General features: G+C 41.3%; 5 protein-coding genes across 16 annotated transcripts; 3 read left to right on the forward strand and 2 right to left on the reverse strand.

The window, feature by feature from the left end:
* Window positions 1-8,701: 8,701 nt before the first annotated feature.
* LOC131420146 (olfactory receptor 2G3-like) lies at window positions 8,702-9,643 on the forward strand. Its single transcript, XM_058566302.1, has one exon. The coding sequence runs from the start codon at window positions 8,717-8,719 to the stop codon at window positions 9,641-9,643; it is 927 nt and encodes a 308-aa protein (XP_058422285.1). The 5' UTR covers window positions 8,702-8,716.
* Window positions 9,644-43,471: 33,828 nt separating this feature from the next.
* On the reverse strand, window positions 43,472-57,895 carry AK6 (adenylate kinase 6). The gene is made up of 5 exons (XM_058556230.1): window positions 57,794-57,895; window positions 56,333-56,425; window positions 47,763-47,821; window positions 47,311-47,456; window positions 43,472-43,791 (listed from the first exon to the last, which is right to left on the reverse strand). The coding sequence occupies exons 1-5, from the start codon at window positions 57,819-57,821 to the stop codon at window positions 43,599-43,601; spliced, it is 519 nt and encodes a 172-aa protein (XP_058412213.1). The 5' UTR covers window positions 57,822-57,895; the 3' UTR covers window positions 43,472-43,598.
* TAF9 (TATA-box binding protein associated factor 9) lies at window positions 54,505-56,421 on the reverse strand. The gene is made up of 2 exons (XM_058556103.1): window positions 56,333-56,421; window positions 54,505-55,526 (listed from the first exon to the last, which is right to left on the reverse strand). The coding sequence occupies exon 2, from the start codon at window positions 55,507-55,509 to the stop codon at window positions 54,718-54,720; it is 792 nt and encodes a 263-aa protein (XP_058412086.1). The 5' UTR covers window positions 55,510-55,526; window positions 56,333-56,421; the 3' UTR covers window positions 54,505-54,717.
* Window positions 57,896-58,178: 283 nt separating the features above from the next.
* Window positions 58,179-88,914, forward strand: RAD17 (RAD17 checkpoint clamp loader component). Of its 3 annotated transcripts, none has more exons than XM_058555800.1 (17): window positions 58,179-58,277; window positions 59,506-59,609; window positions 62,023-62,280; window positions 62,765-62,848; window positions 66,080-66,236; window positions 67,643-67,779; window positions 68,288-68,340; window positions 68,425-68,550; window positions 68,646-68,715; window positions 73,031-73,139; window positions 74,839-75,024; window positions 76,880-76,965; window positions 77,081-77,227; window positions 78,689-78,838; window positions 80,707-80,827; window positions 86,610-86,667; window positions 88,130-88,914. In XM_058555800.1, the coding sequence occupies exons 1-17, from the start codon at window positions 58,262-58,264 to the stop codon at window positions 88,392-88,394; spliced, it is 2,127 nt and encodes a 708-aa protein (XP_058411783.1). In that variant the 5' UTR covers window positions 58,179-58,261; the 3' UTR covers window positions 88,395-88,914. The 3 variants fall into 3 exon arrangements, with proteins under 3 accessions (XP_058411783.1, XP_058411956.1, XP_058411869.1); XM_058555886.1 differs by lacking the exon at window positions 58,179-58,277 and adding an exon at window positions 58,581-58,716; XM_058555973.1 differs by lacking the exons at window positions 80,707-80,827; window positions 88,130-88,914.
* Window positions 88,915-89,434: 520 nt separating this feature from the next.
* Window positions 89,435-109,011, forward strand: MARVELD2 (MARVEL domain containing 2). 10 transcript variants are annotated; one of them, XM_058556352.1, is made up of 10 exons: window positions 89,436-89,967; window positions 90,399-90,482; window positions 90,569-91,173; window positions 91,475-91,612; window positions 92,205-93,368; window positions 95,311-95,346; window positions 102,533-102,681; window positions 102,911-103,082; window positions 106,483-106,533; window positions 107,138-109,011. In XM_058556352.1, the coding sequence occupies exons 5-10, from the start codon at window positions 92,220-92,222 to the stop codon at window positions 107,258-107,260; spliced, it is 1,680 nt and encodes a 559-aa protein (XP_058412335.1). In that variant the 5' UTR covers window positions 89,436-89,967; window positions 90,399-90,482; window positions 90,569-91,173; window positions 91,475-91,612; window positions 92,205-92,219; the 3' UTR covers window positions 107,261-109,011. The 10 variants fall into 10 exon arrangements, with proteins under 10 accessions (XP_058412982.1, XP_058412335.1, XP_058412418.1 ...); XM_058556435.1 differs by having other exon boundaries at window positions 90,569-91,010; XM_058556504.1 differs by having other exon boundaries at window positions 89,436-89,939.
* Window positions 109,012-143,014: the final 34,003 nt, after the last annotated feature.

Genomic DNA, 143,014 nt, shown 5'->3' on the forward strand with positions numbered 1-143,014 from the left:
ACCAAACCCAGACCACCAAAACCGAGGGCACCAAACTTAACCACTAGGCCACGGGGCCAGCCCCTGGGTCTTGTTTTTTAACCCATCAAACTATTCTGTGTCTTTTTATTGGTGAATTCAACCCATTTACATTTAGAGTGATTATTGACATATGAGGGCCTAATACTGCCATTTTATATTTTGTTTTCTGGTTATTCTATATTTCCATTGTTTCTTTTTCCTTGTATTTCAACTGCCACTTCAGTTTGGTGGTTTCATGTGACAGTTTTCTCAGTTTTCTCTTTATTTATGATTTGTGACTCTGCTCTGATTTTTTGTGTTGTGGTTACCATGAGGTTTGAATAAAAGATCTCATAGATGAGATAGTCTTTTTTCTGATAGTCTGTTATCTCCATTGGCCTATGCAGGTTCTGTCCTTTTCCTCTTCTCTTCTACATTTTTGTTGCCACACTTTCTTTTTTGTGTTGTGAGTTTGTGACCAAATTGATGTAGTTGTTGTTATTTTCAATGCCTTCTTTCCTTTTATCCTTTATGTTTTAATTGTTTGCTAAGCTACTCTGATATAGAGCTGCAATGTTCTGATTCTGTCTGTCTATTTATCTCCTTGCTCGAAGCTTTGTAAACCTTTGCCTTTTTGTTTCAGGTAGGAGGGCTCCCTTCATCATTTCCTGTAAGGCAGGTCTGGTGGCGATGAATCCCTCAGATTTTGTTTGTCTGGGAAAGCTTTTATTTCCCATCATATCTGAAGGATAATTTTGCTTGATAGAGTATTCTTGGCTGATAGTTTTAGTCTTTCAATATTTTGAATAAATCATTCCACTCTCTCCTAGCCTGTAGGCTTTCTGCTGAGAAATCCGCTGACAGCCTGATGGAGGTTCCTTTGTAGGTTATTTTCTTCCTCTGGCACCCTTAATATTCTTTCTTTGTCTTTGACTTTAACAGTTTTCATATTATATGCCACTGGAGTCTGGGTCACAGATTTTGCTGGAGTTCCTGAAGCCTCAGGTCACAGGTGCCACGTGCCATTGCTGGGGGAGGGGCTGGGGCTAAGCCGCAAGTGTTTTGCTCGTCCTGCAGCCTCTGGTCACTGGAGCATGCTGGTGTGCTTTTTGAGACCTCATGTCAGGGCACCTTGCTCCTGCTGGGGAAATCTGTGTTTTGGTTGCTGTCCCTACTGCTGGAGAGACCTGTGCCACTGCCAGGGGGAAGAGGCTGAGTTGCCAGTACCACTCTGTGTCCTGAAGCCTCAGGATGTGTGCACCATCCGTCACTGCTAGGGGAGCGGGGGCTAAGACATGAGTGGCTGTCGTTGCTGCTTGTACAGCTTCCAGTCACTAGTATGCACAGATGTGCTCCAAAACCTCAGGTCAGGACACCCCACCCCACCAGGGAAATTCATGCCTTGGATACTGTCCCCACTGCTAGAAAGACTGGGGTCACTGCCAGGGGAAGGGGGTGAGGCCAAGTCGCTGTCTCTGCTCTGTGTCCTGAAGCCTCAGGTCATGTGTGCCACCTACCACCACTGGAGGAGGCCGGAGCCACAGCCTCTGGTCACCAGCGCTGGCACACACTGAGTGTGCTCTGAAACCTCAGGTCAGGGCACTCCAGCCCCACTGGGGAAATTCACATTTTGGATGCTGTCCCCACTGCTGGACAGACTTGTGCCACTGCTGGGGGTGGGGGCCAGGGCCAGGCAGCCAGCTCTACTCTATGTCCTGAAGCTTCAGGATATGTGTGCCACCTACCACCACTGGTGGGGCAGGGGCCAAGCTGCAGGTGTCATGTTTTCCCTTGCAGTCTGTGGTCGCTGGCATGCGTGCCAGTGTGAGGATCTGCATTTTGGATCGCCATCGCTGGGGATGGTGGGGGCTGCTCCCCTATTTCCACTGCCTCCCAGAGGTCCAATCCACCCACCTTCAGATGCATAGATGCATGGATCGCTCAGGCATTCTGGTGTGCTGTGCAGGGAGTCATTTGTTGGTCAATGGATGCTGGACTGGTTGTAACTTAGAGGGGAGAGACAAAGGGAATAACTCACTCTGCCATAATGCTGACGTCTTTTCTTAATCACACTTTTGGTTACATGAACATCTTCACACAGTAAAACTTCATAGAGCTTCATACTTCGCTTTGGTGTACTCTTCTTTTTTAACTTACATTTCCATACAAAACTTTAACAATACTCAAGAAACAAATTATGCAGCAGATTAGACACAACTAAAAAAAGAATCAGGGCCAGCCCCGTGGCTTACCGGTTAAGTGCACATGCTATGCTACTGGCGGCCAGGGTTTGGATCCCGGGCGCACAGCGAAGCACCGCTTGTCTGGCCATGCTGAGGCCACGTCCCACATACAGCAACTAGAAGGATGTGCAACTTTGACATACAACTGTCTACTGGGGCTTTGGGGAGAAAAAGGGGGGGGGGGAAGGAGGAGGATTGGCAATAGATGTTAGCCCAGGGCCGGTCTTTCTCAGCAAAAAGAGGAGGATTGGCATGGATGTTAGCTCAGGGCTGATCTTCCTCACACACACAAAAAAAAGAATCAATAAATTGAGATAGATAGGTATATAGATGGATAGATAGAAGATAGGTAGATAGATAATAGATGGATAGACAGATGTGTATATATATCTCCAAACACTTCCACTTCTGAAATCTACTAGACTCTTCACTCCAGCCTCATGAGCTCTCATTCTGCCATCATCTAAATCTCTTGTATTGTCAACCTCTTCTGTGGATATTATTTTCGTTTTTTGCACTAATTGGTACTTTCATGTTCCCTCAGGAACTACTCTTCTTCAAGTTCCCTCAAATAACCCTGAATGGGGCCCTGGGAAGTCTTAGACATTGGCACCTGGAAAGAAAACTCTGCAGTGACAGGTAGCAACAGTAGTCCCAGGGCAGGCTCTCCAGGGAGCTGAAGCACCCTGCCTCATTCCCCTAGATGGTCTTCCAGGTTCCGCAACGCACATTATTTAATTGAATGCAAGGGGAACAAGCTAGTCATCCACGCCTCCAGCCCCGTACTCACTAGGACGTACTAACCGTTGTGACTGAGGAGGTTCTGCTCTCCATCTGACCATTCGGATGGACTTGGATGCTCAGTGAGCCTTGGTCCCTCAGGTGAGACCCAATTAATAGAGATAATACTCACCTAGACCAATTGTAAGTTATGTATTTATTGTGTCTTGATCTCCATTTCTTTTAGAAAAGTTGCAGCGCTAGACATTAGACAGAGACTTTGACAAAATGGATTGAGTATTTCTACATCACAACGGCTGTGAGCTTAATTTCCTCACGGCCTCTCTGCGTACAGTCAGTTATGCAGAAAAACGAAATATCTACCTCTTCACAGTCTTATTGGTGTACAGGAATAGGAAGCACTGCTAATTCTTAGTTCTACAGCTGTTCAAACATCTCCAAATTCTCAGAATATTGACAGAATAAATTGTTTTATTCAACTGATGTTCATCTTATTTTCCCTAGTAAAGATACAAATGAAGAATCAGCAGTGTATCAGTGTCATATTCTTCCTGATAATATCTACAAATGATATTGTGTTAGCTTTCTGAGTTCTAAGGGATTGTGAGTTGACATGTATTTCCTTTGATGAATATCTGTCGGAAGTAGAGGGTCTGAGGTACTTGCCATGCAACACAGTCTACTGTTTCTGTGGCAGCGAGAAGTGGACCTGTCTTCAGAAAATTCAAAATGGCCAGAGAAGAGAGAAAGCAATTGGGCAAATGTATTGTGGATGCATAGTGCATTAGCTGCCTTGGAATAAGTGCCCATTAAACCCTCACAGAATCCCCTTGAAGTAGGAACTTAATTATATCCATGTTTAATGTTAGAGAGCTAAAGGCTGGGATCCTTAATTAACCAGCTTTGAATCACACAGTGAAAAGAGGCAGAGATTGCCCTCCTATGGAGCCTGTGGTCGGGGTGTAGTCTTTGTGGGGACATTTGAGAAGAAAGAGTGAGACAGAAAAAACTGAGTGTGTCTGTCATTGGAATGTAAGCCTGATGTAGGAACAGAGGCCATAACAAAGCCTGGGTAGTCTGAACAAGAAGAAATAGGTTATCAAAGGTCCAGATCATCTGTCAAGAAGAATTCAGGCAAGACTGTGGTAGCTCAGACACCAGGGACAACTTCCTCCTTGAGAAGAGTCCGTCTCTGCTCAGGGCCATCCACTTGGTCCTCCCCAATCCCTAACAATACCCCAAAGGAAGGTACACAGAGACTCTGGGGGCCACAAGACTGTGAGTTCTACACTGTGAGTTCATAAGACTGTAAGTTTTATGTATATACATATATACATATACACATATATATGTACACACACACACACACACACGTTGTGATTTTGTTTTTCTGATTATGGAAGCAACACATTCTCTTTTTGAAATTATACGCATCCAAATTCAAACGCCAGTGAATCTATTATTCACCTTTGGGATGTGTTTGCACTTGAAAGCCACATCATGCTCTACCAGGATGTTTCCATCACTAGTTAGCGTCCTATTTAAAACTGTGGTATATGAGAAACTGGGTTGAGGCCCATAAAGATTTAGACTCAGAAAGAAATGTTTTCCTTCTCCTTTGATTTTAAACCTGAGCCCTGGCCTCTCTTTCTTGAGAAAGCCTTCTTGATCCCAAATTAACGCATGGTCTGCTCTTCGTGTCCTACAGGCATCTTTTGCTGCTTTTCTCTGATCATTGACCATATTAAGTAATATTCTTAGCTTAAATGATGGTTTGTCATACTACACAGTGACCTCTAGAAGGCAGAGCCATTGAGTATTTTGAAACAGAAATCCTTAACACGAGGCCAGATACACTAGTGTATTCTCTATATGCGCTTGCTAAGAAATTATTGAAATCATGAATGCAACCCAGATAATCTAAAATATCATGTAAAATCCTGACTGAAGGCAAAAGTACAGCAAAATGTTGTGTACTGAGCTCTTCCCTGTAGTGAGCCTCCCAGGTCGGGCCTTCGAAGCACACACAGCCTTTAGATAGCCGTGGCTCTGTGGAGTGTCTCCTGCTGAAGACGTCTGAAGTGCACCATCTCTCTCAGCAAGTCAGTGTCAGCATGTCCAGGATTCCAACAGTGACTGATAACAGAAAATCACCACAATAGAGGAAGCGAGGTAAATAGTTGTGGAATCCACAAGATGCAATGAAAGTCACCTTGGAAGGAGACAGGTTGTTCAAATTTTAGAGAAGATGCCTATTAGGAGTTAAACTGAAAGAGTCTAATTCAGAAGATGAGCATAATGAGTCTAACGTCTTTGAGTAACAAGGAGTGACTCTCTGAAGTGAAAAGCACATTTCACTCTGCTTTGTATTTTCTTTCTGAACATAAGGTCCTCCTCACACAGCCTCCAAGTGCTGAAATCCATACTCATAGACAATGAATATAAATCATCAAAATCTGCCTTTTTAAAACACATCCTCTGGGAATTCAGATAATAAGTCAGTTGGGGGGAAACTTGCTCCCTAATCCACCAGAGATGAGGGTAAGTGAAGGGGGTAAAATCTGGAAATTCATGCACAGTCGAGCCACTGCCCCAGGCCACAGCAGAATGTGCCTGAAGGATTTTTTCCTCCATTTGGACTTTCACCATCCTCCCAGGAAGCGCATCCCCAACCCGCCCGGAGAAGTCTTCAGGGACCAGGGCTGCATGTTAAAACCCCTGACTGAGAAAAAGGAGAGTCCACGTTCTCATTTTTTTTTCAAATTTTTGATCTGGAGTGAGGTTGGACTGTTCTTTTCACATATGCAATGGCCATTTCCACTTATTCAGTGAGCTGCCCGGTAGCCTGTCTTGCTCATTTTATTAAGTAGTTTTATAAAATTTTATTGAATGTATGTTTATTAGATATATTAAATATAATTATATTGAATGTACTAGATGTAGTACATTGAATATATGCTTATTAAACATATGTCTTCATGAGTTTTTTCTTTGAGGAAATTAATTTTTCCATTAGAGACTGATTTTAATCATTTTTGATAGTTGCTGTTATTTTAAATCTTTAAATCCTACATAATCCAAGTTTTCTCCTATGATATCTTCCCTTATATGTAGATTGCATTTACCTGTTCTGAGATGAATGAAATATCCTCTATATCTTTTAATGCATTTTTATTTAATTTAATTATTTAATCCACTTATACGTGTTTGTATAGGAAGCAATCAAAGAACTAACTTGAGATCTAACTTCCTACACAAATTCAAACTAGGACAATAGTATTTTAATAATAGTTTACCCACTGGTTTTGGGTTTTTTTAAACTCACATGTGGTTTCTTGACAGTGTAAGAAGTAATTTGGAATCACTCAATCTGCTCAGTCGAGTGTTGGACCCGTTGTATCAATGTTGGGACAATCTGGTTCATGTCTACATTCTTTCGAGAAGTTTCGGAATTCTCTCTTCGATACAACAAATTCCTTAGAGATCTTCATTGTGATGGTCTTAAACTATAAGGTAACTGGAGAAGAGATGACACTGTGAAAACAGTTATCCTCTTGCAGGGACACAGGACATGAGCCTCCTTCGGTCGACGTCGTCTCCAGGAGACACTCCACAGAGCCAAGGCCATCTAAGGGCTGTGTGTGTTTCGAAGGCCCGACCTGGGAGGCTCACGACGGGGAAGAGCTCAGTACACAACAGGAGGATCCTGGAAATCGCTCAGTGCTGTTGTGTAGGGTCCATGCACTTTTCTCATAAGAAGGTTTCAAATATATTTTTGGTGTTTTTACTACAGTGATTCATAGATTTGACATCAAAGATTTGAACCTCTTTAACCTGTTGGACAGGTATTAATTTTTATGATTAAATACACAACTCGTGTTAAGAATACACTTTATAGATTTTTAAGATTTAGAAATGAGGGCATAGTCTGTTTATATTAAAAAGTCGATTTATTTTTCTTCTGTTTTTCTGTATTCGTATCTTTTATTTAATTTCCAGTGCATTGACCAGGGCAGATTTGAAGGATAATAATGAACATCTTTATTTATTCCTGATTTTAATGGGGATCCTACTAGTGGATGTTTAATTGTGTTAACAAAAATGTTTTTATAGGAATAATAATTCATTGTTTAGAAGTTCAAGTTTTCATGAGCCACAAATGCAAAAGCTTATATTTATACCTTTAGCTTTCCACAAACAATCTTAGTAAATATCTTGAAATTCAATTTCTCCTGATGAGACAAACCATATTCTAGTCACCTCCAGGTACGCTTGGTGATGACAGATTCTGTCAGTTGTTTAAATATAGATTGAAGCCAATCAGGACTTGACACCTGCCTTTTCCCAAACATGGTCCCGAGTTTATTGGGTCTTCCTGGCCAAGGGGCAGACTGGGGAAGGTAAGGGAGAGGGAGGAGACGTCAGCCCACAGCCACCCTGGGTTAACTTCAGTCAGGGACGCAATCACCTTCTCCTGGTCCTTGAACCTGGGAACCAGTAGCCACAGACTGGCCTGTGTCTTGCTGGCTCTAGCCATCGCGCACATCCTGTTGACCACTGTTGCATCCGTGACCACCTGGGAGCCTCTTCTCTTCTGAGTGGGGAGGCTCTTTCTTAGTTCAATCCCCTTTCTTTCCCCAGGGGAACAAGATTGTGTTGGTTGCGCTTCTGTGATATTTTCAGAGCTGCAGGGAACTTGGAGTTTTCACCAGGCCCTCTATGCCCATTCACCCACACCATCCCTCCTGCTACCCGCTTCCATTTGACAGGAGCCATATCTGACAGGCCAGATCAGGACTGCCAGGTGGGAAAAGACCCCAAGTCACTTCTGCACCACTGCAAGAATGCCATGTAGTAAGCTTTCTACAAACCCTGCAATTTCCCTGGACAAGACTCAGATTTCTCTGCTCCTAGGAAATCCTAACACTGCCCCCGACAGCGGCCCAGGGACGTACCTGGTGCAGCACCCAGCCTGCCTCCAAGGCTCTTGATCATCCCCCAAGCCTAGGGTTCTACTTCCCCATTGGGTTGGCACAGAGTTAGTGAGAGGAGAGTCTCAGCCAAATGACACTCTTTCCAATTTTCTTCCCCATTAATATAGACAGAGGCTCTGAGAATCAAGGATGAGCATGTGCTGCCCTGGCTTCCAGTCCTGTATTCCCTCTTCCCCAGCACATCATAGATTCTCTGATTGTAGGTGAGACAGACAGGAAGCGATTGGGAATATAAGCCTAGAAATCAAGTATTTTAGATTATATGTATTCATTCAAAAGAAGACTTTTTTCCATGAGTCTTAGTAGCATTATTTTTAAGTTGATCAGAGAAAGATCCCTCAAAAAATTGGTATTTTAGGAAAGTCAGAGGAACGGACACCAGTAGAAGAGAGGCTGAGAGAGAAGGTGATACGGAGCAGAAATGAGAAAGAAGCTTTGCCAGCCATCCTCCCTCTTTCAATCTCTCTCTCTTTCTTTTCTATAAAACATCGTTATCAAGCAGTGCCATCAGAATCGACCACTGGGAGCAAATGCAAATTGGTTCATCAACATAATCACGTGACTCATTGAAATATTATCCTTTAAAGAAGCTGCTCATAGGTCTGATGTTGCCACCGTTGGAAGAGCTGTGCAGACAAGGCGGACCTGCACAGACGGGGTTCGAGCTGGCTTCCTATGTGTTTCCTCACTCAGCTCGATGCAGCCACCACATCTGAATAAAGCGTCAGAACAGTAGGGATGTCCAATCAGACAAGAGTGACTCAATTCATCCTCAGAGGCTTTTCAGATGTCCCTGAACTGAGATCTGTAGTCATCTTATTTTTCTCATTTGTCTACCTGTTTGGCCTCCTGGGGAACTTCTCCGTCATCACTGCTGTGATTAGGGAAAGCCGGCTCCACTGTCCCATGTACTTCTTCCTGAAGAACTTGTCTTTTCTGGACATGTGCTACACCTCCGTCACCATCCCCAAGGCGCTGCTTACCTCCCTCATGGGCTCAGGGGTCATTTCCTACCTCGAGTGTGTAGCTCAGCTTTACACGTTTATTACACTCGGTACCACCGAGTGCTTCCTGCTCACAGCCATGGCCTATGACCGGTGCTTGGCCATCAACAGGTCCCTGCTCTATGGGGCCATGATGAGCCAGAAGCTTTGTTCTGAGCTGGTTGTCATGGCCTGGGTGAGCGGGGCCATCTACTCAGCCTTCCACACCCTCAACACCTTTTCCCTCCACTTCTGTGGGCCCAATGTCATCGAACATTTCTTCTGTGACATTCCTCCTGTCATGAGACTTTCCTGCACCGATTACCACCTCAATGAGAAAGTGGGCTTTGCTGTGAGCAGCTGCATTGTCATGAGTTCCTTTGCCCTTACAGCCCTCTCCTATGTCTGGATCATCTCCATGATTGCTCGGATCCCCTCTGTGGGTGGTAGGAGGAAAGCCTTCTCCACCTGCTCCTCTCATTTGACCACAGTTGTTTTGTTTTACGGAACAGGAAGCTTCATGTACCTGAGGCCTGCCTCCCAATACTCCCCAACCCAAGGTCGCCTGGCATCTGTTTTTTACTCCTTTCTCACACCCACTTTGAATCCTGTTATCTACTGTCTGAGGAACAAAGATATGAAGGTTGCCCTGCAGAAACTGTATTGTCAAAGAAAGCACTAAGTCCTAGAAGCTACAATTTGCGGGATCTTTTGAATTTCAGTGACTGGTTGTTAAAGTCAAATATCACTCCATCCCTCATCTTCCTTCTCTTTTCGCTGACAGTTTCTTCTGTCAACCTGGCCAATGGCAGCTGTTGTTACCGCACAAAATTGAGATTCTCTGCCTGATGCCCACAAACAAGCCAATTAATTATGGCACCAGCCTCTAAGGGGAGAAATCAGCTTTATTCTGCAAGATTGATCTCCAGGGAGGCAGGAGGCATATTCCTTCAGATGTGTCTCTCCAATTCAGGATTTGGGACAAAATTTGAGAGGTGAGGGAGAACAGGTTGGCACATGGAAACACGGGTGGGACAAGTTTTGACTGGTGGGCTTCAGGTATTTACAGTAAGGTTTTAAACATTTATGATGAGGTTCTAAACATTTATGGTGAAGTTGGGAAGGAATTTTAACACCAGATTTTCCTGAATATGGGAACCCTCGCTTCTGATAAGAGTCCAGCTTTCAAGTTCCGGTCACATCCAGGTCCTTGGGTTCCGTAGAAGGAGGCTCTTTGGTTCCGCGGTCATTTCGTGTCACGATTTCTCCTTCTGCGCACGCCCTGGCTGCGTGACTTGGCAGTTTTTCTGAAAGACAGTCCTTAATCACTTTGTTGATAAGAGATGGGGTCTGTTCCAACTGGCTCTAAATGGGCCCGTGGTTACAGTGTCTTTACAAATTTTTATGTTTCTCCAGATTTTATCACGAGAATCTTCTTTTAAATGAATTGTTTCCTATTTGTAGGATATAGGAAGAATCCAGGTATTTCCTGAGCTTTAATTATTGCTCTCATGTTTGTCATCATCCGCATGTAATGACCTCTACTCTTGAATTTCCAACGTTCTCTTGGAATCACCACACTGAGCTGAATACGCCCCAGCCCTTCCTTTCTAAGATCTACTTCTTCCTACTCCTCAGCCATCACACTGCTCTACTGTTCCTGCTTCAGATATTTGTACCGTCTTCTGCTCAACTCCCCAGGCTAAAGTTTTTGAAGTCATTCTCATTTCATCTTTGGTCTTTGTCTTTCTAAACACGATTAATCTCCAGTTTCTCTTTCTTCTCCCTAAATGTGTCATTGACCCCTTACATGCTCTCTCTTCTTAGTCCAGGATTTCATGAGCTCTTTTCTGGAATCAAATATAACTATTCAATTCAGTGGTTTTCCAAGTTAACTTTTTTTTTTGAAGGAAGAACTCTTATTCAAACCTTTTACGTGGTAGCCCTCTGGATACAATTCAAGTGGTGATTAATGAGGCAAAGAAGGTGGTCTCAGTGCTGAAGGATAATCCCTCCTCCTTCCTCCCCACCAACATTTTCCACGGTAGCCCGTGGTTAAAGTCCTCAGAATCCCTTACACACTATTAAGTACTATTTGGTTCCATTTCCTACTACTACCTCTCCTCTTAAAATTCTTGTCAACAAAGTAGCACTTTATCTTTCCAATATATAGATCTTTATATGCTCTTACAATAAAGAAAATCCTACAGTGACTCACGCCATCTCTATAATAAAGACCAAAGTTTGTAGCATCACTTGCATTACCTTTTATCATAGGAAACGCATTTATATGCATCCTCACCTTTAGCTACCCCCTCAAACCATTCAACATTTAAGACATCCAAGACCTTTTCTCCATTTTTGTGTTGATAATGAACACTCTCCACCATTGTCTACAGGCTCAAATGCCACTTCCTCTGTGACATTCAAAGACTTATCTGCACTGATCAGCAGATCATTCCTCTGATTTCCAGATATCATTTTATCTCCATGTTCTGAAACTTTCTCTGTCATATATTTCATGTTGAATACATTTTTGTACATTAAACAATCACAAAATGTTGACAGGTCAGTATCCTCATCCAAGCGTCCTGCTGCACCATTGCCACATTTATGTGCCTCTGCATTTTCTTCTGTGTAAATACGTAACAACTTTTCATATATTTCTAGGTTCTCTGTAACATGGTCAGACTTGGTAGTTTGGTAGAAGCTGCCTCTCGAGCTGCCTTCATGTTTGCACTCCCATCTCAGATACCCTTCTCCTGTCTCCTTTGTTCACTCCATATCCACTGGGGTTCTACTCAATTGTAAGGCCTGGCACAGATTCCCTAGGCCATCATGTAGTGTAATTCCACTCCTGACAGCTCCCACTCACTTTCAGGGTCATGCATTGTCTTATCTCATGTCTGATTAGACTGAGGACCAAATTCCCCAAGGTATTTAAACCCTGGATACCACTGCTGTGATCAGGGCAGGACTTTCCCAATGCTTGTCCTGTCTTCTTTCTGATTAAGGTAACTTCCTATTCAGTGATCACTTTCTAACTCTCCATGAGGGCTGCAGTAAGTTTTCTTTCCTATAACTGAATATTAGTTTCATAACTTCTAAAAGGGTGAAGCTCCATATGGATACTTGTCACCCTGAAACAGTTTTTGGATATTGAGAGTAAATCTCCAATTATATGTCTTCCTACCTGCTTGCTTAAACTTCAGAGTACCAGAAAAAAAAAAAAGAAAGAAAGAAATACCAATATGGAATTTCTCCTGAGGCAAAAAAGTAAATGAAAACCAAAAACAGCAATGTTTCTGCCATCCTAAGTTAGTATACATTTACCATCAATCACTAGGTGTACAATCATACATAGTTACATCATACATAGTTACATAAACACTCTATTTCCTCATCTGGAAAGTGAAGTTAGCAGTTACTACCTCACAAAATTTCATAAAAATCATTGTGATTGTGTATATGAAAGACCTAGGCAGTACATGCCATGTAGTATGGCTTTTCATCACGTATTTTTCATATGGTTGTTAATATTGGGATGTGAATCCAGTCTGAGTTTATTAGGAAATCATTTCCTTGGAGGTGATAATGGATGTGTTCCATCAGCATCAATGGTGGAAAGATAAAATGACTTAATGACTACTTCCTAAATGAGAGAATGAAGGAGTAATGGAGAAAACAAATAAATGGTCAGATAAACCAAAGAACAGATGAGCCCCAGCTTCATGGAAGAGAAAGGAGGGGGTTTGAAGACGGTGCAAACGAAAATAATCTCAGTCATCAGCCGTAGTCCCTCATTTACAGCTCATCGAGGGTCTCACGGCAGATGCAATAATCAGTTACAAAATCAGAAAATCCAAACAACAAAACAAAAAGAAAACCCAGTACCTTCTAATCAAGAATCTAAAAGTATTTCCTGTTTATTTGGAGTCCATATTTATATTAGTGGGTTTTTTTCTCATGATCTTTTGCTCTGTGATGATATGTCATGGATCTTAGAGTCTTCTATCTATATCTAAGCAACAACAAAACTGAACCACTTCAGTCACGTGAAACACATTAAAGCAAGAGATTTATGCCTACTTATATTCTGGGGACACAAAGACAAATATAGAAATGCTTCAGCCCCAAGATGCTTAGAAACCTAACATGTAGCCAACTAATAAACATTACGTTTGTTCATTAATGTGAAATTGTAAGTTGACCTCTAGCATTTTTACCCAATTTGAATTTTGCTTTCCTGATATTGACTGAATTATTCACTCTTACTCGCACCTGTATTTACAGAACCTGAATTTCATGCAAAAGGAAACGGCCAACTAGACAGGGCTGCCTGAATCCCTTTTCTCAGGCTCTAGAGCTGTGATAGGTTTAGAACTCTTACAAACACTGTCGTTTTACTGGTTCATTTGGCAGCCCCAAAATAGAATAGACCTGCTCTTCTTGAAAGGATCCTTGATAACTCAATCCATTTCATTATGAAGAATATATGATTCGTAGATTTCTGCTTGATGATGCCCACTGATCACAAAAATAATTTTAATACATCAATCCAAAAGATCTCCACCTCCATGCTGAGATGTCACTTTGAGGTTTACATAATTTCAGAGCAGCTATTCTTACTGCCAATGGCGCTGTCACCCACCAACCCTGCAATCAGAATTCAGCATGGACCATTGTCTCTCAGCTCAGAGCTTCCCCTGTTTTATTTATTTTCTTCTTCTGGCCCAACTTTGTTCATCTCTTTTCAGTAAAGTATTTCAATCCCTTTCCGATTATGAATTTATTCAGATCAACTTAGCAGAGACATGTCTTCATCCTTCATATTCCCGGGTTTACTCCTCAACAAAAAGTTCGTATTCCATTTCTTACTTAGTAACACAATCATGGCACCCTGGCTGAACAACTGGGAGTAATTATTAACTTTTCTTTTTCAAAAATTATATATAATGTAATCAGAACTTTTCACTCACTTTATGCAGTGTTTTGCATGCACACCTTTGCATTTCAATTCCAGTCTCATTATTTTTTACAACTTGTGTCCTCTTTACATCACAAGTGGATTATTTCCTGTTGCATCTCAGTTTGATTTCCCAACACTCTTGTTGCTCCCTTCTTATCTGACCTACTTTACTTCAACTAGCATGATTTTATTGAATACAACTCAAAAAAGCTGTACTTCTAAGTAAAAAACTTTCTATTATTCATTTTTACATGTAGAATAAATCAAAACTAACTTTTATTTATCAATGAAAGAGGTGTCCACAATTTTTTATTTCAAACATTTTTTAGGTACGCAATTTTGGGTATAAAATAATTAACAACTTTTTAAAAGTCAAAGAAATAGAGAGAGTTATTATTTTCTGTACCAGTAATGACTTGCCTGTCAATGGGAAAATGAGATGAGAGTGAGTACTCTACTATAAATAACTACACACACAAAAGTGGTTACTATTCTTTTAAGGTGACTGAGATCAGCTAAAAGTATGTGTCAGAAACTAAGGGTAACCACTAAAAAATTATAAAAATAAGTGTAATTGATATATTGAGAGAAGAAAAAGTGAAATCCTATAAAATTCTCAACAAAATAAAACAGAGAAGGCAGAGAAAGGGGGAAATTTAGAACAGAAAAATTACAACAGACAACAGTAACAAACATGGTACATATTAATCTATGTCAATAATCACATTAAATGTGAACAGTCAGGCCAACTGAATTACAGAAATCATCAGAATGGATTTAAAAACATCAACATCTACATGTTGTCTACATATAGTTACAAGAAACCAACTTTAAATATAAAACATTAAATTAAAAATTTAGATTAAAATTTTTAGATTAAAAATAAAGAAATGGGAGAAATATACCATGCCAAAACTAAGCAAAAGAAAGCTAGACTAGCTCTATTAATTTCAAAGAAGACTTTAGAACAAGGAAATTAATCAGGAGTAAAGAAGGGAATTTTATAATATTAAAGAGGTCAATTCTCCAAAAAGAAACAAAATCACTTAATGTCTGTGCACTGGATCACAGAGCATCAAAATATTGGAGGCAAAAATTGACAGAACTGCAAGGAGAAACAGATAAACCCACAATTATAGTTGGAGACTTCAACACCTTGCTACCAGTTATTGATAGAGACTGCAGGCAAAAAAATCCCTCAGACCTGAAAATCACTACCAATCACTTTGACCTAATTGACACATATGAAAAGCGTTGGCCAGTAAGAGGAGAACACACGTTCTACAGAAGTTGAAATGGAATATTCTTTGAGATGAACCATGGTCTGGACCATTAAAAAATGATAAAAATTTAAAAATTAGAAATTATACAAAGTATGTTCTCACGCAACAATGGCATCGAACTGGAAATCAATGATAGAATGATAGCTTGAAAATGCTCAATATTTGGAAATTAAACAATGCTCTTCTTTTGGGGTAAACATGATGTAGTCTATACAGAAGTCAAAATATAATGATGTACACCTGAAATTTTTATAATGTTATAAACCAATGTTACCTCAATTAAAAAAAATAGAAAGGGGCTGGCCCCGTGGCATAGCAGTTAAGTGCGCGCACTCCTCTGCTGGCGGCCCGGGTTCGGATCCCAGGCGCACACCGACGCACCACTTGTCAGGCCACGCTGTGGCAGTGTCCCACATAAAGTGGAGGAAGATAGGCATGGATGTTAGCTCAGGGCCAGTCTTCCTCAGCAAAAAGAGGAGGATTGGCATGAATGTTAGCTCAGGGCTGATCTTCCTCACAAAAAAAAAGAAAAGAAAAATCCGGAAAAAAATAAGAATTTTAAAAAAAGTTTATATAGAGGCCTTAACTGGGTTCAGTCACCCACACACAGGGCCCTAACTGGGTTCAGTCATACACACACGGGGCCTTAAATGGGTTTAGTCAGTGCCCAGTCCACATGGCCTCGTCACCACATTACTATCTCAAGCCTGTATTCTTGGGGCAGCTTCTGGGAGTGGGGAAGGAAGCAGAACCCACATTCCAAAGACGGGGGGGGGCCACCTCTAATTGTGTGGGGTCAAACCTGTGGTCATGTCTTCCTGATGACCTTTCCCAACAGACCCCAAATACCCAAAGCAATCTTGAGCAAGAAGAACGAAGATGAAAGCCAACAGGCAGCACTCGTGCCCATGCAGGACCTGGGGCTTATGACCACCTAGTAGTGCAGGGGTGGCAGGTGACAGCAAGGCAGTCATCGGACATGACAGTGAGGAGGAAGAGCTCCGTGGCTGCGACAAACTCATGGAAAACATCTGTGAGGCACAGCCTGGGAACGAGATGGAGCTGCCTCGAGGCAGGGCATTGTGGATGGACTTGGGGACAGTAGCAGAGATGAGGGAGAGACTCCAAAGACACAGGTTCTTCAGGAGGAAATGCCTGGGAGTGTAGACGTGCTGGTCCAGGCCAGTCAAGGTGAGGAGAAGGAGGTTTCCCAGCACAGCGGCCAGATAAATGGGTAAAAAGAGACCCGCCTGCAAGATGAACAGGTGGGAAGATCAGAGAAGCCAAGGAGAACAAATTCCATCCCCACTGTGGGACTGACATCCTTGGAAACAGGACTGGCAAAAAGTAGAGGGTGCCCGGATCCACACAGACGCATCACTCCAGTCTACATGGTCACCTGTGAATTCAGGGGCATGAAAACACAACGAAGCGGTAATTCTAAATTTAGTTTATTGCTCATTACATAACTTTAAAAATTAATTGTCACTGGGTTTCTTCAAACTTTATATAGCCAATCCATCCATGGGAGCACTGAGGTTTCCTAAGGAGTTAAGTCAAAAGAGATGCGTTCGCATCAGCCAGAAAATAGGTTCTCTGTTTTCTGTGCTCAATTAACTGTTTTCTAAATACTATTTTTTCTCCACATTTATTTGTCGTGTCTCCCTCTGTCCCCTTCTCTTGCCCTCCTCCGTCTTTCATTCATTCTTCCTTTCTTCATACGTTCATGAAAGAGGCGTTTAAAGAGACTGTTTATTCACTTATGGAGACACTGTTAAAATGTTCATGATCCTTTAGAAGCAATTTATTGGGTAGGTAAAATTTACACCCCTGTATATTATTAATATTTGGGTTACATTTACCTGATATGTAGATAAAAACGCTAAGCTATTAATACAGCTTCCAAATGCCAAAGACTTATATATTACAACAGACAGAGCATGAGGATTTAAATTGAAAATAGCACATGTTAGGCCCCATCTGTATTTTATAGCCAATAAATAGAAAATTATATTTAATATCATAAAGAGTTATTAACTCTGATCAACAGTATCTCAGTGTGGATAGAGATTCTTACTTTTTTTTTTTTAATCGAGGAACTCACCCAAAGGAACCTCATGTTTGGGGCCGGCCTGGTGGTGCAAGTGGTTAAGTGTGCAGGCTCAGCTGCGGTGGCCCGGGGTTCACTGGTTCGGATCCCGGGCGCGCACTGACGCACCACTTCTTAAGACATGCTGTGGTGGCGTCCCATATAAAGTGAAGGAAGATGGGCATGGATGTTAGCTCAGGGCCAGTCTTCCTCAGCAAAAAGAGGAGGATTGGCAGATGTTAGCTCAGGGCTGATCTTCCTCACAAAAAAAAAAAGAAAAAAGAAACCTCATGTTTAAGGACTACCTGTCAGCGTCATGCACGTGTCTCCTGTATGAACTGCACTTCCCAGTGCAATGCCTGCAGAAGGGGCTGACAGTGGCCACCCCTCCAGCAGGGGTAGGAATGTGCACGTCACGCAAGTGTCCTGTACCCTCTGGTATTTTGAAGGTCAGAGGGCAACAGGAACAAGGAGCTGATTATTCGCAGAATCTATCACTAGGAAGGACCTCTGGAGAGATGCCCTCTGAGGTGTGGGCACCTCCAAAGGAACAAAGTCACTTGCCATTACCATGCAGAGGAACATGAGGGCCCAGGATGCGGTTTTACAATTACTGCACGCTGAACGTGTCTGCTGAATACAGTGAGGGAAGCTGGGAGAAGAGTAACTGCTCCAGCAAATGTTTATTGAGCGTCCTCTCCTCGCCAGATTTTGCTCTGGGCGGGAGCTGTGGGTTGAGACATGAACAAATTAGCCCTGTTCTCTGGACTCAGAGACGTTAAAACAGTTACTCAAAACCTGTAATTAAAATAACAAAAAATCTAGAAAGAAAAAAAAAAGTGCAGTCCTTGACATTTTGTAACAGGAAAAACAAATCTATTCTGATTTCAAGGGAGGCTTCCAGGAGGAAGTGATATTTAATCTAAGCCCTGCAGCTAAAGCCTGGTAATAGGATCAGGAAGGACGGCAGCCCTGAGGGAGATGTCGATCTAAGGAACAGCACATGCAAAGGCCCCGGGGCTGTGATGAGCTAGTTCAGGAGAATTTGGGAAAAGAAGGAAAGCACACAGCACATGGGTGGGAAAGGGGGCCAGATTATGCATGGTATTAAACCATGTCACTGTATTTTCTCTCTCCTTCCTCACCCTTTGCATACACCCTTAGGTTCACACTCAAAATATGTTACCAAGTTCTCTAAGATCTAGGGGACAATATAGTATCTTAAAGTGTTAGGCTTTCCAATTTAATGTTCTGACAATTCCTAGATTTTAAAATCAATTTCCCTATTGTCAAATAGTGTATCTGAATTGATTAGTGTGTGGATAAAATTAGTGTCTTAAATAAACAACATTTTAAGAATAATAGTGTTTGTGTCTGATCATATGAAACAGTTCCACTATCCAGACACACAGTAAAAACAATAACTAGTAAATAAGTGATTCTGAAGATATATAGAACACTCTGTGCATGCATGTATAAAAATTTTAAATAAGTAATTTTTTTTATTAAAAAGTAAGACTCTAGACATGTGGCATCCTCCCCATCATCGTCATCATCATGCAAACTGAGCAAGAACAGGAAGTTTCTGTTGTTATCCCCACTTAGGGCTTGGCCTCATATCCCTCTACGATCTCCCTCAGGATCAACCATTCCAGGTATGGAGCTTGACAGGATGAGTCACGGCCAAGTGTGACGAGCACCTCATCAGGGCTCCTACCTTCTCGCCTGGTGTCCTGCTGGTGATGGGGACTGCAGCGAGGCGTGCCGAGGGCAGAGTGAAACAGTGGAGTGAGTTCATCAATGGAGCTGAGAAGGAAAGCGGGTGCCCCAAATGCCAGCTGCACTCATGTCTACCTTATACAACTTCTAATATCAAAAACTATGGCATTTGTTCCATTAAAAAGTCATGGATCTGATTTGATGGGATCACTGCCACATACTGTTCTAGAATTTAGGAAGTGTGCTACTTCTCTTATGTAGAGAAGTGGCAGTTCATCACGGCACCCCTTTTCCAGTGTCACGTGATGTTGGAGCACCAGCAGGGGTTCCCATACGGACTTCCCCAGTCATCACCACTCTCTTCTTCAGGGACACGTTCTGGAACACTTACAGTGAGTGAAAGCTTTCTCATTCTGCCTTTCAATTGATTTCTTTAATTTCTTTCAGCAATGTTTTGTAGTTTTCATTTTACAAGTCTGTCATGCCCTTGGCTAAATTTATAGTTATTTTATTCTTTTTGATGCTATTTTAAGTGGAATTGTTTGCTTAATTTCCATTTCAGATTGTTCGTTGCCAGTATATGGAAAGATAACTGATTTTTGCATGTTACTTTGTATCCTGCAATGTTGCTGAATTCATTTATCAGCTCTAACGGTTTGGGGTAGTTTTTTTCTTTTTTTTTTAGATGTGTGTGTATTCTTTAGGATTATCTATGTCTGCATAGAATCATGTCACCTATGAACATAGACAATTTTATTTATTTGTTTTCACTTTGAAAGCTATTGGATTTGATTTGCTGTCTTTTTTTTTTTTTTGAGACTTTTTGCTTGTGTATTCATGTATTTTTCTTTTCTGATAGTGTCTTTTTCTGACCTTGGCATGGGGTAATGCTGGCCTCATATAATGAGCTGAGAATTATTCCCTCCTTTTCAATTTTTTTGGAAGAATTTGAGAATGATTGGCATTCATTATTCTTTAATTGTTGTGTGGAATTCACTAGTAAAGCCATCTGGGCCTGGGCTTTTCTTTGTTGTGAGATTTTGATGACTAATTCAATCTCCTTCTTGTCATATGTCCATTCAGATTTTCTACTTCTTTTTGACTCAGCATTGGTACTTTGTGTGTTTCTAGAAATTTGTCCATTTCATCTGGGATATCCAATTTGTTGGCAAACAATGGTTCATATTATTCTCTTATAATCCTTTTTTTCTGTAAAATCAGTAATAATTCCCCCATCTTTCATTCCTGATTTTGCAATTGTGACTTCTCTTCTTTTTAAATCAAGCTAAAGATTTGTCCATTTTTTAATCTTTTCAAATAATTAATTGCAGTTTCATAAATTCTATTTTTTTCTATATTCTACTTTATCTTCACTCTAATCATTATCGTTTCCTTCTTTCTGCTGTCCTGTGTTTATTCTGCTCTTCAATCTTCAAATTCCTTAAGGTGTACAGTTAGGAGACAAGACCTTTCTCAAGACCTTTCTTCTTTTTTAATGTAGGCATCGACAGCTATACAGTTCCCTCTGCACCCTGCCTGTGCTGCATCCTTTAAATTTTTTGTGTGTATTTTCATTTTCATTCATCACAGGTTATTTTCTAATTTCCCTGTGATTTCTTCTTTGTCCCTTTTTAACAGTGTGCTGTGTAATTTCCACATATTTGTGAGTTTTCCGTCTGTTATTGATCTTAGTTTAATCGCGTCGTGATCAGAAAATGTACTTTGCATGATTTCAAATTTTTCAAATTCTTTAAGGCTTCTTTTGTTTCCTGAATGTGGTCTATTCTGGAGAATGACACGTGTGCTCTTGAAAAGAGTGTGTACTTGGCTGTCGTTGGGTGGAGTGTTCTGTATGTGTCTGCTAGTTGACTTGGTTTATAATGTTGCTCAAGTCCTTTAATTACATATTGATCCTCTATCTCAACCCAAATGTTGACACCACCCAATTTAAACTGTCTAAACATAAATCACGTCCAATTCTTCTTGTGCAACAGTTCTGAAACAATCCCACCTGTTTGCACGCCTTTCCCTTTCTCCCAATCTAGTCAGATACAAAATTTATCATTTCCTAACTCGAAGTGTGTATAGAATTCTTTTAGCTGGGATAAATTCGTACATCTGCTGGTGTTTGTGAGTTTGCAAGACTGAGATAGCTGACCAGCAATCTACAGATTAGATCACCTCTTTTAAATCTCTCTAATACATAAGATCATGTTTTCTTGATCAAGATGAAGAGGTTGCAGATGTTTAAATTATTTAGATGGGCCTATTCAATCTGAATTATGCATTTCTTTGGTAGCTACTGTGGAATTATACAGAGTGAAATGAGTAGTAGATATTGCAGTTCTGAATTATCTTTTTAAATGCAAAGATTTTAATTCATACATCTTTACTTTTCCATTGTAAACTCTTCAGAATATCCATTTCCTGTATAAGCTCCCACACTAAAATCTATTTTTGCTGAGGCGTATTTGTGTGTTTCATTTGTTCACAATAAAACCATTTGATTCCAAAATCAAGCTCACCTAAGAATTTTACAAGTACATCAGGAACAAAGGTGAAAAGAATCACACCTATTTTTAAATGGGATTTTATATATATATATTTGCAAAAGAAATTAAGACATTTATATTTCAGAAAAAAAATTCTTGATCGACTGTAAAAGCTATAAATTATAATAACTAAGTGTTTACAGAAAAAGGAGAAAACATATTAAAAGAATAGAATGTTGGATTACTCTATCTAACCCCATATTCTGCATTATGTCATCAAAACCAGGCACACTAGATAAGATCCTCACAGCAATGACATTGTATTATATACTCTCGATAAATTTTGTAAACATTTTGGGACATTTTCCTAAGATCTTAATTCACATATTTGCCTTTATTTCTGTAACGCTTTCTACTCATAACCATCTCTCCATCAATCCGAATACATCAAGTATTCTTATCTTTTTCTATGTATAAACCATTATACTATGATAGAATGTATTTAAATTGCCAGAGCTCTCCGAATTTTATCACTCTCATACTCATTCCCAATTGTTAACAAAATATCAAGCTAAGAACACAAGTTCTTTTTTCTGGACTGATCTAAAAGAAAATATGAACAAAAATACATGTCGTAATTCATAGTAGTTAACCTTTACAGAAATGTAGGTATCAACATTGACTTCCCTAAATACCACCAGTAAAATATGGTGGTCATGCAAAGAAAAGTTTATCATAGTTACTGTGGTAAGAAAAACCACCAACTTGACAGTAATATCTCAAAATGGAAAATTGGGGCAGAGCGTTTTTAGGGACGAAGCTGAGTGATTTTAAGGGAGGTCTTGCAGAAAGAGGATCCATTTTGGAATGGGCAGAGTTTATAACATAAGAGTGAGATGAGTCTCTTCAGGCAAGTCTTGAAGAGCAAGCTATAAGTGTTAACAAATAAACATTCTAATTTAACATTTTTATTTAAAAAGATAACTTTTAGCTATCAGGATCAGATATTTCCTGAAGCAAAAAACTAAGTTATTTTCCTTGGCCCTTGAATTGTTTAACAAAAACACCGGACCATGTGAATGTTTCAAATATTGTAGTAGAGTGGAAGAAGGAATTGCTTTGCATTTCAATGCTCATCACCCTCTTTTGTTTATGCATCAGCCTAAGCTGGAGGATACACCATTATCTTCTGAGGACAGATCAATCCAGATGTATCACTGCTGGCTGTGAAGTGGTCATTTGTATAACTTTTTATGGTAGTCCTTCCAATCACAAATGTCACATTATCTTGTTCTTTTTTTGTGGTAAAATATACATAACATAAAACTCACCATTTTAAGGGACAGTTCAGTGGCATTATGTAGATTTACATTGTTGCACGACCATCACCACCCTCCATCTCCAGAACTCTCTCTTCTTCCCAAATTGAAACTCTGTACCATTAACAGTAATTCCACATTCTCTTTCTCATGGGACCCTGGCAACCACCATTCTACTTTCTGTCTCTATGAATTTAATTTGTCTAGCTACCTCAAGGAAGTTAGAATATACAGTATCTGTATTTTTATGTATGCCTGTTTCACTGAGCATAATGTCTTCAAGGTTTATCCATTTTGTAACGTGTCCAAATTTCATTTCTTCTTAAGGATGAATAATCTTCCATTGTACAGGTATACCAAATTCTGTGTATACATTGCTCCGCTGATGAACATTGGGGTTGTTTCCACCTTTTGGCTGTTGTGAGTAATGCTACTGTTAGGATTGGTATGCAAATATTTGATCAAGCTCCTGCTTTAAATTCTTTTGGGTATATTCTCAGAAGTGGAATTGCTTGATCATATGGTAATTCTATGTTTAATTTTTTGAGGAATGACAATACTGTCTTTCACAGTGGCTGCATCATTAAACATTCCCACCAATAGCATACAAGGGATCCAATTTTTCCACGTCCTTGTCAATATTTGTTAATTTCTGGGGGTATTTTTAATAATAGCCACCATAACAGAAATGAAGTAGATCTCATTGTGATTTTGATTTCCCTAATGTGATTTTGATTTCCCTAATGATTAATGATGTCGAGCATATTTTCATGTGCTTATTGGTCATTGCATAACTTCTTGGACCAAACATCTACTTGAGTCCTTTGCCCATTTTTAATTAAGTCATTTACTATTTTGTGTTGAGTAGTAGGAGATCTTTATATATATTGGATATTAATCCTTATCAGGTATATGATTCACAAATATTTGCTGCACAAATTTTTTTTGGGGGGGGTGAGGAAGATTAGCCCTGAGCTAACATCTGTTGCCAATCCTCCTCTTTTTGCTGAGGAAGATTGGCCTTGGGCTAACGTCCGTGCCCATCTTTCTCTACTTTATATGTGGGACGCCTGCCACAGCATGGCTTGATAAGCCATGTATAGTCCACGCCCGAGATCCGAACCTGCGAACCCCGGGCCACCAAAGCGGAGCATGAAAACTTAACCACTACACCACCAGGCCAGCGCCTCAAATTTTTTTTAATTTTGATGGAGTCAAATTTATCTATTTTTTTATTCGAGTGCAATTGACGTGTAACATTATATTAGTTTCAAGTGTACAACATGATTCAATATTTGTATACATTGCAAAACGATAATTTTATTTATTTATTTTTGTTACCTGTGCTTTTAGCATCATATCCAAGTAATTATTGCTAAATCCAATGCCATAATACTTTTCCCCTATATTTTATTCTGAGAGTTTTATAGGTTTAGTGCTTATGTTTAGCTCTTTGTCCATTTTGAGTTATTTTCTGCATATGGTGTAAGGTAAGAATCCAGCTTATTCTTTTGCATGTGGATACCCAATTTTCCCAGCACTTTTTCTAGAAAAGACTATCCCTTCCCTGGTGGTCTTGGCACCCTTGTTGAAAATCACTTGACTGTATATGCAAAAATTTATTTTCTGGATTCCCTATTTTATTCCATTGGTTTTTAGGTCAGTATCACAGTGTTTGGGTTGTTGTGGTTTTGGAGTATGTTTTGAGTTCGGGAAATGTGCGACTCCCGACTTTGTTCATTTTCAAGATTGTTTTGGCTATTCAGGTTGTCTTGAGACTCCACATGAATTTTAGGTTGGAATTTTTGACTGCAAAAAAGTCAATGGGATTTTGATATGGATTACATTTATATCTAAAGATTGTTTTGGTAGTAGTTATATCTTAACAAATATTAAGTCTCCCAATCCATGAATACACATGTCTTTTCATTTATTTGTGTCTTTAATTCTTTCAGCCATGTTTTGTAATATTCAGTGTCCAGGTCTTTCATCTCCTTGGTTAAGTTTATTACTAAGTATTTTGCTCTTTAAAAGCTACTGTACATGGAATTGTTTTCAAAATATCCTTTCAGATTTTTCACTGATGATGTATAGAAACGCAATTGAATTTTGGTGTTGATTTTTGTATCCAGTATCTTTGCTGAATTCATTTATTAGTCATGAAAGTTTTATTTTTGTGTGTGTGAAATCATTGGAGCTTTCTATGTGTAAGGTCATGCCATCAGTAAACAGGTAATTTTACTTCTTCATTTCCAATTTGAATGCCTTTTGCTTCTTTTACTTGTCCAATTGTTTAGGTTAGGACTTCCAGGACTACATTGAATAGAAGTGGTGAAAACAACATCTTTGTCTTGTTCATGTATCAGAGGAAAATCTGTTGGTCTTTCACCATTCGGTATGGTGTTATCTGTGGGTTTTTCATACATGGCTTTTATTGTGTCAATGTACTCTTTCTATTCCTAGTGTGTTGAATATTTTTATCATGAAATGATGCTGATTTTTGTCAAATGCTTTTTCTGCATCAATTAAGATAATCATGTGTGGGTTTTTTCCTGTATTCTGTTAGGGTGATGTATTACATTGATTGATTTTTGTAAGTAAAACCATGTTGCAGTCCAGCAGCAAATCCCACTTGGTCATGGTGTATGATCCTCTTTTTTTTTTTATTGAGGTCATACTAGTTTATAACATTGTGAAATTTCAATTGTACATTATTGTTTGTCACTCACCATATATATGTGCCCCTTTACCCCTTATGCCCACCCCCCAACCTCCTTCCTCTCTGGTAACCGCTAATCTGTTCTCTTTGTCCATGTTTTTTCTTCCACATATGAGTGAAATCATGTGGTGTTTGTCTTTCTCTGGCTTATCTAGCTTAACATAACACCCTCAAGTTCCATCCATGTTATTGCAAATGGAACGATTTTGTCTTTTTATGGCTCAATAGTATTCCACTGTGTATCCATATATACCACATCCTCTTTATGGTATATGATCCTCTTAATGTGTTGTTGAATTCTGTTTGCAAGTATTTGGCTGAGGATTTTTGCATCTATGTTTATCAAGGGTATTGGTCTGTAATTTTCTTTTCTTGTAGTGTCATTGTCTGGTTTGGTATCAGGGTAATGCTGGTCTCATAAAATGAGTTTGGAAGCATTCTCTCCTCTTCAATTTTTGGAAGACTTTGAGAAATATTGGTATTAAATCTTCTTTAAGTGTTGGTAGAACTTGCCGTTGAAGCCACATGCTCCAGGGCTTTTCTTTGTTAGAAGGTTTTTAGTTACCAACTCAATCTCCTTACTAGTAAAAGGTCTATTCAGATTTTCAGTTTCAGTCCTAATAGGTTGTGTGTTTCTAATAACTTGTTCTTTTCATCTAGGTTGTCAAATTTTTGGTGTAAAATTGTTCAGCAGTACTCCTTTATAATCCTTTTATTTCTGTAAAATTGGTAGTAGTTTCTCCGCTTGCGTTTCGTATTTTGGTTGCTTCAGCTCTTTTCTCTTAGTCAATGTAGCTAACAGGTTGTCGCTTGTGTTGATCTTTTCAAGAACTATCTCTTGACTTTGTTGATTTTCTCTATTGTTTTTTATTCTCTGTTTTATTTATCTCTGTTCTAATCTTCATGATTTCCTTCCTTCTGCTCATTTCGGGTTAGTTTATCCTTTTTCTAGTTCCTTAAAGTGTCAATTTAGATTGTGGATTTGAGATCTTTGTTCTTTTCTTCATGTAAACACTCGCAGCCATAACTCTTCCTCTCAGCACTTATTTTCCTGAATCCCATGATTTTTGGTACTTCGTGTTTTCATTTTCATTTGTCTTAAGATAACTTCTACCTTCCCTGGTGATTTCCTCTATGACCTACTGGCTGTTTAGCTTCTGCACAGCAAAGGAAATCATTAATAAAATGAAAAGGCAACCTATGGAATGGGAGAAAACATTTGCAAACCACATATCCAATAAGGGGGTCTCCAAATATGCAAATAATACAAGGAACTCATACAACTTAGTGACAAAAAACAAGTAACCCAATTTAAAAATGAGCAAAGTACCTGAATAGACATTTTTCCAAAGAAGACATACAAATGGCCAACAGGCACATGAAAAGGTTCTCAACATCACAAACCATCAGGGAAATGCAAACCAAAAGCACAATGAGATATCACCTCACACCTGTTAGAATAGTTATTATCAAGAAGACAGATAACAAGTGTTAGTGAGAATGTGGAGAAAAGGGAGCCCTTATACACTGTTGGTGGGAATGTAAACTGGTGCAGCCATTATCAAAAAGAATATGGAGGCTCCTCAAAAAATTAAAAATAGAACTACCATGTGATCCAGCAATCCCATTTCTGGGTATATATCTGAAGGAAATGAAATCACTATCTCAAGGAGACATCTGTACCCCTATGTTCATAGCAGCATTATTCACAGTAGCCAGGGTATTGAAACAACCTAAGCGTCATCAATGGATGAATGTATAAAGAAAATATAAAAAATATTCAGCCTTGAAAAATAACAAAATCCTGCCATTTGTGACAACATGGACAAACATAGAGAGCATTATGCTAAATGAAATAAGTCAGACATAGAAAGATAAACATTGTGTGGTATCACTTATATATAGAATCTGAAAACAAAGTCAGGTAGTAGAATGGTGGCTACCAGAGGCTGGAGGGTGGGGAAGTAGAGAGAGGTTGGTAAAAGGGTATAAACTTTCAGTTATAAGATGAATTATATCTGAGGATCTAATGTATAATATGGTGACTGTAACTGATAACACTGTATTGTATAATTGAAATCACCAAAAAAAAAAAAAAACAGGTAAGTATGTGAGGTGATGGATGTGTTAACTCGATGAGGGGAATCCTTTCACAGTGTATATGTATATCAAATCTTCACGTTGAACACTTTAAATATATTACAATTTTATTTGCCAATTATATCTCAATGAAACTGAAAAGAAAAACTTCCTCCAAACTTTACTAATAATTGTAAAAATTGTAAATTTGGAAAATTGGCTTCTAAAAACTGGTTTAACAGAATTGAACTGGAGCCAAAATAACCACAATGGGGTCACCTTACTTCAAGGATTCTCTTACCAGAAATAATACATTTTTCTTATTGAATAAGACACATAGAGTTAGGTCTTGTTAGTTGTAGTTAAATGAAACCTAACAGACACACATTTTCTTGCAATTAGCTGTGAGAGCTAGACTGACCATTCACAGCCGTTCTTCTTTGAGATTATGCTGGCATCAAAAAAGGAGATAAAGGGATCTTCTCAAATTCCATGTCTACTCAGACAAGGGAAACAGAAGTAAAAATAACCAAGTGGGACTTCATCAGATTAAAGAGCTTCTGCAAGGCAAATGAAACCAGGATCAAAATGAATAGACAATGCACCAGCTGGGAAAAAATATTTGCAAACCGTATATCCAACAAGGGATTAATCTCTATAATATATAAAGAACACACACAACTGAACAACAAAAAAACATACAACCCGATCAAAAAATGGGCAGAGGAAATGAACAGACACTTCTCCAAAGAAGATATACAGATGGCCAATAGGCACATGAAAAGATGTTCAACATCACTAATCCTCAGGGAAATGCAAATCAAAACCACACTAAGATATCACCTTACACCTGTTAGAATGGCTATAATCACCAAGACAATAAACAACAAATGCTGGAGAGGCTGTGGAGAAATGGGAATCCTCATTCACTGCTGGTGGGAATGCAAACTGGTGCAGCCTCTATGGAAAACAGAACAAAGATTCAACAAATTAAAAATAGAAATACCTTATGATGCAGCTATCCCACCACTGGGTATCTACCCAATGAACCTGAAATCAACTGTCCAAAGAGACTTATGCACCCATATGTTCATTGCAGCATTATTCACTATAGCCAAGATGTGGAAGCAACGCAATTGTCCCTCAGTTGATGAATGGATAAAGAAGATGCGGTATATATATATGCAATGGAATACTACTCAGCCATTAAAAAAAAGACAAAATCGTCCCATTTGCAACAACATGGATGGACCTGGAGGGTATTATGTTAAGTGAAATAAGCCAGAAAGAGAAAGACAGACACTGCATGATTTCACTTATATGTGGAAGATACACCAACACACGAACAGAGAGAACTGTTTGGTGGTTACCAGGGGAAAGACGGGTGGGGGTGGGCAAAAGGGGTGAAGAGATGCATTTATATGGTGACTGACAAAAAATAATGTACAACAAAAATCTCACAATAAAAAAGAAAAACAGGTGTACTTTAAAGTCATATGCATGTTTGAGCAATTAAATATGCTAATAATAATAAGAATGTATTGTTTAATGTCCATATATTTATTAACTTTCCAGTTTTGTTTCTGGTATTGATTTCTGGTTTCCTTCTACTGTGATCTGAAAAGATACTTTGTATGATTTCAATCTTCTAAAATTTATTAAGACTTATTTTGTGGCCTAATATATGGTTCATACTAGAGAATGATCAATATGCACTTGAGAAAAATGTATATTCTACTGTTTTTGGCTGGAATGTTGTGCCTATGTTTCTTAGATGCAGTTGGTCTATGTTGTTGTTCAGGTCCTCCTTTCGTATTATCTTCTGTCTGGTTGTTCTATCCATTATTGAATGTGGAATATTGATTCAATATTCCACAATATGCAATCTCCTACCATGATTGCACAGCTGTCTGTTTATCCCTCCAGTTCTATCAATTTTTGCTTCATGTATTTTGGGGCTCTGTTGTTGTGTGTGTATTTATTTATAATTGTTATACCTTCTTGGTAATTGACCCTTTCATCAATATACAATGTCTTTCTTTGTCTCTTGTAACCTTTCTTTGACTTGAAGTCCATTTTGTGTTTCAATAACTTAGCCACTCCAGCTCTCTTTTAGTTAGTGTTTGCATGAAATATATTTTTCTATCCTTTTACTTTTAGGCTTTTTATGTCTTTGTGTCTAAAGTGAATATTTTATAGGCAGCATATGGATGGAACATGTTTTTGCTTTTTTATCCAATCTGCCTCTCTCTGCTATTTAACAGATTAGCATAATCCACCTACAATTAAAGTAATTATTTGTAAGGAAAGACTAACATGCCATCTAGCTATTTGTTTTCTGTACATTTTATCTTTTTTGTTCCCCAATTTCTCCAATACCGTCTTTTGATTAAGTTGAATTTTTGTAGCGTTCCATTTTGATTCTTATTTCTTTTTCTGTCTAATTTTTAGTTATTTTCTTATTGGATACCTCAGGATTAAAATTAGCATTTTGGGTTTATAATGACTTAGTTTGAAGAAAACCAACTTAGTTTTAGTGTTATGCAAACACTTTGCTCCTATGCATCTCTTCCCTCCCTCTTGATCTGGTTATTATCACAGATTAAATCTATATAATTTATGTGCCCTTTAACATATTTATAATTAATATTTATTCATTTATCTTTTAATGTAGGAAGAAAAGAGGAGTTACAAACCAAGTGTACAATAATACTGGCTTTTTAATTTTCCTATGTAGTTACCTTTACCAATGTTCTGTAATCCTCCTTATGACTTCAAGTCACTGTCTCGTGTTCTTTCATTTCAGCCTAAAGGGCTTCCTTTAGCATTTCTCGTAGGGCAGTTCTTCTGGAAATGAATTCCCTCTAGTTTTTTTAATATGGAAATGTTGTAATTTTTCCTTCATTCTTGAAGATTACCTTTGATGGATATAGAATTCTTGGTGGACAGGTTTTTATTTTTTTTCTTTTAAAACGTTAGATGGCATCTCGCTGTCTTCTGGCATCAGTGGTTTCTAATGAGAAATTAGCTGTTAATATTATTGAGGATCCCTGGTAGGTAATAAGTATCTTCTCTTTTGCTGTTTTCAAAATTCTCTGGTTTTGAGAATTTGACTATTATGTGTCCTGGTGTGGATCTTTTTGAACTTATCCTGATTGGAATCATTGAGATTTTTGGTTGTAGGTATTTCTATCTTTCATCAGATTTGGGAAGTTTTGGGCCATTATTTCTCCAAATATTTTTCTATCCCTTTCTCTCTTTTCTCCCTCTAGGACTCCTAAGATGTGTATGCTCATATGATTGCTGTTGTCCCACAGATACCTTAAACTCCATTAATCTTTCTTCATTCTTTTTCCTTTCTCCTCCCCAGACCTGATCACTTAATGCCGTGTCTTGGAGTTTGATGTCTCCTTCTTCTGCTTGATTGGATCTGCTTTTGAGCCCCTCTAGGTAACTTTTCATTCCAGTTATTGTACTTTTCAGTTCCAGAATTTGTTTGGCTCTTTTTTCTAATTTTTGACTCTTTATTGATATTCTCACTTTGTTTTATATCATTTTCCTGATTTCACTATTTCTTTGTCCAATGTTTCCTTTAGCACATTGAGCATATTTGAGACAGCTGATTTAATGCCTTCGATTAGTAATTCCTATACTTGTGCTTCCTTACTGGAGGTTAGGACTGCAATCATTAAGTGAAAACATCAAGATCCCAGGGCAACTAGCAAATCTCTTAAAAGCTCCTATGTTAATTTTTAACAGCCTTTCATTAACATCGAGGGCCAAGAAACAAAATCTTAGTATTGGAGGAGCTGAAATAAGGGGCTAAAATCAGCACAATAGAATGGAAGAGAATTAAAGCATATGACTTTTACCTGATTTTTTGATCATAGAACCTATTTCTACTAAGTGAGCTCTCCTTGTCACTTACGTAAAGTACTAGAAGAAAGATAAAATAATTCATTCTTCATCTAAATGAGGACTTCGCCTTTAAAATATATTTATATTTTTCAAAAAATTAATATAAATACAATTTCTTCAAAAGCACTTGGATTGTCACTCTCAAAAAGTAGAAAAATAAAAGATTTCAATTCCACCATGCTATTCAATAATACTTTATTTCTCTGATCACATAAGTGGTAAAAAATAGAAAAATCTTTTCTAGTCTTATATTTTTCATTAAACATATTAAAGCAATGATGTGCGTAATTTTATTCTACATATTTACATTATGTAGAATAAATATGTAGAAAATATGTGATGTACATATTTTCTGTTTTTATACAAAAAAGATCTGTGATAAGCTTAATAAGTAATTTTTACTAATTTTACTGATACGTAGTGAATTTGTGAGCATTATTGAATCTGCAACATAAAGTACTAGAAATAATGAGAAATTTATCAGCTACATCACACTCTCTAATTAAGTGTTTGTAAGTGGCAGATTCCTGGGAACCACCTTCTACATACCTAATCAGATTATTCCAGGAATTTTTTAGGATTAATGTCAGTTACATGGACCACAAGAAGTTTTAGGAAACAATGATCTAAATACTAATTGAGTGAGGGAAGGATGTGTATATATGTGAGTTTCTGCTCCTTGGTCTCTACCCCTTATCATCTGGCCTGCTTCCCTACACAAAAATACGGCAGAATGACAGGGCAGCTGGGATACCTTTCTATAAAGGTTCACCAGTTAGAATTATGACCCCAATCAAGATTCACTGATGAAAACGTAGCAAAGGCCAGAGGCAGGAGCTAAAGTGCAGCACTGTGGAATGCCTTATGGATTCATAAGGCTCTCATGCTGGCTCCAATCTACATCCCACTTCTAAGGAGTGAATTGATGCTTTATTTCTTTTCACCGTAATGAACTGGAAAGAAAAGAAACTTTCTGCATATAAGTGAGGACTTTGTCTTTATAATGTACTTCAATTCACTAAAAATCGATACAAAATTAAACGAATTATTGATATCTACAGCAACAAATTAGATTCTAATTTGGTCAAATTAATACATAAAAGCATTTAAAACTATTTTAGTTCTATTATGCTTTTCAAAAATGCCTCAACATTCTGCTGTTTATAGTTAGGTGATGTATACAGAAGAATAATTCCAATTAATCATGTCCATGGAGCATTTATTAAAGCTGAAAATGTTTAATTTATGGATTATGAAATCAGACTTCTGCAGGTAGATGGTGCGTGTTTCCACCATATGCTGTTGGGAAATATAATTAAAAGTAAAATCCCCTGCCAACCCAGAAAACCTCTCCATAACGGCAGAAGAGAAAAAAAACAGTTCTGTTATTGAATATGCATTAAACCTGAATGTGATGTGCACCACAGACAGTTACTAAAGAGATTGTAAAGACGGACAGAAACCTTACCATTTTATATAGCCACATAGATACAAACCATTACAAGGGCTCAAGATAACCAATTACTAGTCCTCAAGTAAGACACATTTCGAGCACCATTCGTCATAATATAGTTCATCCTAAATTCACTCGGTAAATGAGGTAGCTACCTGTGTTTGTTAATTGCCTTTATCAAATGAAAAAAATGTATATTTCTTGTATCCTTATAACAACGGGTAGATTTGCAATGGCAAGCCAAGAGTCAGCTGAAGTTACGGTCATATCCTTCAGGAAACTAGGAAATAGAGGCATTCCCTTCCTTGATGAATATATTTCAAAGATATTTCTCCCAGATCCTTAAAGTAGTATTTCTGGGTTATAAAAGTAGCAAGAGGTTTATTTAGGCTTTAAAAAGATTAACATACATTTCAAAGACGCAGAGAAAGAACTGACAGGTTTTTTTCTCTAAGGAAAGAGAAAGCTGGGGAGGTCTCTTCCCTTGTTTTCAAAATGAAGTCTCTTAGTTTTCACTTATATTTCACTTATATTTGCCCTTACATTACCTAACTTCCAGCAGAATTAACCAAGCAAGTATGGTGTCTGTGCCAATCACTTTGGATTGATTGTCAATGAAAGAGAAGCCAGGAAATATATTTATCAACAACCCAAAGAATTCTAGCTCCACAATTTCTTCTAGAAAGACAGTTTTAGATTTCAGTATAAAATCCTAATATGACGTAGAGGAAAGGTAAAAGGAACCAGGGTTCTATTTAAGGCTACAAGGCTAGTTCATGTAGACCCAAGACAGTGGTTTAAGTCTTTTCACTTAATTCCTCGGTTTTTCCATAGGTGCTGTGAGAAGCAAGAAACTGAATTTCAGAGTAATGCAATTGAGACATTAGTGTAAAGTCATTGATGCTTCCCAAAGAAGAGGCAAGAATTCTGAATTCTGATTTATTGATGTGGAATTCATTTGCTTTATGATGTAATTACAATGGACTCATCATGTTCTTGGCTCCAATTATCTAAAACAAATTCCAATATTAGCAATTATTAAGAAATGGTCATATGATCAAGATTGGTCAATCAGATGGCCTGTTCAAGAGTAGGACTCAGTACTGAGTGACTGAACGAAGCAGCTCAGAAGAGCATTAATTTAGGCGTGGAGGCAGCAGTGACGCTGTGAAGCAGATGCCATGTCCAAGAGTGGCGCCAGGGGGAGAACTAGAATCCAGTTTTGACTAGGGAAGCAGTCACCTCCTCATCAAGCAGTTACACTGGTAACTTGAATTTGAAGAGCCGCTTATTTCCCTTGTATTCTGAGCTTCCTTTTACCATTTTTCAGAATTGTGGTAAAATATACATAACATAAAATTTACCATTTGAAACATTAAAGTGTACAGTTTATTGCAATTAAGCGCATTCCCATTGTTGTGCAACCATCATAACTAGCCATCTCCAGAAATTTTCTATCATCCAAAGCCAAAACTTTGTACCCATTATACAATAACTCTCCATTCCTCCTTCCTCCCAGATACTGGTAACCACTATTCTGCTTTCTATCTCTATAAATTTGAGTTCAGTATTCTAGGTACCTAATATAAATGGAATCTTACAATATTTAACTTTTTTATATAGCTTATTTCAATTAGTATAATATAATATCTTCAGTTTTATCCATGTTATAGCATACCAAAATTTTATTCCATTTTAAGGTGGAATAATATTCTGCTGTATGTATATCCCAAACTTTGTTTATCCATTCTTCCAACGATGGCTATTTGGGTTGCATCTGCCCTTTAGCTGTTGTGACTAATGTTGTTACGAACACTGGAGTATAAATATCTGTTTGATATTTCCATTCTTTTAAGTATATATCTAGAAGTGGATTGCAGAATTACATAGTAATTCTATGTATAAATTTTTGAGGAACCACTTACTGTTTTCCACGGTAGCTTCATCCTTTTATGTTACCACCAGCAATGCATAAGCTGAGTACAAATTTCTCCACATATTTGCCAATACTTGCTATTTTCTTGTTTTTTATTTTATTTTATTTTTTTTGCAGGGAAAGATTCGCCCTGAGCTAACATCTGTTGCCAATCTTCCTCTTTTTTTTTCCTCCCCAAAGCCCCAGTACATGGTTGTATATCCTAGCTGTAAGTTGTTCTAGTTCCCCTGTGAGAGCCACAGCCACAACATGGCTACTGACAGATGGGTGGTGTGATTCCATGACCGGGAAGTGAACCTGTGCTGCTGAAGCAATGAATGCCGAACTGTAACCACTAGGCCATCAGGGCTGGCTCTTTTTTTTTTCTTTTTAATGATGCCACCCTAATGTTTGTAAAGTGTTATCTCATGGTGGTTTTGATGTGCACTTCTCTAATGATTAATGATGTTGAGCATCTTTTCATGTGTTTATCAGCCATAAGTATGTCTTCTTCAGAGAAATATATAGTCTAATCTTTTGCATGTTTTTGAATTGAGTTGTTTAGTTTTCGGTGTTGAGTTGTAGGAGTTCTTTATATATTCTGGATGTTAATTCTTTATCAGAAAAATGATTTGCAAATATTTTAACCCATTTTCTACATGGTCTTTTCACTCATTTGATATTATCCTTTGATGAACAAAGTTTTTAATTTTGATAAAGTCCAATTTATCTTTTTCTTCCTTCTGTTGCCTGTGCTTTTGTCATATCCAATTGTATATTGTCATGTCCAATAAATCGTTGCTAACTCCAATGTTTTGAATTTTTCCCATGTTTTCTTGTATCAGATGTACAGTTTTAGTGAAGAGTTTAGTTATTTGATCCTTTTTGAGTTAATTCTTATATATGGTGTAAAATGTGAGTCCAGTCTCATTATTTACATGTGGATATTCAGTTTTTCCAATACCATTTGTCGAAAAGAACGTCTTTCTCCTATTGCATGGTCTTGGTACTTTTGCCAAAATATCACTTGAACATTTGAGACTCTTGTGCACTGTTGGCAGAAATATAAAATGATGCAGTCATTATAGAAAACAGTGTGGAGGGTCTTCAAAAAATTAAAAATAGAGTTACCATATGATCCAGAAATCCCACTTCTGGGTATATAGCCACAAAAATTCAAAGTAAGATCTCAAAGTGATATTTGCACATCCAAGTACATTGCAGCATTATTGGATTACAATTTTTGCAACTGTCCCTTCAAGATCTTGTTTTCAATTTTTTTGATATACACCCAGAGTGAGATTGCTGGATCATATAGTAATTCAATTTTTAATTTTGGGGGGCACTTCCATACTGTTTTCTCTAGAGGTTGCACCATTTTACAACCCCACCAACAGTGCACGAGGATTCCAACATCTCCATATCCTTGCCAACATATACGTTGTGGATTTTTTGTGGGTGTTTTTGTTTTTTTATGGTAGTCATCCTAAAGAGTGTGAGATGATATCTCATTGTAGTTTTATTTTGCATTTCTCTGATGATTAGTGATGTTAGGCAGCTTTTTATATGCTTGTTGGTCATTTGTACATCATTTTTGGAGAAATGTCTATATATCTATTCTTATGCCACACTGCATGGCATATATATATGTGGCAGACCTTATGCCACAGTACCACACTGTCTTGATTATTGTTGCTTTGTAATAAGTTTGGAAATCAGGAAATGTGAGTCCTCCAACTCTGTTTTGACAATTCTGAGTCTCTTGACTTCCCATATGATTTTTAGGAACAGCATGTCCATTTCTACAAAGAAGCCAGCAAGGGATTGTGATATGAGTTGGGTTAAATCTGTAGATCAGTGGGCAAGTATTGCCATCTTAATAATAAGTCTTCTGATCCATGAACATGCGATGTCTTTCCACTTATTTACATCTTCTTTATTTCTTTCAACAATGTTTTGTAGTTTTCAGAATACAAGTTTTGTACTTCTTTTGTTAAATTAACTCCTAAGTATTTTATGCTTTTCAATGTTACTCTAATTGAACTTTTTTCCTAAATTTGGGGCTGTTATTTTTGGATTGTTCATTTCTCTTGTATAGATATACAATTAATTTTCAAATATTGATCTTGAATCTTGCTGAACTTATTTATTCATATAAACAATGCCAAAGTGGATTCCTTGGGATTGTCTATATATAAGACTATGTCATCTGCAAATAAAAATAGTTTTACTTCTTTCTCAATCCAGATGCCTTTTATTTCATTTTCTTGCCCAATTTACCTGGCTAGAATCTCCAGTACAAGGATGAACAGAAGTGGCAAGAGCAGACATCCTGGTCTTGTTCCCGATCTTAGGAGGAACGCATTCATTCAGTCTTTCACTATTTAGCATGATGTTTGCTGTGGGTTTTTTATAGATACCCTTTATCAAGTTGGGGAAGTTCCCTTCTGTTCCTAGTTCAAGTGTTTTATCATGAAAAGGTGTTGGATTTTGTGAAATGCTCTTTCTGTATCTATTGATGTGATCATCTAGTTTTCATCCTTTATTCTATTGAAACGTTGTATCACATTAATTGATTTTCAGATGTTAAACCACTTGTGCATTCCTGGGATAAATGTCACTTGGGCATGGCTTGTAGTCCTGTTTATATGTGACGGATTTGGTTTCCTAATATCTTGTTGAGGATTTTTGCATCTATTTTCATAAAAGGTGTTGGTCTGTAGTTCTCTGTGCTTGAGATTCTTTGTCTGGTTTGGTATCAGGGTAATACTGGCCTCACACAATGAGTTGGGAAGTAATCCTTCCTCTTCTGTTTGTTGGAAGAGTTTGTGAAGAATTGCTGTTAGCTCTTCTTTAAATGTTCAATAAAATTCACTAGTGAAGCCATCTGGGCCTGGGTTTTTGTGTGTAGGAAGTTTTAAAATTACTAATTCATTCTCTTTGCTTGTTATAAGTCTATTCATATTTTGTATTTCTTGAGTAAATCTCAGTATTTGTCAAGTTCTGGGAATTTGTCCATTTCATCTAAATTATTTTGTTGGCATACAGTTGTTCATATTATTCCTTTATAATCTGTTAGATTTCTGCCAAGTTGGTAGTGATATCTCCTCTCTCATTCTTGATGGTAGTAATTTGAATCTTCTCTCTTTTTTTCTTGGTCAAGCGAGATAAAGGTATGCTAATTTTGTTGATCTTTTTAAACCAAGTTTTTGGTTTTCTTATTGTTTCAAGAGTTCCTTACATATTCTAGATACCAATCTGTTTCATATATGTGTTTTGCATTTCTCCCAGTCTGTAGCTTGTGCTTTTATTTCCTTAGTGTCTTTTGAAGAGAAGAAAAGTTTTAAATTTTGATGGAGTCGAATTTATCAATTTTTTTGTGGTTTGTGTTTTTTGTGTCCTATCAGAGAAATCTTTGCCTAATCAAAGAGCATTAAAATTTTCTCCTGTGTTTTCATATAGAAGTTTTATAATTTTAGGTTTTACACTTAGGCCTATGAAACATTTTGAATTAATATGGTCTGTGGGTAGGTTTGAAGTTCGTTTCTTGGATATGGAAGTCCATCATATGTTGAAAGACTATTTTCCCCCCATTGATTTGCCTTTGCATTTCCATCAGAAATTGCCCGTGCGTGTGTGGGTTTATTTCTGGGCTCTCTATTCTGTTGCATTGATCTATGTGTTTATCCTTTCAGCAATATCACACTGTCTTGCTTTAGTCTTTATAGCAAATCTTGAAATCAGGTACTGTAAGTCTTTTAACTTTGTTTTTCTTTTTCAGCATTGTTTGGCTACTCTAGTTTCTATGTTTCTACATAAATTTTAGAATCATCTTATTAATTTTTATTTTAAAAGAGTACGCTGGGATTTTGATTGGGATTGAATTCATAGATCAATTTGGGGAAAGCTAACAAGTTAATAACATTGAGCTTGGAATTCATTAATATGGTATGTCCGTCTACTTGGATCTTTGATTTCTCTCATTTGAATTTTCAGTATGCAGATTTTGCGTGTTTTGTTGGATTTATACCTAAGTACATCATGCTTTTGGTACTATTGTAAATGGTATTGTTGTTTTAATTTTAATTTTCAATTGTTTGTCACTACTGAAACCACCTCAGAATTACGCATTACAGTTTAGTCCAATTTAGAACATGCTTCCTTCGCTAAAATGTTTTTGTAAGTTGTTTTTTCACAGAGCATGTGCAGAAGATGGAAACCTTGTCCTCAGATGACCGAGAGCAGCACCAAGACCAAAAAGTTCCCTGACCACAGAACTCAACATGACGTAAAAGTGGTACAGGGAACCTAATGAGAAGCAAGGGGTCCCTTGATTTGTAGCACACCAGACTTACAAGATCTTTACGCTCCCACCACCCAGTCAGATTCTGCCAAGCTAGCATTTTACATAACCACTTCTACTTCCAACTCCTTAGAAGTCTGTCCGCACTTCAGCCTGGGGAGACAGATTTGAGCCTTGCCTCCTGTCTCCTTGCTGGTCGACCCTGCAATAAAGCTCTTTCTTGTCTCAAAAACTGGTGCCATAGTATTGGCTTCTGCGCACGTTGGGTTGCAAGCCCTTGCTCAGCAACACTGCTATATGGAAATGCAGTTGACTTTTGTGTATTGGTCTTGTATCCTGTGATCTTGCTAAAGTCACTTATTAGTTCAAGTAGCTTTTGTGTAGATTCTCTTTGGCATTTCTACATAGAGAATCATGACTGAGAATAGTTTATTTATTCCTTTCAGCTCTGTATGTCTTTCATTTATTTTCTTGCTTAATGCACTGGCTAGGAACTGTGGAATGACCAGTGTGCTTTTTATTCACTAGTCTTGTTTAACAAATTATTTTTAGAATCCTCCTTTCCATAAAAACAAACCCCTTAAACAACAAACCTCTGGATGCATTTCAGGGGTCTGTGAATCTGAAAAATATAAGCAACTTTTTATATTAATATGTATATCTGTATTTTCTAGGAGGAAATGGGTTCATAGCTTATATCAGACTGTCAAAGGGATTTATGTCGTCAAAAGGGTTAAGGAACTAAATTTTCAGTAAAAGCCTAGGTATATATAAAGAATTTTCACGATACTGTTTTTCACATATACAGCAATGAAAGTTAAAGAACAGTGATTTTTTTTCTTTTTTTTTTTTTTTGTGAGGAAGACTAGCCCTGAGCTAACATCTGTCACCAATCCTCCTCTTTCTGCTGAGGAAGATTGGCCCTGGGCTAACATCTGTACCCATCTTCCTCCACTTTGTATGGGATGCCACCACAGCATGGTTGACAAGCAGTGCATCGGTGCGCACCCAGGATCCGAATCTGGGAACCCCAGGCCACCAAAGCACAGCACACACACTAAACTGCTACACTACCGGGCCGGCCCCAGTGATTTTTTTTCACCTTGCTCTCTCTCCCCTCCATGGGAAAGAATAAATGGTTCTCAACAGTTTTGGCCCCTATTACAACTTTTGTGTTAAAGACAGGCAAATATAAATCTTGGTAGGGTTTGGTGGTAGGACTTGCTTAGAATGCAGAAAAAATATAGATGAAGTAAGGCCAAATCCCTAAGTCAAAGCCCACAAAAATAAAAATATACCGAGAAGGGCATAAGAGAAAAACTCACTGGTTATGCATATATCAAGCTTGTTATCCTAAGGTGCTCTTGAGAAACTGAATAAATCATATTGTCTCATTTACATAAATATAAAAAGATTAAAAATTTGGTATATTTTTATCTCAAGTTTGGTTTAAATCAGCCTATTTAAATAAAAAGTTAGGAAGTAGGATTGAATAAAACCAGAGACAAACAGTAAATGGGATTATTTTTAAGACCTTCTTCAAACAACTGTAAGATGTTAAAGCATTGTCACTAGTGTCACATGAAAACCTAGGACTGAAATTAGTGAGGATATTAATAAGCACAAATTCCCAAAGGTGTAGGTCTTTGCTAGCCTCCACTATCTCCTTCTGTGGAAGGAAAATCTTGTCTATGATTATGAGTCAGTGTTAGCATTAAGATAACTAGTAATCACTTGATAGGCCAGGGAATTTAGTTTATCCCAATAGTGAAGAGAATACCATCTTCTCACAACAGCCATTAGCACCACTGAACATAACAGAAACATATGTGGTGCTTCCTATGTGCCGAGCACAGTTTACTCGACACTCACAACAGCCCTGCGAGTAACCGTCCTCGTTTTATCCACGATTTGGCCCCAGGTGGCACTGGGGAGCACCTTTGTGATATTATCCTGGCCTAAGGAATCCTTCTCTACCTCCACACCCATTCTACAAGGACTGCATCCCATATCATTTATCCTCTTCTGATACTCATAGAAAATCGCTTGTATCTCTTGTCCTCTCTCACAGTGATGGAATAAATGAAAAGGAATAAGAAAAGTTAACATAGATTGTGGTATATGAGAAAGCCATTTGGTTTACAACTGACTCAGCCTGAACTTCTTTTTCCAGAATGGCCTATCAAGCATGCATTGTACATCTGCTATAAACATTTACAGTGTCCCAAAGCCAAGAATGATGCCCTTAAAGATAGGGATGAAAGCCTCCCTCACAGATCAGCATTTCTTTGAAGATAAGCATTCCTTCCCAGAAACCAGTGTCAGATTGACCTGCTGTGTACATAGCAAAACAGCTTTTGTAATAAAAAGAAAAAAACAGTATTCCTGTCATGTTTGATGTTCCTTGTTCCAAAACAGTATCTAACCACGCCATACACCTCGCTCCTCCGGGTGCTTCCTGCCCCGGTGGAGCTTGGTCTCCCGGGCTACAGTCCTCCAAACTGGTTCATATATTAAACTCACCTCTATTTTGATCTATAGATTGATTATTGGTTATTCACATTGACATTATGTTAGAATCTCCATTAGGGCACTTTTCACCATATATTCTATTTGTCTCAAGGGTCCATGTGCGTGCATATCTTCTCTGTGTACCAGGTTGAGACCATCTGGAGGTCAAGAGCTTACCTTGGGAGGTCTTCCCCGCCACAGTGATTTGCTTGAGTCTTGCACATATGATAGGCAATCTATGTTTATTATAATGAATCTACTAAATGTTATGTTTGCATACAACTTATCTTCCAGGAATGTCCCACAGATAAACTTGCTCATGTGCAAAGCTACACACACATTAGGCAGCACAACTTAATGGTAAGAGCCTGCTAGGATGGAATCCTAACTCTGATACTTCCTTGCTGTGATCCTGGGTAAGTCACTTAACCCTTCTGTGCCTTTGTTCCATCACCTGTAGTGGAACTAATAATACCACCTACCTCAGAGAGTAGTCATGTGGATTAAGAGAGTTCACTTTTGAATGTGTTTAAAAGAGTGCCTGGCACATAGTAAAATATGTGTTATTCTTTCTTATCATTCTTGCATCATTGTTTCTAATAGCAAAAAGCTGGAAACAACCTAAATGTCCATCAACAGGGGACTGGGATGGGATTAAACCACTCATAGCACATCCTTAATGGAATTCTATACAAACATTAAAAAGATTAGGGATCCAAAGAAGATATACAAATGACTAATAGGTACATGAAAAGAGGCTCAACATCATTAGCCATTAGGGAAATGTAAATCAAAACAAAATGAGGGCCAGCCCCGTGGCTTAGCGGTTAAGTGCGCGCACTCTGCTGCTGGCAGCCCGGGTTCGGATCCGGGTGCGCACTGACGCACCGCTCCTCCGGCCATGCTGAGGCCGCGTCCCACATACAGCAACTAGAAGGATGTGCAGCTGTGACATAGAACTATCTACTGGGGCTTTGGGGGAAAAATAAATAAATAAAATTATTTAAAAAAACCAACAAAATGAATATGGCTGTGCATCCACAGGATGGCTGTCAGATGAACAGTAGGAAGTGTTGGCAAGGATGTGGAGAAATTAGATCCAATACATGGATGGTGGGATGTACCATAATGCAACCACTTTGGAAAACAGTTTGGTATTTCCTCAAAAACTTGAACTCAGTTGCAATATGACCCAGCAATTTCCCTCCTAGGTATATACCCAAGAGAATTGAAAATGTACATCCACACGAAAACTTATACACAAATATTCATAGCATAATTCATAACACCCAAAGTGGATACAACCCAATTATGCAACTGATGGAATGGATAAACGAAATGTAGTCTAGACATACAGTGGAGTATCAGCCATAAAAAGGAATGAAGCACTGACAGGCTACAACATGGTGAACCTTGAAAACATTATTCTAAGTGAAAGAAGCCAGGCCACATATTGTATGATCCCATTTATATGAAATGTCTGGAATATGGAAATCCATAGAGACAAAGTAGATTAGTGATTGCCAGGGGCTGGGAGAAGGGAAGACTGGGAAGGGACTGCTAACGGGTGCGGACTGCTTTTGCGCGGGGTGATGAAAATGCTACAGCATTAGACACTGGCATCTGGTGGCTAAAGAACAGGCGCCTGGGAGGGAAGCCGACCTTCCCAGTGTACCTTCGCACCTTTTCAATTCCCTTTTCGTTAATTTAAAGAAAGAAAGAAAAATGGAAAACTCTGATGCTTTATGTTTAGTCTTAAGCTTTATTTTAAGAGATCATCTTCAAACAGCTTTACTGATAACTGGACAATTTATATGATGTGGGCAGAGAGACATCAAGAGTGATTGCAAAGTGGCCAGTCTTGTAAGTCAAGAGCTGTGATCTTTGACCCACTGCTCAATCCATTTCAATATCTGATTGATATTATCTTCCAGATCTTCTGGTGTATTGCTGGGCAGCTGATGCACTATTTCTTCCTTGTAGGATGCTAATGCTTCTTCATAAAGAACTTGAAAAATTTCACACTGAATATTGTCTTTAAGTTTCTTCTCATTATAACCCCTAGAAGGCAAAGAGAAGGTAAGCAACCTGAATGGCACTAACTGGAGTTTCAGGAACATACCAGAAACTAGACACTTTTGAACACATGAAAAACCACGCAAAAATACTTCTTGTGGTTTCTTTACCTGGAGAAAATAGACAGGGACCCGTAAATATGAAAGACTTCTTTGACAGGAGGGTTAAACTAAGGACCAATGTTTAGATTTGTCTGAATTTTTTCCACCACAATTTGTCAGCCACTCAATTAGCAAACATATCTACCTACCTCAAGCCAGATTCTGAGCTACGAGATAGGTAAGAAATCTATAGCTATGGTCCTAGACGTCAAAAGAGTGAGAGAAGTTAGGATACAGACAGATAAAACAAATAGGTGGCATATAATACAATGAGATGCATGTGACAGGAATACTATAGAGTAACTGGGCACTTGATCACACAGATGGATCTGTACTTTACCAATTGCAAAGCCACTGAGAAAAATTAACTTATGTAATCTTTAGGCAGATATGTAAATTAGCCAACTAATTAGCCAGTGAAAAAGATAAGGAAAATCTAAATTCAAAGTAGTTAAACCTTGTAACAATCAAAATTAAATTGAACTACTTAAAAGGTGTTCTTTATAAAAAGACAACCTATAGAATAGGAGAAAATTTTTGCAAATCATGTATCTGATAAAGGACTTGCATCTAAAATACATAAAGAACTCTTATAACTTAATAAAAAAGGATGAATAACCAATTAAAAATTGGGCAAAGGATCTGAATAGATATTTCTCCAAAGAAGATATACAAATGGGCAATAAGCACATGAAAAGATGCTCAACATCATTAGCCATGAGGGAAATGCAAATCAAAACAATACTTCACACCCACCAGGATGGCTACAAGCAAAACGACAGATAATAACAAATGCTGGCGAGGATGTGGAGATAACGAGAGCCTTCACACGTTACTCTTGGGAACGTAAAATGGTGCAGCCACTTTGGAAAACAGTCTGACAGTTCCGCAAAAGGCTAAAAATAGTTACCATATCACCCAGCAATCTCATTCCTAGAGAAATTCCATACTCAAAATAAATGAACACATAATGTCCACACAAAAACGTGTGCACAAATGTTTACAACAGCATCATTTATAACAGCCAAAAAGTAGAAATATCACCGACTAGTGCCCTGAGGAACTCAAGGGTGGGTTTGGAAGCATTTAACTGTTTTTCCAAGTTGTTTTTTTATGTTAAGGAGACACAACCAGCAACCACCCTGAAGCTAACCACGCCTCCCTACAAGAGCGATGCCCATGACCTTGCCTTATTTTTAATGTGAAGATCTCCTCAGGAGGAGATTAAGCCTCATTACCATAATCTGCAGTGTACCTGCCTCTCCCTTTTGAATATTCATTCCCCAACCAAAATAAAAGTTCCTGCTTCCCTTTGTTTGGGGACGCCATGACTTTGGAAATGATTCCTCATGGCCTCCTATTTGCTGCAAATACACTTTACTTTGTGAGACAACTTCCACTGGTGTAGAGTCTTATTTAACGCAGCAGGAGGCGAGCCCACTTGGTTCGGTATCAGAAACAATTCAAATGTCTGTAATCTGATAAATGGATAAATAAAATATGGTATAGCCATATAGCAGGAATATTATTTGGCAATAAAAAGAAATGAAGTACTGATACACGTTACAACACAGATGAACCTTGAAAATATTATGCTAAGTGAAAGAAGCCAGACACAAAAGACCAAATATTGGATGATTTCATTTATATGAAATGTCCAGAACAGGCAAATCCACAGAGACAGAAAGTACATTACTGGTTGCCCAGGGCCAGGGACTGCGGGGAAATGGGGAGTGACTGCTAACGGGTATGGGTTTTTGGGAGGAGTGATGAACATTTTCTAAAATTGGTTGTAGTAATTGATGCACAACTCTGTGAATATACTAAAAACCACTGAACTGTATGCTTCAAATGGATGAACTGTATGCTATGTGAATTTATCTCAATAAAGCATTTTTTTAAATTTTATTTATTTATTTATTTTTTTGTGAGGAAGATCAGCCCTGTGCTAACATCTACCAATCCTCCTCTTTTTTTGCTGACAAAGACTGGCCCTGGGCTAACATCCGTGCCCATCTTCCTCCACTTTATATGGGAGGCTGCCACAGCATGGTTTGACAAGCAGTGCGTCGGTGTGCGCCCGAGATCCAACCCAGCGAACCCCAGGCCGCCGCAGTGGAGTGCGTGCACTTAACCGCTTGCACCACTGGGCCGGCCCCTCAATAAAGCTTTTTTTTTTTTTTTTTTTAAAGGCAATTACTTTGTAACTTTTCAATGGCTAAAAACAAAAAAAACTAGTTGTCTCTCAGTCTTTTTATACCTTAGTCAATCTTTGGCTATTTACATAAAACAGTGATTTTTAATAAAAATTTTAAGTTGTCTTCTTTGAGAAAAGGCATATGTACCACATGGCCTCTATTACTTCTCTGTTCAAATACTTTCAATGGCTTTCACTACCTAAAGAAAGATAATGAACGTTTTAGATCTAGCTCCAACCTAACTCTCCCTATATATTTACTACTATTTTCCTCTGTGCAAGGATTTTGCAAGTATCTCATCCAATGGTGGGACTGCCCTCAAAATTCCTTTAGAAGCCCCACCTTCCCACACTTCGAATCAAAAGACAATGGAGGGCCAGCCCCGTGGCTTAGTGGTTAAGTGCTCGCATTCCGCTACTGGCGGCCCGGGGGTTCGGATCCCGGGCGCGCACCGACGCACGGCTTGTCCAGCCACGCTGAGGCCACAGCCCACACACAGCAACTAGAAGGATGTGCAGCTGTGACATACAACTATCTACTGGGGCTTTGGGGAAAAACAGGAGGAGGATTGGCAATAGATGTTAGCTCAGAGCCAGTCTTCCTCAGCAAAAAGAGGAGGATTGGCATGGATGTTAGCTCAGGGCTGATCTTCCTCACAATAAAATAAATAAATAAATAAATATTTTTAAAAAAAGACAATGGAAAAATGTTTTCCATAAAAATTTCTTTTTTTGGTTATTCTGGATCAAGTCTGATGCTCTCTTGGAGGGACTAACTCAAAAATGCTTTAAAGGTTGTGAAATGTTGATTTATCCTGTTAGTTTCTCATGGGCTCTCCCATTCCTGTTGTGAGGATAATTTCAGCTGGTAATATTCACTCAATAGCAAAGAATATGTTACTGGCTTGTCTGTCTTCCTAGCAAGGTCTTACACTAGGGAAAAAGCATGACCACGTAGGGCTGCGATACGGTACACTCTACTGAGTCCACCCGTCAGCCGAGGCCTTCATTCCTCAGTCATAAGCCACTGCCCATGTCTTACAAACGCAGAATACTGGTACCATACAGATGTGGTTTATAATGAAAGATCAAATAAAGTAGTCACGTTTTCACACAGAGCCCTTTATCGTGGTAGTATTGGCCAATTTCAGGATCTGAATGAAAGTTTATATAATACTTTAAGAATTCAATGTTTTCCTTTCTTACCTTGTTTCGAGTCTTTTGTACAATACACTGTTATCTGTTGTCAGCACAAAGACTATATGAAACCAGCGTTCAGGGAAGAAGTCACAACCATGGTAGTCAGCAACAACTCCACCTTCACGCATGTGGTTTTCCAACTCATCAACCACCTGTGAGAAAGGGAAAAAAAAGAACACTCTTTAAAAAAACTGGGGTCAACTTTCCTATCAAGTTAAAATAAAATGTATACTTGGGGCTGGCATGGTGAGGTAGTAGTTAAGATCACCCACTCTGCTTTGGCAGCCCGGGGTTCGCAGGTTCGAATCCCGGGCGCGGACCTACACACCGCTCAGCAAGCCATGCTGTGGTGGCGTCCCACATACAAAATAGAGGAAGACAGGCACAGATGTTAGCTCAGGGGCAATCTTCCTCACCAAAAAAAAAAAAAGTATACTTTATTAAAAAATTGCACTTACTCTATCTTCGTCTAAAATGGGACAATCGTACTCCTCATCATAGCCATCATACAGCTGCCCTAGAAGAGATTTATGTTGCCTTGTTAAAGCAGTATTTTCTAAGCAACTGCAATTTTCAATTAATTCTAGACTCTAGGAAAGGAAATCGATCAAGCACTCCTTCAGAGACAAAGAGGGCACGAACACGACAGACGTGACTTGGACGCCAAATATAAAGAGCCAGGCGGGTAAATCTGAGTTTTGTCTAGAGGGCAACTTGGATCGCAACATGTCCGAGACCATCTTAGATGTCAAAACTGAAGCCAACGGGAAAGAATGAGTAGCAGCCAACTGCGGAACTTTTGAGGCTATTAGCAGAAGAGGACTGCATTATTTTTGCTGAGCTACAGACTGGTGGGAAGAGGGACACACAGATACACTCTCACACACATCAACAGGAGAGCAAGCCCCAGACTTATTAGGCCAAGGGCATGGGAACTTATTCACGGCAACAACAGGTGCTCAATTCTAGAAATGCACCCTCTGTCGCTGAAGTCACATCCTCATGGGGTTTGGGGAAGGAAAGTCAGTACCCAGATGCTCCTGAACAGTATCTTGTAGTTTTCCAGTATCCCAAAAAGCCAAAGGTTAAATGTCTTATTTCAAAAGGCAAAACAAGAATGATGAGCAATTATAAAGAAGGCAGACTTCAATCTAACATAAGAACTTTCCGACAAATCAGAGCTGGCTTTCAAGGGAAGCCTTACTTCAAAAGGTGAGCCATATCAATCCACCCTCCCCTGAATCCCCAGGAGGTTGTAATAAGGCAGGCTTAGCTCATCCTTTAGCCATCTCTAAAAGCACCTCTTTCCCCTTAATATTTCAGCATAGGTTGAAACTAGGTTAAAGGGAGCATGAGCTCTGCAGTGACAAAGGGCAGTCCTGAGAGCTAGTGGAAGGCACAGAGGCAGCTGTAACTCAGTCTCGCCAGGAGGGTCCATGGACTGACCCTGGGCACGCGAGCCACCTCTCCAACCCGCAGTGTGGCCTCCCCCTCCTTGGGTTCCTGCTCACTTACCAGAAACTCTATCAGCCTAAAAAAGAAAACTGTCTTGGTGTGGGGAAAACTGGTCAACAATTTAGAAAACAATCTAAATCCTCACTTCACACCACAAACTCTAGGCGGAGCTAGAGCTAATTTCTTAATTCCAAAGATAACCAGTGGAAATTTATCTCAGCTATAAAGGAATGATTCATTTAAGTTTGTGAAGAAATAAAACGACTAATTCAAACATAGAAAATGTTAAATCTCCATTCAATGAAAAATACTATAACTTGAATTTAAAAAAAAGAAAAAGAACAGACTGGGAGAAATATGTTGTAGTAGGACAAAGGACTGAAATGTAAATTATACGAAGACCTTAAAAATCAAGATATAAATAAGTAGTTTAACAAAGAATAAGAATTCACACAAGATGGAAAAGATAACTCATAAACAAACATGAAAAACTGTTGGACTTTCCCAGCTATTAAAGAGATGCAAATTAAAATGAGCCTTTTTATGCCTGTTATATTAGTTATACATGTAAATAGTAAATTGACTCTGGAAATGTATTTTAAAAATAATTTTTAAAATGTCATACCCATTCAAACAAAAGCAAACAAACAAAAGCCCTATACAGATGTATTCTGGATCGTTTGATTACGGTCATATTTGTTGCCCATGATTACATTGTTGCCTTGGATACAATGTGGGAGTTGAACACTCAATAGATTCCATTTTGCAAATAAATGATCATGCTGACCATAAAACAGTCCAGAGTGGTAGGGTCCATGGTCTATTAGAGATTACATGCCTCACTTAAAAAAGTCTTCAAGTCTGATTTTTAAAGAAACGACATTGTGCAGTCCAAACAAAACACAGCACCACCAGTTTGCAACGCTGACCTAAAGTGACAGTTTTCAACTTTTAATGTCTTAGTAAGTGTATTTGATCGACACATCCTAATGGAAAAATGACAATTGTCCTACACTGAATTCGTTGTATTTATATTGAATTATTTTACCAGTTATTATGAAAAAATGTTTCTTTCTCATTGATAATTGAAACAAAACACATTTCCTAGAAAAAATAAAAAATAAAAAAAAATAAAGTCATACCCATTCAGAGATTTCCTCTACTATTTAATTTCTAAACAGAAAAAAATATATAAGTGATAAAATGATAAAAAATGTTCAACAATAGGGAAATAGTTAAATCTTGGTTTACCAACTTCATGAAATATGTAATTAAATAAAGTTAAGGAAATAAGTATTAGGTAGTTAAAAAACACTACGTAGTATAGACTAGGTAGCAACATGATAAACGCTTATGATATGAGCTGTAAAATATAAAAAAGCAGAATTCAAAGTTGTCTGCAATAGGGGCAGAGATTAGAAGAAAAACAAAGATGGAAATAAGTTAGAATGTGGAGTACTTTTCCTGTGTATTATTTTTACAATACTGTTTTTTTTACAATGCCACAAAATCTAAGAATACCTACAGCTGATTCTGTACTGTGTGGGAGTCTGGAGTAGATACATGCTGAGGTTCCTTCATGTTTTAAATATTTGACCCTGAAAAGAGTAGTGAAATCTTTAAAAACATATGCTGTCTGAAATACAACTACTGCAATATTCACTTTCAGAATTAAAGTCTTGATACTGCAATGCTGAAATGCAGCATTTCTTAAATCATGTTAATGTGTTTTAATAAAATACTGTAATGCAAGCTTTCAAACATTCATTTCAAACTTTCATTTATCAAACACCATGTGCCAGTGACTGCAGGGTAATGAGGACACAACAGGGAACAAATGAACAGAAGACCCACAGTCCTTCCCTCAGAGAGCTTACAACAGAATGAGAGAGCAAAATATATTACGTAATATTGTAACATTATGGTCCATGGTGCCATAGGAGCAATAGCTATTTGGACAGCTATTACATTAGGAACATAAACGTGGGATATCAGGGGAGGCTTCCTGGAGGAAGTTGCCTCTAAGTGGAGACTTGAAGCAGTTAAGGAGGGCAAAAAGGTAGGGAAGACTATTCTCAACAGAGAAAACGGGCTATTCAAAGGCAGAGGGACTTTCATGCGAGGGAAGTCTTTCAGAACTAGAAAATAGGTGGTAAGGGGTCAGGTAAACTGAGGCCACATCAAAAAGGGCCTTGAAGGCTGCATGGAGTTGAGACTTTATCCTAAGACAAAGGAAAATCATTAAAGCATTTTAAGCAGATGACATGATCAATTTCAAATTTTTAAAAATCATTTTGGTTTCTGTGGGAGAACAAATTGGAAGGAAGCAAATCCAGAAGCCCGGATACCATATTAAGGTACTGCAGAATTTTAGGTGAGTGAGGACCATAACCTGTATGGTAGGGAATGGAGAGAAATGGATGGATTCTAAACTTCACTTCAAATTTCAAAAAAAGAGAAAAAAGTTATGCTACTTTAGAAAGTTCCAATTAGAATTCAAATTTATAATTGTCTATACACAGAATCTTAATCTGGCAAAGATGAAAAGGCTTGATTCAATCACCAAAGCTTAGAAAATTAAATCAATTTTCTAAACAAAGTTTTATGATTTCTTTAAATATATATTACTTGGAGAAAAAAATTGATTGTGGGGCCAGAGTTAAAAGGCTAAGTTCTTACCTTGAAAGACCTTTCCAGCTGTTATTAGTCAAGCTATAAAACCATGATGTTTTCTTTAACTGCCATCCTAGAATTTATTACATATTCCCCTGAAAGTTGTTCTTTAACGATACTGGGGTGCTGGTTATCTATTTTGATGCTGTTGCCAATACTTAAAATGTTTTCAGATTCCTTCCTTTAGAAACACATTTGCCACATTTACCTCAATCCAACAGGAAGCTTACAACTGTAATGCAATTAGTACAAGACATTAATTGGTTTAGGATTGAGTGCTTTGATACCTGGCCTTCTACGTAGAGCAATGAATTATGCTCAGACAAGTTAGAGGGTGCCAGAGATGGGACATCTGAGTTGGGCCTTTCAGAGTTGTCTGTAAGGCAGAGAAGGAAGGGCATCTACAGGTAAAGGGAACAGCATGTATAAAGGCATGGAAGCGGAAAATTCCCAGTGTTTGAGCAACAGTGCACTGTGGGTGGACTGAAGAGACGTAGGGCAGTGGCCGCAAGCTAAGGCTGATGGTAAACTGAGGCCAGTTCATAATCTCCTATACTTCATTAAGGAGCAGGACCTTACCAGTAAAAAGTTCAAGTCATGTTATTCTCTCTCCTTTTTTTTTTTAGGACATAATGATGGTGTAGAAGGGATACCAAAAAAAGTAGGAAATTCAGCCCCAATGGTCTTAGGAATGGGATGAGGCATCATAGGGACACAGCCCCAGTGGTCTCAGGAATGGGATGGGGCACCAGGGGGATTCTTCAAACTATCCCGGTTTAGAGGTCAAGTGCAGTGTGAACATGTTTGTATGTGTAGGGGACAGGAACCAGGAGTGGGCAGGTAGTCAGGGATGACTTCAGAGCAGGTGCCTTCTAAACATATTAATTTGGAGGTGTCTGGGAACTATCCAAATGGTAGTTAGTCCATGTCTAGAAATTGGGCTAAGCTTTAACTATAAATTTAAGAGTCATCAGCAAAAAGGAGTGACTAGGCCTGAGTGAATCAGATTACTAGAGGGAGGGGCAGAATTACAAGATGGCTGCAGTGAAATCACAGGGAACAAGGTATGTGGTGAGAGGCCCATGGAGAAGTAAGTTTCAAAGGCTTCCAGTAGTAGCTTTCAGTAGAGGGAAAAAAACAGGATACACCGGGTTTAGGGCAGGGATGGCAAACTTTTCCTATGAAGGGCCAGAGAGTAAATACTTCAGGCTTTGTGGGCTAGTCCTTAGCTAGTGGTTCCTATAAGAACAGCAGCAGCTTGTAGACTCCTGGGTTAGAAACAGATGAAGATTACAAGTATTGAGGGCCAGCTATGCTTTGCAACCTCTATTGGAATGGATCCGACATCAACGTAGCTACATTACCTGTCTAGGACCTATGGGCATCCTGGGGTTGCAACAGAGCCTGAAGATTATAAACTGATGGCAGGAAAGTTACTGACGCTGGTAAAGTGTAACTGATGACCGCACAGGGGAAGGGCAGCAGCGAGGAGGAATCTGAGAGACGGCACAAGCAGGTACAGAAAAGCTTTCTTAGTCACACCCCTTAGGACTCCCAATACTTTTATTAAGCTAATTACCCACCTAATTTTTCCTGCCTTGGTCCCAAATGGCTTAGGATGGTCTCTCACAAATACAGCAATTCAACATGATTACTAGGATGGCAATAAACTCCACTTAAGCTATTTGTTTAAAACTAGTTTTAAGTCTCATTTCTTTAGAGCAGGGTTTCTCAACTGAAGCCACTACTGACACTGTGGTCTGATAGTTGTTATGGGATGGAGGGCTGTCCTGTGAACCATGGGGCATTCAGCAGAATCCCTGGCCTCCATCCATTAGATGTCTGTAGCAACACCCCCAAACCCAGTCATGACAACCAAAAACGTCTCCAGAAGTTGCCAAATGTCCCCTGAAAGCCAAAGTCAGCCCTTGTTGAAAACCACTGCTTTATAGGATTGCATGCTTTCCTTTAACATGTATCACATTGAAAAAAAGGAGGCAGCTGGACGTCTCAGGCTATTTCCTAGTAAAATTTCCAGATATTCAAATGGCATCTGGGACAAAAAAAAAAAAAAAACTGGTACATTATGAGAAACCTTGTAAAGTACCTCAACTAACACCATGACAAGTCAGACCAGAAATCTTTCATCTGGCATTATAGGAGGGAAAAAAACCAACACTTCTCCCTTAAGGCTTCCATTCCACCTCCTGAAATCATCTCATCAATAAAATACAAAAAGGATGGTTGGGACTAAACACCATTAGGAGGACACACAACTGGCTAAAATGGTGTGAGTACAGGCAGAGGACCCAGTGGTCTAGTGTTACTGTTCCTCTCAATGCTACTCATGAGATTATACAGCAACTTTGTTTAGAAATGTTAAATTGAGTGGACCAGATCAGAACTGGAAGACATGACTGACACTGACCAGAGTATGTGACTCTGAAATCACTTGTTGAAAACTGTAAAGTTCAACAGGCAAACAAAACAGATTTCATAAAGGTATAAAAGGGAGACTGACTAGCTATGTACAAGAGCAAACAAAGATCTACATTTTATTAACTATAATTTAAATGCCAGAGCCAAATTAAAAACATGAGCATGCTACTGACTTATATAGTATCAAGAATATGACAACAAAGATGCACAAAACTGACCTGCAAAAAGGGATACTGGAAAACATTTAAAAATTTTTTAAAGTGGGGAGATCCTGGGAGGAACACCAAGGGTCCTTAAATATAACCAAAGGGATAGAAAACTTGGACCTGGGAAGCAGGTGGGCAATTGAGGAAGATAAACCCAAACAGATGAGGATTCACTCTGAATAGAAATCCTGACCAAGTGGCCGACCCAAAAGGAGACATGGTTAAGACGTAAACTGGTGCAGTCTGAGAGAATGGACCAGTAGAGTGCCTCACACACCAGACTGCACTATGACCTACACAGCTGGTGACATTAGTGGTAATGAATAGACGGGAACAACCTCAAGTCACTGCAACTGTTACTCCTGTTCTAATAATGAGGGGAAAAGTGCTTCTAAACATATAATTGTCAAAGTACCAACAATCAAACTGATGAATGACAACTTTATTTTTTACACTTAACGGCTGATGAAAAACCATTACTAGTCCTATTAAAAAGAATCCAACATCTCAATTGAAAAGTACGGTAACTATATTTACTCATTAAATAGTACTGAAGTTTTCTAACACATCAGCATGCATGCTTAATCTCAGTACAATGGATTCAAGAGCAAGTATACACATTACAAGCGTCAAGGCTACATTACAAATTATCATAGTCATCATCATCGTCATCGTCATCATCATCTTCACGCTTTCTTTTCGATGCATTTGATGCTTCATTGGCAGTATTTTGTGATGACACCATATTAGTAGTAATAAGAATGTTTTTGGACCCAATTAATGATGGATTAATCAGAACATTCTGAACTGCTGATGTTGCAGGAATGGATGCTTTTACAGCTGGGGACTGTGAGGTGGGCATCTGCACTGTAAACCTCTGCCCTGTGAGGGACACTGGAGTCCCTACCTTGGTTGAAACAGACATGGTTTGCGGGGTTGGTGTGCCAAGTGTGGGAGTACTTGGTCTGCTAGTAACTGAACCAACACTTAACCTCGGAACTGTTATTCTCCCCGCAGAAGTAGATGCCTTTTTTTGTAAAGACTTAAGTCTATAGTTTGGAGCAGTCAAGCAATATCTATCAGGTGGCAACCTAGGCCCTGAATATGGCTTGATCAATGGCAAAGGGGTTTGATTTCTTTGCCTTGCAATATCTAACAAAAAATCTCTTGGAGGAGGAGAGGTAAAAGACTGGTCAGCACGACACTGGATTGCCAATCGCACATCATCAGCATCAACAGTAGCTTTCTTAGCGTGGCTTGAATAAATTTTCGCATCATCTAGAATTGTGGTCACATAGCGGAAGGCAAACTCCAACATCTGATTTATAACTCTTGGCTCATACTCTGTAATGCCCATATCCTTCAGGATTTGTGCCATCATCTGTGCATCTTTCGGCATGCTCTTGGGAGAAGCCATCTTGCCAGACTCCATGCTATCCGGTGATCAGACTTCAGATCATTTGAAAGAAATATGTACATTAGATCAAATCTGAAATTATTACTTTAGTAGCAACTGTCAGGAACTTAAAAATTTTAAATATATGTTAAATTTTTAAAAATGCATTTAAATTTTTTATATGTATATTAAGTCTTGTTAATTTCAATGAGGTACATAAAGTTCCCTTCACTTAAATTTACTAAGTTTCTACCCTGTAAAAATCATTATAGACTATAAAAATATGAAGACACACATAAGGGAGTGACAAAACACCAGAGTAAAACGGGATAAAATAAGTAAAAACAAGTCTCACTTCAGAATACGTGCAGTTGTGTGCAGGCATGCAACTATCAAACTAATCTAAGAAAACGTCACAGGACATTCGTGTCCTAGTGCCTGAGTTCAAAATAACCAGTCCTTCCAGTGAGACCAGTATCCTCACTGTCTCCACAGATATGCTGAGCACCACCCAAATCTTTGCGTTCACCCATCTTAAAACATTCTTCCTCTTCCTCACGCTCAGGTTCTATGTATCTATCCTAAGTCCAGTCTCTTCACGGGAGCCTTCCCAATCATTACTGTCCACAAGAACTGCTAGCCAACTGTGGGGGAGAGGGGGCGGGGCGGGTAGCAATGTAATGGTCAAAATAACTAGGACACAGCATTTAGACACTTAACATTTTCTATGTCTATGGGTCCCCAACAGAGCATAAATTCCTTCACAGCAATCTTTCTCTGCTTTTTGTCCCCTCTCACAAGTATAGTACTAATACTCCACTCTATTTTTTTTTAAACAAATCTAACGAGTGTCCCTTACCTTCTCGAGCTAAATCACCCACATTAATGTATTTCAGGCCCGATCTTGAGGCAAGTTCTTTGCCTAGCGTGGTTTTTCCAACCCCTGGAGTACCTGAAAGACAAGCGACAGAGAAATACTGTTTATGAAATACTTATCAGACTGTAGCCACCCATCTGCCCTTCTTAAGGTTCCTAACAACTGAAATGAAAAGTTTCCTAATTAGCAATCCTCTGTGAATTCATATACACTATGACCTAATCAAAACTACCCAAAGCATGCTGAATGTCAGAATCTCGCCCAGTGTGTCTATGACGAGTGGGGCTTGGATGATTCTGATGCCAATTCAGACTGCCTGCCACCACCATGGAAATTCCCAGAGTAAGACTAGCCATCTCAGATAAATTATCATTTATTTCAATTTTTTTAAAAATTAAGAAATTGTTTATGGAAAAATTGCTTTTGACAATACGGCTTAATATCAAAAAAACAAGGACACTGCCTGCCCAAACAATTCAGATGTTGTAAAATCTTCCCCTTAAAAAATTTTAAAGGCTAAACGTCGATTTGTTGAGAGGCTGATCTGCAGCTCTCAGAAACAGACGGGACTTGTGCACTGCCGACAAGCTCATGTTTTGCTAAATTATAAAACTTTATTGCTTTGTTTCCACAAAGAGCGTCTCAATTTTCCTATGTGTTGCCATAGCACCTACACCTATTCGATTTGTCCTTGATGGATCAGATGGATTAGAAAAACCCATCAGCTTTTCCTATGACGCTATTAGCTCCTACAACGTAAAAAACTTTTCCCAAGTCAAACGACCGGCAATGACATTTTCTCAAGTCGTCAGGCGGCATTTTAGTGCCCCTCACGTATAACAGGCGCCTGAGCGCGGATCCAAAGACCCCGACGGGCCCCCGCGGTCAGCCCGGGAGCTTCACAGCATCTCTACACGGCAAGCGACCACACGCGCTCAGGAGACGCCCCTTCTTCTCGAAAGAAAAGGGAAAACAGCTTCGGCCTCTAACAACACACGCACACAGCAAATTAATCACCCTCCGCCACGAACGTGCGAACCCTTCTCCCCTCACCCGACTCGCAGCACCGAGAAGACAGACGGCCGGGAAGGCCTCGGGCCTCCGCCCACACACCGCCGGGGGCAGACGCCGCCCGCGCTCTCTCGCTGAAGCCCCACAGACCGCCCCGCCGCCGAAGCAACAGCAGCCGCTCACGAACAGGAGCGGATCCGGAGCCCCGCGGCTCTCTGCGCGGCGGACAGGCACTGTCCACCCGCCTCCGCTCCGCGGCCGGCCTCGGCCCACCGGACCGACGCGCCGGCCCTCCCCCGCCCCCGCCGCGAGCCCGCCACGAGGCCCGACAACGGCCCCGCCGCACGAAGGCCCCGAGCCCGCCCGAGGCTCCGAGCCCGCGGCCCGCGCTCTCCAAGCCCCCCTTCCGCCCCTACGGCCGCGCGCCCTGACCCGTGAGCAGGATGTTGGGAAGCAACATAGTCCCCGCGAGGCGACTCGAGGCGCCTCGGCCCACGCGCCTGCGCACGACAGGAGGAGCCGGAAGGGCGCGCTGCGGCGAGTGCCTGTGACCAAGGGGTCCTCAAGGTCCCGCGCGGCGGTCGCCGCCTGTCCCCGCCCCCTAGTCGCCAACCATTGGTTCCGTGGCCTTCTCTGACATGCCTCCATCGCAGGGTCCGAGGCAGGGACAGAGGTCGAGTCCGCGCTGTGGGTCAGGCAGGGCGCTGAACGCCTAAGTCACTCGCGCCGTTGGCGGCCCCCGCCCTTTGGGCTGCGTCGCGGAAGCGCCGACCGGTCTGGAAGGTCCCCGGGAGGCGGGTCCTCCGAGAGCCTCGGCGCTGATCCCGGGGAGGGTCCTGTGGCTGCCCCTCCGCCTGGAGCAGGGCCTGGGCTCTTCCGCTCCCCTGCGCCCGCGGGGGGATGCAGCTCCCGGCAAGTAAGACTGCCCGGCTGCGGCTGTGGTGTTGTGTGTCCAAAGGCGCGAGTCCGCTTCTCGGGCTCTCGTCGCTCCTCCCCCCGACCTGCCCATCCCATTTGGGGGTGAGACGGGTGGGGGTGCAGAGCGCTGGCCTGGAGCCGGGCCCGCGGGCTCGTCGCCGCGCTCCGCTGATTAGCAGCTTTACGTTGGATGAGTGTCTGAGCTTAATATGCCCTGTGCAGTGTGTGTGTGTGGGGGGGGGGGGTCTGCTAGAAGTATTCTTGAGGTCTCTCCTACCTCTGACGTCTCATTTCAGGAACCTGGCATCATCAGCGACAGTTATTTGCTTTTGGGAGGAGGGAACTGTCAGTCTTGTTTTCAAAGAGCGGCTGGAGTCCTGACCGTAAGAACGGTCTGCGTCTTTTATTTCGACCTGCCAACTGTATTCCTCAAATAGGTGTTTTTTCCACCTTTGTACCTCTTTGGAACTCCAGAGCAAAAGCTCTCTAATCGTGCACGATTTGTGTGTGTGCGACTTGTTTTCTACTGTGTGGAAGTATTTACACATTGTAAACTGTGTGCCTCCAAACTATAAAAAAGTTTAGTACACCTTCTAATTTATAAGTTTGTAGACCTTAAAAAACTTTCTTTCTGGCTAACTTAAAATTGGTGAATTCACTAGTTTGTCTAAACATTGAAGAATTATGAAAGTCGGGAAACACAATATTACCAAAAAAATTCCTAATAATGCTCAAATAAGAAAAACATATGTTGTAGAAAAAACCTACAGTAAGACTTAAAGTAAGTGATAAGACTGAATTCATTGTATAGTGGGGTTTTTTTGAAATTTTGGAAATGAAAAACTGCAAATAATTTGAAATGAAGGAAATTTTGATTTTCGGTATAAAAACTGCACAAATAGAGTTGTCTAATTTTTCTTAATGACAAAAGGGAGGTACACAAATAATATGGTTTTTCTGTTTTCTCCAATACGTTATTGAGTTCATATGAAAAACTTTACATTTATAACACCACAAATAGATTGACACAGTTACAGTCATTAAAAGTAAAATTTACTTTGGCATTTTGATTTCTTGCTTTGCCTGTGTTTGCTATGTTCTCTTTCATTAGTTCTTGAGCCTTAACTTTATTATGCTGTTGATTATATCAGTGTATATTATTTGCCGTACTGCTGTTTTACAGTTTTTCTTAATTTAAGATTTTTTTCCTTTCTTTTTTTCCCTAGGTGAGTTATACTTTAATGTACTACAGGTTGTATACTACGGATGGGAACTATCAAAGTTTATAATGTCAAAAACTTTTCTTAGACCAAAGGTATCTTCCACAAAGGTATGACACACTAAAATGGCCATGTAATAATTGCCCAAAAAGAATTATAATTTTTGTATATGTTCTTAATGACTTATTACTGCTATCACAGCAATGGTGCCCAGTATCTGTTGTGATTATTGACCTAAAAAAATCTAACAAGAAGTTGTGAAACAAGTGTACAGTAAAAGCGCAACGTTAGTTTTGAAAAAGCGTTTACGATCCCAGTCACAAAGAAAAGGCTAAAAGCTCTTGAATGAAAGAGCAGTGGAAGAAAGAGAAATATAAATTCAGTTGTAGTTGGTATTAAAGCTTAATAACAGGCTCTGCCTCTCAGAACTCATGTGGTTCAGTGTGCCAGTTTCTCAGCAAGGCTGGGGGTGGAGTGGGTTGTGGGTGAGACAGTGTCATACTCATGTGCAAGGTAGCTATTTTCTTAGTGGTGGATCCAATTTTTCTCTGATCTTAAGTAAATTATTTAACTTTGCTGTTTCTCTTTTTTTTTTTAGTCAGTGGGAGTCCACATTTATATAAGAAAACTATAAAATGTATAAGTAACATGCAGATCAGACCTTTTGTTATCAAAAGGTTTACTGTTATGTACTCTTAAAAATAGAGGAAAGGGCCCAAAATTGTAGCATAGTGACAGTCTTTTGAGAGAGGAAATGAATTAGGTGGCTATGCCTAAAATTTTCTCCCAAAGGTTTTCATTTTTTTTACCCACTGCTGATAATATTCCTAACCCTCTCCTTAAAAGAGGAATGAAGTGTGACTTTGCATTCATAAAATACTTATAAGCCCCAGCTTGCTTCTCCTGAGCCTTCTTTCAGCTCCAATTTCTGGTTCTTTTTCTCCCAGAAAGGAGCATTATCTAATAAATGACTCACAGCTATGGCTGAGTATTCTTCAAGGAAAATATAATCTTGGTTCCCACTTGTTAGCCAGGCAGGGAATTTCAAAAGCCAGGTACTAAGCTAGATTTTTCTAGATTTATTCTGTTGTAAAGTTAAGAAAACACATCTTAAAAATTCTAATTTTTAAGAAGCCTTTTTAAAACTCCTAGATATTTTTGGGGCCAGCCCCGTGTGGCGTGGCGGTTAAGTGCGCGTGCTCCGCTGCTGGCGGCCTGGGTTCAGATCCCGGGCACGCACCCATGCAGCGCTTGTCAGGCCGTGCTGTGGCGGCGTCCCGTATAAAGTAGAGGAAGATGGGCACGGATGTTAGCCCAGGGCCAGTCTTCCTCAGCAAAAAGAGGAAGATTGGCATGGATGTTAGCTCAGAGCTGATCTTGCTCACAAAAGAAAAAAAAAACTCCTCGATATTTTTAGGTTAAAATTGCTCCATTCATCATCTTTCTCTGTACACTTACCAAGAATTTGAAAGAAAAGGAAATGATGGAGGGAGATGTAGAAAGGTGAGCACTCTGTGCAGACCAAAAGAGCATGAAATAGAAGTCACTGATTGCCCTGCTCAATTGCTCCAGTACTCTTTTTCCTAGACAAATCTGACAAATCTTCCTCCCTGGAAAGCTTGCCTCCCTTTTATAAAAATATTATTTGCTTCATGGGCTGAAGAAAAATGTAATCAAGTCATAATTACGAATTATTCATAGCATCGGGATTCTTAGACTGTATCTTCACAGAGTCTTAAGGCAGATAGGGATTATTTGGATCTATGAAATGATTCTTAGTTTGTGAACGTATTAACCTGGTCAAGGCAGAGCGTTACTCCTCTTACCTTTGTACATGGTTAGAGTAATGTCAGTTTATTTCTTTATCTTGTTTTGCTTCTCTTTTGGTAGGTAATTTTAATATTTATGTTTCAGTCCTACAAATGAGTTTAAAAAGAATCAGCCTACTCTTTATCCTGGGAAGATTACAATTAATGAAAAGAATTAAGTTTGTATTCTTTATTCCTTTATATAGCATTCATCATTACCATGGTCAAGTAGACAAGTATGCATTTGCACTTATTGTAAAGTAGAAAAATAACTAATAAATATAGAGATAGTTTTCTTTAAAGAGCTAATTTGTGAGGTTTTTATTTTTTTTTTTTTTTTTTTTTTTTTTATTTTTTTTTTTTTTTGTGAGGAGATCAGCCCTGAGCTAACATCCGCCAATCCTCCTCTTTTTTTGCTGAGGAAGACGGCCCTGGGCTAACATCTGTGCCTATCTTCCTCCACTTTATATGGGACGCCGCCACAGCATGGTTTACCAAGCAGTGCGTCGGTGCGCGCCCGGGATCCGAACCAGCGAAGCCCGGGCCGCCGCAGCGGAGCGCGCGCACTTAACCGCTTGCGCCACCGGGCCGGCCCCGAGGTTTTTATTTTAAATGTTGCAAATACATGAATATATTTTTTTGCAGAGTAGTTCAGTTATATAGCAAATAGATGCAAAAAAAATGTAATAATATTTACATGATTTCTTTTTTTCAGGTAACAGATTGGGTAGACCCATCATTTGATGATTTTTCGGGGAATACAGGCATCTCTGCTGTTACTGCTACATCATTTGGTGTGAATAACTCAAGTCATAGAAGAAAAAATGTGCCTTCCACATTAGAAAGTAGCAGATTTCCAGCTAGAAAAAGAGGAAAACTGTCTTCCTCAGAACAGATTTATGGTCTAGAAAATCCAAAAGAATATCTGTCTGAAAATGAACCATGGGTGGACAAATACAAACCAGAAACTCAGGTACTAAATAGCGTGCCAACAAGTCTACGTAATTTAATTTCAGGAAGGAGGGGGATGTACATTTTCAGATTATTACTCATAAAAGTCTTTCTGTCTAAATGAATTAGAAAAAAAAACAGTAATTTCTAGGTTTTTTTATGTTCCAAGGCTCAGATTTTCTCAACTTATTCTGAAGATGTACCATTGGTTATTTGTCTTAGATTTAATTTAACCCCAGCATAGAATTGATCTGTTTATTTTTTGCTAAATGTAATATCCCTCCCTATTTATTCACTTCCCAAAATGTATTTTAGGATTTAAAAAATCTTTACAATTTCAAACCTGCCCAGAATTTTCGTACAATAGTGTCAGCTTAATAACAAAATTCATAACAGAATTGGTAACAATATAAAAAATTAAGTATAATCAAAAGGACCTTTTTTATTACTACATCATGTTACTTGTTTGCTAGGTTTTTCATTAAAAATAAACTTGAAATTTTTAGCACGAACTTGCTGTGCATAAAAAGAAAATTGAAGAAGTTGAAACCTGGTTAAAAGCTGAAGTCTTAGAAAGGCAACCAAAACAGGTAAGTAAGAACAGTGTTTTAAATATTTAACATCAGATGCTTCTCTGACTTGTAGTTGGCTGTCTTTTATGATGACTGTGTTCAGCCAAGTCTAGATCACCCGTAGGAGAAAGCTCTCTGGCCTCGACTTCTGGCCTCAGTGAGACTCAGGGCCTTGAGTTTCCCCTTCACTGCACTTCTTCTTCCCTCTTATGTCCTGTCGTCAACATCAAGCCTAGTAAACCAGTTAGGGTGCTGGTGTATTTAGTACATCCAATTATCTCACACTGAAGCAAGCAGGCAAATTACATACTAGTTTTTGTACTAAATATAGCCTAAAACAGTCATCATTCATTTTACACTTGTGTTTTTTGTTTCACTTCCTAGTTCCACAATTTTCATCGGCTGCCAAGCTAGAATATTCTCTCTCTCTTTTTGTACTTGTTTTATTGTGAGATTCTTCAAACATAAAAATAGAATAGCAAATGAATACTTATATACCCATCATTTCCTTCCTTAAGTATTTTAAAGTAAATTATAAACGTGACATTTCAGTCAGACTTTTAGAAGTTTCAGTAGAAAAAGGCATTTTTCTAATTATGTGTACCATTATTCTTTCTAACAAAATTAGCTGCAGTTCCCTGATGTTGGCTAATGCTCAGTTCATATTCACATTTCTCCAGTTGTCCCCAAAATGTCTTTTACAGCTGGTTTCTTACAACCAGGATCTAACCAAGGACCACACATTGCATTTGGTTGTTCTCTCTCTTAGGTCTTTTTAAATCTAGAAGTCCCCTTCACCCTCTCTTTCTCTCCACGACATTGACTTATTGAAGACACAGGCCAGTGGACCTGTAGAAGTCTCACATTCTGGGTTTGTCAGGGTGTTTCCTCCTCGTGATGACTGACTTGTTCTGTCCCATGTTTCCTGTAACCTGGAAGTTTGAATCAAGGGCTTGATGAGGCTCAAGTTGAACATTTTTGCAAGAATGCTGTATAGGTCATGGTGTATATGTTATATTGCATCATATCAGAAAATAAGTCTGGTTCTGCTGCTATCTTTGCTGTTCGGTTTACTCACTAGATCGAGGAGCTGGTGGTCTTACACTGGCACGTGACCTGTGGGGAGACACTCGGCAACGTCTAGGTGTCCACTTCCCCAGCAGTCTCACATAAGTGCTGTAGCATCCAAGTTCAGTCCTTGCCTGAATCCGTTATTTTGTTAAGATTGTGAAATGGTGATTTTTAAATTCTATTATTATTTCTATAATTGTTAGCTGGCATTTTTCTATAAAGAAAAGTTTGCTGTCACTAGCTGGGGCTATGTAGTTACCTTTAAATACAGTTTCAGTTGGAAGGACAGGATAAATTTTCAGTCATTCCCGTTAATTTTCAACATTGAGATGAAGTGGTTGGTGTTCTGGTTTCCTCCAGGGGTAACAGATCCTTCTCTTTTGAATCAGGGTCCTTCCTGTATGGCTTGTGGATCTAACCCTCTGGTTAGGGTTTAGATAATGTATTCAAGGTGCATTTTCGGTGTCAGTGTTAGTCTTCCTCTGCTGGCTCATAAAATCTCTCCTTTCTCTTTGCAGATTCTTGGGCAGTTGCCCTGATGTGCCTCTTACCTCCAGGCTGTTTCTCATTGATTTGTTTGGTTAGCCCAGCTAATAGTTTATATTTTTTAGTGTCCACTGTGTTTTCTCACTTATCTGTACTTTTTTTAGTGTAAACATTATCATGTTTTAAACCTACACGTGTTACTGTTATTATTCTACGAATTGGATGAATTTAGGTGTGTGTGTATATACGTAGGTATTGGGGAAAGTATTTTCGCTACAGTTTTAAAAGCTTCTTCCCTCTAAGAAGTTGGACTTGAACCAATCATATGCTCTTTTATTATACAAAAGTTTCAATGATGTCAGTAATTACAAGACATTTTTATTTTAAAAAATGAGGTAACTTTTAGATTTCTCTATGAGCAAGTTAAAATTATTATTTTTTAGAATTTAAGTACCTCAGATATTTGCTGAGTTTAATTTTTCAGGGCAGCTTCTTTCCTTCACAATATCATAGAACTCTCTTATGATGTAGACAGCGAGGGTTACGTTTCAGTGTTGTGATAGGAGGCTACCTCCCAGTTCTCCTACTGGAAGCAAAACTTTTGCTCTGTGCCTCTACTCACTGTGTCAGAAAACAGATGCTTAACTCTATTACACAAGAAAAATACACGGCCGCCCATGCTTGACCTTCCTCGTCTTTTTTTAAAAATAATCTACTTGGAAGCAGTCAGTTCCCATTATTTGCGTTAGTTATGTTCTATAAAGTTACTGCAAGCAAAGAATTAGCAAACACTGGACCATTGTTCCTAAGAGAAATATAGAGTTAGGTTCCTGCCAAGACTAATGTTCCTCTGGTCACATTTGCGTCAACCCATCAATATATAACCTTGTGTTATATGTGTTCTGTGTGACACCTTATTTAACATATATTATTGAATCATTAAGACTCAACTCGTGGCCAGTAGCGCTGTCACTCTCGTACACGTCCCTTTAAATAGTGGAACTGGCTCTCTCCCGGGTGTGAGCACACAGGCCCGTCCTTACTCTTGTTCCTAAAGGTAAGCACATGAGGGTCACAGCCCCCGTTGGAGGTAGGAACGCTCTGATATGTTTTGAACTTTAACTTCTTGATCAGATTTACTGTGTAAGGGAGTATTACTGGGACCTACAACCTCTAATCTCTCGTTAAAGTCCTATCTCCATTAAAAATATGTTTCTTAATACACATTTCTTAAAGAATCTGATATCCAAAGTGAGGTCTTTCTGTAAGACGAAGAATGGTATTAAGAATAATAATATTTCCATAAGAAGAAGAAGTATAATATTAAAGTATATAATCCAGAGAGATGTCTGTGTTAATATTGAATTTAATGAGTTCAGGTAACCTCTAAAAATATTTATTTCAGATGCTACCTTTTAATCTAGCTGAAGTTTAGTTTTAATTTGGCTACTAAGTGGTCCTTGGGAAGGACATAATGCAAGAATTGAAGAATTATCAGAAGCTACACTTAAGTTCAGAAAATAAGATTGTCTTATTTTATCTAAAATTTGTTCATTCCAGCTACCATCATTGTGAAATTTAGTCTGCTTATACCAGACATTCAGTAAATAATATTTAGAAAGAAAATTCATACATAATATTCTAGTATTCCAATGATTTTGATTTTTAATTAATGTTTGTATTTGGTTTCAGGGTGGATCCATTTTATTAATAACAGGTCCTCCTGGATGTGGAAAAACAACAACTATAAAAATATTATCAAAGGAGCACGGTATTCAAGTACAAGAGTGGATTAATCCAGTTTTACCAGACTTCCAAAAAGATGATTTCAAGGAGATATTTAATTCTGGTAAGGTTTGCTGTGAAGATAGTGGAAATACTGGGGAGAGTCTGTGCTTAAAGGAGTTTGGAAACAAACTCCCCATCTATATCCTTAAGATTCCTAAGATCCTTTGGGTCTGTGTTTTTGAGAGGAAGGTATAGATTGCCGCTCCTGTACTAGATTGGCGTCTGCCCACTACCAGCTGCTTCACGAAGTCAGAGTAGCAGTCAGATGAAACTCTATGGGTGTGTTTTCTCCAGTGGTTCGCAGTTCAGAGAGAAGTCCTTTCAGGAGAAGGCAGGGAAAGGTGCCTCCGGTAGAGGAGGGTGGGATTCTTTGAGGCGTACTCTTAACTGTTTTGTTAGATAATGAGCTAATCTGTTTGCATTATTTATGTACTTTTTTTCCAGACTCTGGCTAGGAAATTAGTGTAAATAAAATCTTTTTGTTTAAATGTAAATCAGGCCTTAAGATGTGTTAAAGAAACTTGCCTCCAAACTAGAGACCTTAAGTCAGACCTGTTGGAATCAAATCAAAGCATAAGGCAAAGACTGTCTTTGGAATTTGGAAGGAGGCCTTAAGGCAAACATCCAAAAATAATAATGGTACCAATTTAAAGATGTAGTACCTTATAGCTTCACATGTATGCTTATATACTCCAGAACCATCATTTTTGACTTTCATAGTTTTTTCTTATTGCTACTGTAGGTAACTAAACGAGGGGTAGCCAGATCTCCTGGGCCACTTGGAAGTGAAAGGAGTTCCGTAGAAGGACAATTTTATTTTAATGTGGACTATTCCTCAAAATTCCTTTTCTGGAATCTTCTTTAATATGCTCTGTGAATGCTGTATCTTTAGTATGTACACCCTTATGCTGCTGGGATCCCGCGCTCCTGAAATTTTTACTGCTTTCTAAACGGATGACATTACTTTTGACAATCTAGCAAGTCTTTATTTGTAAACAGTCTTCTATATAAAACATGTCTTCGGAGAACTTCTTTATTCCCAGGTTCACTAATCAATCATTCTTTTTTTGTTGTTAAACCTTTATTGTTGAAAATAATTCATTTATAGTCACATAATCATTTGGAGAGTCTTCATTGTGTAGGCAAAGTCATAAATATTTTTACCAATTGTGTGAGTGTTCTACTGACAGCTGTGTTCTGAAGTCAGTGACTCCGTATTATATTCATTGGTATAGAAAAGTTACTGTTGTGCACAATGACTCTTTTCTATTGAAATGAGTATCCTATTTTAAATTTGAACAGGTTTGCATATTTAAAAAACAGTCCACAGTATTGTGACCTCCTTCATATATTCATGTATATGTAAATGTATTCATTAATGTATACGTGTATATTACGTGTATATGCGTGATATTGATGTATATATAATTCGTTGAAAATAAAAGTGTTAAATATGTTTTCTTTCAGAATCAAGCTTCCATGTATTTCCCTATCAGTCTCAGATAGCAGTTTTTAAAGAGTTTCTACTAAGAGCAACAAAATATAACAAACTACAAATGCTTGGAGATGATCTGAGAACTGATAAGAAGATAATTCTGGTTGAGGTAAGGACAGCTTTTGGAATCCTGCTAGAACTATTGAGTAAACAATTGCAAGATACGTCTCGTGATAATGACGTTTACTCTCTCCATAGTATTAATAGTGGTAAAATATAGCAGATCTGACATCAAGTATAACATAAAGGCTTTGTGGTAGCAGAAACCTAAAATCTTTTTCAGTAAACTTGAATAGAGTAGCTATAGGTTAATGAACTTGAAAAATTTAATGGCTTAAGTGTAGAAAAGTAAAAGAAATATTTGGAAAAGGATGTCTTAGTGAAAATACCATAAGTAGTAGTGACCCTAAGAAATTTGCTCTGAAAATTGAGTTTCCCATTGATGCATGTTACTGTTTAGAATATCAGCTATTTCATGTTTCCCCTAATTTCTATAAAAGTTCTAGTTGTAATACACTGAATAGATAGCATTTTTTCCTGTCATGGTAAATATAAATCTGAAAATAAATTTACGTGGGAATAAAACTGAACTCATATCTCTCATGTGTTTTCAATAGGATTTACCTAACCAGTTTTACCGAGATTCTCATACTTTACATGAGGTGCTAAGGTGAGTTTCAGTGAAGTTTTCTAAAACTTCAAATTATATGGCACATGGCTTAAATTTCAGCATTGCTGTATTTTGTTATTTCAGGAAGTATGTACAAATGGGTCGGTGTCCTCTAGTATTTATAGTCTCTGACAGTCTCAGTGGAGACAACAGTCAAAGGTTACTGTTTCCCAAAGAGATTCAGCAGGAGTGTGCTATATCCAACATTAGGTGAGAATGAAGTTTCTGCTTGTGATGTTCACATTACACGGTGCATTTTTAAATTAATCATGTAACCACTATCTTTCTTTGTAAAACTTTAACAGCTTCAACCCCGTGGCACCAACAATTATGATGAAATTTCTTAATCGAATAGTGACAAGAGAAGCTAATAAGGTAAGTCTCTCAAGAACTGATTAATTTGAACCTTACGTGGTATTTACGGAAAGCCAGACTTAAGTGTTATTGTGTAAACTTGATTTGGAGACACCTATTACTTCAGTTTTTAGAATTAAAAAATTTTATTATGCTCATGAGCCATATCATTTTAGAAAATGTAGGCAATGGTGATTTAAAAAATCCTCAGCCTTTTTCCACTATTAAGCTCAGCTTTCTCTTTCACATTGAGGTAGATATCCCTTTGCTTGGCTTATTGTTATAAATTGTGTCTATTATCAAGAAACTGTTTCCTGGCATCTAGATACGTTAGTCCTCAATAGTTCAACTCTACTTTTTCCTGTTGTCACTTCTTTTTTATTTGATAATTTTTTTTATTGTGGTAAAAAACATAAAATTTACCATCTTAACCATTTTTTCCAGCTTTGAGATATAATTGACGTATAATGTCATGTAAGTTTAAGGTGTATAACCCATTGATTTGATACGCTTATGTATTGCAAATGGTTCCCACCATAGCATCGTTTAACACCTCCATCATGTCACGTAATTACCATTTCTTTTTTGTGGTGAAAACATTTAAGATCTTCTCTCTTGGTAACTTCCAAATATATAATACAGTATTATTAACTATACCATCTTAACCATTTTTGTGTACAGTTCAATAGCATTAGGTGTATTAACGTTGTTGAAAAACAGCTGTTGTCACTTTTAATCATCATGTTTTATGTCTTTCGAATCAAGATGATATTAAAGTGAATTGATGGAACTGCTACTCCCAGCAGCATGGTTCTGGGGGCCCCTACTGTTACAAATCAACTAGATCTTACGTGAAACAAGTTTTGTTTGCACTGCTGGGATCACAGGAACTGAGAAATCAAGGGAGAAGTTGTCTTGAGAATTAAACAAGATAGTGTATGAGTGTAAAGCACTTAGCTGAATAGATAACAACTATTAATAGCGAAAAATTAGAAACAGAGTCCAGTGATGGAGCAGTTACTATGGTGAACTGTTATGTCATTAATTAGTGTTTTAAGAACATTCAGTGACAAGGGAAAATGCAAGTTAGTGTCAAGTTAAAAATAACAAGATACGAAGTTATATGATAATGCTAACAAGAGAAATGATATCTTTAGCTCTTGATATCTGTCAGGCACTATGCAAAGTATTTTTACGTACCTGATCTTATTAAACCTCACCACAGCCATACGAAATTGGTACATTATCCCCATTTTACAGGTAAGGAAACTGAGCTTTGTGGGGAAATAACTTGCATAATATCCCACAACTATTAGGTATCAGATGGATTCAAAGTTTTGTTCTGACTCCAATTCACTGTGCTAAAACAAAACAAACTATTGTCAGTAACAACAAAATGCACAGATATACATAAACCTATACATAGTAGAAGAAAGTACATAAAAATGCTAAATGTGATGAGTTCTGAATGATAGGATGACTTGTGATTTTTTTATTGTCTTTTGAAAAAAAATCTTCCTACATTCTCTACTGTGAGTATGGTAACTATAAATTACAGTTTTAAGTATTTTATTTATTAAACAAACATTAAGAAATAATAAAAATAATCAGCATCATACTACTTTATCACATTAACCCAAAACTTCTTTTAAGACTAAGTCATTAATATTGCAAATGGCATTTACCTTAGCAAGTTGTATTATACTAGTAAAAAGAGGTACCGTAAGTTCTTTGTTGTGTAGTTAACGTGCTGTACCTGAGATAGCTGACCTGCAAGAGCGTGAGAGCTAGTATGCTTTTGATGTCATCGTTGACACGTTGCATCACAGGAGCGGCAACAAGTGCACTGTCACGTCCGTCAAGCTTTTATAAGATCAAGTGTTAGGATGCTGTCTGGGGTCCCCAAGGATGGTGGTCATGGTCTAGGAAGATCTACAGAAGAGTTTGCTCTCTGGCATTCTGTAGCTCGGTTACCTCTGTTAAGAAAGAGTGTTGACATCTCACATGAACCAGTTATAATAAGAGTGTTGAATATCTTAAGTGGCTTTTTCTTTAAGTTTAAATAGATGTTTCTCTGTTTTTGTAAGAAAAAAGATCTTTAGTCTTTTCTAATATCATTAAGTATATAAAATGTGGGAGGAACTGCTGATCACACATTGCAGCCACATTTGCTTGTTCATAGTACTTAACATCCATGGTGTTTCCTTCAGCTACCAAGGACTGTGATTCCAAATTACATTTCCTTTTTGGCAAGTAATCCATATCTAGAATTTTCAAAAACAAGTACTCGTCTCAAAACAATTTTTAAATTAAATGTATTCACATAAGAATGAGGTTAATCTGGAAGAGAAATTGACAGGCACGAGCAAGCAAGTTTTGTACCAGGTTGCTCTCTGGGTGTTGGAGCACGGCACAACCTAGAAATCACAGCCGTTTATATCAGACGCTGATAGGCCAGTGCAAGAGTGGTGGGAGCACAGCACAGAAGCAGATGGATGTGTGTACGTGGGGGTTTTCTGTGCAGTGCGAGCGGCGTTTTCCGTCCCTGGGGAGAGAGTAGGCTGGTGTGGTAACCACCGGATATCCGTGTGGGAACATAAGGCTGCATCTCTACTGCACACTGTACGCAGAAGTGCCTTCCAGGTGGGTTCAAGGGTTCACTGCAAAAAATCAGGATGAGAAGAGTGCTGGGAAAACATGCTGACTTTGGGTTGGAGGGAAGTCTTCCTGAGCAGGAGACAAAAGCCTGAAAGCCATAGATTTGCTTCAAAGAAAAGAAAGTCAGGAAGTGACAGAAGGCGCGGTGAGCAAAGTGAGAAGACGAGCATAGGAATGGAAGAAAAGGTTTGCGGTTTGTGAAACAGACAGAGCATTAACACCTGAATGTATAAACAGAAGGCGGCTAAGGACAGAAGCCAGTACACAGGAGGTGCCAGTGCAGGTAAACGTGAGAGGTGTGCCGCCTGCTAGTCGTCAGAGAAAGTGTATTTAAACCAGGTACCATTTTTCACCTATCAGATGGCAAAAAATTTAAAAGATTGATAAACAGGATTGCCAAAGATATGGAAAAATGGACATTCTCACATACCATTGGTAAGAAAAATGATATTGGTAATTGTTACAGACACTGGAGGGCACTATCCTACAGAAATATTCATGCATTGGCAGACACACATATATAGGTCTGTAATGGTGGAAAACTGGAAACAATGTAAATGTTCCTTTATTGGAAGAAATAATAGTTAAATTATGGTATACTCATAACATTTTTAACAAATGAAATAGATTAAAGGTACTAACATAGAAAGATCACAAAGAATGGTATTAAGTAAAAAGATCAAGTCATAGAATAATACATATAATATCCCACTTACGTTTAAAAATTAACTCTGTGTGACTATATGTACTTATAGGTATTTGTGCACAGAAAGTGGTCTGGAAAGGTACTCACCAGAATGTTAACGGTTGTGACAAAGTTTAGGATTTGGGGAGACCAACAGAAGACAGTAACTTCATAAAGATTTTTGAAACAGCTTGGTTAATAAGGTTAAAATAAAAATATATATTGAAAGATTGTAGCACAGTATCATTTTTCTGTTTTAATCAATTTTTACAAGATGTAAAATGGGGTGATCTGTGAACCGTCACATGAATTCAACTTAAGTCATGTTGTCAGTAAACCACTAGGGGTTTCTGAGAGGGGCTCAAGGGTAGATGAACTTTTCCTGCCTTATACTTAAACTACCAAGGGTGTGATGTGTGATATATCTACATATCTGCACATAGATATATATGTGTGTGTATATATATATATCGTTTAATTTGCATACATAGCTTTTAAAAATATACATAGATTTTATATAAAATATCTGTTTAAAACTTAGGCTTTAAATACGCGTTGATGCAGTTGTGACTTTTTTATACTCAACAGACTGTATTAAAATGTTGAAAACCCATGTAGGGATTTTCATGTAAATTGCAAAGATTTGTCAAATTTTTTTGTGTACTTGATTTTATTGCGTTATTTTGTGTTTTGGGCTCTCTGAGTGTATATACGTGTGTATATGTGTCTGTATATATGTATGTATATATAATGAGAGAGAGAGAACTTCAAAATATAACCTAGTCCAAGTAAGACAGTATTTTATACTCTTGAGATTATAAGTCACTGATACTTGTACCTTCATAAGCAGACCGGTGTTTAACATGGAAGCTTTTTAGCATTCAAATTTGAAAGATTCTAATGTACTTCCACTTAGGTTGGAAAATAGGCGGGGGGGTGGGGTTTGTTTTGTTTTAGAAAACAGTTTTTTAATTTTTCCTTTTCTCATTTCAGAATGGAGGAAGTATCATTGTCCCTGATAAAACTTCTCTAGAGTTGCTCTGTCAAGGATGCTGTGGCGATATCAGAAGTGCAATCAATAGCCTCCAGTTTTCTTCAAAAGGTAACTCTGGAAGGTACATTCTGTAGCATTATGCAGGTGACTAACTTTCTCTTAATTGTTCATGAAATGAAATCGAACTAAACATATTTTAACTTATAATTGATGTGTACCTATCTGCACTTACTATTTCTTTATTGAGACTGTCGTAAAATTCTGTATGTACATGTGCACACACACCCCTCTGAAGATGTCGTCGTATATACCCGTATATCTGAGACAAAACCCGATTCATCTCTGTCGTTGCTATTTTGCCTTTCGAAGTTAATTTGGGATGAGACTTCCTGGGTCAAAATCCTGGCTCTGCCACGTACCAGTGATTTCATCTTCCTGGGCCTCTGTTTTCTCACTGTTTGTTTATGTGAGAGCCTGTTTCATAGAGTGTGTGAAGAGTAAGGGAGGTGATACTTGACACGTGTTAAGAGCTCAGTGAGAGGCCAGCTGTTAATGAATTTAATAGTATTATGCTGAGGTAGGCTCACTTTTGAACTTATTTCATAATCACTTATATATGATATGTTTAATAAAGTAATTTCTGCTTATTACTATGTAAAAAGGGTGCATAGCCATGCTGTATTAAAGGGATAGCCCCACTAATGGTAATGACTAGTGTACTGTACACAGTCCTCATCAGAAAACATTTAACAAGTGACCTAGTTGCTGCTTAACATTGAGGAATTCGCCTTAAAAAATTAAAGCCATCTTTGAAGCTCTCAAAATCCACCTGAAATCCTAGTTTCTACCCATGAGTATAACGTGTTCATTTAGTTTACGTCTTTGTTTTTTCAAAGTAACTGTAGAGAAACAGGCAGCCTAACACAACTGAAGCCAGAATTCTGCTACTTCCTGTAGAAACATGAATGTAAATGGTGCTTAGGTTCACTGCTGGAGTTATGGGCTGGGAAGGCTGAAGTGGGACACTTGGGGATCCTAACTACCGTTTATAACATTTTTACTCTGGGCTCAGAAATTTTAAAGAGAAGAAGATAATTTTTGAGTGGGTCAGGAACTGTGTTAGCTAATTATATGTTTTTTCGTTTAATTCTCAGACCAGCCTAATGAGATAGACAGTACTGGGATTAAAACCCAGATCCTGTGTTCTTTCTGCTATTCCAGGCTGCTTTTCTTAAGTGACGCATTCTGAGGTTTAAACAGTAAGTTTACCAGTGAAATTTGAACACAGGCATGTTCATAAATTGGAGCCTGCCCAATCAGTAGAGAGGTGATGTAGAATAGTTGTTAAGCGTGGATTCAGAGCCAGCCTGCCTGGGTGCAGATCACTTCCTAGTGACGGCCTGGAACCAGTTGCTGCACCTCCCTGCAGCTCATTTCTTTAATCGTGAGATAGTTCTCCCTTGAGAGTCGGTATGAGGATCAAATTGGTTAATGCATACCATGCACCAGGAACAGTACCTTGCACATAATGCTGTGAGAAATCAGGGTGACATGACTCTGAGAGTGTGTCATTTGTGTGTGAAAATTTGAAATCTGTGTCATGAGATACTTTCAGATGACATTTTATTCCATTTTAATAGGTTAGTAACCCGAAAAGGACTCTCAGTTCATATATTTTATAATTAATTATTAGAAAAACATATTTTAACTAGAATACTTAGTATAACTATATCTGAAATGTTCTCGGTTTCAATTTTCATATTTTAATTTTGTTTTAAATATTGTCACTTGGGTGTATATTATTTAGGAGAGAACAATTTATGGCCAAGGAAAAAAGGAATGTCTTCATTAAAATCGGATGCTGCACTGTCAAAATCAAAAGGAAGAAAAAAACCTGATCAAGTTTTTGAAAGTCAGGAGGCCCAAGCTATTGGCGGCAAAGATGTTTCTCTCTTTCTCTTCAGAGCTTTGGGGAAAATACTGTATTGCAAAAGTAAGAAAGCCTTATACATTTTTTTTAATCTGTTAGATATTAATCTGACAACTGAAATAAAATACCACACTTTTAAAACTGTCATGTATTTGGTTCTGTTACAAGAAAGAGCTAGGGCTAGGTCAGATACTGTTTGGCAATGTCTAAGACATGGCAGGAAAATGTATTAAAATGAGTATTTTTGGACAATGAGCGGATTAAATATAAAAACTAACTGTAGGCCATCTCTACCTCTGTAAATTTTTCCAGTTGCAGTTTGTGAGGTCCATGCAGACCTAGTGGCGAGTGTTGGTAGCCCAAAGCCATCGTAGCACTGAGCTCTGGCCACCAGGGCCCTGGGCAAATTGCCAAGTGGCTTCAGATTTTTTGGATGCTCTGACATTTCTCTGTTCTCTTCACCAGCTGCTCTCTTCCCAGCTGAGGTCCCACTCCCCTCTTCCGTCTTTAATGCCTGCTTCCCCTCGGCCCCTCCACCTGTCACCCATCTGTAAGCTCCCAAATGGTCTCTTTCAATTAAGTCCCAGACTCCTGTTCTTTTTGTAGAAAATAACAGTTTTTAGTCTTATGATCCTGAAGGAAGAAACTTGGCATTGCTTTTTTTTTTGATCTGATATGCTTTTTATATAGATAAAACAGTTGACACAAAACTTTGAAGGAAATTCATTGCCATAGTTTAGGATAGCTTTATGTGTTATAATAAAAAGCAAATAATCATGATGAACCATAAAAAAAAGTCCTATGTGTACAGTATCCCCAATTTTCTCTCGGTTTTTCAAATCTCTTGTGAAATAGCTACGGCAGTGAGTCACAGATAGCGTGTGAACAGATGTTCACTGAAGCTTCACCCTTGCCTGTTATCCTCTGAGACTTTTCTGGTTGCCAAAAACCCAGTTGTTTCAAACTACTGTTTTTCTCTTCCTGTAAAGCTCTGGGGCTGCCTCTCGTGCCTGGTCTCCATCTTTTCTCTTCCTTGTGTCTTTCTCTTCTGTTGTCTCTGTATTTCTGCTTCATTTTCTCCTCACTCCGGCCTCCTCCTTGTTTTAGGCTAATGTTCCTTCTTTCCCTGGTCGCAAATTGGATTTCTAAGGGGGAACCTTCATGCGACCTGAGGAAAATGAGGGAGCATGCCTTAGGTGGGACTGAAGCCACTCCTCTGTCCCTGGCTGCTCTCACCTGGGACCTCTGAGACTGTTCCCACCGGTTCTTCCCTCCTCAGCATTCGTTTATAATGTCTTGCATTAGGAAACGGGGGGTCCTGTTCTCTGGTGCAGAGAGCAGCATCTTCCTACACAGCAGATAGAATAGTAAAGACCTGTATGGAGGGCCGGCCCTGTGGCTTAGCGGTTAAGTGCGTGTGCTCCGCTGCTGGCGGCCTGGGTTGATCCCGGGCACGCACCAACGCACCGCTTCTCCGTCCGTGCTGAGGCCGCGTCCCACATGCAGCAGCTAGAAGGATGTGCAGCTATGACATACAACTATCTACTGGGGCTTTGGGGGAAAACATAAATAAATAAAATTATTAAAAAAAAAAAAAAAAGACCTGTATAGAGATGAGAATCCAAAGAAAAAAGCAGCGCAGAGCTGGGAAGGCAAAATGCAGAGTGCTTTGGGAAACAGAATATTTTAATTCTAGAAAAGCCATGATCCAGGTGTCAGGATTCTGCATGAAGTTCTTGCTGAGAGTGATGGTGAGACGGCTCCCCTAAGCTTCCAATTGTCTTGTGTTTTATTTTTAACAGCTTGCTTTGTATTTTTGGCATTATGTGCCTAAAGTGTTGAAAATCGTTCAAATGAGAGGTGCCATATAATTATAAAGATGGTGTCATTTGTAATAATTACAGAAATGTTTTTACAGGAGCATCTTTAACAGAGTTAGACTCACCTCGCCTGCCTCCGCATCTGTCAGAGCATGAACGGGACACGTTACTTGTTCAGCCTGAGGTAACATCTTTGATGACACTGAGCACTGCTTACAAGATGCAGATGATTGACTTGTGGGCATGTGCATTTGACTACTGCCTTGTCACCAAAACTGTGTGTATGTGTCTTTTTATAGGAAGTCGTAGAAATGTCACACATGCCAGGAGAGGTGTTTAATTTATATCTTCACCAGAACTACGTGGACTTCTTCATGGAAATAAATGACCTTGTGAGAGCCAGTGACTTTCTGAGTTTTGCAGATACCCTCAGTGGTGACTGGAATGTAAGACCATTTGACTTAAATGTTTTTGTTTGTGACTATTTCCTCAGAATTAAGAAAGAAAGTTTACTTTTATTCCTAATTATTTGACATTATTTTATGTAACTTCTTAACTGTCATAAAACTAATTCATCCAACCTAGAGTTTGTAATGAAGCTTCAGCAGTTAATCTGATTTTTCTGGTAATATAGCATTAATTTTTTCTGAAGTTATTTTCTTTTTTTTTTTTTTAAAGATTTTTTATTTATTTATTTTTATTTTCCCCCAAAGCCCCAGTAGATAGTTGCATGTCATAGCTGCACATCCTTCCAGTTGCTGTATGTGGGACGCGGCCCCAGCATGGCCAGAGAAGCGGTGCGTCGGTGCGTGCCCGGGATCCGAACCCAGGCCACCAGCAGCGGAGCACACGCACCTAACCGCCAAGCCACGGGGCCGGCCCTGAAGTTATTTTCTGATTATAAAAATATATATTCAGAAATTTTGACAATCATTGAAAAGTAGGTAGAAGGGAAAGAACGGTGCTTCTGTACTTTGTTAGTTTTTCAATTTTTTTAACAGATTTGAAATTATTCACTATAAAATTTCTGTTTTTCCTTAACATTTTAACACTACTCTGACCAGTATAGTAGGCACCAGCCACATATGGCTATTTAAATTAAATTAAAATCCAGTTCCTGGGTCACACTAGCACATATCCCACGTCTGATGGCTACCTGTGGCCTGTAGCTGCTGTAGTGAACAGCCCAGAATTTAAACGTCTCTGCCACTGGAAGTTCTGCTGCACAACAAAATAGCATTAATAATTAAAATTAGGAAAGATACAATAAAAAACATATGTGATATAGTTTCTGCATTATATTTAGAGTTTCTTTATTCAGCAGTTACGTTTGCTTGATTTTTTTTATATTGCTTCTTTTGTATTTTGAAATTTTCCACCTATAGACAAATTGAAAGAATAGTACGGTGAATACCTGTGTACCTTTAACTTTTGCTCACCAGTTTTGCACATTTTGCCACGTTTGCTTAATCTCTATTTGCACATCTGTTTTGGCTGAATAACTGGAAAGTAACTGCAAGCATCCTGACCCTTGATCCTGAAGCACGCACAGGGACATTGCTCCCTCACAACCACACAGCGGCATCACAGCTGACAAAGCTGACATGAATTCAGTAACGTACCATCCTCGTTCCGATTTCCCCAGTTGCCTCAAAATGTATTTGCAGTTGTGTCCCTTGCCCCCATCCAGCATCCAGGCAGAGTTCACACACAGCCTTCGATTGTTATGTCTCAGTTGCATTTGCTTTAAATAATTTTGTAGCATATTATTTTTAGGGCTGTAGTGATGTTGAGAAAAGTGAACAATACAGTGACTTAATATGGTTAGTCTTTTTTTGGTGTCAGCAGTAGTAATAGTACTATTTTATAAATCTCTTGTTTATTTCACATCTTGTCTCCTCTTTTAGACACGCTCTCTACTCAGGGAATATAGTACATCTATAGCTACGAGAGGCGTGATACATTCCAACAGAGCCCGAGGGTTTGCTCACTGCCAAGGAGGAGGATCAAGTTTTCGACCCTTGCACAAACCCCAGTGGTTTCTAATAAATAAAAAGGTAAAAAAAAAAAAGAATTGTTCACTTTCAATAGTACACTTTCAAATTGTACACTTTATAGTCTGTGAACTATATCTCAATAAAGCTATTATTTAAAAAGTTAGAAAAATGTTTCATTTTTAGTAAAAAAATAGTTGCTAAGAATTTTCTTAGAATTATGATAAAACATAAAAAGGACAGTCTTCTTAAATGTGTAATCATTTTCTTAAAGAAAAGATACAAAGTTTGAAAGCACACACCTGTTTTATTTATTAGTTGACTATTATTGGAATCAAAGTATATTTATAGTTATATTTTAGTTTTAATTGAGACTAAATCCTGGCTTTGCCTCTCACCATGTGGACAAGTTATTTCAGCTGATGTGCACTTAGTTTCCACAGCTATAAATGTAGAGGTTGAATTAGAGGTCAAAAGCAAGTGGTTCACAAGTTGAATACGACACACACCAAATTTTTTTTAAATGGATTGCAGTCTTTAAAAATTAGTACAATAGTGGCTGGCCCAGTGGCGCAGTGGTTAAGTGCATGCTCTCCGCTTTGACGGCCCAAGGGTTCACAGGTGCAGATCCCAGGCGCGCACCGATGCACTGGTTGTCAGGCCATGCTGTGGCAGCGTCCCATATAAAGTGGAGGAAGATGGGCATGGATGTTAGCCCAGGGCCAGTCTTCCTCAGTGAAAAAAGAGGAGGATTGACATGGATGTTAGCTCACGGCTGATCTTGCTCACAAAAGAAAAATTAGCACAATAATAGGGCCCGGCCCAGCGGCATAGTGGTTAGGTGCGCGCGCGCGCTCCACTTCAGTGGCCCAGGGTTCGCAGGTTTGGATCTCAGGCGTGGACTGATGCACCGCTTACCAAGGGCCCGCTTCCTAGTTTGCAGATGGCCATGCTGTGGCGGTGTCCCATATAAAATAGAGGCAGATGGGCACAGATGTTAGCCCAGGGCCAGTCTTCCTCAGCAAAAAGAGGAGGATTGGCAACAGATGTTAGCTTAGGGCTGATCTTCCTCACCAAAAAAAAAAATAAAAATAAAAATTAAATAAATAAATTAGTACAATACTTAAAACTCAGATATGAATTTCTGGCTTCAGAATTTCTGGAATCTCCTGAAAAAATGGAAAGTGAGGCAGCACTGGCCCCTGTGTCACATGAGGTGGGAGGGGAGTTCCCGCTGACCTGGCGGCTCCACTGCACTGACTGTCGTCGCCGGCCTGGCTCCTGAGCACCTCAGTCTGTGACCCTGAACCAGGTCATCTCTCGGATGTCTTCCAGTGCTAACATCATGTGGCTCAGTATGAGCCTAATGCGTTACCTAAGAAATGTTTTCCAACAGATTTCTTGGAGAATTTCATGACTTTTAAGCAATTGGTGTCCCTTATTGACTTGCTTTGCTCTTTATAGCACATACACTGAATGTGCGTTAGAGTTACATGTGAACTCTCAGACTGAGCTGAAGCAGACAGCGTGCTTCTCTCCGTATCAGCCCAGCATTGCAGCTGGCCTGTGTTCACTGCATAAAATTAATTCTTTCATTGAGAAACAAATCTTCACATAATTTGTGATGTGTGTATGCTCATAAACAGAATTCCTTTGATTTTTAAGGTTTTTTCCCTTCTACCTTAAGTCTCTCTTAAAAAATTCTTATTGCTGTTATGTCAAATGTGAAACAGTTGTGTAGGTAAAATTTTTTTTATTAGATAATGCTGGGACAATTATAAAGCACTAATTAGATAAACCCTTAAAAGTATATTTATACTTTTTAAACCCACACACTTTTGTGATGTAATAAACTTAGTTTGTCTAGGAGTACATATCCATATTTTTAATTTTATGTTTCATTTCATCCTTTTTTCTTTTCTTCTGCACAGTATCGGGAAAATTGCCTGGCAGCAAAAGCACTTTTTTCTGACTTCTGCTTACCAGCTTCATGCCTTCAGACTCACCTGTTGCCACACCTTGCTTTGCTAACCATTCCGATGAGAAGTCAAGGTAATAACGTGGGTTTTTATTTTCCCCAAGAAGCAGTGTTCTATAACAGTATCTTTTTGTGGGTCAGATCATTGCTATGTACTGGTGAGACTGTTTTTTTCCCTTTATTTTTTGATCCAGAATTAATACATGCTTTTTGATTAAAAAAGAAAGAAAGAATCAAGTAATACAGAAGTATATAAAGTAAAAGTTGAAAGTCCCCTATAACCACAGATAATTCCTTTTGACAGATTGGTGTAAATTTTTCGGGACTTTTTCTGTGCCTATACAAATATCAAGTGTAAGCTTTAATTTGCTTATGTCACGTACCAGGGATAGCGCTCCATGTTTTATAAATTAGTGCTGAAGCAGCTCTGGAGGCTGGGAAGTCCAAAATCCAGGTGCTGGCAGATCCAGTGTCTGTTGAGGGCCCGCTTCCTAGTTTGCAGATGGCCATCTTCTCGTTGTATTCCGACATGGCAGAGAGCAGCGCAAGAGAGCGCTCCGTGGGGTCCCTTTCTTCAGGGCACTAATCTCATTCATGAAGGCTCTACCTCTGATGCCATCACCTCGGGGATTAGGATTTCAACACGTAGAACAGCAGCAACGCTAACGTATATCAAATCTAACTCATGTTTTCAAAATTTATAATAATTTTATTTAACCTTATTGATAGATATTTTGGTTGATTTCAGTATTACAAACAATGTCCATTAATAGTATGTTTATATTGTCTTTCTAAGTTTTGAAGTTATAAATAATAGCGAAGAAATGTTAGTGTACCTATGGCAATGCACACTTGCACAATTTATCTCTACTGAGATTTGCCTTTTTATGAACTTTACCAATTTTTCTCTTTTTTAATGTGTATTTTAAGGGCCACGTTTCATTAACAGTCCTTGGTCCATTGTCTGTGGTGCTGATCTTCAAGGTAGAACAGAGAATTTGTGTAATATTAAAAATATTAATAAGCTACCACGTAACTCATCAAACTTCTGAGAAATTTTAAAGATAGGGTTGCCTTATGACTGATCAGAAGAGAGGATTATTGAGAAATGTCTACCTGCGTACAATAAGAGTCTTGTCTTGTGACTTTTAAGAGTATTGGTACTTAGGCTGGCCTCGTGGCTTAGCGGTTGAGCACTCGCGCTCCGCTACTGGCAGCCCGGGTTCGGATCCTGGGCGCGTACCGACACATCACTTCTCCAGCCATGCTGGGGCCGAGTCCCACATGCAGCAACTAGAAGGATGTGCAACTATGGCATGTGGCTATCTGCTGGGGCTTTGGGGGGAAAAAAAAGAGTATTGGTAGTTAAAGATTTAAAATGTTCTCCGTTCATAGGCAGGAGTAGGGTGACTCTTGAACAATGGCCACGATTAATCTGTGGGTCAGATTCCAGAGATTTCTCTATCCCTGCCTATTATCTTTAAGGCTATATTAGTTTTTTAACTTTATTTTGAAAGAATTTCAAACTTAGGGAAAGTTGCAAGAATGGTACAATGTTGCAAGAATGGTACAAAAGAATTCCTAAATATCCTTCACCAGGATTCCTCAGTGTTCAATTTTTACATATTTACCTTGTATTCTCTTTCCCTCTCTTTCTTTATGAACACGTGGACACACATATGTGTATTTTTCTGACCATGTTTGACTAAGTTGCAGGCGTGGTGCCCATTATTCTTAAACACTTCAGTGTGTGCTTTCTGAAAACAAGGACATTCTTCTACATAACCACATTGTACACATCAAAATCAGGAAACTAAAGTTGGCACACTACTGCCATCTAATTTATAGACTCCATTCAGATTTTGCCAGTTGTCCTAATAATGTCCTCTGTAAAATAACAACAAAAACTTGTTCTCTTTCTCGTCCAGGATCCAGTGCAAGATCACGTGATGTAGTTATTTAGTTGCCATGTCTCTCTAGTCTTCTTTGATCTGGAACAGTACCTTAGTCTTCCTTTGTCCATGATGTTTTTGAAGCATACAGGACAGTCACAACGTAGAATGTCCCTCAGTTTGGGTTTGCCTGATGATTCCTCATGAGTGGATTCAGGATATGTATTTTGGCAGGAATACCACAGAAGTGATGCTGTGTTCTTCTCGGTGCATCACATCAGGAGAATATGATGTCTATTTACACCATCACACCGAAGTTAACTTTTGTTATTTGGTAAGATGATATCTCTCAGGTTTTCCAGTGTAAAAGTCATTAAGTATTTTGTGAGGAGATACTTGGAGACTATGGAAATATCCTGTTTCTCCCACTAGCTGTAGCGTCTATTAACGATGATTTCCTGGTGCTGTGATGGTTGGTAAATGGTAATTTTCTCCGGGCATAGCTCCTGCTGCATTTGTGTTGGTGACTTGTACTGTGAGGTGTTGCTTTGCCTTCTCCTGGTCTGTCTGTTTATATCCAGATGGACTCGGGATTCTTATTCTTTCAGTTGTAGCTCCTTGCTGTCATTATTTATTTTGGTCTCACATTGTCCAGATTTGGCCAGTGCAAGCTGCTTTAGGTAACTCTGTGCCTTTCGACATGTCCCCATTACTCTTTGAGTACTTTCTTTCTGATAAAAGATGTTCCAAGATCATTTTATACTTTCCCTGCCGCAGGCCTGGACTCAGGAATTTCAAGGAACCCTGGTTCCTTTTAGTGGAAATGGTATTTAGAAGCAAGGATCTGGGCACTAGGTGTACTCACTGCTACTAGAGTGTCCTTGTTTCTAGGCTCTTTCAGTGCAACAAAGCAGGGAAGTTTGTGTGTGTGTGTGTGTGTGTGTGTGTGTAGAACACAATTCACACCAGTACCTTCCGTTCCAGTGTAACACCACACAGCTCATTCTGACCTTCCCCTTTCAGTACCTGGACCACCCTTCGTGAACAACGAAAAACCTGTCTCCCATTTTGCTGAGTCTATTCACTTGTTTACTCAATTCCTCTGCCTGTAACCTGTATCCTGACAACACAGGCTGTTCCTTCAGTCCCAGCCCTACTGCCACTGACTCACGTTGGCAAGCTGGCCACATTCCAGGTCCCCATTCCCAGCTGTGGGACCAAGAAACAGTTTGATCAGCAAGAGTCTTCTTGGACCAGGAGCATCAGCATCGCCTGGAAGCTTGAGAGGAATGCAGGATCTGAAAATGTGCACGTTTAATGTGATTCTGTAGGTGGTTCCCATGCATGAGATGTTTGAGGGGTGTGAGAAGTGCTGGTTTAGATTACTCACATTGGACTCCTCTGGGGAGTCACTTATCCACTAGTTAAAAATTCAGATTCCAGGATCATAGCTGTCAGTTTTCCATATCAAAAAGCTGGTTTATAAAAGTCCTGATTGTATTGTGTAGTGGATTTTTAAAAAGGTAAGTATCCAAGAACCCTCATAGTGTTGGATTTGCATACTTTAAAAGGTTTATAAAATTTCGTCAAAAATAGGATGTTTTGGCTTTTCTTTTTTATCATCAATTTTTATCCCATTGCTTTCACTTTATTTAGTGTGTCATTTCAGGAATTATTTCTTTATATTTTTCTTGCTTTCTCTCTGTCCCCTTTTCTAGTCCTCCATTAGTGCTTGTTGGAATGCTTAAAGGAATGCCACATTCCTCTGATAACTTTGTTCCTTTTTCTTCATTCTCTTTTCTTCAATGGCGTGACCTCTGTCAGTCTGTGTTCAACTTGACTGATCCTTTCTTCTGCCAGCTAACATCCACTGTTGAGCCCGTCTGGTGAAGTTTTCATTCTGGTTATTGTGCTTTTCAATTCCACAATTTCCGTTTGGTCCTGTCTGTAGTTTCTCTCTTTGTTGATACTCTCCGTTTGATGAGACATTGTCATTATAGCTCCCCTCTTTAAGCGTGCTTTCCTTTTGTTCTTTGAACATAATATATTGGCTCCTTCGAAGTCTTTTTGTATTAAATGTCGTACCTGGGCCCTCTCACAGGCAGTTTCTGTTGCCTGCCCTTTTCCTGTGAATGGGTCACACTTCTTGTTTCTTTACATAGTCTCGTAATATTTGTTGAAAACTGGACATTTTAGGTAATATATTGTAGCCGCTCTGGGTACTGATTCCCCTCCACCCTCTCTGGGGCTTGTTTGATTGTTGTTTGCTTGTTTATTTGTTGAGTGACTTGGCTAAACTGTTGGAATGGAGGCTCTTTCCCTGCACTGTGAAGCCTTTGTCACTCCACAAAGAGCTCAGCACTCAAGTGTGCATGCGAGTGACAGTGGTTTTAGCAGGGCTCTCTCCGTCTCTATGTTTCTTTGAAACTGCCTGCTCATTTGCTATCACACCCACCAGTTGTGCTCCACTAATTACTGGCTGGTTGGTCTGTTGTTTTCAGCAGTGCCATAGCACACAAATTATTCCACAGTGTCATCCAATTAAATTTGGGCAGGTGTAGACTGAGGCCAGTCTCTGAGGTTTGTTCTGACCCCAGGAGGGCTGCTCTTAGCTGACTCTTTCTCTGGTTCTTTCTGATGAACTAGCTGGCTCATATTTAGTCTGTTGCTCTTAGTTAAGAAGAGCCATTGATTTCAAGAGGGCCTTAGGCGTGAGCTTACCCCTACTCTTTCAAATAAAGTAATTTCTTTGGGTAGAGCATCAGAGCTATCTTTTCCTATGGAACGCTCTTCCCCCTGGGCAAAACCCCTGAGCCACTGTTCTGGGTGGATGCTCCACCAGAGGTAGCCTCCGGTCATCTTGGCTTCGCCTCTCCCAGCGTGGACCCTGCATCCTATGAATGAGCTGGGGAAGGGCCATTGCAGGTGGAGGAGGAGGCAGTATTCTCAGCCTGTGGTACCACTAGGGCGGAGCCTCCATCCTGTGGGTGGGGTTGGCTGGAGAAAGGGAGCCCGGAACTCTTGGCTGGGCACACTTACCAAGAGGGAGCCCTGTGTCCTTCGCTGCACCCACCTGGAGTGAAGTCTCCCTAAAACTGAGGAAGGGAAGGAGCCAGTTATGGCTCAAATGCCGCAGACTCTCGCTATTAGATTTTCTTGAACAAATGTTTCCTCATAACATAAAATTTACCATCTTAAACCATATTTAAGTGTACAGTTCAGTAGTGTTAAGCATATTCACCTTGTTGTGCACCCAATCTCCAGGACTTTGTAAGCTTGCAAGATTGAAACCACACATGTTCAGCACTGGCTCCCACCCCACCGCACCCCTACCTTCTGTCTCTGAGACTCCAACAACTAGGGACCTCCCATAGAGGACTCATACAGTCTATCTCCTTTTGTGACTGACTTGTTTCACATACATGTTTATCAAGGTTTATCCATAGCATTGTCTGAATTTCCTTTTTAAAGCTGAATAATATTCCATTGTATGTATATAACCACATTTTGTTTATTCATCTCTCAGTAGACACTTAAGTTACTTCCACCTTTTGGCTATTGTGAATAAGGCTACTATGAACATGGGTGTACAGAATATCACTTTGAGACTGTACTTTCAGTTCTTTTGGGTGTATACCCAGAAGTGGAATTGCTAAATCATATAGTAATTCTATTTTTAATATTTTGAGGAACTGCCTTACCATTTTCCACAGCAGCTACACCGTTTTATATTCCCACCAGCAGTGTACAAGGGTTCCAGTTTCTCCACATCCTTGCCAAACCTTGTTGTTTTCTGTTTTTTTGATAATAGCCATCCTACGGGGTGTGAAATGGTATCTCGTGGTTTTGATTTGCATTGTCCTAATAATTAGCAATTTTGAGCATCTTTTCATGTGCTTGTTGGCCCTTTCTATATCTTCTTTGGAGAAATGTCTATTTAAAGCTTTTTTAAAATCTGTTTCAGCTCAGATTTCTTTTATCCAAGATATTGGAAGGCTTCCTCTGAAGCGACACTTTGGAAGGTAAGCTGACCATTTTAATTTTCAAAGAGCTGTTACTGTAATGTCCACTGAATACGTTATCTATTAGTTCAGTATACCATTAATCAATGTAATGTGTAAAATCCAAGAAATACATGTTGTACCCAGTGATTAAGACCATATCATTATATTGTAGACCCACCGTTTTATTACATATCACCACACGTTTTCACCCACGCACAGTGGAATGTCAGACTAAATAGAATCATGGAATCCCAGAGGCAGAGGAATCTCTAAAATCCTCTAGTTCAGCAAATCTTGCATATCTGGAAACCCCTTTTCAGCTTTCCTGTCAAAGTTTGAAGCCTGCTATGGTCAGGAACTACCTCAAAAGCACTGTCTTTCTTATTTCCCTATCATAGGAAATTCAGACAAGCGAAAAATAGAGATAAATCTATATCTGCACTGTTCATTTTATTGCAAGGTGGCTTCTGGCCTAATATCAGTGATTAACACATATATTTCATTTCTACTTAGCTTATTTGTAAGATCAAATTATGCACTTAGGCATTTTAGAAAGATTTAAAAAGGGCTTTTTAACCCTTTTTAACCACTATTATTGGTTCATCTACTTGATATGATTTGGGAGGCAAGATTTGTCAGTGCTGCTTATTACAATGACTAGTACTGTTATCTTTCATTTATGATGATCATGTTTAACATCTTTGATTCATATTGATAATTTTGATTCATATTGATAGCATTAAATACTAATATTTAATATTAATATTTAATAATAGTTGTGTAGTTTCCTATAATTCAACCTACATCTTATTTTTGTGCATTTAGCTTGTTTCCAACTTCTGTTATCCCAGCCTTCCTTGTAGCTGTATCTTCGTGCACATCAAATACTATGTTTGCAGGATGAATTCCTAGAAATAGAATTGCTGGATCAGTGGGTGCACCTTTCTGAGGCCTTTGCTCCATATTGCCAGTTGCTTCCAGGAAGATTTGGCCAGTTTCATGCCCATTTACAGTCTATCAGCATGTTCTTTTCTCCTAACTCTCACCGCCACTGGGCTTTATTATTTTAAAAGATCCTTGCCTGTTTAAAAGATGACAATAGTAGGTCATTATTTTAATTTCCATTTTTAAAATTACAAATTAGATTAAACAATTTATTTAACATTTGTATTTTTTCTATAAATTGTCCATATTTGATGCCCATTTTTCTATTCTACTTAATTTTTTCTTTTTAATTTGTAAGAACTCTTTACTAAAGATGTTATTCAACTCCTTTGTATTGTGAGTTGTAATGATTTAGTCACAGTTTGTCATTTACTTGTACTTTTGTTTATATTATTAAATAAACTGGCTGAACGGTGAGCTCAGTGAAGGTAAACGAAAGGCTAGAGGATGTGGCTTCATAATCATCACTGTCACCATGTAATTTAAAGGCATCCCCCCTTTGGTTATTATTAATGCCGGCCTTATGAATCTGCAGATTTAAAATGGAAGCTCTGACGGACAGGGAGCCTGGAATGACAGACGCCGACAGTGGAGATGAAGCCCAGCTTATGGGAAGGCAGCCTGCAGAGGAAGCTCTGGGTGAACCCACTCAAACCACTGAACCCGAGACCTGGTCTCTTCCTTTGAGTCAGAACGGTGGGAGTGAACTGCCCGGCAGCCAGCCTCAGCCCTTTTCAGCCCAGGGAGATGTGGAAGAAGACGACGTGGTCATAGAAGACTATGAGAGCGACGGGACATAGAAACCAGCCTGCCAGCCACGTTGCTGCTGGACAGATTTGTATCAGTTTTCCTCCTTGGTACTTGAACAGAGCTAATACACTTTTCCCGGGAATCACAGCTTGTCAGTGCTTCAGTCTTGTGTTCCAGCACCAGGAGCTGCCTCTTCTGTCATCTTGAAGTAAATAGCAGATCAAGCTTTCAAATAAGATCTTCATTTTGTCCTCTAGTATTTATTTAGTCTTGTGAGTGGTGTTGGGAGAGGAGGTCAGTGTGTATGAAGTGTGTTTGAACATTATGCCAGATATCAGAAAATGTGAAGGAATAATTCAGAATACAAAAACTTTACAGGGTTGTAAATATGCATTATGGAACAATTTAGTATGCAATTGTGAGTGTAAATAAACTTCGTGCCTTCTTCGCAGTTTCTCTCTGGTCTCTAGCTTCTCACATACCATTTTTCTATGTTGTACAGTGGAATATTTTAGATATTTTTTGGAAAGTATTTACGTAATTTATATCAAAATTAAATTGTTGAATTTCTTTTTGTTCTCCTATCTTTTAATATTTCCTAACACGTACTCTCTGCCGTGTGTCATTGGGCATAGACCATGAATCTCCTTAATCCTTGTCCAACTTCTCAAAAACTAGGGAAGGAAGCGGATGGCAGCCTTGCGGGGGTCGCCCTGCGGGGGGAACTCGGGCTTAGTCACACCCTGGGCTCCTCTCTGAGGCTGGCCGCGCGGGGCGGGGCGGGCCCTCCTCTCCGCCCTCCTGGAGCCCCGCCCGTCGGCGCGGCGGGCGTGCGCGCTCCTCCGGCGGCGGCGCAGGTGAGGGCCCGCGGGCGGGGGCCGGAGCCCGGGCAGGTGCGCGGGCGGGGAGGGGGCCCGCGGGGTGGCGGCGCAGGTAAAGGCCCGCGGGCAGGTGCGCGGGCGGGGGCCGGAGCCCAGGCAGGTGGGGGGCTCCGCGGGCGGGGGCCGGAGACCGGCAGGTGCGGCGGGCCGGGCGCGGGCCTGGGCGGAGGCGGCGCCGGCCTGGCTTCACCCGGACGCAGGAGCCGCGAAGCCGCCGTCGTCCGGCGGTCCTGGGACGCGGACCTGGACGTCCGGCCCGACTCAGTTCCGGCCGTTTGGGCGGGATCTGGACGGACGGAGCGACGCTCACCCTTGGGGGGCGGCGGCCCCGGGGCCCGGCGAGGGGCTCGTGTCCCCGCGCTCGCGGAGCGAGGGCTGCCGGAGCTCGCGGCCGGACCCCGGGGCCCGGCCAGCGCGTCGCCCCCTCTCGGGCGGGCGCAACCCTGAGCCCCGCGCGGCTCCCGCCTCGGCCTGCGGTCCGGGGGGCCCTCCGGGAGCGCAGAGGAGGGGCTCCAGGTGTTGGGGCCGTGATGCGATACGGCCGACCGTCCCCTTCTAAAATCGCATGTTTTGCTACTCCACGGTCTTCAGATACTTTCTGCTTTCTTGTTTGAGCTTTGATAGGTGGGCTATTTCACATGAGCCACTTTTCACAGGTGAAGCCGAGTTGTCCATCACCTTTTCCACGAGTCAGATGAAGCCACGGGGTGTCCTGTAAGTGCGCGTCACAGATGCTGAGAGAGTGTGTGAAACTTGCTCACGTTATTTGCTGTGCTTGCCTTCTACTTTTCTTAGGAAAATGCATTTCAAGACTATAGTGGTACTGTGCATTTCTAGAATGGAAGCTTTCTTAGGCAACAGAGATAAAAGAGATAAAAATAGCTGCTAATTGCTATCATTTATAAAGCTCCTGTTTTGCACTGGGCACCGTGCGGGGACTGTCGCGGTTAATTCTCTGAAATCGGAGGGCGCGGTCAGAAGACCACGGGAAGGGGGCCCTCGCCTCCCTCTCCACCCGTCCCCAGTTACTGTGTCTAGTCTGTGGCAGTCCTGGGCATCTCCACCTGGAAGCCTGACGGGTCTCTCAGACCCTTCGCAGGCTGCTCTCCCCAGGCTGGGCTGGAGGGGTGAAGGCTGCAGACCAAGTGATCTGGTGTCTGTGGTTTGCTTCAGAGTAATGGATGGCAGAGGGAATAAGGTAGGGGTCAGAGGAACCGAGCTGGCCATCAACTGATCGTGACTGAAGCTCTTTGATGGGTACGTAGGAATCAGTAATACTATTCTTTCCCCTTTTTATTGTTTGAAAATTTCTATAATAAAAAATTTTTATTCCCTCCATCTAGAATTGGACCTCTTCTTGCTGTCTCCGCTGCCACCACCATGGTCCGCTGGGTTACCTCAGTGGCCCCCTAGCCCGTCTCCCTGCTTCCCCCTGGTCTCCTGGAGCATCCTCTCAGCTCTGCATCCAGCAGAGTCACTCCTCTACTCAGAATCCTCCGGTGGCTTCTCATCTCTTGCCCAGGAAAAGCCAAAGTCCTCTCCAGTGCTTTTGAAGCCCCGATGATTCCCATGGCCTCAGTTCTGTTGCTTGCCGTCCTGTGCACTTTGCTGCCACATTGGCCTCTGTGCCTCAGTCGCTCTTGACTGTGCAGGGCACTCCTGCCTCCTCACGGCTTCTGCACTCGCCGTTCCATCTGCCTGGAGCACTTCCCTTGATGCCTGGTTCCTCCTTCGCCTCCTCTGTTTCTGTATTCAGATGTCACATTCTCTGTGAGGACTTCCCAGGTCATTATATTTAAAATCGTAACGCTCCTTAGCATCTGATACATTTCATCTCCCTCCTCGGTCAGCTGTCACCCCACTGGAGTTTAAGCTCCATGCAGGCGGGGACTCAGTCGGCCTGTTCTCCGATACACCTTCAGCATGCCTGGGGCCTGGCAGGTGCTTGGTAAATATTCGTGGAGTGATAGGTCTCCATTTTACAAAGTAAAATAAAACAAAGCCGTAGGAATCCTAAATTGTTCAACACCGTAGAGGTAGGATTGTCCGTGTGACCTTCTCGGTACGAGAGCAGTGCCGGGTGCCCTGTGGGTCTTCTAGTAAGGATTCTGAGGGAGAAGTCCTCGTGCCTGAGGCCCGTGGTCACACTGCAGACGGTTTCCTCCTCTGCGTGTGGGTGTGCAGCTCATCGATGCCAGGAAGGAAAGCAACAGGTTTGTAAAAGTGCTTTTTCTGTGCTTTATTTTCAGGTGGATCGAACCCCCTCTAGGACGCTGAGTGTGTCCATGGCAACAGCAAGTCCCCTCTAGATCACAGCTCTGGACAGAGGGATGTGCTCGGTCATCGCTGCTGCTGTGTGCTATACTTTTGGGGAATCCTAACCTTCGGTGATTGTTTTCTCTGAGAATTCAGTTTCTCAAATCTAGTATCAAGTGCTGGTATTTAGAGTGGAAGAAGCAGCTCCCCTAAAGTGACTTCCTGATTTAGGCAGGAAAGGCTCCTCGCCAGGGTGGCCCAGAGCAGGGTTGAGGTACAGAAAACAAGGAGAGTTTGCTGACCCATCCAGTGTTGGTACGCTCAGACTCTTAGATATTTTGATTTAGATGTTTAAGGAAAGGCCTCTACTTGGGATGTGTCAGCATCCTGTATTTTAAAATTTGGTTGCGTTTTCGGTTTTTACATTTTGTTGCTTACAGGGCTCATAGATAAATTAGACTTATAAACGTTTTAATTCAGAGCTAAGATTTAAATTTTTGATTGCCCTTAAAATCACATAGAATGATGACTACATCCCTGGCTCACATAATTGTTAAACATATGTTTAAAATATATATATTTATGTTATCATTTTTATATATCGTAATGGTTAGACGTGACCATGTTGGTTTCCTAAATGTGATCATTTGCTACTAAGTGAATAAAATCAGCATCACTGAAAGAATAACTAAGCATAAGTGATAACTTGAATCTTGGCCATAGGTGTAAAAATCACAAATGTCGTCAAATGATGGAAGATCCAGGAACCGGGACCGGCGATACGATGAGGTCCCCAGGGACTTGCCCTATCAAGACGGCACCTTGAGAACCCTCCAGTCTCTTCACAACAGTGAGCTGGCCGAGAGCGCTGATCCTTTGCCACCACCCCCTCTCCCGTTACAGCCACCGTTCGGCCCAGACTTCTACTCAAGTGACACAGAGGAACCAGCCATAGCGCCAGATCTCAAACCTGTAAGGCGCTTTGTCCCCGAGTCCTGGAAGAACTTCTTCAGAGGGAAGAAAAAGGACCCCGAATGGGACAAGCCGGTGTCTGACATCAGATACATCTCCGATGGAGTGGAGTGTTCCCCGCCAGCCTCTCCAGCAAGGACAAACCCCCGCTCAGCCCCCAGCTCCTGCAGAGACCCTTACGGAGGGTCGGAGGGAGCCTCCAGTTCCCGGAGAGAAGCTGATGCCCTGTTCCCCCATGACGCCTGCGGGTCTCTCAGCCGACACACACAGTCCGCGCTGACCTACAGCGAGAAGGTGGCGGAATATAACCTGAGATACTCCTACATGAAGTCGTGGGCCGGCCTGCTGAGAATTCTAGGGGTGGTGGAGCTGCTTCTGGGGGCTGGCGTCTTCGCCTGTGTCACCGCCTACATTCACAAGGACAGCGAGTGGTATAACCTGTTTGGATACTCACAGCCCTATGGCATGGGAGGCGTTGGCAGCCTGGGCAGCATGTATGGGGGCTATTACTACACTGGCCCCAAAACCCCCTTTGTGCTCGTGGTTGCTGGATTAGCCTGGATCACCACCATCATTCTCCTGGTTCTGGGCATGTCCATGTATTATCGGACCATTCTTTTGGACTCCAGTTGGTGGCCCCTAACTGAATTTGGAATTAACGTTGCCTTGTTTATTCTGTATATGGCTGCAGCCATAGTCTACGTGAATGATACCAACCGAGGAGGGCTCTGCTACTACCCATTATTTAATACGCCTGTGAATGCAGTGTTCTGCCGGGTCGAGGGAGGGCAGATCGCAGCGATGATCTTCCTGTTTGTCACCATGATCGTTTATCTTATTAGTGCGCTAGTTTGCCTCAAGTTATGGAGGCACGAGGCGGCTCGGAGACATCGGGAATACGCAGAACAACAGGAGGTAAGGAATTTCATAATCTTTCACTTGTTTTTATTTTTTTTCTGTTGTTTACTTCCTAGTTAAATATGTACAGTTCTCAAAGAATTTATAGAAGCCTTTTTTTTTTAATCTGAAGTTCAAAAGTCCTAGCTCAGTGTCTGACATGCTTCACTGGGGTAGCTAGCCTACTGGGGTGTCACTGTTGTGTAACATGGCAAGTAGACACCAGACCTGTAATATAATATGTAGTTTGTTGTCTGACGCCCAAGGGGAAAACACGGCTACTGAATTTCTGCAACGATGAACAATAACGTGTTCAATAAAATAAACATCTCATCGTTAAAGTTTGAGAACAATCTCGAGTCTTTAGTATGGTAAGACAATAAAAAACCAGACATAATTTTTCAGTTACAGGAGGGAAGTGCTCGTTTAAATCTGTTATGTGAGTCTTGCTTTCTTCCAGTGAGTTAAATAAAGTCAAGTAAGAATATGGTGAGCCACATTTGATTTTTTTAAGTATTGAGAGAGTGAGTTGTAAGGAACATGCTCTGTGAAAACCTGCATGTTGCTGTTTCATCCTTATTTGGGGAGACGAGTGTTCGAAATTAGACCAGGAGCCCTGCTCTTGTTTTTATTTCTAGGATTTAACTAAGTAAATAAAAGAAGGAGGAGGAGAAGGAGGAGAACTAATAATAAGAATACCTGGAGGATAAGATCATGTAAAAGCCCTATTTAAAATTATTTTATTTGAATGGTAGCAAAAATGTTAGAGTCTGTTCAACTAGCTTCATTATACCCTGAAATAAGTTAATGTTTTGCTTTCTTCTAAGGAGTGTGTAGTAGAATTTCCTATGCCACGGAAATGTCAGTATTACCTTAAGTTTTTTCTTAATTTTAAGTCAACTATCATGCATTTTTCTTTTCCCACTTTTCCAAAGACTTCCTAGATGCTACATAATTGCACGTGGTGTATAGGGCAAACTATAGATAAAAATGAAACCCTGTGCGTATTTACTCAATAACCTATTTATTTACTCACCAACCTGTATATGTTGTTTTTCATCTTTTGCGCGAATCTTACGCATAATAACAAAAAACTTGACTAATTTTATAACAAGTACCTTATATGTTAGACCGAGACCCTCAACGTGTTTCACTGTGATCCATACTCTCTTATCACAAAATGTATTTATCTCACTGGAACTCAACAAAGATTTAAGTTATTTCGAAAAACTTATCTCAGCACATTAAGCATGTTTCCTAAATTTACATCTGTGTATACAAAGTAAAGAACTTTAAATTCTATTCAGTGTGAAATCCAGATGGTGAAACATACACACTTCCTCATAATTGTATGTAAATTTAACAACAGAGTTCTTAATGTCATTTCAGAATTCTACATGACTATGACTGTAATTATCAATATAATACTTTCATTTCTTTTCCCCTTCTCAACAAAAACTTGTTTCTATAGGACTTTCATAATGTGACTAGACTTGAATCACTTCTGATGTTGGAGGTTGGCCCTGTTTGTATATTGCTGTAACTTCCTAAAAGTTAGAAGATGTAATGGCCTGTGGTTTTTTTCTATTAATTTTGTAGGATAACTGTCCCAAACCCTTTAATTGTGCAAGGTAATGGGACCCAAGAATAAATAAAATTTATTTATTTAAATAAAACTTACCTAGGTAGTTCAGAGCAACTTACTTAGTAGTCTTCCCCGTCTCCATATTTCCAGCTCTGCTCTCTACTCCTGATTGACAGGGAATCAGTTATCCCTCCTCCTCTCGTTCTCCACTGGTCCGTCCGAACGTGGCCAGGAGGTCAGGAGGAACGTCCTTCAAGTAGCGAGTCTACCTCTGTAAAATTGAGATTGGGCTACAAGTGCAAATGGGTGAAAATATTTGCAAAGTAGCTTCTTTGACACACCTTTGAAAAGTCATTTCAACTCTTTTTGTTCCAGATAAGTGAGCCATCATTGCCATCGAAAAGGAAAGTGGTAAGAATAAAGTTCACATTTTATTTTATCTCTAGATTTGTTAAATACTTTTCTCTCTTGTCTGCTTATCTGCAGAGTAGATCATCTGTCTGTGAAAGTGTATCTGTGACATTGAGTTGATAATAGGACTTCCAGCTTTTTTCTAATACTAAAAGGACGGAATTGGATAAGGCTATTTATAGCATCTTCTAATTTTGTTAGATGACAGCTTATGCAAGTCAACAGTTGGTTCTCCATATATGTTTAAAATTTAATTTTTTTAAATGAAGGTGATTCTTCCAAACTTTCCTCAGTCTCTTTCAAGTTCTTTGCCACTTTTTTCTGTCCTTCTCACCTTGCTTTCAGATGCCAGGTTTTTTCAGGAAAGATATTCCTATTCCACACTTCACTGTGTGGTAGTAGGCAAGGTATTGTCAACTTTTGAAAAGCAAATTCGCCTGTTATTTTATCTCAAAACCAGTTTATTCAGGAATAGCTCAAAGAATTGCAGTTTGGGACGTGCATGCTATCTTGAACCACAGGCAAATCCAGAGAACAAAGGAGGGGAGCTGCTTTTATAGAGAGAAAGGGGGAGAGAGAGAGACGCTGTTCTGACGTCCATTGGAGGAAAGTATCAGTTCAGGGCGACAATGGCTTCTCATTGTCTGGGCTGTTGCCAGGCGGAGAGAGAAATCTTCCTTCAGCAGTAAAGTGGCTGTACTTCCTGGGGAAGATGCGAGCCTGGGTCTCTTCCTGGCTGGCGTCATGGACGGTGTGATGGGGTGAGAGCTCCCCCTGCAGGCCGGCCCGGCCCAGTTTAGTTGCGGGTTCTTGCATTGATTTCCACAGTGTTTATCCTCCAATGCCTTGATTTCTTCATGGGTAAAATTGGAATAATAGTAACTTCTACCTCTCAAGTTTGCTGAGAGGATTCAACAAGATGCTGTTATTACAAATATTTACATATATGTAATAATATATTTTAATAATGATCATTTTACCTCATAGTAAAGTTCTTTTTAAGATATTGGGCATTGTTTCTAAGCAAGAACTTGAGAATCCAGCCTTTGGGTTTGTCTGTTTCTTTGAAAAGGGCGTAATTCACTTGGTTCAGAACTCGGGGGCGTCTGAGGCAGAGTCTTCTCTGGCCCCTGCCTCCCACGGAGGACGTGTCCTCGCGTCTGTTTCCTCTCAGAGGTGCTGTGCGCAGTCACTCTCCCCCCCTGGACACACGTGGGGGCCCAGCACCCACCGTCAGGGCCCTCATCTTTTCAGTCAATGAGACATTTCTGAGACGTTCTCTCTCAGCGCGGGAAGAAATTCCGCCTTCTCGCCCAGCTGCGCGGTACTGCCACGTGTGGAAGCACCCATCTGTCTAACCGTGAGTGCGCGTGGAGGTTGTGTCCAGTCTCTCCCTGTTAAAAGCAGTGCTACGGCGAGTAACATTGCACATACAAGTATCTCCCGTCCACACTGCCTGTCCTGTGGGGTCAAGTAGAGGTGTCACCAGTTTCCACTCCCCCACGCTGACCGCAGCGAGTGTGAGCACGTTTGTTGACGTGTGGGTCTGGTGGGTGAGGAGTGGCGCCTCACAGAGCTGTAATTTGCGTTTCTCTCTCAGGACTGAGGTCGAGCTCTTTTCGTGTTATGTTTGCACTTCCTTCTCTGCTACCGTCCCTTCGTTTCCCATCCGGTTTTTGTATTAGATGGCTAGTTTGCACAAGTCCTGTAAGTGCATACGTTGGGAAAAGACCTTTTATGAGGCTCTTTGTAGCCTCATTGTCTATGTTATAACACAAGTACTGTCTGAAGATGTTTCGTTGACGCTGAAATAAGGGCTTTATGAAGAGATGAATGGTGTGTCCACAGGATCGTGATTGCCACATCAGTGTCGTCATTAATTCAGTCAGTGAACAAACGCGTGCCAGTGAGGCCGTGGGCCAGTGACGTGAACCCTGCGAGGAGTGTCATCCCCATGCTTACACACCTGGGGAAAGGAACAACACAGGCGAGACTGGCACGGTGTGGTGTTGTAGGGAGGGGCTCGAGTCTCGAGAACTGTAAAGTTAAATAATTTGCTTGGAGATTTGTGTTTCCCTGACGTCTCTTGGGGAAGTCAGTTTGTGGGTGAGAATGTCTCAAGTTCAGCATTGTTAGTTGGCCGAGGCATCCTTTGGGATCTGTAGTGAGACACATGTTGTAAGAGTGGGTTGCGTTGAATCATTGCTGGCGTGCACGTGCGGCTGTCTGAGTCGCAGGTGAGACGGCTCAGCAGCCTCGCCGGGCTTCCTCTGGATGCCCCTGAGTCTGTGGAGTGGAGAGAGCCGTCGGGCCAGGCCAGACTGGGCAGGCGTGGGACAAGCGAGGCTGGGGGCGGCTGGCCCACGGAGTGTTGAGAGCGTCTCTCCCTGGGCAGCGTGCACCTAGTGCCACAGTCTGTGCACTTGGAGCGTGGGCCACAGGATCAGACAGACCCTGCCTTGGGGGGGCGGGGGAGGGCGTGTGTTGGCTTTTTGTTTGTTTGCTTTTGTTGTACTTTGCTTCAGCTTCTGATTCCCTTGTGTCCAGTGAGTTTTATGTTCACTTATTCAGCATTCGTTGCTGTCGGGATGTACGCTTCAGTTAGACTTGTTCCGATGATCAGAGTAAGCTAAGTGGACGCTCGCTCTTACGATGACCTGAAATGGATGACAGTTGTTGCCTTTAGGAGGGCAGCTGGCTACATGATGGCCAGGGGAGGGGGTGGGGAGACACACGGGATGGGACACGTACTTTTCATTGTGTTCCCTTCTGCACCTTTTGAATTATATAGCATGGGTTTATATTACGTGTTCAAAATTTTTTTACGTCTTTAAAAAATTAACTTAAAGTCCTCATTTCCAATATTGAGATAAGCAATAGAAGGCTGATGTTTAAACAATTAATAACACTGGCCCTTCGTGTGAGATTTAAGTACGATTTCGCTAGCTTACACTATGGGCTGCCTTCCAGTGTTAGTGCAGAGACGGGAGTCAGTTTGACCACATGGAGAAGGCAGTCTTCCCAACTGGGAGTCACCAGAGGGTGGCTTGGCAGATCATTGCCAATACCCTCATTCAAGATTGCCAGTATTGCCTTAAAACACTGGTAAATCCTGCTCCCTCAGAGGGACTGACCAGGAGACTCATAAATTCCACCGAATTGCTACGTCGCAGCCCAGTGAGAGTCCTAAGATATGTTCACTGCAGGGAAGATATCAAGTTGAAAAAGACTTTGATTTAGAAGATGGATCAGGATTAGAAAGACTGTTTATAATGGAAAAGGGGCCAGAAACCTTATTTATGAGGAAATTCAGTTTCTGAAAGCTGACTCTTATTAACAAGTGATCTCCAGATCTGATGTCAAGGTTAACAAGTCAGTGCTCACGTTAGGAAGGATGTGTCAGGACATCCTCGGGGGCAGAAGAGAAGGAGCTGTTTGCTTGGTGGTGTTCACGGCAGTGCACTTGGTAGAAGCTGATTGCCCAGCGCCAGGCTGGATGGCGCTGTCTCGCCGTGATGTGGCAATGGCACTCATTCTTGGCCAGGGTGGAATTTACAGGCTTCCTGGTCGGTCCCTTTGAGGTGGTGGGGTTTACTGATGGGATTAAGTGCAGAGTAGAGTCGACCTGAAAGGCCTGGACGGATTAGAGGAAGTTGCCCCAAATGATAAGGTGGTCAGTGTCATCGGTGAGAATGTGGCTGGAGCAGGTGGGACACGGTTAGGAAGACCTGCCAGAGAGCAGGCCTTTCAGGTCTTTCAGGCCTCCCTAGAAGGTGGGTGCCCAGTGTGTCCAGGGTGCATTCCCGGGTCCCAGATCCTGAGATGTCCTGGAGTGGTCAGGAATAACTAAGTTTTCAGTCCATCAATCCAGTGAACTTCTACTCTTTCAAGACATGGGAGCTGAATGCAAAGCGCATCCTTTCAAAAGCCTCTTTTCCTGCATATTTAGGTATATTCCAGAGCAGCCCTCCGTAAGAGGGAATCTCATGATTTAATGAGGAACCTCTATTGGACTTCTCAACCAGAAAATTACAGAAAACGTTGGCTCTCCAGCTTCTCGTTGGGTATGGTTTTCACCCGCTTCCTTCCTAGTCCTTAGCAGGGAAGAACTGGCGGACTGTCACAGGAGAGGCAGTGCAGCCTAATGAAGAGAAAATACACCTTGGACTCAGGCAGATCTGAGTTTGAGTACTAGGTCAGCTGCTCAGTAGCTCTGGGACCCTGGGGAGATCACTCACCCTCTCTGAACTTGTTTCCTGTCCCTCGTTTGGAACTACCTACGAGGCTGTCCATTCTTATTTTGTGTTTTAACGAACACAGTTTTTAAAAAGCAAGTAAGATCATTTTAAAAAGAAAAAATATACAGACATAAACTAAGATCAAATAGAGACAGAAACAAATTCTTATAAATCCCCAAGTGCTGAGCAAGTCTTTTCCAAACTAGAAAAGCCAGAATGGAATCTCAGCACCAGAAGTGATGATGTGGGTTTGGGATCAGGGCCTGTGCCTCGTTACCTCGTGCACTCAGCGGAGGAGAGTCAGCAGGGGGGCATGTGCTCACTTACACACGTGTCCCCCCTCCCTGTTTCTAACTCAACAGCTATTTGTCCAGCCCATTTTTAATTTGAAAAGCTTAGTAATTATATCCATAGCATTTCTTATCCCGTTGCTTGATCACTTTCTCTTGCCTCAAAATGAAGCTTTTCTGATATCTGCTGATGAGACTAGTTTTTGCCTGAAGTGAGATCTGGGCGTGTGTTTGTAATCAGGGGGCTGCTGGGCGTGGTCCGTCTCTGCTGGCCCACCGAATCCTTCCCACGAATCCCTAAGCAGGGTTTGGTTCATGGTCTAGTGTCTAGTTTCAGATTTTTTTTTCCCAATAGGGTTTTCTGAATTGATGATCAGTGAGGTTCACCCCAAAAAAATGGGAAAAAATGTTAAGAGCATAAAAACAAAAAAGTTTAAAGCAGATAAAATAGTCTATGTGGAAATACTCTGACTTCTTAAAACTCCCATTTTATATGAAAAGGTAACTCTTGGAATTAGGGCTGTGCAGGTAAGGAAAATGAATAGTTCCTCCATGAAGAATTCTACCTGGGGCACAAAGCCTCCGTGTGACTCCCTGGGCAGGGTGCATGACTAGAAGCAGGAAATCCGAGTCTGCAACACCCAGGGGTCGGCTCGTTCCAGGCGCCTTCCTCAGCAGCGGTGAGAATGGACCGTTAGGTATTTAGAAGCGAAAAAGGGATACCATGAAATAGAAACCAACTTATTTCAGCCAAAAAGTTTCCCTAATGTTGAAAACCATGATTATTTTGAAGACTAAACATGTAAAAATCTGTCTGGATGGAGAACTGGCGGAAGACAAAGCAGAAAAGACACAAATTCAGGGCGTGTTCCCCAGAGATGCCTGTGTGACCTCGTTGCCTCGGGGTGTTCTGCTCCCCACGCGCATTCTGGATGGAGGCCATGGCAGGGGGGCAGCTGTCTGCAGCCGGCAGCCTGGTGCCCTCCCGCCCCCAGGGGTGCAGCCTCTCCTCTGCATCCCGCTGCCTCGGGCGGATCCGTGGTGAGTTCAGAGCCAGTGGTCTTGAGAAGAGCTCGGGTTAGACCAAACCTCCAGGGCAGCCCCAGAGGTGGGGACACCGGGGAGCAGAGGATGGTAAATGCCGCCTGGCAAGGTTCTAAAGCCATGTTTGTATTGTTTCATGGAGGAGGCCGCTCCTGGGTACTCTGAGCTTAGCTCACAGGGTTATGAGTTCAGTGAGCGAGTGCGAAGGCCCAGGGCCAGGGAGGGGCTTCCTGCCCTGACGGGGACTAGAGGGCCGCGTGGTGCCAGCTAGCCAGCTGCACTGTGGCGTTGTGGCCAGCGCAGACTCCTCTCTCGCGTGCTACCAGAACTGCAGGGAACTTGAGGAGTGAGTGACACACATTTAGGTAAACCGGCCTCCTCGTATGACTCCCTTCAAGTATCAGTGAGGCAAAAAGTTCTGCGTTGTAATCGTGGCTTTTGCACTCGACAGCTGTGAGAGCTTGGAGAACGTACTCAACCTCTCTGAACCTTACTCCATTTTGTAGAGAATGGAAATCTCTCTCCTGGCATCCCCCAGCCTCACCCACTTGGCTGGTGTTCTGGGCACCGCCCCCTGGGCTCCCCAGCAGTCTCTGCCCAGCCTCAAAGCTGAGCATCCGCCTTGGCCTGCCCGTTCTAGAGGGTTCCCCTGGCGCCACTCCTACTCCCCTTGGGTCGGCTCCTTAGCTCTTAAGGCCTGTCCTGCTGCTTCCTCCTGGGCCATTTCCTCTTCCCCTCTTCTGAATGCTTATACTGAAAAGGCCTGGAGGGGCTCTCTCAGGGTCACCTGACCCTCCCCGCAGCCTGGATTCTGTAGCCTCCAGGGACTTCCAGCTCAGGGCCCCAGGCGGGCGGGTGACAGACACCAAAACCTCTGCTCTGGGTTTGCCGCTGCCCTCCAGGGGATGAGCACAAGTTTCCCTCTCTGACTGCTCGCTGGCTCCTTGTAAGTTATTCATCTCCAGTCCCTCTGTCGTTTTTCTCTTTCCATTGATGTCGACTTGTCCCATTTTCCTCTCTGAATTTCTGTTTTTTTCCGGTGAGGAAGATCAGCCCTGAGCTAACATCGATGCCAATCCTCCTCTTTTTGCTGAGGAAGACTGGCCCTGGGCTAACATCCGTGCCCATCTTCCTCTACTTTATATGGGACACCGCCACAGCATGGCCTGACAAGCGGTGCATTGGTGTGCACCTGGGATCCGAACCTGCAAACCCCGGGCGGCTGAAGCAGAGCGCGCACTTAACCGCTGCGCCATGGGCCGGCCCTGATTTCTCATTTCGAACTACATTTTTTATTCTCTTACAGTTAGTTGGGGTATAAATCCTAAGTAAATAAAGCCCTTAAGACCCCATGTTTCCGTTCCGTCGTCCACCTGTGACACGTGCACGTAGATCCCTGTCAGGTCCTCCCCTCCCTCGACGTGGTTCCCTCCGGCTCTTACAGACACGTCCAGGGCAGCTTTGTGACCAGGGAGCGTGGAATTCTGAAGCAAGTGTTCATTGCTGTTTCCTCCTGCCCCTCCCCCCAATTTTCTTCTAAAAATAAATTTAGGTTGTTGTTGTTTTCTTCTGCCGCTGTTTATAAATAAATCCTCTTGTTCTCCCTAACTGTAGTGTGAAATGACCACCTGTGATGATAGACAGAAGGACCAAGAAGTTAATTTCAAAGAATTGAGAGCAACAAAAATGAAACCTGAGCTGCTGAGTGGACACATCCCCCTGGGCCACATCCCGAAGCCCATCGTGATGCCCGACTATGTGGCGTGAGTGCCCTCTCGAGTCCTCAGGTGGATGTTGAGAGACCGCGTCTGGGACTGTCTTTCCACGTTAGTGGTCTCCGCTTAAACCCACGTAACTGTGAACAGTTGTCTGTTGTCCAAGAGGCAGAGTTGAACTGAAGCCGCAACAGTGATGCACGACACCCGCTGAGCGGGTGTCCCATTCAGCTTGTTGTCATGAACCAGCAGTCACTTTGGTTTGCTTCTTCCTCAGGAAATATCCCTCGATTCGCACGGACGACGAGCGGGAGCGCTATAAAGCCGTGTTCCAGGACCAGTTCTCCGAGTACAAGGAGCTCTCTGCGGAAGTTCAGGCCGTGCTGAGGAAGCTGGACGAGCTAGACGCCGTGATGGGCAGACTGCCACGTCGTTCGGAAAACCAGCAGGTCAGTGCCTGCAGCTGCCTGGGGGGCTCCGAGAGTTAGCAGGAGGGTAGGAGCCGACCTTTCTTGAAATGTGGAGAAGCCATAACCGCCTAGGTCTGCTGTCGGTGTGTAGGAGAGTTATTTGAGATCTTCCAGGTGACTAGTCAGGGTTACAGTTCAAACTCTGTGACTTAATATCTTTCACCTCCAGTTATTAAGCAGCATTTTGTTTTCTTGTGTAAGTAAAATATAAATTTGCCTAAGATACACACTGAGTCAATCAGGGTCCCAAAGGAGACAGACAGCACCCTCAGACTAAGATCATTTGAGGGAGTTTATTCACAAAGGGGTGGGCACGTGTAGGGGGGCCACTAGGGGCCGTGCATCCTTCAGTGAGTTTTAGTATATCACAAAGTCGTACAACCATTACCACTCTAATTCCAGAACATTTTCATCACCCAAAAAGAACCCCATACCCATTAAGCATTACTCCCCATTCCTACCTCTCTTCGACCACTGACGATGGCTAATGTCCTTTCTGTCTGCAGGGATTTGCTTGTTTTGAACATTTCGTATAAATGCAGTGATATAATATGTGGCCTTTTGTGTCTGGCTTCTTTCACTTAGCATAATGTTTTCAACGTTCATTGATATTGTAGCAGGAATCAGTGCTTCATTCTTTTTTGTGGTGGAATAATAATATTATTCCATTGTATGGATAGACTACATTTTGTTTATCCACTTATCAGTTGATGGGCATTTGGGTTGTTTCCACTTTTGGCTCTTGTGAATAATGCTGCAGTGAACAATTCTGTGTAATACCCTGTCCTTTTTAGGGGCTGGCCCGGTGGTGCAAGTGGTTAAGTGCACGCAGTCCACTGCGGTGGCCTGGGGTCCACCGGTTCGGATCCTGGGCGTGCACCGACGTACCGCTTGTCAAGCCGTGCTGTGGCGGCGACCCATATAAAGTGGAGGAAGATGGGCACAGATGTTAGCCCAGGGCCAGTCTTCCTCAGCAAAAAGAGGAGGATTGGCAGATGTTAGCTCAGGGCTGATCTTCCTCACAAAAAAAAAAAAAAAAACACCCTGTCCTTTTTAAAGAGGATGTATTAGTCTAATCTATTACAGTGTGCACCGCATAACGACCTTTCGAACAATGGACCACATATACGACAGTGGTCCCATAAGATTGGTACCACATAGCCTAGGTGTGGAGTAGGCTCTACCGTCTAGGTTCGTGTAAGTACACGCTATGGTGTTCACACAATGATGAAATCGCCTAACATTGCATTTCTCAGAATGTGTTCCCGTCATTAAGTGACTCATGACTGTGCTGGTGTAATTAAAATTTCAAAAGCTCGTACACCGTTCTAATAAATGTCAAACAAATTTATGTATATGTAATATGTATACATACTGTATATATATATTCTTCTCCTGAGACCCGTATTCATCGAGCATCCTTGTTTTGACCACAGACTTTTTTTTTTGTTTTTTTTTGGTGAGGAAGATTCGCCCTGGGCTAACATCTGTTGCCAGGCTTCCTCCATTTTGTGTGTGGGTCTCCACCACAGCATGGCTGATGAGTGGTGTAACTTCGTGCTCAGGAACTGAACCCACGAACCTGGGCTACCAGAGCAGAGTGTGCCAAACTTAACCACTATGCCACTGGGCTGGCCCCTGACCACAGACTTTTAAGTGCACATTTACATCAGTTGTAGTTATCAGCTCTCTAAGCCAAAAGTGTAGCACAGTGACATTCTCCCCATCCCAGAGCGAGGGAATGGTGTTGGCTAAGAGATGCCAGTACCAGAAAGTGGGAGAAATCCAGCAAATACTGCAGGTCAAGGGTCAGGAGGTACATTTGGAAAGCAAGCAAGGTGCAGGGGTCCAAGAAGGGTGACCAGGTTCAGAGGCCCTCGGGAGTGAGGAAGGAATGAGAGCCCGGGAATGTGGATCAGCACAGGGTGGGAGGAGCGAGCTGGCTGGCAGACTCGAGGCCGGGAAGCCCGCCCGTGACGTGCAGTCTTTGAGCCCAGGCCCAGTGGTCTCTAGTTTGAGTCTTTGTAGGAGTGGGCAAGGGCTCGGGCTGCGGGAGGGTCCTGATTACAGTGGGTGCTGAGAGATTGAGTCCCCGTGGTACTTCCACACAGGATCAACAGGAGTCATTTCCTCTCATTTTTAGTACAATGTGACAAGTAAGTGGCCAAACAGGGCACAGGTAGTCTGGTCCTCATCTAAAGTAGAAATGCCAACCGTCTCTTAGGAGTTGACCTCGCGTCCCCGCAGGCTGAGCTGTGCCCTGGGCAGGAGTCCCCACACAGCCCCAGGGCGTGTGTCAAAGCCCAGGGCCGCGGGGGCGGGAGGCACAGGTTCTCTCTCAAACCCGACTGTGTACCCTTGAAAAATTAAACAATCACCTGACTTTTCTAAGTCCATAAAATAGGAATACTGCTCAAAATAATCCCTCTGGTCCTCACCCTCTCAAATTCAGTTTCTGTGACAGACCGCGGGGCTGGCTTGACAGCTCTCCCCTCTGCCTGCGGCCCCAGCACAGCTCCCGGCCTGGGCAGTGGTTCACATCGAGCCCAGAACCTGTCACAGAGGTGACCGCTGCGTTACCAGGGGCCTCTCACTGCCAGCAAACGATCAAAACACAGCGATGCTCACGATCTTAGTGTGTAAAAGACATCATAGAATTAAAATGTACTGCGAAGAGGATGTGGGTAATCGATGGCAGTGTCCTCAGGGGAAGCTTTTAGAACCATACATTATTACATTTGATGTTTTATTTAGCATAGGTTTTATGGATAAATGAGGGCCTTGCTCTGGTAACCTGTTCTCTTTGGATAGACAGTTGGACCCCTTAACAAATTTCATATTTATTGTAAAACGTAGAATAAACTTAGAAGGAACCTTATATTACCTATTTTCACAAGTTGATTAGTCTCAGTCTCTTAATCCCAATACCTGATAACTTGCAAAAGAACTTTCCAAAGGGGGTGAAAAACGACGATTATAGCTAGCGTGGTTGTCATGCACCAGCACCTTATAAGGATCGTTCCGGGTACGTGAGCCTCTCACAGCCTCTGAGGTAGTCGTGGTCGTTGTTTCCATTTTACCCATAAGGGAACTGAGTCTCGGGGTAAAGAGGGTTACACGCTGGCAGGCTGCGGCCCGGGACTCCATTCTGGGTTTGCTCAGGCCTTTCTCTCGTCCCCCCAACCCCCAGTGCCTGGCGGGCAGCAAGCCCCCAGATGTTCGTCCAGTGAGTTGAATCTTTGTGTGTGAACATTTTCATTATAGTCTTAGGTAGAAATTGTTTCCTGTTCTAATTCCCCGTCTACTCTGAGACATTCTTAAGAGACGATCTGAGTAAATGCAAGTATTTTAATTCAGACGTATGATATGTTATTTTTAGGAACATGAGAGAATTTCAAGAATCCATGAAGAGTTTAAGAAAAAAAAGAATGTGAGTAAAACAATTTTCTTCCAAGTACGTTCTCATCCAGGTACAGCGGTGACAACTGACAGACTCTAGATTCTTTTAGCTGAAGTAGTTCTGTTTTTGTATTTCTTAAGATGCTGCTTGTTAGGGAGGGAGTGTGGATGGCTGCTGAGTGCCTTTCTTCTCATCTCTGTCCTGGGTTCATCGGCCCCATCCTGACTTGGCAGCCCAGGGAGCGAGCGCCCACACACACTCCCTCACCTGCAGTTCCTTCGGGAAGATGAGTTACCTCACGCCTGTCTGACTCCAGCCTTAACGTAATTGCACACATCAGTAGAGCTGGAGAGAGCTTTCTGTACTTATTACTTACTTTTTTACATATTTTACTAAAGTTAAAGGGGCCTCAGCTCTCTGTACTGCCCACTCGATTTTTTGCTGTCAACCTAAAACTGTTCTAAAAAATAAAGTCTGCTGAAAAATGTAGAGAGCTTATCTGTTCTTATTTGGCAGATTTTGAAATCTGCAGGAAAATCTGCCTTGAAGGGTCATTTCTAGGCGATAATGTATGTTTCTGTGTTTTTCACTGAGGAAGCCAGAGGCTGAAATGATGGCTGTGTTTCTTTTCCAGGATCCTACATTTCTTGAAAAAAAGGAACGCTGTGATTATCTGAAGAATAAACTTTCTCACATAAAGCAAAGAATTCAAGAATATGACAAAGTAATGAATTGGGATGTCCAAGGTTCTTCTTAAACCTTATTCGAAACCACTTTTTTATATCAATATTTATTTACTGTCTTTTCTCTGCTGGACCCTGTGATGGAGAAGCAAGTGCTTCCTGAAGCAGCTCGGACGGGTTTAGCTGGTGTGCAGTGTGCAAACAGGACGGCTTCACTTCCAGAGGTTTCAGAACAAATTCAGGTGTCTAAGAATGGAGGGAATCCCGTATTCATCTCTGTACCTGTTAAAAGACAACGCCATTTAGAGATCACGTCCTCACGGTGTGATGAGCAAGTGGACTGTCAGTGCCAGTGCTGCTTTCTCCTTTTTTGTTCAGGCGGATTCCTAGGATTTTTCTAGGACAAATTTCTCTTCCTAGCCAAAGGTCTCGTTTCTTCCCTTGAAGGGTTTGAATCCGAGATCAACACTTTCCAGCCTCGTGAATTTGGGAAGGTTGCTTCATCTCCCTGTGCCTCTTCCCCTCACCTGTGAAATGGGGCTGAGTGTACCTACCTCGTGGGGTTATTAGGATTGACGTGAGTTAATATTCGTAAAGCCCTCAGAACAGGGCCTGGCTTGTTACAGGCCCTACGTGAGTGTCTGTGAAGTCTACAGACGTGTTTGTGAGCTGAATCAACTGCCGAGAGTAAGTCTCGAGGAAGGGTCCTTCGTGAGCAAGCCCAGCCAGCTAACCAACAAGCCACGTATCTCATGACTTTCCTCTTTGTGCTGTTGATAACCTCTACCCACTGAGCCTCAGGCAGATGCTTCCCTGTGGTTCTGCACCCGCAGCCGTGCAAGGCGGTCCTCGTACCTTTAATCAGTATCACTGCGCACCTGTCTCCGCATCCCCCAGCCCAGCCGGTCCTGTGCACACAGAACAGGAGGATGGTTGAGTTTGTTGCCTTTTCGGTCCTGTTTGGACATCCATCCTAAGGCCCCCTGATGTTACATTTACTTAGAATCTGCCTTTGATTTATTGGGGTGCTTCATCTCCCCAAGAATTATCTTGCCTTTGGGGCTTTATTCATGAGAAATGTTTTATTTTGATTAGTATGAACAATGACCTGCCTAAAACAATGTTTTTAAAAAATCATTGTTATTGGCTCCTATTCAGCATCTATCTTGTAGATAATTTCCAAGGTGTAGAAATATAATTTCTCCTTAATATAGCTGCCGTTCAAACAATTAAAGTTCAAAGAATTTTCTAGAGTGATGAAACCAAAGAAAAGCATATGGAAAAGCAGAGGCTTAAAAAGTGTTGGTTACTGAATGAACATCCTAGTTTTTCTTTGTCAGTGAAATCTTATTTAGTGTTTATTGTTAATATTTTAGTTCCTTGGTTCTCAGCTTAGGTCCCGAGAGTCTTAAGAGGTGACACCAAGGGAAGCGAGGCCCCTCTGGAAGCTCCCCAACTAGAACAGCTTCACTTTCTGTCCCCATGTGAACTTTTCACTTAAGAAGAATGCCAGTGCTTAAAAAAAAGAAGAAATAATACCTTTTTGGTAGACTGTAAAGAGTTACATTAGTATTGAAATGAAGTGTTATGGAAATTTAACTTTTTGAAACTATTTTTACTACGGTTGTAAATGTGGTCTTTGAAGACCAGTGTTGTAACACTGATGTTAGACGTTTGTGTCCATGCCGAGGCGCGCCAACATTTCAGTTACCTCTAGCTTTGTGTGTGTGTTTATTGTCTGCTTTTCTAGCATTCCTGTGTTGACTGGGCATGTTCTTGAAAATAGTTTCCATTATTAGAAAATAAACTGGAAAATCACTGAAAACCTGTGGGTCATGCTGTTCAGGTGACTTTCCTCCTCCCCACTTATTTGCAGGAATTCAGAGTCAAGGCCACGGTGTTGGTTTCCGCAGGCTGCCGTACAAAGTACCACAAGCTGAGTGGGTTACAAAGACATTGACTGTCTCACAGTTCTGCAGCGTAGAAGCCTGAAATCAAGGTGTCAGCAGGGCCCTGCTCCTCTGAGACCTGTAGGGGAGCCCTTTCTGGCTCTGGGGGTTTGCTGGCAATCTCTGGCTTATGTGTCACCCCAGTCCTCCATCTCCACGTGGCCTTCTCCCCGTGTCTCTGTCTTCACATGGCCATCTTCTAGTGAGGACATGGTCATGGTGGATTAGAGACCCACGCTCTCCAGTATGACCTCATCTTAACTGATGACACCTGCAGAGACCCTATTTCCAAATAGTGTCACGTTCTGAGGGACCAGGGGTTGGGACTTCAACATATCTTTTTTGAGGGGACACAGTTCTACCCATAACAGCCCCCCTTGGCAAGTTGTGAGGTTCAGAAGCGCTGACACTTACTCTGAATTTTCTTTCTTCTACCAGACTTGAACATGTGTTCTAATCGAACGTTAATATGAAAATGTGTCAGGATGTCTGACACGAGAGAGGAGGGAAGTGGGTATTCTTCCCGCGCTCGTTGGCCAGTTGTGGGCCCAACGCTTTTGTTGGCCTGGTGCTGTCCTGGCGTTGAAGACTGAGTCGTCAGTGGGACAGGTGCAGACCCTGAGGTCGAGGCCCAACAGGACAGCTGAGTGAGAATGCAAGGGGTTGGTGATGAAGGACGCACTAGAAATGGTTTGTGTCTTGGACCTGATGTTGACATGCGCCAGTGTTCAGAAGATAGACAGTATAGGAAAAGTCTATGATTTTTCTGACTTTCACCTTTTTTTTTTTTTTTTTTTGTGAGGAGATCAGCCCTGAGCTAACATCCACCAATCCTCCTCTTTTTTTGCTGAGGAAGAGGGCCCTGGGCTAACATCGGTGCCTATCTTCCTCCACTTTATATGGGCCGCCACAGCACGGCTTACCAAGCAGTGCGTCGGTGCGCGCCCGGGATCCGAACCAGCGAACCCTGGGCCGCCGCAGCGGAGCGCGCGCACTTAACCGCTTGCGCCACCGGGCCAGCCCCCTGACTCTCACCTTTTTTTAAAAAGCTATTGTAGAATATATTTAAAAGGAAAAAAACGAATGAGTATAAACGCTTAGAAAATGCAAGTCCCACCACTATCAATTCCACTCTCTGGTGGTAAATACTGTTTGGAGCACATCCTTCCAGTCTTTTTTATGATACATATAATCATTTAAAAATTGTCTCTTTTAATACTTTAAGTGTGTTTTTAAAGAAGGGCGTCTGAGAGGCTGCGCCAGCGTGAGAGAGCAACTCTCCCGCGGTGGAGACGCTGGGGCCGTCCCAGGGAGGAGGGGGGAAGGTGGACCTCAGAGCGCACCACAACCAAGACCCCATTACTGACAGTGACCCCGACAGATGACCCTCTCTGAGCATCAGCCTCCTCTGACCTGGGGATGCAATGCTGCGTGATGAAACTGCTGTGAAGATTCAGTGGAACAGTGTGTGAGATACAGGCAGACGCTTGCTCAGTGGATGGTGGCTAGGTATTCAAAATATACTTGTCACTGAGTTGGATCATGAGTTGGCTATTTGAAAAGTAGAATATCGAAATGACTATTTAATAACAATGATAAAAGGCTTGTTCAGAAAGCATATAGGTAATATGTATTTGTTGTAGAAAATTTAGAAAATGAAGATAAGCTCATACTCTTCCAAAAAAGCACACAAATAAAATTGCCTATAATTTGACCCCAGAGATAGTCACTGTTAACCTTTTGGAGCATATCTTTCCATTCTTGTCTTATTCAGGTATGTATTTATGTAAGCATATTATATAAAGAAAGAGTTTTGCTATTTACAAAATAAATTTATTATATAGTATGTTGTGTTTTGTGTTTTAATTAAGAATTAATAAAACTAGATCGTGTAATTTTTCTGAATTCAGAGTTTTTATGTTTTCTATTTCATTTTAATGCAATTCCGTTATATTACCATTGTTTTTAAATTATTAATGTTCTTATTGTATGGTGAGAAAAGCACAGAATAGGAGTTAGTTCTAGGTTCAAACTGTGTGGCCTCAAGCAAGTCACTTAACTCCTCTGAGCTGTGGGATCAGATGAGATTAAAGTACCTGAAATCATATTGTAAACCATAAATCTCTATGAAAATCCTTACTTTCAGTTGTACATTTTTTGTTCTGATGTTGTTGATAAGAACTTTTCCTTATAGAAGTATAGCTCATTATTAATGAGTCTATTTATTATATAATCAGGGCTTCTTTGGAGGTCTGTATATCCCAGTGCATCTACCTAGCTCCACAGTGGGCTCGGCACGTTCAGATAACCTCTCCCTTTCAGCTGATTGACTGGACAGAGCCCCAGCGTCACGCGCCAGTGTGAGAGGAGGGGGAGCAGGGAGGCGTTTTCCCGTTAACAGGGTGCAGATTTGGCACCTTCTGTATAAAAAGGCCCCCAGATATAAGGAGCGTATCATGCACATGCCCCTCCAGGTGTGTAAAGCTTTCATTATGTTTGCCCTGTAGCTTGTTTAATGGCTAACTACCATTTCGTTGCTTTGGAGGAACTAAAGTTATCGCGAGATGTTAGACCCATAATAGGCACTTACCAAGGCAGTTTGACTTGTCAGTAGCATACAGGGTTCCTCTCTTTACACAGAACACTCTTTTATGCTACCAATTAAAACAACAAATACTGGTAATCATCATTTAGGGGAGAATTTTGGTGGAAGGATGTAGCAGTCAGGGTTCTTCATAAGCCATAGAAACCAAACCTGATTGCTTTAAAGAGAAGAGGAATTTATTACCATCTCCTGTCTGGCTTACAGAATTGCTGGGAGGGCTGGAGAACTGAATTTGAGGCCACGGAGCAGGCACAGTGTCCAGAATCACACCTAAAATCCTATCTGTGACAACAGCGCTCCTGCCCTCTGTGCCACCCGCCCTGCCATCCTTGAATGCTGGGCACTCTCATGACTCAGATGATTCAGAGGGAGAAGCAGCTTGATGGAACCTGCCCTTCTCTGCTGCAAGGGAGACTGGGATGGCAAGGGCCTTCTGAGCTTCAGCAAGTGGGCTGGGCCTCCCACCAGGAGTCATCACTTGCCAAAAAGAAAACAGATATCACCTACAGAATAGTGGTTGTCCTGATTGTGAGTGTGGTCAGGGGTTTGTCTTACTCGTTTATGAATAGGCCGGATACACAAATGGCAGCCAACGTCAAGACGTACTTAGTCTTAATGCTTCCAGGGCTGAGAGAAGAGGCAGGAAGCGTCCCCACCAATGACCTAGACATAGGAGGTCTGTTCCTGGCCTCCACATTTGAGATTCAGAAAACATCACTCAATGAGCATTGCAATGCAATGATTCCCTGTTCTTTCCAGATTAGGTCAAATCCTCCTATTATATGCTCTTGCACACCTGTACCTCCTATTGAGATGAGTACAAATGCTTACCACGAGACATGCACAAGAGTGCTCAGAGCAGCTTGACTCAGAATAGCCCAAACTGGCAATAACCCAGATGTCCGTCAACAGCAGAGTAGCAGAGGTGAGAAACTGTGGTCTAGTCATAGAACATACAGAGCAGTAAAAAAGGATGAACTGTCACATGCAAACATGACGCAATGCTGAACAAGAGCTGGACAAGAGTTCATACTGTACAATCCCATTTATATAAAGCCCCAAACAGGCAAAATTAAGTGATGGTGATCTAAAAATAGGGCTTACTTCGGGTGAGCCGGTTATTAACTGGGAAGGGGTGTGATGGAGCCTCCCAGGGTTCCATAGCAGTTCCAGGATATAGAAGTTGTTCTATATCCTGCTCTGGATGGTACTTACAGGGGTATACACGTATTTAAGTATTTATTTCACTCTACCTTGGGATTAGTTCACTTTCTGCACTGAACGTGTCTGTTCTATATCAATTAAAAAGTTATTTTAAAAATCTAATCTCTGGGGGCTGGCCCAGTGGCGTAGCAGTTGAGGTCGCGTGCTCTGCTTCAGCGGCCCAGGGTTCGCCAGTTTGGATCCTGGGCACGGACCGCCTCACCTCTCATCAAGCAATGCTGAGGCAGTGTCCCACACAGAAGAGCTACAACTCTACAACTAGGATACACAACTGTGTACTGGGGCTTTGGGGAGAAAAAAGAAAAAAAAAGGAAGATTGGCAACAGATGTTAACGCAGGGCCAATCTTCCTCAAAAAAAAAAAAAAACAAAAAGAGGTTTAAGAGAATTATAAAAAAAAATCTAATCTCTGGTGGCAGAATTCAGAATAGAGGTTACCTCTGAAAGATGGTTCTGGGCTGGCAAGGGGCATGAGGGAGCCTTCCGGATGCTATACTGTGATCTGGCTGGTTACCTGGGGATACACATATATAAAAATTCACCAAGCTGAACACTTAAAATTAGTGCCTTTTTCTGTACATATGTAATACCACAATTTTTAACAATCATATATATGTTCAAAGAAAAGCATGTTCCCAGTTCGAAGCAATCGATGTAATTTAGCCACACAATCCTTTCATAAATTGAGAACTGCCTAGCATTCTCATGGGCTTTGGAGAACACCGAAAAGTTATAGCTAGGGCTACACAATAGTCTTACACCTGTCAGTTTGAGTCATATTTCAGACCCAAGATTGTGTGTTTGTGACCTTGATCCAAACCCCACATCTGAGATGGCCAATTTTAACCAATTTCTTCCCATTTTCCTCTATGAGCAGTCCAAAAACAGAAAGTCTGCAAAGGAGTGAAACTGAAGATTATTTAGACCTGTTTCCAGGCTTTTATTCTAGCATCGCTGCATGCTTGCCTGTGAATGCTCTTTGTTTGTGATGGGGCAAAAAGATGAAGTATGCATGACAAGCGAGGAAAACACTGTTAGCAATGCGCGAGCAACAGCAGCCCTTCCCTGCATAAACCCTCGTGTGATAGGGAGGCCTACCAGAGTTGCTAATATTCAAGGATATCAGGATGGTCAATGCCAAGGGGCAGACCCATTAAACCGTGTGACGAGGCCGCAAGTATTTGGAAGGTGCCCGCCCCGTGATGCAGCCGTGGGGAGGAAGCCGTCTGTTGGTTTGCTGCTGTACGTACGGTTAGTGGTGATGTCCAGGGGTTTCTCAGAAGCCCTTGAGATAAGGATGAAATAAGAGAAGTGACAGATCACACACTGGAGAGTGTCCCGGGGGCATCTGGGGGCAGCACGTCAGTGACGAATCCTCATGAGTCCCCGTCACAGTGTCACTGTCTCTGCAGGCTGCTCCTTGACTCCCCTGCTCACCTGATGAGTGACTGCGACTGAACGGTTGGACTGTAGAAAACCCTCTTCGTCTTCTGACGTTCAAGTGCTCAGCAGCTCACACTGCGGCTAGAAGAGCCGCGCCCTTGGTCTTCCCACCTCCGTCCTGTGGTGTTAGCTGAGCACGCACTGAGCACCTCCCGTGGGCAGAGCAGGTGGTACTCACGGTACTCGTGAGACCCACCTGCTCCTTCTGTCATGGAAGTCACTGGTGTGCCACCACCCATGACCTCCGTCAGAAGCTGCAGAGTGGTTAAGACTGCTGGCTCTGAGCCAGACCGCCTGGGTCCCAATCCTGGCAGAGCCACTCACTAGCTGAGTACCTGAGGCAAGTCACTTCCCCTTTCTGCACCTCAGATTCCTTATCCAATAAGGGGAATAAAAATGCCCCCTCCCCCCTAAGGTTTTTGTGAAGATGAAGTCAGCTAAAACACATAAGACACTCAGAACAGTATCTGAGCACACAGTATCACAGCAAACATTCACAAACTATTAGCCATTATGCATAAAATGTGCTTTTATTCTAACATGGTTGTATTGGTGCCAGTGAATTTTCTTTGCTTATGATAGGGTAGGAGGCTGAAGGATGCACGACAGGTGAGGAATATGCTGTCTGTCAGTAATGCGGGAGAACCACCAGCCTCTCCCTGTTTTGTGGTATAGTCGTATAACAGGATGCTACGGAGCAATACAAAAGAATGAACCACCACTACCTGCAAAATAGGACATAATATTGAACAAAAGCCAGACAAGAGTACATACTGCACAACCCCATTTATATAAAGCCCCCAAACAGGCAACACAAAGCAAGGGTGATCTAACTCAGAGTAGGATTATTTTTCTTTCCCTTTCTCTGAAGCCCACTCCGTTAATTCTAAACTGCCAGGGAGCACGGACCATGACTCCATCATTTTTATGCCTGTGGTTGGGCCCTTCAAGTGGTTGGCCTGATTATCAGAATTACCTGGGATGCTGTTGTTAATTTAGATTCCTAGTTCCCTCCCTGGGATTTTCTGACCAGTCTGGAGTGGGATCCAGGAATTTGTGATTGTTATGTCCAGCCCGTGTTACAGCCAGGCAAGAGACTCAGGGAACAAATACTCTGACCTCATTCTCCTCCTCCTTCCATGTCCTGCTGGTACCTCCCAGTGGCTGAACCCAACCAGAAGGCAGACAAGGAGCCTGATGATGTCCTCTACCCAGGTCAGCCCCTTGGTCAGGGTGGAGAAGGGTGGAGAGTGGATCTGGAGGAGGATATCCAGCACCCCTGTGAGCTCACTGAGCCCCAACCAACGCCAACTCTATGATGTGAGTACTCTCATTATCCCACTTCACAACGGAGGAAACTCGGCCCAGAGGCCGATCCTCGAGTTTCCCACTTTCCCACAGAAGTGAGCATTGTTCACTTCTACCTCCTGCGGATGAGTCTTAACAGGATTTGCATTAACGCATGTGTCCTGGATGCCTCCCACTGAATGCCCAGCTTATTTAACTCCTCTTCCTTCACATCTTCACCCTCCTTCAGCTGCACCATTTATAGTCAGAGCTGCAGAGGCCACAATTCATTATTCTCCTAGTTCCATAGTGTATAGAAGGTTGGAGTCAGAGATTTCAAGGAGGTGTCATCCAACTCTCTCATTTTATAGAATAATCCACAGCCCAAGATCTATTTCATGTATTCATTTTCTGTTCTCTGTCTAGACTGTAAGTTGCAAGAAGGCAGAAACCAAGTCTTTTACATCATCTCCACAACACTTAGCAGAATGGCACACACTGCTGATGTTCAACCAATTCATGCTGATTGGTTTGGTTGGTTAATTATTATTACTTGAATAACAGATGAGCTATTTTAGCATTGAAATCATCTGGCCTGAAGGTCAGAGAGAGACGAACATCCTTGCTCACAGCTGTTGAGAGTAGAAGTTAGTAAACCATGAAAACATCCATCACCAAAATGTCAAAAGTTAATACAATCCTTTAAAAAAGCAATTCTGATTTGGCAATCTCACTTCCATGAGTTCATCCCAAGGACAAATTCATAGATATGTGCAAAGATTTGCAGACAAATATGTTCCTCTCAGTGTTGTTTATAATAGTACACATACAGAGAGTGACATCAGCATCATGGCGGAGTGAGTTGTTCCCTTTGTCTCTGCCCTATAAGTTACAACTAAATGGACATTCATTAACCAATAGAGGATTCCCTGCACAGCACAAGAGGACGTCTGAGAGATCCATGCAGCAGTGCAACTGAAGATGGGTGGACTGGATCCCCGGGAGACAGTGGAACTATGTGAATGTGCCCCCCAGCTCCCCAGTGGCAGCAATCTAGGTCACGGGTCCTTACACAGTGGCCAGCGTGACTATAAGAGGAGGCAGGGGCAGCCCGGCCCACATGTGAAGGCTTTCAGAGTTGTGGCCCAGCCTGTGGGAGTACCCACTGTGTGGCAGTGGCCCCAACTGTGGGAGCGCTTCCCACGGAGTGGTGTGACTCAGCACCTACGAAGGCGACCCCACCAAGCACAGCAGCTCAGCCCAACTGTCCGTGAGCACAGAGCCAGCCCGCATGTGAAAAAAAGCACCCCTCCCCTCCTGCCTAGCACACCAGCTCAGCCGGTCCACTGCCAAGCGCAGTGGTCCCGCACCAGAGTGACCTGCCAGTGGAGCACAGAGGCCCCGCCTGTGCATGCGTGCATGACCTGCCAAGTGGCTGCGGCCAGCACACAAATGCAGAGACGCCCTACTGGCACAACTTCCAGCAGATGGGGCAGGAACAGAAAACACAGCTGCTACCACCCGCCAGCAGTGGCAGGTGAAATCTGCAACCTGATGCTACCACACAGGTGCCAGCAAAGGAGCTCTTCATCAAACACCATGAAGAACTGCATTAACACTCCAGAGCAGAAGGAACATGACAAGTCTCCAGAAACCGATCCTGAACTCACAGAAATTTACAATCTAAATGACAGAGAATTCAAAATAGTGGTCATAAAGAAACTCAATAAGTTATAAGAAAACTCAGGAAGACAGTTCAATGGGCTCAGGAATAAAATTAATGAGCAGAAGGAATACTTCACCAAAGAGATTGAAACTCTAAAAAAAAACAAACAGAAATTCTGGATATGAAGAACACATTTAATGTGATAAAAAACTATCTAGAATCCATTCTAAAGAGCTGATGTTATGGAGGACAGAATTAGTGATTTAGAGGATAGAAATATAGAAATGCTTCAGGAGGAAGAGAGAGAGCTAAGACTTAAAAAAAATGAAGAAATTCTTCGAGAAATATCTGACTTAATTAGGAAAAGCAACATAAGGATTATAGGTATTCCAGAGGGAAAAGAGAGAGAAAAAGGAGCAGAGAGTTGTTCAAAGAAATAATAGCTGAGAATTTCCCAAACCTGGGGAAATAACTGGACTTACAATTAAATGAAGCCAATACAACTCCTAACTCATCAATGCTAGAAGACTTTCTTCAAGGCATATAATATTAAAACTGGCAAAAGCCAATAACAAAGAAAAAATATTAAGAGCAGCAAGGCAGAAGAAAATAACTACAAAGGAACTCATATCAGGCTTTCAGGGGATTCTCAGCAGATACCTTACAGGCTAGGAGAGAATGGAAATGATATATTCAAAATACTGAAAGACAAAATCTTTCAGCCAAGAATACACTATCCAGCAAAACTATCCTTCAGATACAATGGAGAAACAAAAGCTTTCCCAGATAAACAAAAGCTGAGGGAGTTCATCACCACTAGGCCTACCTTACAAGAAACATTGAAAGGAGCCCTCCCATTTGAAACTAAAAAGAAAGGTTTACAAAACCTTGAGCAAGGAGATAGGTAGACAGATAAAATCAGAAAATTGCAGCTGTATATCAGGATAGGTTAGTAAACACTTAATTATGACATGAAAGACAATGGGAAGGAAAGCATCAAAAATAACTACAAACACTTCAATTTAGTCACAAACTCCCAACAGAGAAAAGAACAATTTGTGACAACAATAACTCAGAAGACGAAAGGGATGGAACCAGCTTACACTAATGGAGATAAGAAGCTGTCAGAAACTGGACTATCTCATCTATCAGATCTTTTATACAAACCTCATGGTAACCACTAAACAAAAAATCAGAGCAGAGGGGCCAGCTTGGTGGCACAGCAATTAAGTGCACATGCTCAACTTCGGCATCCAGGGGTTCGCAGTTTCGGATCCCAGCACACACTGACGCACTGCTTGGCAGGCCATGCTGTGGTGGAGTCCCATATAAAGTGGAGGAAGATGAGCACAGATGTTAGCCCAGGGCCAATCTTCCTCAGCAAAAAGAGAAGGATTGGCAACCAATGTTAGCTCAGGGCTAATCTTCCTCACCAAAAAAAAAAAAAAAAAAACAATAGAAAGGATCACTGAAACTAAGAGCTGGTTCTTTGAGAAGATAAACAAAATTGACACACCCTTAGCCAGACTCACTAAAAAACAGAGAGAAGACTGAAGTAAATAAAATCAGAAATGAAAGAAGAGAAATTATAATGGATACCGCAGAAATACAAAGGACTATAAGAGGATACTATGAAAAAATACATGCCTGGGGCCAGCCTAGTGGCATAGCGGTTAAGTTCGCATGCTCCACTTCAATGGCCCAGGGTTTACCGGTTCGAATCCTGGGCTCGGACCTACTCACTGTTCATGAAGCCATGCTGAGGCGGCGTCCCACATAGAGCAACTAGAAAGATGTACAACCATGACATACAACTATCTACTGGGGCTTTGGGGAGAAAAAAGGAAAAAAGGAGGAAGATTGGCAATAAATGTTAGCTCAGGGCCAATCTTCCTCAAAAAAAAGAAAAAGAAAAACTACATGCCAACAAATTGGACAACCTAGAAGAAATGGATACATTCTTAGACTCATACAACCTCTCAAAACTGAATCTAAAAGAAAGATAATCTGAATAGACCAATCACAAGTAAAGAAATTCAAACAGTAATCAAAAACCTCCCAAAAAGTAAAAGTCTAAGATCAGACGGCTTCCCTGGTGAATTCTACCAAACATTCAAAGAAGATTTAATACCTATCCTTCTCAAACTATTCCAAAAAATTGAAGAAGACAGAATACTTCCTAACTCATTCTATGAGGCCAGCATTACCTTGATACCAAAACCAGACAAAGACAACACAAAGAAGGAAAATTACAGGCCAATATCGCTGATGAACACAGATGCAAAATTCCTCAACAAAATATTGGCAAATCAAATACAGCAATACATTAAAATGATCATACACCATGATCAAGTGGAATTTATACCAAGGACGCAGCAATGGATCAATATCCACAAATCAATCAATGTGATACACCACATTAACAAAATGAGAAATAAAAAGCACATGATCATCTCAATAGATGCAGAGAAAGCATTTGACAAGTTCCAATATTCATTTATGATAAAAACTCTCAATAAAATGGGTAGAGAAGGAAAGTACCTCAACATAATAAAGGCCATATATGACAAACCCACAGCCAACATCGTACTTAATGGTGAAAAACCGAAAGTCATCCCTCTGAGAACAGGAACAAGACAAGGGTGCCCGCTCTTGCCACTTCTATTCAACATAGTACCAGAAGTTTTAGCCTCTGGAGCAATTAGGCAAGAAAAAGGAATAAAAGGTATCCAAATTGGAAAGGAAGAAGTAAAACTCTCCCTGTTTGCAGACGACATGATTCTATATATAGAAAACCCTTGGGCCGGCCCCGTGGCTTAGCGGTTAAGTGCACGCGCTCCGCTACTGGTGGCCCGGGGTTCGGATCCCGGGTGTGCACCTATGCACTGCTTCTCTGGCCAAGCTGAGGCCGCGTCCCACATACAGCAACTAGAAGGCTGTGCAACTATGACATACAACTATCTACTGGGACTTTGGGGAAAAAAATAAATAAATAAAAATAAAAACTTAAAAAAAAAAAAAAGAAAACCCTAAAGAATGCACCAGAAAGCTATTAGAAATAATGAACAACTACAGCAAAGTTGCAGGATACAAAATCAACTTACAAAACTCAGTTGCATTTCTATACACTAATAAAAAACTAGCAGAAAGAGAAGTCAAGAATACAATCCCATTTACAATCACAACAAAAAGAATAAAACATCTAGGAATAAATTTAACCATGAAGGTGAAAGACCTATACAATGAAAACTTTAAGACATTATTGAAAGAAATTGAAGAAGACATAAAGAAATGGGAAGATATTCCATGCTCATGGATTGGAAGAAGAAACATAGTTAAAATGTCCATATTACCTAAAGCAATCTACAGATTCAATGCAATCCCAATCAGAATCCCAATGACACTCTTCAAGGAAATAAAACAAAGAATCTCAAAATTTATGTGGAACAACAAAAGACCCCAAATAGCCAAAGCAATCCCTGAGAAAAAAGAACAAAGCTGGAGGCATCACAATCTCTGACTTCAACATATACCACAAAGCTATAGTAATCAAAACAGCATGGTACTGGCACAAAAACAGACACACAGATCAATGGAACAGAATTTAAACCCAAGAAACAAAACCACACATCTATGGACAGCTAATTTTTGACAAAGGAGCCAAGAACATACAATAGAGAAAGGAAAGTCTCTTCAATAAATGGTCCTGGGAAAACTGGACAGCCATATGTGAAAGAATGAAAGTAAACCATTATCTTTCACCACACACAAAAATTAACTCAAAATAGATTAAAGACTTGAAGGTAAGACCTGAAACCATGAAACTCCTAGAAGAAAATATAGCCAGTACACTCTTTGACATTGGTCTTAGCAGCATCTTTTTGAATTCCATGTCTACTGGGACAAGGGAAACAAAAGGAAAAATAAACAAATGGGAGTACATCAGACTAAAGAGCTTCTGCAAGGCAAAGGAAACCGGGAACAAAACGAAAAGACAACCCGCCAACTGGGAGAAAATATTTACAAACCAGATATCTGAAAAGGGTTTAATATCCATAATATATAAAGAACTCACACAACTGAACAAAAAAATGAACCACCCGACCGAAAATGGGCAGAGGATCTGAACAGACATTTTTCCAAAGAAGATATACAGATGGCCAAAAGGCACATGAAAAGATGTTCAACATCACTAATTATTAGGGAAATTCAAACCAAAACTATAATGAGATATCACCCTATACCTGTCAGGATGGCAACAATTAACAAGACAAGAAATATTAAGTGTTGGAGAGGATGTGGTGAAAAGGTAACCCTCATACACTGCTGGTGGGACTGCAAACTGGTGTAGCCACTATGGAAAATAGAGACTTCTATTTTCTAAATAGAAGAAGATTTCTAAAATAGAAATAGACTTCTATTTTCTAAATGGATGCTCTATTTTCTAAATAGACTTCTCAAAAAATTAAAAATTGAAATACCACACAATCCCCCTATACCACTACTGGATATTTATCTGAAGAACACAAAATCAACAATACAAAGAGATCTATGCATCCCTATGTTCATCTCAGCATTATTCACAATAGCCAAGATGTGGAAGCCACCCAAATACTCATCAACTCATGAGTGGATAAAGAAGATGTGGTATATGTGTACAATGGAATACTACTTAGCCGTAAAAAAAAGACAAAATCATGCCATTTGCAACAGCATGGATGGACCCTGAGGGCATTAGGTTAAGTGCAATAAGCCAAATAGAGAAAGACAAACACCCTATGATTTTGCTCATATGTGGAAGATAAACAAACACATGGATAAAGAGAACAGAGTAGCGGTTACCAGAGGGGAAGAAGGCAGGGGGAGGCCAAAAGGGGTAAAGGGACACATATGTAGGGTCATGGATAAAAACTAGACTATTGGCGGTGAGCATGATGCAGTCTGTACAGAAACTGATAAATATAATGTACACCTGAAATTACACAATGTTATAAACCAGTACAACCTCAATAAAATAAAAAAATAAATTAAAAAAATAATACAGATACAATTACACATCCATTGTGAGAGACTGATATACAGACAATGCTCGGACCGTATATGAAAATACAGCTCTGACCCACAACCTGGCAGCAAGCAGTCCGGGAAGACAAACCACGAGCTCTGTAGCAATCAGCCCCAATCAGCGATGACTAGATCAATAACCGCAGCTTCCCTCATTTTTGTCCTCCCTCCCCCACCTTCCAATTTAGGACCAATCAGAGAAAGCCAAATATGCTACCCTATCCAACCAGTCACATTCTGACGGCTTCTAGTTAGCCCTCCTCCAGCTTCCCAATCAGGGCGTGCCTGAAGCCCTTCAGCTCCCGGCCTGCCTTTGACTCTCTGCGAGCCTGAAATGGCGCCGACTCCCTTGCTGTAGCCAGCTCTGAGTAAACAATCTGTTTGTCCTCATTTGAGTGGTCTTCATTTATTTCCACAGCTGGAAACAACCCAAGGGTCTGACAACAGAACATTTAAATAACTTATGGCATATCTATATGGTGGAATATCGTACAAGGATCAAAAAAAAGTTTTTTTAAGAACATTAAGTCAATTGGTAAAATCCTTGTGAAATAATATTGGGTGAAAAAAGAAAGCATGATTATAGATACAGTATGATCTATACACAATTATACCTTGCTTGCATGTTAATATTATATGTATTTTTATACATATGCACGCGCATATGTATGTGCAAACCACAAAAAAAATAATTTAAGGAAATCCATTAAAATATTAACAGTTGTTTTCTCTGCGTTGGTGACACTATTTTCTTTATGTTTTTCTATAATTTCCAATTAATCTACATTGAATATACATTTGTTTTGTAATAAGAAAAAATTTAACTTAAAAAATCACCTTTAGTTTTAAAAAGCTTACAAGGAATTGGCAATTACAAACTAGACGCCTGGCATCTTTCCTGCCCCTTCCCTTGTCAGTTCCCCAGTCATAAAATCTTTATATCTCTTGAGAAAACCAGACTGCAAATTGGGTTTCAGATTTTCTCCTATCACTCAAGTTGGTCAAGTAACTTCACCCTCTCACTTGAGTGGACTAAAGACCTGATGCTGAGCTGACCACCAGCATCCATGACCTGGCGTCAAGAATCAGTCTGAGAATGGGCCTACCACATTTGAGATGTATTATTGTACTAACGGACTAATTAGTGTATCCGAGAGGAGATTAATAGGTCTTGTCTGGTTCTTTTTTATTTTTTTATTTTGGTAAAATATACATAAAATTTACTAGTTTAACCCTTTTTTATGTGTACAATTCAGTGGCATTAAGTACATTCACAATGTTGTGCAGCCATCACAACTATCCGTTTCCAGAAATCTTTCATCATCCGGACAGAAACTCTGTGCCCGTTAAACTATAACTCCTCATTCCCGCCTCCCCCACAGTCCCTAGTAAACTCTAGTCTGCTTTCTGTCTCATATATATGAATTTGCCTGTTCTGGACACCTAATATAAGGGGAATCATACAATATTTGTCCTTTTATGTCTGAGTTATTTCACTTGGCATAATGTTTTCAAAATTCATCCATGTTGTAGCATGTGTCAGAATTTCATCCTTTTTATGGCTGAATCATATTCCATCATCTGTATATACTGCATTTTGCTTATCCATTCATCTGTTGATGGACATGGGTTGCTTCCATCTTTTGGCCGTTGTGAATAATGCTGCTATGAATGTTGATATCTGTTTGACTCCCCACTTTCAGTTGTTTGGGGTCTATACCTAGGAGTGAAATTGCTGGATCAGATGGTAATTCTATGTTTAACTTTTTGAGGAACCACTATTTTCCAGAGCAGCTGCACCATTTTACATTCCCACCACAATGCATGAGGGTTCCAATTTCTCCACATTCTCACCAACACTTATTTTCTCTCACTCTCTCTTTTTTTTTTAAATAGCCATCCTAATGGGTGTAAAGTGATATCTCATTGGTTTTTGTTTTTTTGTGTGTGTGAGGAAGATCAGCCCTGAGCTAACATCCATGCCAATCTTCCTCTTTTTGCTGAGGAAGACTGGCCCTGAGCTAATATCTGTTGCCAATCCTCCTCCTTTTTTTTCCCAAAGCCCCAGTAGATAGTTATATGTCGTAGTTGCACATCCTTCCAGTTGCTGTATGTGGGACGCGGCCTCAGCATGGCCGGACAAGCGGTGTGTCGGTGAGCGCCTGGGATCTGAACTCCGGGCCGCCAGTAGCGGAGCGTGCACACTTCACCGCTAAGCCGCAAGGCCAGCCCCTCATTGGGGTTTTGATTGGTGTTTCCCCAATAATTAGTGATGCTGAGCATCTTTTCATAAGCTTCTTGGTTACGTGTATATCTTCTGTGGAGAAATGTCTATTTATGTCCTTTGCCCATTTTTTAATTAGGTTTTTTAGGCTATTGAGCTGTAAGAGTTCTTTATATAGTCTAGATTTGATTTAGTTTTGAACCTGACTAAACCATCTATTTGTTCCTCAGAAGACTTATAAATATAGACACCAGAAAATAATCTGAACTAGGTTATTTTCAGAAGCAAAAATAATATAATCCGATGAGGGCTCAATGATGGTGGGTGTACTGAGGCCGACAGACGCTCCTGCTGGACTGCGGGCCGGCCTCACCAGATTAGTTAAAGACAAAAGGCCACAAAAAAATAAACGTCAAGAATGAAAGCCAAGACTCCTTTCAGACCTGTGTTGTGTGTCCCTTGGTCCCGAGGCCTGCTGGCCTCCCTACTCCAAGCCTGAGTGTCTGTAAACTGGTGGAAAACAGAAGGGACAGGGTTCAGAGGTGACTTTGGCTGGTAGTGGGGGAAAGAGTGCTCCAGCGAATCATTCGGGGATCTTCTAAGTCTAACGATTCTGAAGAAAATGGAGCGCAGGATATCCTTGGTGAGCCTATTATGAATGAAATTGGGAGCTTGTTATGGGAGAGTGCTTCATTGAGAGAACGGGCAGTTAGATAGAAATACTGAGGAAGAGAATATGATAGCAGTTATTCAGAAGTTAATATTTGGAGCCATGGTTTTAAAATTAAAACAAACCACCCAACTATGCTTTTCACCCCCAGAGCTAGTTTTAGAAACACTATTTTATGCGAATATTGCAGCTGGCAGAGTTATTTCAAGAGGCAACCTAAATATTGATTTTCATGCTGTAACCTTTGCCTTCTCTGTCGTCTAGTTGAAGCCTTTGGACTGGAGATGAGAGATATGCTCTTAAGTTTTGAGGTAGTTACTTGAATATTACAAACAACCGAAGCACTGCTAACAAAATCGACCTCCTCAAAGTAGCAGCACAAAAATTGGTTACATCTAAATTTTTGGAAAACTATTTTTATCTAGCTATTTCATTACAACTATTCAACATATATTCCAAACAAGAGGAGGGAAAGCTATTTAAAAATTCTACCAAAAGCAGTTAATAAGCCCCTTAAATAATATCAATAAACAATTTTTAAATTTCTGGATTTTATTAATCTATAAAATAGCTTTTAAAAAAGAACCTAAATCATATCATATATTTAAAAATCATATGTATGTGTATATATAACATATACATTTAATTTAATACAGAGAAAAAAGTGATTTAATATATAAAAGTGCTGTGGGTTTTTTTCTTACCGAAAACAGGAGAGGACAGAGTATAAATATTTTTTTATTAAATCTTTGCCTGGAGGAGACTGAGAAGTGAAAAACAACGTCTATAAATGTTTGTTTTTGTTTCCATTTGAAAAACCAAACTTTGTTATTTCGCCAGCTTTGAAAATCTGCTTTTTCTTTTCTAAGGGGCTGGGGTGGTGCAAACGGGAGGGTGCGGCCCACCAGTTCAAAAGACCCGAGGGGTGTTGCTTCCTCTTCCTCACAAGTTTTAAATCTGTGGAGGCCAAGACCAGTCCGAGGATGAGGAGAGGACGTGGTCACTCCCATTAGTAACTTCCAGGGCAGGGCCAGATCAATTGGAAGCCCCAGATTAAGTTTATTATTATTTTTAATCCAGGAGGCAGGGAAGGATGACAGGTCTGTGGGTCTGATTTGTGACCCTCAATTGCAAGGGACATGACCTGCCAGCCCAGCCTCTATCCTCTCTCGTGAAATCTGTGTTTTGTTTTTGGCTAGTCCCTTCCCGGCCCACTCTGAGAAGCCCTTCCCTGCCTACTCTGAGACGCCTTTCCCTGCCCTCTCTGAGATGCCCTGTCCTTCCCTCTCTGAGATGCCCTGTCCTTCCCTCTCTGGGATGCCCTTCCCTGCCCTCTCTGAGATGCCTTTCCCTGCCCTCTCTGAGATGCCCTGTCCTGCCTTCTCTGAGATGCCCTGTCCTGCCTTCTCTGAGATGCCCTTCCCTGCCCTCTCTGAGATGCCCTGTCCTGCCCTCTCTGAGATGCCCTTCCCTGCCCTCTCTGAGATGCCCTGTCCTGCCTTCTCTGAGATGCCCTGTCCTGCCCTCTCTGAGATGCCCTGTCCTGCCCTCTCTGAGATGCCCTGTCCTGCCCTCTCTGAGATGCCCTGTCCTGCCCTCTCTGAGATGCCCTGTCCTGCCTTCTCTGAGATGCCCTTCCCTGCCCTCTCTGAGATGCCCTGTCCTGCCCTCTCTGAGATGCCCTGTCCTGCCTTCTCTGAGATGCCCTTCCCTGCCCTCTCTGAGATGCCCTGTCCTGCCCTCTCTGAGATGCCCTTCCCTGCCATCTCTGAGATGCCCTTCCCAGGAAACAGCTGGGTCTTAATCCCATGGGATACTGAAAGAGGAGGGTGCCGAGGTCTCAGGGAAGTGAATTGCTCCCTTAAATTGAGAACCTGGGCGGGGTCAGACCAATTGTTCTTCTAGAAGCTTGTTTCTAGACTTTGGAATTCTCCTCCCACTGGCAAGGTTTTAAATTAGGAAGGCTAGGTCAAGGGATCCCCAACCACATGAATAAAATGTTCCGTGCAGAAAAACAGCCTCCTGTTTTCTCTCAGAAACCTGGGCCCCGGAGCCGGGCTGGTGGCGTAGCAGTTAAGATTGGTGCGCTCTGCTTTGGCAGCCTGGGTTCAGTTCCCAGGCACAGACCTACGCCACTCGTGGCCATGCTGTGGCAGCGACCCACATGCAAAACAGAGGAAGACTGACACAGGTGCTAGCTGAGGGTGAATCTTCCTCAGCAGAAAAAAAAAAAGAAAGAAAAAAACCAGGGCACATTCTTTACTCTCCCCAACACCCAATTCATTACCAGGTTTTACATCCTAAATATCTCTCAAAGCCCTTGCCTCCAGAAGCCTTCCATTCGCTTATTCAGCAAGTTTATTGACCACATACAATGTGTCAGGCTGTGCCAGCTCCTGGGATGCAGCAGTCAGACTGGTGGAGACCCAGTAGAACTTACCATCTGGTTGATTCCTCCCCAGTTAAACCGAACCGAACCAAAAAGCTAGGCCAGGCCCCCAGAGCACCCTGCACTTCTTCCTAACTCTCAGCACATACACTTCTGCCCATTTCACAGATGAAGACTGAGGGCTGGAAGCATTACCTCACAGGCCCTGGGTCACAGAGTCGCTGAAGGACTGGAAAGCTCTAAGAATTTTATTCATTCATCATCCAGAAAGTGTTGCTTGTCTACCATCTGTCAGGCATGTCCTCAGGGTAGAGGGAACAGGAAAGAAAGGTCCTGCTATCATGCAGCTTATACTGTAGTGAGGGAGACACACAGCAAATAAGACAAATACCAGATAGAAAGAAATTATGATGTCAGAGTAGCCCACGGCTCCTTACGACCCGGTGGTCAGGGAAGGCCACTGTTTAAGTCTCTGTAAATTTGTCCTGTGTTTTACACCTCTCCCATTTTCCCAGAGTGACTGAGAGGGAAACCTTTAGGAGGGTCAGACTAGTTTTCAGGAAAACAGGGAAGAAAGGAAGCTGGTGTATTCGTGTCCTGGAGCTGCTGTACAAAGTACTACAACTGAGTGGCTTAACACACAGAAATTTATTGTCACAGTTCTGGAGGCCAGAAGTCTGGAAACAAGGTGTCAGCAGGGCCCTGCTCCCTCTTAAACCTGAGGGGAGCATCTCTTCTTGCCTCTCTCCAGCCGCCGGTGGTCTGTGGCAATCCTTGGAGATTCTCAGGGTGCCTGCAGCACGCCTGTCTCTGCCTCCTGGGTCACGTGGCGCTTTCACTGCGTCTCTTCTCTGCGTCCCTTCTCCTTTTCTTTTCTTTTCTTTTTTTTGCTGAGGAAGACTGGCCCTGGGCTAACATCCATGCCCATCTTCCTCTACTTTATATGGGACGCCGCCACAGCATGGCTCGACAAGCAGTGTGTCGGTGCACGCCTGGGATCCCAACCGGCGAACCCCGGGCCGCCGCAGTGGAGGGCGCACACTTAACCGCTTGCGCCACCAGGCCCACCCCCCCTTCTCCTTTTCTTATAAGGACACCAGTCATGTTGGAAGACGGGCCCACCCCAGTCCAGTGTGACCTCATTTTAATCTAACTAATTATATCATCAAGGACACTATTTCCAAGTAAGGTCACATTCTGAAGGACTGGGGGTTGGTACTTCATATGCTGCCATGGAGACATTTTTTATTTCATATAGTCAAATTCATCAGGCTTTTTTAGGTTTTCAGTCGTCCTTACAAGGGCCCTCCCTACTCTGAAACTAAAATAAATCTTCCGTGGTTTCTTCTCCATGCTTCTTGGCAACGCCCCATGACCCCGGTCCCCTGCACACAAAACAAACACACACAAAAAAGCAAAAGACAAACGACAAATGACAAACTGGGGGAAAAGTATGTGTTACTCATAGTGCAAAAGGCCAATTTCACTAATGTGTAAAGAGTCCCTATAAATCAGTAAAGTAAAGATGAATAACTCCCTAGAAAAATGGCAGAGGATTGGGACAGTTCACTGAGAAGGAATACACATGGCTCTTAAACATATGAAAAGATGCTCAGCTCACTCATCTCAAGCAAAATGCAAATTAAAATTATACCAGAATGCCATTTTGTCATTTATCAGAGTGCCAAAGAATTGATGACCAGAGTTTGTTGACCAGAGTTTGGGAAGCTGTCACTTACATTTTTACCAGTAGGAGTGTAAATTGGTGCATCCTCTATAGATGGCAATTTGGCAATATCTATGAAAATTTAAAATGAACATATCCTCTGAGTGAGTACTCTCATTTCTAGGAGAAAGATGCCCTCCCAGTACCAGGAAGGAGAACATTCTTATCACTGGAGATAGGGAGTTGGTGCCAAGATGAGTCTGAACAAACAGACTTTACTAAAATAACCCTTATATTCCATTATTTTCCCCATATATTTCCTAGTCACTAACCCCAATTTACCACCCTAGAAGCCCAAACCCCTTTCCTTTGTCTAGTCAGTTCTCCACAATTTATCACCTTTTGTTAAAATGGTATATAAGCCCCTGACTCTCACAACTTCTTTGCAGTTTTCACTTCTTTTCTGTGAAGCCCCCATGCCATGTAAAAATATTAACATCAAATAAAATTTGTATGCTTTTCTCCTGTTACCCTGTCTTTTGTCAGTGTAATTCACAGGCCCTCGTAAAAGAGTCTAAGAGGATAAAGAAAAGTTTTTCCTCCTCTACACCGGATCATATGGTAATTCTATGTTTAATTCTTTGAAGAATCTTTATACTTTTCCTACAGTGGCTGCACCATTTTACAGTCCTACCAACAGTGCGCAAGGGTTCAATTTCTCCACATCCTCACCAACACTTGTTACTTTCTGTTTTTTTGATAGCAGCCATTCTAATGGGTATGAGATGGTATCTCATTGTAGATTTGATTTGCATTTCCCTGAAGATTAGTGATATTGAGCATCTTTTCATGTGCCTGTTGGCCTTTTGTGTATCTTCTTTGGAGAAATGTCTATTCAACTCCTTTGCCCATTTTTTAATTGGGTTGTTTGCTTTTCCGTTTTTGAGTTTTAGGAGTTCTTCATATATTCTGGACATCAATCCTGTATCAGCTATGTGATTTGCAAATATTTTCTCCCATTCTGTGGGTTGCCTTTTCACTCTGTTGATAGTGTCCTTTGATGCAAAAAAGTTTTTAATTTTGACAAAGTCCAACTTATCTGTTTTTTTCTTTTGTTGCCTATGCCTTTGGTGTTGTATCTGAGAAATCATTGCCAAATCCAATGTCATGAAACTTTTCCTCTATGTTTTCTTCTAAGTGTTTTATAGTTTTGGCTCTTATTTGAAGTCTTTGATCCATTTTGAGGTCATTTTTTAATATGGTGTAAGGTAAGGGTGCAACTTCATTTTCTTGCACGTGGATATCCAGTTTTCCAAGGGCTGTTTGTTGAAAACACTGTCCTTTCCCCACTGAATGGTCTTGGCACTCTTGTCTAAAATAACAATATGTTTTAAATAAAACCGTAAATGTGTTGTCAATATCATATCACAATATGATACCACAATATAGACTAGGGATATCATTAATATGATTTTCCTCATAAACAAATTGAGGCCAACATGTTGCTAAATACATAACATGAATCACTTGGGATTTGATAACAGAAGAACATGATTTGCCACATGATTTTATATGGTAAAATAAAGCCTTATAAATTTTCAAATAACCAGTGGTTTCATTATACTTAATCTGGATTCCATGCTATAAGTTATGTAAATGGCACAAATTCATGAGAAGCACATAACCAATGAAGTGTCACAGTTCAAGCACATTTCTGGGGAATTACAAAAAATACCTGATGTAGCACTAGGGATATAAGAGAGTCCTATGAGAATAGGACTTGACACATCTTAGAGTCTAGTTCCTTGAAAATTATGGCTCCAAAATCCTACTGATGCAAATAAGCATCACAAAAACTACATCGTCAGCAAAGCAAAACAGTAAATTGATAAAAATGAAGCAGGACTAACAATAATTGACATTTAAAGGCAAGACCAGGGGCCAGCACTCTGCTTCGGTGGCCCAGAGTTTGCAGGTTCGAATCGCAGGGCCAACTGACACACCGCTCATCAAGCCATGCTGTGGCAGCATCCCACATACAAAACAGAGGAAGATGGGCACAGATGTTAGCTCAGAGCCAATCTTCCTCAGCAAAAAAAAATAAATAAAAATGAAGACAAGACTAAGCCAAACTAATACCTGAAGTTGACATTGATAATGCACCCCTAACAAAGCCTTCCAGCTGGAAAGCTGAGGAGGAATTCCCACTCTCTGGGCACCTGCACAGTGGGAGCTTCGCAGAGTGGCGGGCAGCTCGTCTCCTCAGTACATGCTGGATCGCTGCCTGTGCAAACTTGAGTTACAAGCCAATTCTCTCACTTATGAATAGCAAACATGAGTTACCCTTAAAAACTTCTGTAGACGGTTATTAGTAGTTCTTAGTGTTACAGGAAAATTTACTCCTTAAAAAGAAAAAAAAAACTCCTGCATTTTTTAACAGAGGAACCAAGGGAAAGACTTCAGATTTGGATTAGTGGACAGCCCCTTAGGAGGTGCACTTGAGAACAAAAGCAACCCCGAGAGGGTGTGTGGCATGAGGAGAGGGCAGGGAGTGGGGACAGAAGAGGGCTGACTCCAGAGACCTCTGACAAAGAAGAAGTGGCCCGGCTTTCCCAGTGAAAGCAGAGCTCTCCTGAGCAGAGCTTGAAAGCATGTGCCGGCCGGGCAGGGTCTGAGAAGGATGAAGTGCACTGGTTTTAACCCTGCCCTAAGTGGAGTGCTCTTTAGAATTCAAAGTCTGAAAAGTATTTTTGGCCCTTCAGGAATTTTCCACTGAGCTGAGGATGGGGGGATATGTTTATGTTTAAATAATTCAGGAGATACTGTGCTTTTACATTTATATGGTCCTCATCCTTCCTTAAGCACTTTTACAGGCTGATTTCAGGGCTGACAGACCCCAACAGGGCAGGAATTCTGGGGAGGCGGAGTTCTGAAGAGGCTACGATAGGCTGGAAAGGCCAGAAAGTGTTTGGATAAAGAGGTAAAATTGGGGGTGAGCCCCAAGCTGGGTTTACAGAACAGGGTATATTAAGAGGCTCTGAGAAGGTGAGATCGACTGAATTGGAGGTAAGCCGCAAAGAAGACAGACCCAGATGGAAGAGGATGTGGCAAGCTAAGCTTGGGGTACTTGGAACTCAGAACCCTTGTAGGTTTTGGAGGTCAGCACAATGCCAGGTGTTGGAAGGACCACAGCCTAGCAATCTCATCAATCTTAAGCCTCCATCTCCTCCAATCCATTCTCCCCACTGTCAGCAGGGGTCTTTCATCTTAACCCAGTCTTGTTTGTGCAGCTTCCTTCAGAAGCGCCCTCTCCAAGCCCACACCTGAGATCTACAATTCCAGCACATACAGGACTCTCCACGGTCTACCTCATGCCTCATCTCAGGGGTGTCAGTGTGGGGTGGAGTGAGAGGCTGTCCACCTCAGGGAGGCAGGCTTCTGTACATGCTCTTCCTTGCTTCTAGAAAGCCCCTTTACCCTAGCTGTGTTTCTTTAACTATTCTAATGCTTTCACCTCTATGGTGCCAGGTATTCTGCTCAACCATGAAAACACAAAGATGTATACATCATCAAAATTATATGACTTACAGGCAAAATGGTATTAAAAATAAAGATAATTAAATATTTCATATCAAGTGTACTCTGTCACCTAATGTATTAATCATCTTGAAGTTTTGTGGTCTTGAAAACAAATTTAAAATCTTCAGAAGTTTACATGGAGTCATATGATTAAAATGAATATGCCAACCCCTTAGTAAGTTCGTACCTCCTATTGTTCAGGTAAGGCACTTTTTTAAAATTATTTATTTTTTTGCTGAGGAAGAGTGGCCCTGAGCTAACACCTGTACCAATCTTCCTCTATTTTGTATGTGGGTCACCAGCACAGCATGGCTGATGAGTGGTGTAGGTCCACACCCAGGTCCAAACCCATGGACCCGGGCCGAAGCAGAGCGCACTGAAGTTAACCGCTAAGCCATGAGGCCGGCCCCCAGGTAAGGCAATTTCGAAGTTAACAAACTATGCTCTCCTACCCGACGTAGTTGGGATCAGTAACTTGAATGTCCACTGAGGAGAGCAGATTAAAGCTGACCAAAAAGTGACATATAGATTCCTTAAACAATTCCTTTTAATTTAAACTATGTGATGTGTATTCCTTTGCCAATAGTTTGATGTACGATCTTTGCATATGGAGTTTTTCATCATTTTCTCATTTTCAGCTTTCTCATCGTTTTCAAATATTTTCTCATCGTTTTCACAAACTATCTGTGACTTCTAGTTTCAGCTTTTTTAAAGCAGAGTGCCACATTAAAGGTGCGTGGGAGCAATCTGCATAGAGAAGCCCTCTGGGCTTTTCGAGTTTTCCTTCCAACGTTTTATAGTTGTCTTCACCATATCTAATTGGACAGCACTTTTTTTTTTTTTTTTTTTTTTTTTTACTGAGAAAGATTTGCCCTGAGCTAACATCTGTTGCCAATCTTCCTCTTTTTTTTCTCCTCAAAGCCCCAGTACATGGTTGTATAGTCTAATCGTAAGTCCTTCTAGTTCTTCTACGTGAGCGGCCGGCACAGCATGGCTACTGACAGATGAGTGGTGTGGTTCTGCCACTGGGAACCGAACCTGGGCCGCGGAAACAGAATGCGCTGAACTTTAACCACTAGGCCCTCAGGGCTGGCTGCAGACAGCACATTTTTTAAAGCAACATCTTTATTAAGTCTTTTAACAATTAACTTGCTTTTCATAGAAATATGTCTCTTTTGGGGGTCCATGATATTTCATCAGTTTATGAAACATTTAATTAAATTATATGTATACAACAGCAAGGACAAGCGGCAACAGCAGGTCTGGGGATAACAGAACCTTTGCTGGCCGCTAACCGCACTGTTGGAGGGGAGGTAGGACAGTTCACTAGACAGTTGCCGTCCAACTGGGCGATCCAGGGTGCTAGGGGCATTACAAGGTACTTGAACTTACCTGGTGTGTTTTAGAATTAGCTGATATGTTTTGTTTTGTTTTGTTTTTGTGAGAAAGATTGGTCCTGAGCTAACATCTGCCAATCCTCCTCTTTTTGCTGAGGAAGACTGGCCCTGGGCTAACATCCATGCCCATCTTCCTCTATTTTACCTGGGACGCCGCCACAGCATGGCCTGACAGGCGGTGCATCGGTGCGCACCCGGGATCCGAACCGGGGAACCCTGGGCCGCCGGAGCAGAGTGCGCACGCTTAACTGCTTTCGCCATCGGCCCGGCCCCAGCTGATATGTTTTCTAAACGGTCTCTATCCTTTGATTATTAAGTAAATGGTTATACAGTTTATAAGATATGAATGATTTGAGGACTAAGACTGTATTAGTTGGAACCCCTTTCATTGCAAGTGACAGAAACTGATCTCGAACCAGCCCGTGACTTGGAGAACTGGGAAGTCCAGGAACCAATTGGCTCCAGGGCTCTCTCTCAGTCTGTCTCTCTGTCCTCTCCACTTCCCAGAACACATTAGTCTCGTGTTCTCCTACTTATCCTTCCCCTGTGTAACTGAGGGAGGCGGCTCGGCTCCGGCATGCCGCACAGTTACGTGTAGCGATCACAGGAGGAAACTCTCCTCCGAACACTCTCCATCCCATCTCTGGGAAGCCTCTGACAGGCCTTGATTCGGATCATGTGTCCATCTTTGGACATCTAATTAGCCACTCTGGATCTCAGACCCACCACTGCGGGGCAGAGCATTGTGACGGACAACCCATCAGACCTCATGACATGGGGAAGGGACAGGTCTTCAAAGGGAAAGCTGTGTGGTCTTTACTCTCAATAGAGGCTAGACATGCAAAAACCCCAGCTGCCCACAGCAGAGACCAAGCCTTCACTATTCTTGCATCCCCCCAAGACCAGGCACATAGAAGCCACTTAGTGTGAAATATTGAATGAATAACTATTTATAGCACTGTCAGAAGTGCTTCTAAAACATTTCCACAGGCATTATTTTATTGTCACTGGTAAAGACAGACTAAATGACTTGCTTAAAGTTACTCAGCTGGTTTCTGCTGGAGCTGAGTGCATGACTTGGTCTCCTGGCTTCTGGTCCATTCCCTTAGGAAGTCTTCGCTTGTCTTCTCTCTCGCTGCTGGCACTGATGTCAAGGGGAAGGAAAGAGGAAAGGGACATTTCTGTCACGCTTTCACTATTCTTAGAAGGCTTGGTGTGGTTTTGTCCCTGGAAGGCCGTGATGGTGGCAGGTGGCTAGGAGGCCACCTCTACCTTTCAGCCAGATTGTAGGCACATAGAATGGATGGCTGTCATCACTATGTGCACTATCCACGTATTGAGCTGTGGAATATGCCAAAGGAAACCTCACAAGTTGTTTTGTTTCGAAGGCTAATATTTGCCCATGGTTTGACAACACTTTGATGAGCTGACACTGTCGTGAAGACAGTTTCTTAGAGGTAGTGCAGTGCACGGACATAGAGTCAAACGGTTGTCTGAGTCTTAGCTCCGTCACTGTCGTCTTGGGCCTAGGTGAAGGGTTTTGCAGGGCTCCATGACGTTTGTAAGCTATAAATTTTATATTATGTCTTCTTTTAAGAACAAACATTACTACAGGCATACTCTTCTGTCTGTATAAACAATTGTGTGGTCATCCCTGCTGGTCACAGACGAGATGCCCAGTGCCCGTCCCCTTCCAGGCACATGGACACTGTGGCTGGGTGGAGCCGTGTGTCTAGCTCTGGCAGTACATTGTTAATGAGAGTGACTCGCATCATTTCTGAGTCCAAGCATTTAACTGTCAGTGTGAGACCCTCCAGAACCTTCTTTTCCTTTACTATGTCTGGCAACATTTGAAATGGTGGCTTCTCTGACACCCTGGGCCTAGAGTAAGAAAACAGTGAAGAAGAGCCTCTAGCCAACTTTCTTTGGACGTGGACCACGAGCAAAAACAAACTCTTGTTGCCCTAAGACATCAAGATTGTCTGAGGTTTTTGTCACCTCAGCATAACCTAGCCTATCTCAACTGGGTCACCACGATTGGCTTGGCCATTTGGACACGAATGTTTTGGTCTATGTTATGAAGGTTTACGGAAATGTCTGTTGAGTAAAACAGGCAGAAGAAACTAATCTTGCCAAGTAATGGTTTTACCACTTCTTGTGAGTTCTCCCCTGAGCAAAAGGGTGTCACAGGGTGTCACAGAGGACCTTCATCCCTTCATTAGTATGGTGGGCAAGGGAGCCACGGAGTCAAAAGATCCTAGTTGAATTCCCAAAGCTAGTATCCACCAGAGCTGTAAACTTAAGTAAATCCCTTAACCTGCTGAGGCTTACTTTCTCTGTCTATGAATTGTGGGTGATGGCCTTGCCCACCTTGGAAAGGTTGGATGGAAGGTGACTAGCCTTATTCCTAGCACAAAAGAAATATTATTCTGTCAACATTTACTAAGCACCTATACTTTCTATATCAGGACGATTTCAGCTCAGTGTAATAAAAACCAAGTGTGAAGTAGCTGAAATAATAAGGCAACGTATTATCTCACATAACTGGAAGTCCAAAGGGCTCTAGGCTCTGGTTTTCCTTCATTCTCCTGCTCTGCCTCCTCTGGGTGTGGCCTTGACCCTTTGCTTGGTTCCCCGTGGTTGTCAGACTGTCCGGCTGTGTGCTCATTGGTTTCGGTGTGAGTTCCTGAGCCAGTCATGGCAAGAGGACAAGGATGACCTCTAGGTAATAAGCCTGTCCCCAGGAGCAGGGGTGTGGTCAGCCTCTGCTGAAACCCCCGGGGTTGCATGCAGAGGGTGAATATAAGAATAAAACTGAGTTTCGGTGAGATAGGGAGAATGGGGTAATGGAAACGGGAAGAGACTCGGGTGCACTCATCACTCGTGCACCAAGCCCTGTGGTGGGTAACGTGAACACAAGAAGGTTGGTGCAGCAGGTAGACATGGAAACAAGGCACAGTTCTAGGAGGATGGCATGGATCTGGGGTAGGAATGATTTGTGTTTTTAAATCCCAGCTGTATCCTGTTCTAGCTGTGCAATTTGAAGCAAGTTTTTATCATCCATGAAACTCAGTTTTCTTATCTACAAAATGGAGATAATATTTAACTTGTGATGTTGTAGTGACACAGAGAACTTACTCAATACATAGAAACTTCTGTTTCTTTTCTTACAATGTACAGAGAGTCTGGGAGCACCAGAGGAAGCAAGTTATCTGCCTGCAGCCTCAGACTAGGTTCCTTGACCCCAAGTCTGATGATAAGCATAGCTTCCGGGCAGCGACTGTGGATACTTGGGATACTATCTACTTACTTCTGTTAAAAGGCTTAACTTTACTTCATTTAGATGGAAACAGCCACATTGCTGAACTGGAAATTCTTCAAGCTCAAAGCAACTTTGATTCTTTCAAGTGCTGCTCTGATGACCTAGTGCTGTGCATAGCCCCTCTCCTCTGGAATGGAACAAATATTGATATTTCTCTTCATTGTTTGATGTGGGTTGGTTTCCTGTTATTTTTTCCCTCTGTCTAGAGGAAGGCAGGAAAGGAAACTTCCTGTTAACCAACTACCATAAGAAACATGTTTGAGAAAGATAAGCACAGAAGGCGCGAGTAGACATTCTCATCAGGATGGCTACCAGCCTAATTCAACTCCCCTATACATCGGGGTAATTTATTGAAGACTGACTGCTGTTCATTTACTCAATTAAAGTAACAGGAGTGCAAAGTGTCAGAAGGAGGGGTGCAGAGGCAGCCCAGGCAATCAGGAGAGCTCACCCTCAGAGGGGGGGCAATCTAGGAGGAGACCCACACACCCATGTGATCCAGGTTAGAAAGTGATTTAACATTGGGCGTCAAGATTTAGGTAAATTGCTTTTGGAATATGTGCAGAATTGAGAGAAGCCACTTCTCAGAGAAGAAGAGAAATTAAAGAATGTTTGGGCTGTTATTGTTGTTGTTGTTTAATAGAAGAAGTGGTGGCTCAGTCTTGAAGCTCTGGCAGTATTTTAGTATATGAACCTGCAGACCTGAGGGGCACAGAGAACATTCCAGGTAGAGGGATTAGTGTGAGCAAATGGTGAGTCCTGGAGGGGGGTGGGAGGAGCACCTGGGCAGCCAGGTGAGCAGCTCTACCTGTCAGAAGAGAGAGGATTCTTATCTCTGCCACTCACTCAGCACTTACCTGTCCTTTCATTCTATTATTTTTTATTTTGATGAGTGTACACCTCATCTCCTGGACTATGTCAGGGAAGAGTGCTGTCTGAGGTGTGTTGTGATTTCTCCGCACAGCACCTACCCTCCTGAGCCACACATACATTGCGCAGGTGAGGGAACTGGTTGACTCCTTAAAGGCAAAACAGAAAGAAAGTGTGTATCAGCAAAAGGAAAATTTTTTCATGTAAGTCCAATATTTCATGAATTAGAATGTCTTCCACCTTTTTTTCTCATACAAAAATTCTTTGTTTTTTTTCCTGGATGGTACTAGATAGTGTTGATATTAATATTTATAGTATTAGAAAAAAACATTATGCATCAACCGACATGATACTTGAGTCAGGCAAGAATCAGCCCTGGACACTGAAAGCTTTTGTTGGATGTGAGGTTGTTGTGGAAGAAGGTAGTCCACAGGATCAGAGACCCCCACGGAATACTCGTGAATTACAAAGGGAAGAGGGGATCTGGAGGCCACCACCACATTCAAACTAAGCATCACTCATCCTGGGACAGCTCGACAGTCCCAGCCTCCTGACGTGATGGAGGGCGGAGGCCACAGCCTCCCCGCTGGAGTTCTCTTGCCAACAGTGTTTCCTCTAAATATGATAGTGAGGGAGACGTAACCCAGACTGGGGACATTCAACAGGACAACTGGACCAGAGTCTTTTAAAAAACATCAATGCCATGAATGACGAAATGGCAATTAAACTGTTCAAGAATTAAGGAGACTAAAGAGACATGACAATGAAATGCATGATTTCTTGATTAAAAAACAACAAACCATAAAAGACTTTGTTATATTTTGTTTTGGTTAGGAAGATTGGCCCTGAGCTAACATCTGTTGCCAATCTTCCTCTTTTTGCTCAAGGAAGACTGGCCCTGAACTAACATCTGTGCCCATCTTCCTCCATTTTGTATGTGGGACGCCACCACAGCATTGCTTCACCAGCACTGCATAGGTCCACACCCGGGATCTGAATCCATGAACCCTGGGCCGCTGAAGTGGAGCATGCGAACTTAACCACTACACCACCGGGCTGGCCCCATAAAGAACGTTTTCGGGACATCGGAGCAATGTGAATATGTTGTGCACATCAGATAAGATTATGTATTAATATTAATTTTGTGGGGTTTGTTAATGTTATGGTGGTTGTTGTGGACTGAATGTTTGTGTCACTCCAAAATTCGTGTGTTGAAGTGCTAACCCCCAATGTGATGGCATTAGGAGGTGGGGCTTTGCAGAGCTGATTAGGTCATAAGGGTGGAGCCTTCATGAATAGGATTAGGACCCTTATAAAAGAGACCCCAGAGAGCCCTCTTGCCCTCTCCACCACATAGGGAAAAGACTGCCATCTGCCCCCAGAAGAGGGCCCTCACCAGAACCTGACCTGCTGGCACCCTGATCTCAGACTTCCAGTCTCCGGAACTCTGAGAAATAAATTTCTGTTATTGCTAAACCACCCAGTCCAGGGTATTCTGTTGTAGCAGCACAAACTAAGACAGCAGTGACGCAGGGAGTGTCTCGGTTCTTAGGAGATGCACGCTGAAGTACGCAGGGTGAAGTGTCATCATCTCTGCACATGACTTTTAAGTGGTAGAACGAAAAAAAAGTGTAAATGTTTGAGCAAAAAAAATATACCAGAGGCCGGCCCGGTGGCGCAGACGTTAAGTGTGCGTGCTCCGCTGCATCGGGGTTCTCTGGTTTGGATCCCGGGCGCACACCAACGCACCACTCATCAGCCATGCTGTGGCGGCGTCCCATATAAAGTGGAGGAAGATGGGCACGAATGTTAGCCCAGGGCCAATCTTTCTCATGAAAAAAACATATATATATATATATATATATATATATATATATACCAGTTATACATTTCGTGTGTGTGTGCGTGTGTGTGTGTGTGTGTGTGTGTGAGAAAGCAAGCAAATGTGGACAATGTTAACTGGCAAATTTAGAAGAATATAGTTCATTGTGCTGTTTTCTTAGCTTTTCTATAGGTTTGAATTTTCCAACATAGTAAGTTATGAAAACATATCTTTTTCCTAATTGTCAAAAATAATATATGCTTGTTCATTGAGAAATTTTAGAAAACATAGAAAAAGCATGAAAAATAAAATAACCATGTGATTGCGAGCTTCTCTCATATCTGCCTCTCTGGTCCCCTGCATCTTGTGCCTCTCAGGCCCAGAGGCCAACTTTTCTAATCAAGATTCACATAGGGAAATGAACAGTAGTTGTTTATATTGCTCAAAGATCTTATCAACTGGGTTTCAGATCACCCCGGCTCTCTTCATCAGTTTAATCCCTTCTATTCAGAAGCTACAAACTTTAAAGATAAACACTCAAGTTCTGTAAAAAAATTATTTAAAAAAACAGGAAAATGTTTAGGTTGACACTTAAAATTCCACAAAATTCAAAACGTAAATTTATCACTATGAAATGCCCGAATCCCTGAAGGGCCTTCCTGTTGCAGGTTGAAGAAAACCCACACTCAGGAGGCATCTGAGGGCTGAGCTCTGCCCTCCTCACACTTCACACCCATGCTCTCCCTTCTGGCCTCCTGGCCTCGAAAACTCCAGAGTGGTCCTAGATTCTGCCTCAGACGATCCGGATCTTTGCATGGCTGGCTCTTCTTCACTAAAGTCTCAGCTCAGATGTCACCTCTTCAGAGCAGCTGCCCTGACCACACTACCCCGGGCAGCCTGCCTCCCCCTGCCTCCCTGTCCCCTCAGCCTGTTTCCCTCTTCAAGTCACTCAGCACTAGCTGAAATCCTCTTGTTCATTTTCAGTTTAATCATCTTTGTTGCATGTCTTCTCCCAACTGGAGCACAAACCTCCACGCGGGACCCTGTCTGTCATGAGTCCACTGTGTCTCCAGGCTTAGAACAGGGTCTGGTCCACAGCAGGTACCGAGGAAATAGTTTTTGACTGAATAAACATTCCTTTTTGTATACAATCCACAAACGTGCCACACCCTCTGTAGGCTCCTAAAGTTTCTCCTAAAGAAACTCCAAATAAAATCAGAAAAGCTGCCACGTGGAAGCCCCTGTAATGAATAAAAGGAGAACTGTACCTCATAACCCACAGGCGCCAAGAGAAGCCTGTAGTCCGTTTAGAGTGAATCTGCTTCATACCGACCCAGTTCAAGTGGTTCTTCTAGGGTCAGGATTCCTTGTGAGTTACAGGATTATTAGCAGAGCTTCTTTAAGTGTGGGGACACAGGAGGTTAGGAGCCCCATGAAGTTAAAATCAGACACAAGAACACGGTATTTGTAGTATCTGGTTAACGTCTACTTTTTCCTCTTCTTTTTTGAGGTTAAAAGATTCAGGAAGGCCAGTTCCTGAAAAAGCTTGCAAGGTCAATTTTCCACCGCCACGATGACTGATGCAACTGAAAAAACAAAAAATAGCCCCAAATCTCTTCCTCCACATCATCCGTATAATTGTGGTCATATTCTGTCCAGATCAACCCTCCCTCTCCTTCTTCAGGTGAGGATCCCAACTTGCTCTGATCCTATAAAGCCACTTCCTGCTGGCATTGGAGGAATGTTGTTCCTACAAAAAAATGCTTAAAGCTTATGTGTACAGCTCAATAAGCTGTTGTAAGGCTAACAGCTGTGTAACCTGCACGAAGGTGCAGACACAGAACACGGCAGCATCCCCAGAGCATCCCCACCCCTGTCTTCCCTTCCTTGCCTCCTCTCCTTCTCCTGGAGGAAACCGCTTTTATGATCATAATCTCTTTGCTTTGCTTTGTACATTTGCCTCTTTTGTATGAATCCCCAAATGATGTAGTTTAGTTTTGCCTGTTTTTGCACTTTTTATATGAATAGAATCATACTGTGTTTTGTGGGGCTTGTTTATTTCGTTCCATATTATATTTGAAAGATTCACCATGTTGTTGGGAGTGCTTTCACTGGTTCATTCTCATCCGTAACACTCCATTGTACCCAATTATTTTTTTATGATTATTTTTTCTATAGCTGCACTCTGAAATCTTTCTATGGGTAGTTTTAAGGAGTTTGGGATTTTTTTAGAGACAGAAAGTGGTCCTAAAGTACAGTAAAACTGTTAAGAACATTAGTTCTGGAATTCGATGACCTGTGTTTCAATCCTGACCCCACAACTTAGCAGATATCTTCAGTATCCTCCTTTTTGAGCTTTAGTTTTCCAAAAATAGAGAAAATAATAGTCCATCATAAGATGGTTGTAAAGACAAAAAAAAGTCCATCAGGCACTTGGCACAGTGGCCGGCACACGGCCACCCTGAGTGAAGGATGGTGGTGGCTATGACTGTTGCTCCGCTCGTTGAATCTCTGGCTCAGGTGCCGACTCCCACAGCCGTGGATTCCTCCGGGCCCTGCTTCATTAACTCACAGCAGTTGAGGAGATACAGCTTCACTCACCAACGCCACCATCCTCTCAGAAACCGCCTTCCTGGTGGCTTCCCCGTAAAC

This window comes from Diceros bicornis, chromosome 1 (assembly GCF_020826845.1).
Source record: "Diceros bicornis minor isolate mBicDic1 chromosome 1, mDicBic1.mat.cur, whole genome shotgun sequence".
Taxonomy (NCBI): Eukaryota; Metazoa; Chordata; class Mammalia; order Perissodactyla; family Rhinocerotidae; genus Diceros; species Diceros bicornis.

Excerpts from the sequence above, each read along its gene's own strand:
- LOC131420146 (XM_058566302.1), top strand. The coding sequence starts at position 8,717 with ATGTCCAATCAGACAAGAGTGACTCAATTCATCCTCAGAGGCTTTTCA.
- TAF9 (XM_058556103.1), bottom strand. The coding sequence starts at position 55,509 with ATGGAGTCTGGCAAGATGGCTTCTCCCAAGAGCATGCCGAAAGATGCA.
- AK6 (XM_058556230.1), bottom strand. The coding sequence starts at position 57,821 with ATGTTGCTTCCCAACATCCTGCTCACGG. Across the intron at positions 47,822-56,332 it reads GGGTGATTTAGCTCGAGAAG|GGCAGCTGTATGATGGCTAT; the intron begins GTAAGGGACACT and ends AATCTCTTCTAG. Across the intron at positions 47,457-47,762 it reads CCATTTTAGACGAAGATAGA|GTGGTTGATGAGTTGGAAAA; the intron begins GTAAGTGCAATT and ends CCTTTCTCACAG.
- RAD17 (XM_058555800.1), top strand. Across the intron at positions 68,716-73,030 it reads TGACAAGAGAAGCTAATAAG|AATGGAGGAAGTATCATTGT; the intron begins GTAAGTCTCTCA and ends TTCTCATTTCAG. Across the intron at positions 73,140-74,838 it reads CCTCCAGTTTTCTTCAAAAG|GAGAGAACAATTTATGGCCA; the intron begins GTAACTCTGGAA and ends TATATTATTTAG.
- MARVELD2 (XM_058556999.1), top strand. The coding sequence starts at position 92,220 with ATGTCGTCAAATGATGGAAGATCCAGGAACCGGGACCGGCGATACGAT. Across the intron at positions 102,682-102,910 it reads GTGATGCCCGACTATGTGGC|GAAATATCCCTCGATTCGCA; the intron begins GTGAGTGCCCTC and ends CTTCTTCCTCAG. Across the intron at positions 103,083-106,482 it reads GTCGTTCGGAAAACCAGCAG|GAACATGAGAGAATTTCAAG; the intron begins GTCAGTGCCTGC and ends TGTTATTTTTAG.